This window comes from Artibeus jamaicensis, unplaced genomic scaffold, assembly GCF_021234435.1.
Source record: "Artibeus jamaicensis isolate MK-2021 breed Jamaican fruit bat unplaced genomic scaffold, CSHL_Jam_final contig_384, whole genome shotgun sequence".
Taxonomy (NCBI): Eukaryota; Metazoa; Chordata; class Mammalia; order Chiroptera; family Phyllostomidae; genus Artibeus; species Artibeus jamaicensis.
This window is the reverse complement of record NW_026521810.1, coordinates 12,119,429-12,241,740: the sequence shown is the minus strand read 5'-3', so window position 1 is coordinate 12,241,740 and position 122,312 is coordinate 12,119,429. Positions and strand designations below refer to the sequence as shown.

Genomic DNA, 122,312 nt, shown 5'->3' with positions numbered 1-122,312 from the left:
GTTCTTTTTGTGGGAGGCAGAGTAATAAGACAGCTCCCAAGACTCCATGCCCCAGTGTTCTCGAACCCCTCCCTTTGCGTGGACATTACTGTAAGTGTTGAGTTTCGCTCTTAGGATTAACTTATGGTACCCATCAAAGATGAAGCAGTTTTACCTTTGTATAATCATGGTCTCAAGTCACTTAGTTTTGAGTTAAATTGAAAGGGAGATGTTCCTGGGTGGGTCTCAACTTATCAGATGAACCCTTAAAAGACACGGGGCCCTTCTGAGGTCGAAAGTGAGATGCATCAGGGGGTTTTCCTGCCAGCCTTGAAGAGGTCGCCGTGCTGCGAGAGGGCCATGAGAACTTCAGTCTTGCAGCCACAGGTTGCTGAGTTCTGCCAACAACATGAATGAACTGGGCAGAGGTGCTCCGGGCTCATTTTGTATGTTCCCACCTCAGTCCTCAAATCAGCCCTTTCTCCAAGGAGCCCCAATTTTTTTCATCACTCCTGAGTCTGGTCAGACGATGCCTTGAGAATAGCTTCTCAGCGAGCTGTCATATAGATTGAAGGCGATGGTCTGGGCGCCTCTCAAGGACCCCCAGATCTTCCCACTCACTGGTCACCCCCGGGTTCTAGTTGTTATGGTTACTGTAGCTGTGGGTTGGGGAGCAGAGGGAGATCCAGGCAGGTCTCTGCACCAGCCCGTTTACCAAGGCTCAGCTGTTTGTCCTCAGTGAATTTTCTCTGAATCCATCTCTTTGAACTTAATTTCCAGAATTCTGAAAAAAATGGCTTCAGACTGTTTTTGCCAGAGTTCTCCCATGACTTTTGTGAAGTGGATTTTCAGAGATCCTCCGTCACTTTTCCAGAAGTGGAAGGCTTGTTCTCTCTTGAGTATTGTTCGACATCGCAATACCTTCTTTTTCCAACGTCTGTCTGCACTGGAGTAAGTTGTTCGTGCTGGCAGGAAGACCGCTGCGTGCCGTCTTCAAGTCCCCTTCCTCCGGAGCACCCCTTTTCTCCCGGCTCTCCCCGAACTCACCCTCCTGGCAAGAAGTTCCTCGTTCCCAAGTGTTCGGGATGTTCACCCAGCTCCAAAATTTTAAACTGCTTCTTTTGGGGGGTTCCACAGAAGCGGCCTTATTTGTCATTCACATAATTATTAAGTAAATACAAGTTTTGTATTCCAACTGTACTAAAAAATACTTCAAATTTATTTGCCTGGATATGTTGCTTGGCAGGTATATCTGTTACATAATAATATAAACTGGACTTTTAATCTTGGACTTCCTGAACAAATTTGTGATTCAGCCCACATCTGCTGACAGACCAGCTCTTTGCAGCTTTCCGTGTGCTTGCAGACTGCAAGCCAACTTAAACTTCCTCCTGTAGCTGAACTCAGTTAGGTAAACCCAGAATCAACAGAAGTGCTCCTTATTTCAGCCAAATGCACATAAAACAGCCATTTCAGTCCATGAAGAAGGCAAACCCTGGTCCCAGTGAATTCCTGATTGTCTCAGGGGCTGAATGCCTGTCCTTGTGCTGCCGTGAAGGGCGCTGTGTTCTCAGGAGCCCGGGAGGCCATGTGGGCCGAGGCCCGCCTCCCGGGGCCCTGCTGCTCCCGCTCTGGCTGCCAGCAGTTCTGCAGGTTGTGTGTTCTTTGGGACGTACCCTACACCTAGATTTGTACCAGGAAAAGGCAAGAGGGAAAAACGACCTTGACTTTTTCAATGGGATGTGCAGGAAGGCAGGATGGAAGGGGAAACTTGTGAGGAATGGGGAGACCTCGGAGAGAGTCGGCCAGGAAGACACTGCTGTGCCCTGCGAAATCTCAGCAAGACAGTGGCCGTAAGGGGTGTGGTGTGGGGCCGCAGGCAGGGCTGCGAACCTGCCTCCCCAGCCCACCCACAGGTTAGCAGGGGCTGTGGGCCAGAACCCTTCAGACCGGTCACAGGACTGGGAAGTGGACGTTCAGGACAGCAGGGCCCTGCAGCCCAGTCTCCCACTGGCCTTTCTCTTCCTCTGAGTCTTCACCCCCGTGTGTTCTCTGCTGTCGGGGCAGCTGCACTGAACACCAGGCAAGGCCCCTCTCCCTCCCCTCTTCTGGGCTCAGCAGCTCTCACACCATTGTTTTAATTGCCCTCCCTGATGGTCTGGAAGCAGCATGGGGGCCTTCTGTCTTGTTCAAGGCCAAGTCCCTGCAAGGATCAGGCACATGAAAAACCCTCACTCAGTGGTCATTAAATCATTAAAAAATTAAACACTGAAAGGGAACTGCTATTGTCCCCAACCACAAGAAACACTGTGGTCTTCTAGTGAAGGAACGAAAAGGATTATTTCAGTGAGGTTTGCAGTGGTGGTGGCAAACCAAGAAACAACACTGATGGCAGTGGTGTGTCTGTCTGGGATTCAAGAATTCCCCAGACAAGACAGAAACAAAGGAGAGAGAAAAGGGAATTGAGAGAAGAGAGTGTGAATAATCAGCAGTGGATTCCCAGTGCTTCCCTCTCTGTGACAGTCGGACACATGTGCGAGGTACCCTCCAAGGCTTGGCACAGTTCCCGCTGAGCAAGCCTTCCTTCTTTCTCATTTGTAAACATGGGACTCTTAACCAGTCCTGGTGACCAGCTACCAAGTACGCACCTCACGGCCACGGCCACACCCACCCGTGGGTCTGGGGACCGTGGTGGAGACCACTGGTTGCTTAAGCTGGGAGTTGAGGCCCATCTCTCAAAGCCTGCCTGGACCCCTCTCACAGCCAACAAAGTCAGGTTTATCAGTTGCTGCACCAAGAAAAAGGTGGCATTTCAGGGGATTGTGACATCTCATAGGGAGGGTCTTAGGGAAAGATAATTATGGAGATTTTGAGACCAGAGGAAGTTGTGGGATGGTCCTCCTTGGCAGGAGTGAGTCTGGTGTGTCAGGTAGTTACTGGCAGAGTGAGGGGTCGTGTCTTTCTGAGGAGCTGGTGTCGGGTGTTTACGTTCAGCTGGGGTGAGGAGGGTGCTCTGAAGCGTGTGCTTTACGGGTTGTGTGAGTCCCGAGGCAGCCTCTGAAAAGCGGGACCCAGAGGGTGAGGGACCGCAGCTGGGGAGGCAGCGCTGTGCCCCGCGGAGCCTGAGGGAGGGTGGCTCTCATTCCGTCCGCAGTCCTGTAGGCTAACCCTCCCCTACCCCCAGAGTCAGGGAACCTCTTTATGAAACATGCTGATGCTTTGCTTCAGCTTTTATTGCTGAAAAAAGTAGAATGATATCATTACTTGCTATAAAATTAGACGACTTCTCTTTCCAAAAAAAAGTAAAACGGACACCATGTTTGAAAGTCAGCCTGCGCTATGTTCCCTGTGTGGCCCGCACTCACTGCAAGGCGGCCTTCTCTGCGTGTCCTGTGGCAGTGGTTACAGCGACACAGTGATCCGGGATTGCCGAGGGGAGGGACGGCCGGGCTGGGCAGCGGGCTTCCCAGGAGAAGTGTGTGCTTGGCAGGTGGTGGCTGTCCGTGTTCCCGGGGACAGAGATGACTGACTCTCAACAGATGTTCTGGAAGGGAGACGGGGTACACGGTATCGGAGTTTCCTCCGGCAGCTGTAACGGGACCAAGGCCTGGGAACCTGGAAACAACAAATGTGTCCTCTCGCCGTCTGGGGGCCGGAAGTCTGAGACCGAGGTGGAAGCAGGGCCAAGTTCCCGCTGAAGGCTCCAGGGGAGGGTCTTTCCCGCCCCTTCCAGCTTCTGCTGGCTCCCGGCAATCCCTGGCACATCTTGGCTCTGATGGTGTTAACTCCAGTCTCTGCCTTCGCCCTCTGCCTCTGTGTGTGTCTGTGTCTATAAGGTTACCAGTCATTGGATGAAGGCCCATCCTACTCTAGGATGACGTCATTTTAATTTAACTAATTATACATGCAAAAACTATTTCCAAGCAAGGTCACAGTCACAGATACCAGGTGTTAGGACTTGAACGTACCTTTTCAGAGGACACAGTTCAGCCAACAACACAGGGCCTATTCTGCTCCCAAGGCAAGAGGCTAGGACAGAGCTGGGTTTGCCTTCGGGACCTGAACTCCTCCATGTCACTGGGAAGTCTGCCTCAACCTTGAGACGCACCATGCTAGGCTGGTCGGGCAGTTGCAGGCATGTGTATGGTTTTCTTGTGTGTTTTTTGTAAAACTGGTGTAAGGAGCTAAGTTCATTCTACTCTTCAGTCCGTAGCTTGGTATCACCATCAGTGATGAGGGAGTCTCTATTTTTTTTTGTCCTGCATCACTCAGGAGAGTTGTGCTGGAATCACAAACAATCCTAACACCTCATAGCTTAAAACAACAAAGGATGGGGTTTTGCACATTCTGCTCACAGCGTGGTCAGCAGCTCACGGTATCACTGAGAACCTGGGCTGACGGGGCAGCCTCACCGGAGCAGGGCCAGCTGCCACACCCGGGGGGGGGGTAGGAGTGGGGGGGTGGGGGGGAGGCTGGGGCTCCACTGTCTCAGCCGATAGTGCAGCAGATCCTCAGTGTCATTTGACTACAGCACTGATGAGAATCTATCTGTAGGGACTTAACCACGTTTATACCAATTAGTCTGTTGTAAAACTGGTTTTGTTATACGTTGTTTCACTTCAAATTGTAGGGCACACAGCGATTTGACCCTGGGAGACTTGTACCCCTTCTTAGTCAGGACCTGGCCCACCAGGCCCAGATACTGGGCACAGAAGTGGGGACAGTGGGAAGCATTTGGCCAAATTCACCAACATGTGCCACGAACAGCATCTGTTTTCTTTTGTAGCTTCTCTGTCACTTTGTGGTTTCTGTGAAGAATGTGCATATGTAGAGACCCTCACTCCTGTTTTCTTCACACACATCTTTTTTTTTTAATTTTAAAAATATGCGTACTGATGTCTGAGAGAGAGGAAGGGAGAGAGAGAGAAACATCGATGCAAGAGAGAAACATCGATCAGTTGCCTCCCATATAGGCCCAGACTGGGGAGGGACCTGCAACCCTGGCAGGTGCCCTGATGGGGAATCAGACCCCCCAGCGTTCAGTGTACAGGACAACGCTCCAACCACTGGGAACACGGCCAGGGGCACACTTGTCCTTCTAATATTCCCTTCCCCAGCCCATTGCCAATTAAAGCCAACTTGTTGGTGGCAGCGATGGGTGGCCCCCCCTTAACACATTCACATTGGTCTTATCAGTCATCAGGCCACTGACAAGTACTGAGCACCCAGCAGGGGCTGGGGTGGCATCGGCCAGCGTGCAGACAGGAGGCCTGCGCTCGGGGAGCTGGGGTTCTAGTCTGGGAGACCAGGATGCTCTGGGCTTCCAACAACAAGACTCCATCTCAGACCCACGTACACCATTACCACGCCATTGCATGGAACAGGAAGTCCAGAGGCGGGAAAGGTCTGGGCAGATACTGACCGGGACCCCAGCCCCATTTCCCTTGGCTCTGCCTTTCACCAAAAGGCATGTTCTTTCCAAAAACCAGCTTCTCTCATTGTGAAAAGAAATAACTTCCAGCGTATTTCTTCTCATTTAGTGGAGAAGAGGCCTTTTTACCCATGTAGGAAAAGAGCCCTTGACTTCAGGCTGCCTGGGACAGTCCCTGGACACGGGGACACATCACAGCCCCCGGGGGGGGGGCTGCCCTGGGCTGGCCCGGGACACTCACTGGCCCAGGATGATTTGCTGTGGTTGCCTTGGAGCCTAGGTGGTGAGGGTGGTGGTCACTTCCTCTGAGACACAGGCTGGAATGAGAAGTGTGTCAGTTTGCCGGGGCTGCCATGATAAAGCACCAATCCTGTGCTTTCTCACACTTCCAGACACTAGAAGTCTGAGGTCAAGGCATTAGTTGGCAAGGTTGATTTCTTCTGAGGCCCCTCTCCCTGGCTTGCAGGTGGCTGCCCTCTCCTCCCTGGTCTTCACACGGTCCTGCTCTGTGTGTGTCTGCACCCTCACCACTGTAAAGACAGGACTCCTACGGGATAGGGGCCCGCCCTGATGGCCTCACTTTAACCTTACGTCTTTAAAGACACCCTCCCCCAGTCGCCAAGTACAGCCACATTCTGAGGCCCTGGGGGTCAGGACTTCAACATAGGAATTTAGGGTGGGACACAGTTCAGCCCATGACAAGGAGGAAAGAGGGAATGGATCCTGGATGGGGAACCAACAGTGTCTGTGCTTTGGGGAGAGACAGAGAACACCAGGTAAGAAACACATTCATTCCAGGTAGTGAAGTGTTTTTGAAGAAAATGGAACAGGGTAAGGGGATTGGGGGCCTGCAGAGGGGAGAGCAGCACTGCAAGGGTGGCTGGCACAGCCTGAGAAGGCGAGCTTTGAGCCCCCCAAGTGAAGAACTGAGCGAGGTGGGAATGAGCTTGACTGCGTGGAGGGGCAGAAAGGAGGCTGGTGCGTGTGGGTGCGGGAGTATCTTCAGTGTGGGCCAGAAGGTGGGCTGGGCCAGATCGCTCAGGCTCCGGGAGGTGGGGCTGCGCTCTAAGATCCAGCTGCCTTTGGGAAACAGCGTATACTTTGCAGCAACGCATCTGTCCCATGGGTAGGCTCCAGCACTGGTGTGAGAGAGACGTCCAGCTTTCAGGGCCCAGCCTCCAACCCCACGTGGTACCCCCTGCTGCCTGAAGGCAGGAATGGAGGTGTGGTGCCTGCAGGGCTCAGCCAGGGTGAGGAACACTTCCTGGGAAGGGACAGGATGGCTGGGTGGGGAGGGCAAGTGGGTTGAAGTAGCAGAGATCTTTACAGACACCCATCTGGTCACTCAGCCAGCTGCACAAGGAAGGCAGGCAGGCAGCGGTACAAGTGCCTCTGTGTAAGTAAGCCAGGCGCTCACCACGAGCCTGCTTTCCCCTTGAAAGTAGATTTAAAGCACTTCCTGGAGATAAAGGACTGAATTGCAAAAGTCTAATTTTCTTTCTAAAGGTGGTCAGATTCAGAAAATTCTTCCAAGTCACACTCTCTGGTCTGCAAGTCAGCTGACTTTTCTGTGGCTTGCTGATGCTGGTCTGGTTGGAAGTCCTTCTTGTCCCCAAGTGTGGCCTGCGTCTCCCTCCAGAGTTCCTCTAACCAGAACATTTCAAGTCCTGACCCTGCTGCCAGTCGTCGCTTTCCCCAACCTCTGGCCCTGGCGTGCTTACAGCGCCACTGGGCTTTGACTACTTTTACTGTATTGAAGGTATCCTCTGGGGTAAGAGGTGAGACCTCTCCCAATGCAAGTATAAACCCTGTCCCTGGCAGGGATCGTCTGTCCCAACAGAACACCCATAACAGCTTGAGCACGACGGAAAGGAAACAGAGTTTCTGGTAAACCTGCAGGAAGCCGGGTTTCATGAGACCCCACCCAGAAGACGAGGAGCAGCAGTTTAAAACATGGCCCTAGAACTCTTTCAAACAGCTCAGTTCAACTCACCCCAGCAGGCAAGGACTCACTGGTCTGCATCCACGTACATCCCTTAACTCAGTGTTGTGACTCCTTCAACCTACAGTGTACGGCGTAGGCGAACTTAGGTGACTTCTGGGGGGTCATGGAGGCCGTACAGCTTCTACTTTGTTTTCTGGACACTCACACTAGGAACCCTGGGTTACCACGTCGGGAGTCCTGCCCTTCCGAGGCCACCGTCTCTGAAGAAGCTAAGCCACACGAAGAGGCCAAGGAAAGCTGTCTGCCCCAGGCCAGCACGACCCTTTAGGTAACCCGGCCCCTGCTGGGAGTGTGCCCAGCTGAGACGGGTGCAGATGTTGTGGAGCAAATTGGATCATCTCCCTGCCCTCCATAGACTCCATGAGCATGATGAAAATAACTGTTTTAAGCTGCTAAATTTGGGGGTATTCTACAACAACACTAATAGCCGAAACAAAAAATATACAGGCTTTGTCCCTGCAGGTCCTCCAGGGCCTCCCACTCCCCCGCTTTCCAAGTCAGCGTCCTTGTTGTCCCCATGGTGCTGCCTTTGTGCCCACGAGCCCAGTGGGTCGGCCCAGGCCTCCTTTTATCACTGTTGCATTCACTCGTTCAAAATTCAGAGTCACCGTCCAAACTGCAGGAGCCGGGATCTAACTGCCACTACACACGGTGGGTGTTCGCAGCATCTGGGCCACACGGGTGGCTGAGCCTGTGCACACATTCCCCAGGTGTGGGCCGCCCTCACCTGCTGCTCTCACTTTCACAGCACCATCCCGGGACCACAGCCTTTCCTCAGTTACACGTGCATGATCATCTCACCCGCCGAAATGTCAGCTCTGCGAGGTCAGTGTCCCTGTCCGTCTGGCCATCCACCAGATCCTAAGCAACTAAAACAGCTGCTGGAGTGTGGGAGCCATTCAGGAATTTTTATGCATCTTAGAAAAACCTACAGGTTTTCAAATGTACAAGGTGAAAGTAGCAAAAGCCCACCTTCCACCTCCACAGTGTGAGCTTGGTGCGGGCCAAGGTGGGAGCTGGTGGGACAGGACCACCGGGTCTGATGTCACGCCTCCCCGAGGCACATGTCCAGGTCCCCGCAGCCCATCAAGTTTACTGTGACTTTGCAGTGATGTATTGCTTTAAACTCATTTTCCTTTTTGTTTGCTAGTATGGGAGGCACTACACTTTATAAATAAGATGATTTTTTAAAAGTTATCCAAAGACCTAGCTACCTTCCCATCACTGAGGAATTAGTGATCCAGTTGGCTCGTCTCCTCTTTCCCCGTGGCTGCTGATGGCCACCACAGTGCCAGTGTGAGCGGGCGGCCGCTGTGGAACAGCCCTCCACTCCCACCTCTCTGTTCTCTGGGGGCAGGGGGGGGGTACAATGTGTGGATGTGAGAACCAGGGATGCCCGGGCCTTCTTTGATTCAGGAATGTGACTCATATATTGTTGGGGAGAGAAAGCAGTAGAATCCCTACAGGGGAACAAGTGGCCCCAGAGAAAAACAAAGGCAAAAAGACAAAAAGACAAATGCATATTGCTGCAGTATTTTTAATATGAAAGGATTGGAAACAACCCAAATGTCAATCAGTGGTGACTGGTTAGATAAACACCGGTACGTCCTTTTAACAGAACCATTTGTAGAAGAATGTTCTGTCTGAATCTGTGGAGTGATGTCCAATATATCATTAAGGAAGAAATACAAGATTGAGAAAAGTATAAACTAGTAAGCTATCCCTTACCATTTGTTTATATCTTTTAAATGAAAGGGCAAATGGAAAAAAGATCAATTATCTACGGCAGAACAAGGTAATGAGGTGGAGGGAACCCAGAATACGGACTCTCTGAATACAGTTCATTTTGTGAATTTGGCTTTGGAACCATGTAAATAGTTTGCCTAATTATTTAAAAAAATAAAATAAAAAGCAGTCTCTAAGAATTTAAAGCAACACCAAGTGACTAACCCTAACCGTAATTCTAGTTCAGGGTAAAACCACCGGGGGAGGAACCGTTCCGAGTTACTTTAAAATAGTAATCTGTACATCCCTGAGGGCATGGACCCTAAGGGCGTAAGGACGGCAGGAGAAAACTGTAACTGTTTTCAGTAATTACTTTTCTGATGATTTTGGCGTTGTTCTTCTGAGGATTTAAGACAACGTGTAATTATTTTGGTGGTTTTGAGAAGGCGGTTTTCCAAATGAGAGAAAGAGCAGCAGGTTTACGGTCAATGAGGTTATATTAAACACCCTGCACTTCTGAGTTGAATTCGAAATACCAATATAAACTCATGTGGTGCTTTTTCCTTAAAAAAAACAACAACAAAAGCTAAGAGTACATATTTCCTAGTTCCTAGTACTGAAACCAAGAAACAAAGACCAAACCACTACCACACAGCACTGCTAGCACCTTGATTTTATCTACAATTATCACTCTCCACCGAAAGGAACCAGGGTCCCTGGGGAAGTGGAGGACTTCACCCGCTGGGGCACAGAACACACAGGATGACTATGAAACCAGCAAAGACCCCCAGGGTCATGTCAAAAGGAATCAGCCAACTTGAAGCAGTTTCTGAGGGCCAAAGAGAGCACAATTTGAGCAACAGGAAGAACAGTGACTGCAATGGATTGAAACATACATCCACTGTGTTTTAACCATGCGTTCATCATGGACTCGGCAAACAAAACAACTGTATCCACCCTGGACCTCACAAAGGAGTGGAAGTCAAGGATTTACGCTGCCCTTCCTATTCACATCAAAGCTCAATAAAACGGACTAATTGGTGAAAAGAGGTTTCTCTTTACGAAGTGTGCCAGCTAAAAAACAAAAAAGAAACAACAGCACTAGAATATTATTTGCAACCCCTAAAGGAGTCATAGGTTCTGTCAATACACATCACAGGCTGCTAACATCAGAGAAGCCGAGTCCACAAGAGATTCTATGGCTCTCACTAGAAGCACCAATTACCACCAAGGAGGTAGTCTTGCAAAACTAAACCTAACTGGCCCCTGGTTAAGTCTCTAGATATAAATGTTGATATGTGAGAAATAGGACAGAGGAACATGTCAAAAGACTTAACAGAGAAGCACTCAGGAAAACCCAGACTGTGAGAAATTCTATAGGACAAATGACCCGGTACTGTCTTCCAACAAGCCTCCGGGTTCTACAAACATAACTAAGATGTGAGATCCACTGTACAGATCACAGGAGACTTAAGAGGCATATCAACACATTGCAAATCGTGGACCCAATTCGAACAAACAAACAGACTGACAGGACAAATATTTGGAGGTATTAAGGTATCACTAATTTTTTAGGTATGATTGGTATCGAGGTTGTACTTTTTGAAAGTATTTGTGGTTTAGAGAAACATGCTTAAAATATGTACAGATGAAATGATATGACTGATGGCCAGGATGTGCTTTAAAATTGTTACAGGTGGGGTGAGAACACAGATGGAACAAGACTGGCCGTGTGTTAATCACTGAGGCTGGTAATTAAGACATGAGCTCCTTACACTAGTCTCTCTACTTTCGAATGTGTTTGCAACTGTGCATGATACAAAAGCTTTAAAACCCCGCTGCCAAACGTAATGAAACTATGTCTCTTGGACCTGGGTGAAAATGAATAGCTGTAACTGTTAGAGACTCTGAGCTGACACAGGTTGGAGCTATAAAAGGACAAAGGAGAGTTCTTTTCCACAGGGAAATGAGGTGAGAGAGAAGAGAGAACACACGATTACCCAAGGAGAAGGCCCAGGCATGAGCCGTAGGTGGGGCCCAGGCACCCGCATTCCACGTGGTGCTGTGATGATGAACCTCAGTGACGCAAACCCCTGCTTTAGACTGGGCCTGTGGGGCATCCAAGGCATCGTACACCAGTGCAGGTGGGACACCTGATCTGGGGGCTTCTACACGCCTCACCTGGGAGGTGAGAGGCTCGTGTCTGGGAGCCACCCCTGCCCCCAGCACGGAGGACGAGCACGCCACTGTGCGTCTTCCTGCCCAAAACGTGGCCAGGCCCTTGGACTCTCCCGCCTGCTGCTCTGCCTGGGGGACCGGGTGGCCTGCAGGCTTCTGATCTGTCACCGCAGCATTTGGAAACACATGTCTGTGGCCAACGATTTTAATAGTCTTGCAGCAAGCTAGACAAGCAGATTTTCAAGCCCTGGTTCTGTTGTTGGAGAGATGGCAGCTAAGCCCATGGGAGAAGGAGAAAAACATCAAAGACAACTTTTGAGTGCGTCTCACTCTTCGTCTGACAAAGTAAGACAAGGACACTGCCCCAGAAACATCCTGATGTGGGCTTGACCACCCACCTGGCAACGCACGCCCTCTGGCTCCAGGTCATACCAAGGCAAATACAAAGAGTCTTAAAATAACACATCTGAGGTGAAATCTCACCTAGATTAACATGTATTTGGACACTGAAACTTCCCCAAACCTCAGCCAACTTCTGAATTTTAACCTGAATGCTGTCCCCCACCTCACCCCACCTGGACCCGCCCCATGCCCAGCCCTAGCTGGTCTGGAGGGCATCTCCCCTGGTTCATCCGTCAGAAGTAAAATGCCTGGGGTCAAGGGCAATTCAAGCATCTTCTTAAACTCCTCGCAGCCAGGAGATGTCTTACCAGTCTTCCATTTGGTCAGGCCAGACTTCCACTGGGTGGGGGGGGGGCAATCCCACGTTCACCTGTGTTCCTTCTTAGTCATTTATCTTAGTGGGTGCAGCCCAGACAAGAAGAGAGCTAGGCGTCCCCTCCCACGAGGAACAGGCCAGCTCATGTTCAGGGACAGGCAAGGTGGTCGGGGAGAAGCGATAAGCTTTATTAACTCAGTTAGAATACCAGGTTATGTTTTGAGATAGGATTTTTTAAAAAGAATTAATTCAGAATCTATTCTTTAATGTTGGTATCTTGTTCTGGAAGCGTCTGTGTGGGGGGGCCAGGCCCTGCACCCCTCTCTGGCTGGCAAGCATGTCACGGAGGGGACACAGATCAGAGCAGAACCCTGGGCATGGCCCAGGACCCACCCCAGTGCCATGTACACAGGGCACGGAGTGACGCTCAGCACGCCTGCGATGACACAGGGCTGACAAGCCCCTCAGACACACACCTCAAGCCTCCCCTCTCCCGCCAATTCAAACTCACGGGCATTCACACAGCACTTGCAAAAGCTGCCCATTCCCCTGGAAAAGACACTTCAAAAAGTTAGTACATAATTGAAGGAAACAACTTTAAAGCAGAAAACAGAAGTGACGGCAGCAGCCCGGGTGTTGTGACTGCCCTTCTGTGCGCTGTGGCCAGACTGCACCGCTGCGCTAGACGCCTGCGTGAACGAGCAGCTGCACAGACGGGTGGGGCGGGGGTGTCCCACAGTCAGCGCCCAGGGCCGAGCCTTGGCTGGAGAGACAGGAGCCCCGATCTCCACACTCCGCACTCATGCACCCTTAGAAGTCATATGGGGACACAAAGATGGTGACCTTGGACACGTGGTTGGCCTGGAAGGAGCGGTCCAGGTATTCCGACATGTCAACGTCCACCTCGAGTGTCTGTGGCCCCTCCAGGGTCTGGACAAGGATCAGCTCCCCCGTCTGGCGATCCGCTCGCTGCATCACGAAGTGGCCTCGGCTGTTCCCACCCACGATGCCGAACCGAAGGCTGTTGGGTCCAGGTCGGCCGGGCACGGAGGCCATGGCCATGCGGAAGAGCGTGATGGGCGTTGTCAGGTTGGAGGGCAGAGACAGGTAGTGGAAGGAGATGGTCTTGGGCAGGTGGCGGCAGGGTCTGCTGTCCATGGGGCAGGGGTTTCGCTCACACTGACTGGGTCAGGGGGGCAAGATATGGGCAGTCAGCCTTGGGGAGGTGCAGAGGGGCTGCCCTGACCTGGCTTGTCCTTGCTTGCCCTCTTACGGGGGCCACCGGAGTGACCTTTCCCAGCCACTGGTCCCTCAGCACAGGTGCCCAGAGCTACAGGCAAGTGAGTGTGGCTGGTGTGAAGGTGGCCAAGGAAGAAGCATTCCCCCAACCCACATGTGTATGTATTTGCATGTTCCTGTGTGAGTGTGCGCATGTGCTATCACTATAGCTTTTACAGAAGAATAATGCCATGGAAGGTTAAACAGCATTGGCAACGCTGGTATTCAACCAGGCACCTGCTGCCTGCAACTGCTGAGGCCTCTAGCAGGCAACTGGCAACATCCTGGATTGCAGCGCTCCACAGGTGCTGAACGCCCGTCCGCCTTAACCATCCGGGTCAGAGTCATGAGGAAGGGCTTCCGACATTTCCCATACAAACGCTGCTGCAGATAAGCTAACTTGGTGAGTCACATCATGGTAATCAATGCAGGTTGAGTATCACACCTGGCTATTAATCAGAATGTCCCCAAGGCTATAACATGTAGGCCCCTCTGTCCCTTCACTCAGTGGCTCCTGAGGTCTTCCCTCTCACCAACAGCTGCCACTCTCAGGGCCTGCTCTTCTCACTGCTCCCACTCTGCTGTGGCCGCCCCCACCCCGAATCAGTCACGTGTCTGAGCTCGGGAAGTCGTTCATTCTAAAGACAATGCTAGAGCTCCTGTGATCTTTCTCAGAAGGAACTGAATGTACTTTGTCAGAGTTGTAGTTTTTCTCCCTTAAAAGCCTGTCTCTCACCGTTTGAAAAGAAAGAGCTCTATTAAGTGCTGAGGTTCCTAGAAGCTGAACCTTCTAGCACCGGTGGAGAAGCCGGGTGATACAATGTTACAAAGTATGCAGTGTGTGCTATGTGAGCTGGGGAAGGCGATCCTCCAGCGGTCTTCCCTCCCTGGAGTGCAGCACTGGGGGGCTAAGTGCCACCATCCCCCTGGAAAGTTACTCCTGTCGGACAAACTGGGTCTTGATTGCACAAAACAGGGAGGCAGGTCACGTCACCACTAAAGGGAATGAGGGACTCAAGAGAACCCAGACTCTCAGCTCCCTGCCTTTCCTCTTTCCTCGGATGTAAACGCACCTTCTCGCACGAACCTTTGGAAAATGAAGCCCGCCACCCTGCGATACTTACAAGGGAGACGTCTTCACGTAGCTCACGTTGCCGCTGCTCTCGGGGCACTCGGGACTGACGCACTGGAAGCCTCCCCCAGTGTTGATGCACGTGGTTCCCCGGGGACACAGGTGCTGTGGGCTCACACACTCGTCAACGTCTGAAATATGGGCACCCAGTGAGGGTGAAGTCCTCCGACGTCCCCTCCGTCACTGACGAGGCCACCGGAATGTGGGTCCCACACGTGGTGAGCTTTCCCAGCATTCACACTGTTTCTCAGAGTGGGGAGCTCTCCCCCCCAGGATCCTGTCCTCTCTCCGGGGAGTGAGAGCTCACGGACGGGCTGGGCAGCACAGAGCAGTGTTCCCGCCAGACCCGCCTCCTCCTCAGTCTCCTCTCCATGGCTGGTATCGTGCCCTTAATGATCAAATTACTAAAGCTTCTTACTCAGCCTCACCCCATGCCCAGTGCAGATGGTGTCACTCTCTTTTGTATGAGTTCTCTGCTCCCTTCACAGGTGAGTTTCCCCGCTGCAGGATGGTCAGATGGACGGATAAGGGTTGCGTGGATGGATGGATTAAAGGGCGGGTGGGTGATGATGGATGATGATGGGTGGATTGGTGTATGAACAGATGACTGCATGGGTGGATGGGTAGATAGATGAATGGATGATGACGGGCGGATGGAAAAGACGAGTGGGTGGATGGACAGATATACAAACAAACTGATGAGAAAGATGGAATAATAGATGTATGGATGGATGATGGCTATCTGGATACCTTCTCCTGCTCCAATCCCAAGCTACCGATTCCTCTGAGTCCTGCAGTGGAACCTCAGTAGGGTGTCCCTGGAGAGCTGCCTCCTATCCTCCCACAGTCTGCAGAGGAGCCCTCGCCCCTCTCCCCCTTCCGTTCCTCCATCAGCTCAAAGCTCTCTTCTGTGTCCTGTCTCCATGGGTGACAGTGGGGGACGGAGGTCTGTCCCTCCCCTAATGTGAGCCAGGCCTGGGGTAGCAGACCCAGATTTCCAAAGCCCAGAGACCCTGTATGTCATTGGGGTTCCAGAGCAGAGACCCTGGGTGACCACGCTAGGACACAGTGACTATAAGGTACGTCCCTTTCAGAGGCTGATGTGGGCCTGCACAGCTGCGGAGAAGATGTGCTATGCCAGGAGCCTCATGCCCCCTCCAACTGTGGGACATGGGGACCAACTGGCTGCTCTTCCTTTGGGTCCAACCCTGGCTGAAAGCATTGCTAAGTGGGAGGACATGACCTGACCCTGAAAACAGTTACTTGCATAAGGTTGAAAGAGGCTATTTGCCAGGATGGTTAAGTAACTCTCTTCCCTATATATGTCAATGAAAATGTAGCCTGATTTGGAAGGTCCCTTAGTTGGTGGTTTTTTAAAGATTGAATATAGCTGAGGCTTGGACTCCCTAACACCCACTGCATCCCTATTCTGAAGTCCTGGCAGGTGACGGGAGCGGCAAGTGACCAGGTGCGGAGAGCCCCTCTTCAGCCCTGCAGCACCTGCCTCTGGTGCAGGGCCACTCACCCTCACAGCTCTTCCGGTCAGGCAGGGTCCGGTACCCGCTGGGGCAAGCACAGCGGTAGGAGCCGGGCGTGTTCACGCAGGTGTGCATGCAGAGCCGGGGGCGTCCCTCCTGCCCATAGAGCTCACACTCATTCACATCTAGAAACAGAAGTGCCTGGTATGACTCTGGAAGCCATGCAGCGAGCCCTGTCCCCAGTGGAGCATGGGAAGGACGGCAGGCACATTCCCATTCTCCTGAGCCGAGGGCCCAGAGGGATAGGGAGGAGCGAGGGAGTGAACCAGGCAGGTGAAAAAGGGAAGGGAGACCCCACAGAGGCTGGCCTAGCACCAGGCAGCCCAGAGAGCCAGCCCACTGCAACCCCAGACTGCCGGCCTGGTCCGTGTCCCCATCTTTGGGAATGGAGTGAGAGGGTCTGGTTTGTGCTGCTGTAAAATGAGACCAGGTCTCATTCAGGCCTGGACTGCTCGTCTGAGTGGTTTTCAGAAGGAGCTTTGGTGATCAGGGTGGTTACTAGAAGTGTCCCTGCCGGTAAAACTAAGCCCAGAAGGGGCAGGCATGAGCCCCAGGCACCTGCCCAGCTCAGCAGTCTACCAGGGCTGCCCCCACCCCTGTGGACTCCAGCCAGGGTGCAGAGAGGAGGAGCAGCTCAGGGCTCTGTCAGACGGGTGCGCAGGGCTTGGATGGAGGCCCCTCCGGGCTCTAACTGGGAGTGAGCCTGGGACCCTCTGGCTACTTTCTCATGACTCCCCCTCCCACAACATCTAGGTGTTAGCTCCATCTGAGTGACTATCTTAGCAGACACTAGGTCAGCAATGACCTTAAACCACAGTGGGGAGGCTCGTTGAGACCACACTTCTTCTTTGTGCCCTGGGTGAGGGTTGAGTGCACCTGGGAGGAAGGCGGTAATAACCCCCCCTTCCCTCCTGGGTTCCCGTACTGTGCCCTTCCCTGGCGGTAGAAGCCCCTATGTGACCCCCCCCCCCTGCTCCGTGTCCCCTCCCCTTCTGCCTGCCTACCTACCCTGGCAGACGCTGTCGCCGCCCGCTGCGCGGCTCAGCTGGAAACCGGCCTCGCAGCTGCAGTGCCTAGTCCTTTCCACCTGCGCGCAGCGGGGCGCCCGGCTGAAGGCGGGGTCGTCCGCCAATCGCTCTGGGGCGGCTGCGGGGAGAAGTCACGTCAGGGCCGACCCCTCCAGCCGGCTGGACCTGGAGAAGGGTCAGGGAGCCAGATCGGTAGCCCCTCTGAGCTTAATCTAAAGGCGGGGGAACAAGGACTGTGATTCACCAAAATCACCGTGGGGCGCGCGGCACAACTGGCAGACGCACGCTGCCCTCGGGCCGCAGGGCGGTGAAACCTGAGTCTTCGTTCGGAAAAGCTTGCCACACAGCCATCACTGCAGTTCAAACACCACTTTGGGGGGGGGGGGTCTTTAGTGTTGTACTCTTTTCACTTTTCTAAAGTGTCTAAGCTTTTTTTTTTTTTTTTTTAACCAAGAACAGAAATCAATTTTCTAACAAAAAAAATGTGTTAGTTTTAAAAGAATTTTGAGCTCTCACGTGGTTAGGGTAGATGCAGAGGGTAAAGGTGAGAGGATGCACAAGCAGACGTGCTGCAGGATCTCACTTGACTGGTCCCTGGAGGAGCCCCATTCAAAGACTACGCAGAAGCGTTATCAGGGGAGGGGAATGGCCACCGAGTTCCAGATTTGCGACTCAACAAAAGCTCTGGAGATGGATGGTTGTGCAACAATGTTCATGCACTTCCGGCCACCAGACCGCACACTTAAAATGGTTAATTGGTCAATTGTATGTTTTTTATATTTTACCACTATAGAAAAAATGGTGACTGAATTGAAGAAAAGGCACCAGAAGAAAGGCTTTCCCCAATGAGCTCACAAGTCAGGCGAGCCAGCAGCCCAGCGCCTGCTGGGAGGTCCATGGGTTCTGTGAGGCGGGAGCTGGCTTTGCCCCTCCTCTTCCCAGTGAGATACTTTATACGTAAGGTGCCCCTGGGTCCGAGGAACAACTGCCTAAGGGTCTGTCAGTGCCCAGCACCAGCACATCTGGGTCGAAAGGGGACCCATTTCTTTTTCTGTCCTGCTTGCAAGTTGTGGAGGCAGCAGTGCCTGCCTCCCACCTCAGTTTACCCAGAGAGCAGCCCCCACCCCTGCGGCCCCCTCCCTGGGCACAGGCGCTAGAGGGGCCTCTGGGCTCCCGGGAGAGCAGCCTCATCCTCAGAAAACTCCCAGCAGGCTGAACAGAATCAAGATTCATAAAGCAGCAAGTCTCTGGGGCAACACATAAAGGCGACCTTGGGCAGGTCCACAAGGACAGCAAGTATTGACAAAGCTCCTTCCTACTCTCCAGACACTACACTAGCCACCTGTTCCTCCCCATACTGAGATGCCACACAAAAATCAGGGGACATGCCCAGGTTTGGGGGCAAAGGAACAGGACATTTAGGATCTGACCTTTTTATATAGGACATTTTGGTTGCACCACGGTGTGGGAACCCGCATCTACCCTATAGACTCCGTACTGGATTGTCCTGTCCTCTGCACAGCTGCCACCGTGTGTCTTCCAGACCTTCTGGCTGGAGGGTATGTGGGGCCTCCGTGTGGACGACCTCACCACCGGTCAGATGACAGTCCCACAGCTCTAAAGACACCCAGCTTCTAACAGTAATTACGAACTTCGAGAATGTGATGGGAGCGTTGGGAAGGAGAAGCCACTCTGCTGGTCTGGTCTGCACAGGAAAAACTGGCCAGGGAAGGTGGCAGCAGGGAAACATCTCAGGTCCGACTCCAATCTGGGGAGTTTTCAGGTTGTGAGTCAGTCCTTCCATTAGAATTTTCTTCCATGAAAAGGATAAAAATTCTGGGTTCACAAAAGAGCCAACCTCCATCCCCAGTAACCGCCTCCGGGAACCAGAGAGATCAGTGGGTGTGACGTGGGGAGGAAGAGCCCACTCGCTGAGCTGCCTGCATCTGGTGACCCTTGACCACAGCCCCCCGCAGTGGACGTCCTCGCCCAGCCCCGTACAGCTACGCACCCGTCTGGGCCGGGTGCTGACAGCGGCTCCCGGTCCTTCCCGCAGGACAAAGGCACGTGTACTGGTTGACTCCTTCTAAACACGTCCCACCATTTTGACAAGGCTGGCTGGAGCATTCGCTGATATCTAGGAACAGAAATAATTTTCAAACAAGAGTGTGTGTGTTCTGCCTCTAAATCAAAGATGGCTGGACTTTCTTTATGTAGCCGTTTGACTCCCCTCTCTGCCCATCGCACTGCCCCCAGTGCAGAAGCTGAGCTGCAGCCCACCCTCCACCCAGCAAGCCACGTGCCCAGCCAACCTGAAGCTCTGCCGCCGGGAGCGGCCCATCATCTGCCCCGTCAGTCGGCACCCAGATAGAACCCTTCAGGCAGGGACTCAGGCCAGAGGAGTTTTTTTGGGGGTGGCCCATGGAGTGTACAGAGATGGGGAAATGCACTCTTTCCAGTCCCTCCGAGCGGCCCTCCTAAGGGACCAGAAAGTTCTCCTGACCCTGGGCCTCTCCTTACAGGTGGAAAAGGAAACTATTCCTTGCTTATCTATACAACAGTCCTGTGGAAAAGCTATATATATAGAGAGAGATATATTTAAAAGTTTAATAGGTTTTTCTCTGTGTGGTACTTTTTCTTATTCATGCTTTTTTGTCCTCTTGCATTTTTCCATAGTGGACATTTATAAACTTTCTAACTAAGAAAACAATGATCTTTTGAAACCCTCAGGCCCCGTCCGAATTTCGTGAATTCCTTAAGCCCAGCTTTGGTGGCGGCATATTCCGGCACCTGGGGCAGGTCTGTGGGCTCACCGAGCGGACCGCGGCACCCTGGGGACGAGTCAGAAACTCATCCCGGTTGGTACCAGAGCATCCCTGCCTGCCGTGTCCACGGAGAGGAAGGAAAAGTGTTTGCTCCTGATGAGAACAGCAGCAAACGCCAGTCATGTGTCCAGTCAGCCTCCTCGTGACTGGGGTGTCATGGAGACTGGGACACCGTTTGCATGCTTCATAGAAGGACCCAGACCATGAGATCCTGCTTGTCCTGGGAGGGGCCATCTCAACTTCTCAGAAACACTGGCCTGGCTGTGCTGCCCCTGCAGGCTCTGTGTTCAGATCACCCGACTCCAGGAACGTGACTGGAACTGCACCGCACACAAAGCCACAGGGCTCAGAGCTCCCGTTTCCACCCCGTTGTCCAGCCCGTCCTTTCTCACGGGCAAAGTCTGCAAGCAGCAGACGAGGCCATGAGGTTGTGGGCGCAAAGCCAGGGTGTGAACACTGGTGTCTTTCAGTCCGGCCCCAGCGGGGCCAGCGCCATGGTCTGTCTCTGGCCTGGCCTCCAGCAGCAGCACGGAGCCAGCTGCACCTGGACAATGGGGTGCAGGTGGGGTGGGGGCTGTGCCCAGGTGTCCCAGGCCCCGCGCACCACCCCCTCCTCAGAGTCTCTTGGCCCAGGGTCACATTTCTAGACCCGGCCACACAGACTCTTTCTTATCTTCATCCGAGCCTGGAGGTGAGCCATGGCCCCGGGGCCCAGTCCCGGTGCCCGAGGTGTCCTGACTGAAGTGCAGCTGTCACCACGTCCTGTCTGTCTCAGGCAGTGGCACTTAGTTATGAGCGTGGTGGCTTCAGAGCTACAAAGAAGGAGCCTCGGAGAGGCTGGGGGACGAAAGCCCAGCAACTGCTCTGTGGACGCGCTTGCTGCACAGCGAGCACTTACTGTGGCCCTGGAACCGGGCTCAGGGGTTCCACATGCATGATCCGATGTCTTGTCCCTTTACTTCCAGTTCTTCCCTGCATTTCTGTCATCTAGTTTCAAACTTTCCAGGTTTCCAATCTCCTCACTTCTGAGGTTTAGTAATTTTTCTTTCTGCCGTCCTATCATAGTTTTTATCTTTTAAAAATTTCTGGCTGCTTGTTTGGAAATATTAGTTACAGCTTCCAGGCAATTCTTCACCGTCCGTAGACTCTACTGTCTGTTTCCTTATTGCAGTGTGTACAGGATTTGACGAGTCCTTTCCTATTACGTGCCGTAGAAGCTCGTTCCCCTGCGGAGCTTTTCTAACTCCCGAACTCCCGACGTCACGGTTATGTTGTTTTCCAGTGGGTCACCCCTGCCCAGCCCCGCCCTTTTTGATGCCCCCCACTCTTCGCTGGACCACCTCTTTCATTGGCGCTGATTTTCCTTGTTGGGCTCAGTTTGGATTCTCCTCCCATAGAGTCTCCGCAATATTGGGGCTTGTCCTGGAGTGCCCTGAGGGTTCTGAGGGGCCAGACTGCTCCAGGAACAGAGACAGCCGATTGAAAAGATGAGCCCACACCTGAGGAAACTGGCCCAGGAAGACCAGCGCTGAGACGGAGCCCAATAAAGCTATTGAATTTTTTTTAAGAGAAGAAAAAAAGAAAAATAGGCCCTGGCCAGGTAGCTCAGTTGGTTGGAACATTGTCCTAATACACCAAGGTTGCAGGTTCAACCTCAGGTCAGGGCACATACAAGAATCAACCAATGAATGCATAAATAAGTGGAACAGCAAATCAAATGAATGTTTCTCTCTCTCTCAAATGAATAAACACAAAAGAAAGAAAGAAAATATCCTTGGCATCCAGGCAGAAAGTCTTTTTATCCATGACGGCAAGAATAGTGCCAATTAAAACAGAAGACACAAAGGAATATACTGAATATACTGAAGGAAAGAAGTGTGTTTTATACCCAGTCAAGATGACACCCAGTGGCAAAGCTACACCTTTTTTGAAACTTGGAGAATTGCCCTTAGGATCTTCTTGAGGAGCCGACTAAAGAGATGTCACCATGAGGGTGACGGATGTCACCAAGGTGACAGGGAGTGTCACAGGGGGAGAGAGGATGACAGCGGGGACTCCCCAGCAGAAGTCTATACTGCCGTCTCGCCTGAATGAAACAAACCCTCGCCTGAGTCTGGTCAAGCCTCTGGAGTTCGCTTCCAGTTTATGAGGAATACAGAGCAAACTCCCAGTCACAAGATAAGAAAGTCCTAGAAGTAATTCACTAATGACTGCAGTCAACAAGGCTGTAGGATGTGTAGGAAAGTGGTTAAGAGAGTAACTAACTCCTAAGAGCTCTCATCAGCAGGAAAAAAACTTTTTTTCTTTTCTTTGTATCTCTATTCGGTGGTGGGAATCTTTCAGGATCAAGGGGAAATCCAGGCACTGGCACGTCCCCTGGTGTGTCTGCGTGTGTGTCACGCAGCTTGTATCTCCCGGCTGGTCTGCGAGCTGGCACCTGTAACCACCCTTCAGACCTTTTTTTTTTTTTTTTGCCAGGACAGGGGAAACACAGTCCAGACCCGTGAATGTGGTGCTGCTTGTCCTGCGCCTCCCAGGCCAACCCACGCTCCTCTGGGGAGACTGTGTATTTTCCGATGCTCCTGTGTATTTGCAAGTTACTTGTGCCTTCAAATGCTGCTCTTCCACACCTACTCGTTTACGTAATACCTACGTTCCCTCTTCAATTCCTGGGCTAAAATCATGGACATTCTGCCCCAGCAGATGTCCTATGAAGCCTGCCCTGAGAATGACTGGTATGTATGAAGTCTTGACCATACATTTTTGAAAAGCCAAAATGTAATGTGTGCCAAGTCTGATTTACCTCGACATCAAGAAAGTACTGTTTTCAAGTCCAACAGAGAGAAGAGAAGCCTTTCATGCCTCCCTCTCACCCAGAGGTCTTCCCCGGAGCCAGTCTAGACCAAGTCCCAAAACGGTCACAAAGGACACCTAAGGAATTTCTTCAACCCCACTGGTCACCAACAGCCTCGCAAACAGACTGCAGCCCCAGAGCGAATTAGCCACGAGGAGCGTCCCTGTGCAGTGTCTCCTTATGTCCACCCCACAACCGCAGAAGGCATCTCGCCCCAGTGTCTGTGAGAGCAGAGTGAGATGTTGAGAATCAGACTCCGGGGTCAGACTGTCTGCGTGTGAATCAGCTGAACCTGCTCCCCCAGCTCTTGAACACCCGAGTAAGTGAAAAAGTGGCCTTGGACATGATCCTTCTGTGCCTCAATTTCCTCATACACAAAACAAGACTAAATTGTTGGGGAGATGTAGGGTGCTCCTGCAGATTTAGGGAGCTGAGTCATCAGACACGGTGGCCTTTGTCCTGCGGTTGAGGAGTGGTGGGGGAATCGGGCAGAAATTGTTCCAAGGAACGACCCGTTCTCCCCAGCAAGGCCTTGCAGGGCTGTGATGGGCCAGCCCGAGGGGCGGGTTAGGAGGACCCACCTCTGCAGCGGGGCTGCTCCCCCGTCCAGGTGCCGTTGGGAAGGCACACCACGCTGCTAGGCCCAACCAGCTGGAACCCAGGGTCGCAGGTAAAATGAACTTCGTGATCCACTAAGTACTTGCTTCCAAACTTTCTGCCATCTGGAGGGGCGTTCAGAGCAGGGCAGGAAACTATAAGGAGAAAAGAAAGGACCATAGCGGTTTAGGCAGCTCTCTCAGTGACCCGGCTTCTCATCCTCAGGTGCCTCTCTGCGGAGGGCCTACTCCAGGCTACACGCCAGGCTGGACATAATAAATGTCACGTCTCATTAAATCCTCAGAGCATGCTCATCATGGGTGATAACTGCCCACTCTGTGAAAGATGAGGAGACCGTGGCTCAGGGACACCGAGTGCTGTTTGTCGGCCTCACTACGCAGGGGGTCAGGGTGGGACTCCCCACAGCTGTGCTGACGCCTGACACTCTCGGAGCTTGGGGCTGCGTTCAGCCCCACAGGTCAGCCAGACCCCAGGGTTCAGCCAGACCCCAGGTCTTGGCTTCTACTCTTCTCTCTGACTGGAATGTTCTTTCCCCAGAAAGTCCCATCTCTGGCTCCTTCCCACTCACATGGGTCTCCGCCTGAATGCAAGCCCCTCCCAGAGTGTTCTCTGCCCACGCGCTCTGCCGAAACCTCCCAGGGTACCTGCTGTGCCATGAGCGCCCTTTGCTTCCTTCCTAGATTTGTGACCCCTGGAAGCATCTTATCACCATGTTTGTTTCCACATGTTGTCCGTCTTCTCTCCAGGATGCAGCTCAAGGGGGGACTATGCCTGGCCTGAGTCCCTGCCGCTCGCCCAGCCCAGTCCAGCACCTGCCCCATAGTGAGCACCCTGTGAATGATCCTTGAACACCCGAGTAAGTGAAAAAGTACCTATTGTGTTCTAACTATGTGCCAGGCACTGTATCAGGCACTTGGGCTAATCAGTGAACAAAACAGACCAATCCCTGCTCTCAGAAGCCCTTTCTAGCAGCGGAGAGGCCATAGATAACCGGGATCCAAGTGCAAAAGGCAGAGCGAGGTAAGAGGTGATAATCGTCATGTGGAAAACAGAGCAGGGAATAGTGCTGGGCTGCACAGTGAGGGCGGGGTCGTGAGCGAGGGGTCAGGGGAGGCCTCACTGGAGCCGAAAGAGGAAGATGGTGGAGGCACAACCACGCGGAACCCAGGAGGACAGAGGGGACAAGCCGGTGCCTGGCGGGTACGAGGAATGTAAGGGGGACCGATGTCAAGGGGGAAAGGACTGCAGTCTTTTTGGGGTGAGAAATCTTTAAAATGGTCAAAAAAAAAAAAGGGAAACCACCCGCTGGAGTAACTCACATACCTGCACAGACAGAACAGTGCCCGGCACACAGTCGGTGCTCAACAAATGGTAGTTCAAGGAAAGAATGAATATACATAATTAAAAATCAATTTGCAGCCCTGGCCAGTGTGGCTCAGTTGGTTGGAGCATCATCCCGTAAACTGAAAGGTCACAGGTTCGATTCCTGGTGAGAGAACATGACCAGGTTGAGAGTTCAGTCCCGACTTGGGGCGAGGACCAGAGGCAACACTAGTTTGTCTCTCATATCGATGTTCCTCTCCCTCCTTTCCCTTCTCTTTAAAATCAATAAGTATGCCCTGGGGTGAGGATAAAAATTAATTAGTTAATTAGTTAGTTCTTTAAAAATGTAAAAATCAGTTTGCAGTCACTTCCCAAGTGGGAGCCAAAACCCTCCATCCAGTGGACGGTGCACCCTGTGGACGCTGCGCCCCACAGCTGGTCGTTTCACTACAAACAAACACATCCCAGAGAGTCTGGGGGCCCCAGAGAAGCCCCTACACCTTCTGGCAATGAGGTTGATGGATGAGAAATAAGCTCAGCAGAGAGCTGCTCTGGCGATGGGAAGTGAATGAAACGCCCCCAGGAAAGAAAAGCTGGGAAAACAGCAGGGAGACCCTTAGCACAGAAGCTAAAAGAGAAAGGCCTGGCATTCTGCTGAACTGGAAATTATTCTTCCTGAGTCTCAGAAAATGCTCTTTAAAAAAAAAAGCAAAAACGAATTTCCCACTACCTGCAATTTGACCTGGGGCGAGCTTCTGGCTCCTGTGACCCAGGTGCAGTCACCCCACCCTGCAGTGGGGGTCTCGGCAGCTGCTGGCCCCCATGTCCAACGCACGGGACAGACAGAATGAATGGTGGCATTTTTTAAAAAAGAGAACTGACCACCTAAAAATTTCTTCAAGTAAGAAAGACCCTGAATCTGAAGACAAAAGGATTAGTAATTTAACAGTATACCTTTCTCTCTGTAGTTCTCAATGGAGCCCTCTAATGTAGGCTGGTGGGATTTTTAAAAAACATTTTATTCATTTATTTTTGGAGAGAAGGGAAGGGAGGGAGAAAGAGAAGGAGAGAAACACTGATATGGGAGAGAAACATCGATCAGTTGCCTCTCGCACACACCCCTTCCAGGGCCCTGGCCTGCCACCCAGGCATGTGCCCTGACCAGGAACCCAACTGGCAATCTTTTGGTTTGTGGGACAACACACCAGTCAGGGCCAGGTGAGTGGTTTCATAAATTATCTGCTGCAGGTTCTTTGAAACTCCCCACAGCTGCAGGCAGCTCTGATCCCACGAACACAGAAAGGATCTGTGGGGTTGGGCCTGCAGCGGGAGAAAAAGTCACTAGATCTGGGACCTGCTCCTGCTAACTCACTTCTTTTGGCCTTGGTTTTCCATCTGCGGGATGAAAGGGTAGGCGCCCTAGCTTGCCTCCCAGTGTCTGGCTATACTAAGTCCCCACCCCCAAGGTGCCCACAGCACCTGAAAAAGTGTCAGGGGCCTGGCTAACAGGTCTGGCTGTGCACCGGGGAAGCTGGGGAAATCAGGAGTTGACTCAGAGCTGTTGAGACTCTGGATCGGACACCATCATCTCTGAGAAGGTATGAAATCCAGCACCTTCCCTGGGAAACTTCATCTCACACAACTAAGAAGGTCCTTGATAATTCATATTAAGTGTGTGAATGATGTCAGATACGACATAGACTCACACCTCTCCGCCCCCAACCTGAGGCCCCATCAACCTGAGGAGAGACCAGAGGACATCCCGACACCTACTTCTGGGCCTTGGCAACTCGAAAGCCATCACTGGGACAAGCAGGAGAACACCCAGTGTCGGTCAGAGCCACCCCCTACAACCTCGCCAGGCAGACGGACCTGTGCTCAGCCCCGCCCCACCTGCACCACTGGGAGACCCCCCCTTGGAGGGCTAGTCTTCGTGCCCGCACAAAGTGCAGCCAGCGTTGGTTCATGGATGGCACCAGGCGCTCCATCCTGGTGTAGACGGTGGTGATGGGGACATTGTGTGCGTTCAGGGAGGGCATGTGTGGGAACTCTCTGTGCTTGCCACTCAGTTTTCCTGTGCACTTAACAGTCTTCTAAGAGTTAGTGCTAAAATTTTAAAACTTCACACTGAAGACAACTGGAATCTACCTGGGTGGGGACGGGGAAGGGAAAAGTTCTCACTGTAAAAGTGGTGCTTTTTGAGGATCCTGCGAACATAATAGATAGACGTGAGTACTGTGAAGCCTAGAATGAAAAGCTCTAAGAGGAAACCAGTGACATTCAGACAGGAAGGAGTTTGGCAGGAAACAGCAGATGAGAAAGGGAGAGGCCTAGGAATCCACTGTTAGACACGGTGAAGAGTGATACGTGGGGATTCGAGAGAACCGGGAGGTGAAGGGCCTAAGTGTCTTGTGCCCAGTGATGCCAACCAGGGGACCCACCTGGGGGGCCGTCCAGACCCACTCTGTTTGCAGAGCTCTGCAGTGCGGCCAGCCGGCTCCTCACGTTGCGGAGGCCCTCGCTGAAGCGGGTCTCCTGAACCTTCAGCAGCTGCTGCAACTGGCGGATGGCCATGAGGACCTGCTGCTTGTTGAGGCAGTTCTGGGGACAGAAAGATCACCACCACCCACTACGGCTGGTTCACTTGCTCTGGGCTTCCAGAAGCCACCCAGAGCCCTGGCCCAAAGGATGATATGAAGGTGGCCTCATGGGTGTCCTCCCCTGTCCATGGTTCCTGCCGGACCAAATGACACCCAACCACATGTATCACAGCCCCCATTCACCCTTCGACAGAAGAAAAGCTCCTATCTTCAGAGCAAAGGGCAAAACTGATGATGTTATGTGATTGGGTGGGTGGATGACGATGTGTACCCAAAGTGCCTTCTAATCAGTAGCCTTTACTCCAAGACTTCCCCAGCTCTTCCCTCTAAATTAATGCTCTGAACACGGGCCTCTGTGAACTTTTTCTTTCTTTCTCCCTCGGACTTTTTAAAACCAGTGGGTGATACAGCCTATAAAACAGGAAATCAGGAATACTCCGTGGTTCACATACTTAAAAAATGTAACAGGGCAAATAAGAAACTCGATAGAGTTAAAGAAGCATTTGACAAAAGTCAACACCCAGCCCTGATAGTATTTTAAAAGCTTTAAAAAAAAGAACAGAATAAGGAGGCTCGTGCTGCTCATGATACCGACGAACTTGAAGCAACACCCAGCATCATTCTTAGTGACAGAAGCTTCAAGGTTCCTAATCTCAGTTGTCTGCAAGAGCAGGGGACCTGAGCGGCTGGGGGGAGGTACCGCGGTGAATACAGTGGGGTGGAGGATAGATAGGACCTCAGCCTTGGGGCTCACCTTGGGGCTGTGTGTTACCTCAGCATGGCCTGGTCTGACCTGACTCATTACCTGCACAGAAAAAGGAAAACATTAAGAAGATAATGACAGTTTTCTGCAGTGAAAGGATTCTAGATCATTTTTCATAATTATTTTCTAAAAGGAGTATTAGTTTTACAATTTTTTTTTTCTGAAAGGGCATCAGGGCAGCGGGAGTCACGGGGCCTCCGGCCTGGCCACCAGGGTGGAAACAGAGTCACCACTGCTCTCCCAGGGAGGCTGCCAGGCCGCTGCACCTTGGAGAGTTCACCAAACAGATGACTCATCAGGCTGATTCAATGGGCGCTTTTGACAAAGCTGAATCCCCAGTTGCCCCTGGAACTCGTTAACCCATGGGGAATCCTTGGCTCCCTCTGCCCTGACCAGGGCCTGACAGGGCCTGGCCCCTAAGCAGCTGCTGGGAAGAGGAGCTGTGTTCGTTCCCTTCTTCCTCCCCCACGTGCCCTTCCCACTCTGGCCTGGGGCACCTGGCCAGTGGCCTCCTGCGGCCCCTACCTGCCCAGCACTGCACAGTCATCCCACCCTGTCCTGGTTTCCCACACCCACGTCCTCTTCCTTAGAAAAGAGCTGCTTTATAGATAGCTTCATGGCTCTGTGTGAGTTACATTTGTGAAGTTCACCATTTACAAAGCTGTTGGCCACCTCAAAGAGTACTACTGGCTGGAACCCCATGAGGAAGGCTTGGGATTGCGTCTTTCACAGGTGAAGACAGAGAGGCTGGGTGTCAAACAGCTTTCCCCAGGTCATGGGGTTTAGGAGCAGTGGAGCCAGGCTGGGAACCCCACTGGCTCCCACCCCTCGCCACCCTGAGCCGTCAGAGACCCTCTGTACTGTCTTGTGCCCTGTCTCATTTGTTCCCGGTAGGCTCCTGGGTGGTGAGGGGTCTTCTTGATTCATTTGCTTCAGGGCATGGTAACTCAATGGACCAGGCAAAATACCCCACAGGAGTGAACTTCTAACTCTCGTGCAAATTTCAGGTTGGGTCAAGCAGATGGTGGGGCCAGAAGTGGAGAGGCAGTGAAGTGAAAGGAACATCCCTTCCCAGGCTGAGCCAAACAAGCACCTGCCTCCCTAGCTGGGAGGGGGCTCCCTGGGCCGGAGCTGCACCAGGGACACGGAAGGGCTGTTCTGAAACTGGGGAGAAAAGGTTGGCCCAAGACCTCTGTCGAGAACATGGGGGTGATATGGGGCCCCAGGAAGTAGAGAAAGAAGGGGAGCGTGTGCAAAGGAGAATGGTCCCAGCAGCCAAGTTTGTTCTAACCCCAGTGCTGCTAGGTCTGGGCACAGCTCTCCTCCGAGTCCAGAGACACTTCACAGAGCCCTTCTTAACACCCGCACTGTGGAAACTGGGCACTAGCTGCTTTCCCCTAAGTGCTCATTAGGGGTGAGACTGACTTATTCAGTCGTAATGGAAAACCTTCAGACCAAGAACACAAAGGCAGGGAGAGAGAGGGGGAAGCTGTGGGAGGACTTGCTGAGGGTAGGTTGGGAAGCCCTGGCTCTCTCAGGGATGATGCTAACAGAACATGGTGTGATTGAAGAAGATCCTTGTGAGCCTAGAAGGAAATCTGTGCACAGATGGTCAATTATTTAGGACAAAGGAGCCAAGAATATATAATGGGGGAAGGAGAGGCTCTTCAACCAGTGGTGTCGGGAAAACAGAACAGCCACATGCAAAAGAAGGGAACAGGACCCCTACCTAACACCACACACAGATAGCAACTCAAGCTGGATTAAAAAAACTTTGAATGTAAGATGTGAAACCACGAATCTCCTAGAAGAAAACATAGATAGTAAGCTCCTTAACACTAGTCTTAGTAATGATTTTTTGGATTTGACAGCAAAAGCAAAATAAACAAGTGGGACCATGTCAAACTAGAAAGCTTTTGCACAACAAAGGAAACCATCAACCAACTGAAAGGGCAGCTTACTGCATGGGAGAAAATAATAATATATCAAATAACATATCAGATAAGGGATTAATATTCAAAATGTATAAATAACTCATACGAGTCAACAGCAAACACTCCTATTAAAAATGGGCAGAGGGCATAAATAGACATTTTCCCAAAGAGGACATACAGATAACCACCAGGTACACGAAAAGGTGTGCAGCATCACTGATGAGGGAAATGCAAATCAAAAGCACAATGAGGTATCACCTCACACCTGTCAGAATGGCTCTGGTTAATAAATCAAAGAACAAGTGCTGGCGAGGATATGCACTGTTGGTGGGAAGGCAGACCAGCACAGCCACCGGGGAAAAGCAATTCCGCTTTTGGGTATTAATCTGAAGAAAATGAAAGCACGAATTCAAAAAGACATATACACTCCTATGATCATTGCAGCATTATTTTCAACAGCCAAGAGACATGGAAACAACCTAAGTGGATGACTGGAAAAAGATGTGATATATGCAATTCAGCCATAAAAAAGGAAGAAGATCCTGCCCTTTGCAAAATCATGGATAGAGCTTAAGGGTGTTATTCTAAATGAAGTAAGTCAGACAGAGAAAGACAATACTGTATGATCTCACTTACATGTGGAATGTACAAAAAGAAACTGATGGACACGCACGGGGAACAGACGGCTGGCTGCTGGAGGCTGGGGCTGAGGGGCGGCGACAGTAGTGAAGGCAATCAAAAGATGGAAGGCTCCAGTCCCAGAGGTAAGCCCAGGCGACCTAGTGTGCAGCAGGGCGAGTCTAGCCAGCAGTGCTGGGCTGTGTATTGGGAAGCTGCTAAGAGAGTGGATCACAAAGGTTCTTATCACAAGACAAACAAGTGTGTCACTCTGTGAGGCGGTGAATGTGAACCAGACTTACCGTGGTGATCATTTCATGATATGTACACATGTACCGAGTCACTGTTGGACTCCCGAAACTAATCAATGTTGTACGGCAAGCAGAGCTCAGAAAAACTAGAGGAAACGAAAAGAAAGTCCCCACAGGGGGTGGGGGGGAGAAGATTCTTGTGGTTTTGGCGAGCCAGCCCAGAGAAACGGAGAGATTTAGTGCCTGGGGACTTGATTTCCGATGAGTCTCCTGATCCCCAAGTGCTGAGTGGAGTCCTCGGGAGCCGTGCTCAGAGCCTGTCACCTGTCCTCAGAGTCGGGTGCAGGCGTAACTGAATGCATCTGCAGAGCCAGGTGACAAGGCTGGAACCCTCAAGACCAAGTGAGGTGTTCAGGAGGTCTGCACCATGGACACGAATGGGGGGCATGGGGCGGGGACTGAAGATTTGAGTGTGTCCCCTTCTCACATTAAGAAGCTTTATCACATCAGTTGATCATAAAACATCAATTTATCATGTCACTCGACCTCTGCAAAACATCAAAACAAAGAACACAGCCCACGACCAGAGACACCACTGCTAGCTTCTGTTCGGTTTTCACTTTTGGATGGCGGACCCAGAGAGTCATTGTCACACGCTGGTTCAGTCAGCTTTTCCGTTGACACTGGGTTGTGGCATCATTTGACACTGAGAAGCAGAGCAGTTTGTGGGACCTGGGCCTCGATTTCGCTTCTGCTCCCTGTGCTCTTTCCAGCCTGGGGAGGGGGCTCCTGGCTCCCTCCATCTGTCTGCCCACTCACCTTCCCACACTTACCCCGCCTCCTGCTCTGAGCCAGGAGGAGCCCTGCCTGGGAACAAACCATTTCTTTCTTTGCAAATGGAGCCTTCATGAGGTCAGCCAAGGGGATGCAGGGGCCTCCAAGGCTTGGGGACAGGAAGCAAGATGGACCCTCCAGTGTCACCACCTGCAGTTCAGCCTGGCCCTGCCATGGCAAAGCGCTGGCTTTGGGCAGTCCCTTCCCACCTCAGGGGCTCAGGCCCCAGCTCTGATCCACCACAGAATCCACTCTGGTGCAGCTTTCGGAGCTGACCTCCCCCTCAAGCAAAGGCTCCGACCGCTGTGATTGGGTGAAGGTCAAGTCCACACCCAGGAGGGAAGGCCTGTCCCAGAGGCTGAGGAGGCCTGTGTCAGGGGCCCACCTCCACACCCCTCTCGCTGGGGGGCCCTTGAGGGGCCCTCATGTTTAACTTGCTTTAAAAGAGATCCCTTCAGATGGGGGAAGTTTCCATCTCTTCAAAACCCGGTTCCACACCTAGCTTACCCCACAGATGATAAGTAGTGTGAAGTAGTTTCCATTGCTTTGAATTAAAAACTTATCTGAAATGGAACCAAGAAAGGACATTCAGTGAAAGCTTTCCATTTAGATTTACCCTTCCTGTCATCTGACCCTTCAAAGGGACGACACTTGGTCTAACTGGACACCAACAGCAGTGCTTGTGGAGAACACCAGAACCACTGAGAGAGGCAGCACCGGGTCACCCCATCCGGCCCTTCCCATATGGGCGGGGGTGGCAGACGTGGTTCTGGAACACAGGCCAGTGCTGACACCTGGGAGGGAGGGGCTGGTCGTAACGCTCTTGGGAGCAATGAGGCCACAGAACAGCCCTCCATCCGCCTCACACTGCCCCCCGGTGCTTTCTCTCACAGCACCTACTGTGGTGGATCCAACAGAGAGGCCACCCAGCTCACGAGACTCCCCTGTCTCTGGGCCTGGCCAGCACTCAGTGCAGGTGGACCTGCAGGGCCACTTGGCACCCAAGACCCTGCCTGCGGGCCCAGGGGTGGAAGAGACACCCACACCTGGAGGTGTGTTGCCCACCAGACTCGCCCTGCCACCAAGCTGGAACTTGGTGGGCCTGACCCCCTGTCCCATCCAGGCCTCCTGGACTTTCGGGCTCAATTCATACATAAGCTGAAGAACAGACAGTCTGCTCTCAAGGCACCGAAGGAGCGGGCGACGCTCCAGGGCTGCGTGGGTTGCACAGGGTGACAGTTCCGAGCTTTTGTTCTCACATGACCTGGCTCCATGGTCTCCTCACAGTGAGTGTTGGAACAGCGACTCTTTCCAAGAACCACTCCGGTGACAGTAGAGCTCCGTGACCCCTGAAGCGGCCACGGGCGACCCCTGAGACCTGGAGGGGCCGTCTCCTGGGCTGGTTTCCTGAGCCACAGCTATGCGTCATGTCAGCATTCCGCTAACGGGAACACAGCTGTTTTGCTACCGTCGGGCTGTGAGAGGGCCGAGCGCACTTGCCAAGTGTGTGCCTGCTGGCCAAGGCCCGCGGCCCCCGGCGTCTGAGTCATGCCGAATCTGCGCGTGGTTTCCTCCAGAAGTTGTTTTCATTTTAGATCGAGTTGGAGGTGGGTCATAACTCCCTCGACTTCTCCCATCCCAGGGACCTCGGCCCGACACCCACTCGGAGGAGGAGAGAAAGTGGGTGCTTCTGGGGGAAGGCCCCGTGGCCGTCAGGGTTCTCCAGAGAAACAGAACCGATAGGACTTGTGTGGCACACGCTTATATCGAGAGAGGCAGGATGAGAGGCAGAGAGATTCTTTCCGAGGCATTGGCACGGATGACTGTGGGGGCTGCGAGTCCAAACTGCAGGCAGGCGACAGGCTGGAGACCTGGGGAGAGTGGAGGCTGCAGCTCGAGTCCGAGGCACGTGGAGGGGAGCTCCTGCTTTCTCGGGTGGTTGGTCTTTCAGACAAGACCCACGCACATCATGGAGGGCAACCTGCTACACCATTTAATGCTAATCATGTCTAAAAAATACCTTCACAATGACTCCTAGATTGGTGTTTGACCCACTGTCTGGCTGCACAGCCCAGCCAAGTAGATGCATAAAAGTAACTGTCTCCTTCAGCCAGAGCCTCCCTCTGGGACCTGGGCCCAGGGCGTTCAGGCATTTTGTTTTTTTACCATCCTGGGTGCTCATAATTGTACATTTACACTCCGAGCCCCCTTCTTGTCTATTTTTTTTAAATGGCCACCGGAGCTGTGACGGCAGTGGGTGCCAAGAGTCTACACTATGGCCACGCTTCACACGAGTCACTCGTGAGATGCTCACACCAACTGTGGGAGGCGGCACCTTTATTGCATCTGCTGCAGAGACGAGGGAGCCAAGTGGCCACGGTACCACGCCGAGGACTTAAACCCAGTGCACCTTCTCCAGACCCCGATGAGACAGGATGGCAGGGCCACTTTAGAAGGGTCCTCAAGGACCCCACGAGCCACCTCTGCCTGCCTCCTGACTTCCTCATTTCACAGCACCCCTTGCTGCTCTCCATGTCCAGCTCTGGTCAGCTCTCCCTGGGCCCCGTTGCATGCCTGAGGGCAGCAAACAAGCTACGGACAACTGTGAACCCTCACCACCAAGGACAGGCCCCGCGTGCACGTTAGAAGCCCGCACGAACGAGCCGACAGACGATGGCGGAGGGGAGTGGGCACCAGGTGGTGTGAGCCCAGGGCAATCTCCCTCAAACCGCCACCCAAACCCACCCGGTTCTTCACCTGCCTGCTTCTCAGCTCAGTTCTGTCCAGTTGCCACATTCACCGGCAGCCTGGCCTTTTATAGCATCGACGTTAACTGCAGTCAACATCTCCCCTAACGCCCCTCCATTCGGAGAGCATGTCCAGCCCTGGGAACCAGGATGAAGGGCTCAGAGAAAGCTCCCAGGCTGTTCACAGCCCTGTGAGCCCCCACTGTTCTCCCCGCCACTGCCCGATACACACAGACCCTCCCAAGAACGTTCACACTGGTGCTGGTTGTTTTAGGATGTGCCACATGTGTGTGCATGTCCACACGTGATCCAAGATTTATGTGTGTACTGAAAACTGACATCTGGATTTTGCTGGAAGGCCGGATCTTCTGCGGTCAGCTCTGGGGAGGTGGGGGCGAGAGGGTGGGCAGGGGGAGGGCCCTGTCCTGGCAGGAAGTACAGGCAAACCCGCAGGAGGGACAGTGAGTGCTGTGCACTTGGCCCCGGCCTGCATGCTGGGCCTGCTTTCCTTATTCTTAGATGAACTAACCTGGGGCCGTGAAGGCTAAAGAAAATACCTGGTGTTTCCACATCTTCCTACTCTGTCTAGAAAAACATCCCCAGTGTTTCCAGGCACAACTGAAACTGTCCTGTCCTGGACTGTGGCATTTCTGTCCCACCTGCTCTCCATGTCCTCACTTTTCCTCCCACAATCTATGAGTTCAGAGGCCAGACGGCCTCCGTTCCATGTTAAAAACCTGCCAATGGCTCCCGCCAGGAGAAATTAGGCACCCTCCTCACCATGGAGCTGACTGTGTACTCGCTGCTGCAACAGACCAGCATGAACTTGGCAGCTTACAGCAACGCAAAATCACTGTCTCACAGTTCTGTAGGTCAGAAGTCCGATGAGTGTCTCGCTGGGCTCAGGCCTCACGGGGTAGGAACGCACTTATCTTCGGAGGGGGGCGCTATTCTCCCTGTAGAGCCCTATGTGGTTGAGCCCTGCCGCCTACACCTGAGCCCGGGCCGAGTGCCTTCCTCTGTGCGCTGAGCTTCTTATTTGGACCCTCTCTGTTTCTCCACACACCTCAGCAGTCTCATTTCCCCCTCAGGGCCTTTGCACTGGCTGTTTCCCAGAAAATCTGTGCTTGACCCTCGAAAGTCAGGCTCCCATCATTCCACTTCCACTAGAAGTCCCATTCTCAGAGTCCTCCCAGCCTGCCTGTTGAGTACACAGTAGCCGCCCAGCCTCCCTTTAACACAGCACGCCGTTCCAGTTGTCTGCTTGTGATACTTCTCAGGTTTATGCCTTTCTCTCTCTGCTCGGCAGCTATGGGACAGCAGGACCTGGGTCGGCCTCATCTTCTCTCCCCTGACCTGTACTGCGAGCTCACTGTAGACCTGGTTCTCTGAATTACATTCATTTTCTCCTTCATAGGACCCCATGAGAAGGACATGTCTATTATCCCCACAGGTCGGAGCAGGACACTGAGTCACAAGAGGCAGGAACTTGTCCCAGGTCTCTCAGCAGGAGGAGAGGTGCCAGGACAGGACCAGGCACTGGGCACCGTCTCTCCTTGCTGCTCTGCCTCCCAGCCCCAGAACAGCACCTGGCTGGCAGCGGGACAGTCTCAGGATGCAGGTGTTGAATGTGCGTATCACCTTCTTAGCTAGACTCCTTCTGGGAGGGTAAAACCTCTGATTATGCAGAGGAAAGGCCGAAGTGGGAGGCATTCGGGTGGTACTCACATGTTCGCATGTGTTCCCACCTCAGTGTAAATGACAGCCTGGTGCCTCGCTGCGAGCAGCTGTTCTTGCCTCCCTCTGACGCTGCAGACGCCCTGCCTTGGAGCTCCGGGGCTCTGTCCTTTCCTTTCTATCAGCCAGGAACCATCTGGTCCTCTCAGCTCCCTGAGCAGTGCACTCAAGTACTGCTCATGCTGTTGGGCCCAAGCCCCTCGGGCACAGGTGGCAGAACAAAGGGGAGCGCTCCTCCTGGGCTGCAGTGCATCCTCCCCTTTGGGAAGGGTCCAGAGGTAACATCATCCCCAGTGAAAAGCGAAACACCAGAGTCAGTGGCAAGTCAGATGGCCACAGTGGACCAAGGGGCAACTGGGGGATTTTGGAGCCTCTGGAGTTCCACCGACCTCCGCCCACCCCTCTAGTCCTCGACATGAACAACTGTGCCGCCTTAGTCACCCAGGCCCAGGACACACTGGTTTCCCCTGGAAGGGTTCTGGTGGCCCGACGTGCCTACACACAGTGGACATAAATCTTCACTTCCCTAAGGCGCACATTTTACTTACCGAAATGGGTAGGGTTAGGTAGTGTCCAGTTATGGGTGCTTATTTTTCCTTAAGGAAAATGTGTATAATGGCCTCGTTTTAGGTCCCAGGAAGATTCTCAGACGCATGGAAGATGCTGGTAGAGGGTTTGAAAAGATCTAGAAAGTTCTACCACCCAGAAAGTCTGCCCTGATGGCCCTGAAGCTTCATAGCCATGGAAAGATCAGCAGAAGTCTAGCAGCCCTATGGGGCTGCACTGTCCCTATGGGTCAAGGAAGTGGCCAGGACAGTCAGGCCTGTCAAGGGTCAAGAGATGAACACTCGTCCTGTGGCAGCTGGCAGGGCCGCAGCCCTGGGCAGGTGTGTGGAGGGAGGCGTGGTGTCCAAATGGTGCAGGGGCAGCTTCACAGACTCAGATGGCTTGGTGGGCCTGGGATCCAGCCTGGTGTCCACAGGATCCTCCAGGGCAAATGGGCCCAGGAGCAGACGGGATCCTGACTCAAAAACACCAGACAGACCAGACCAGAGAAACCACAGCTGGCTGCTCTCAGTCCACACCCTCGGGGATCACTGCCCAAGGCCCGGGGACCAGAAACTGCCCTGAATAGGCAAAGAGGCCTTGACTTCTCTCTGCAATCAGGGCTGCCTGTGGCAGGACTTGAGTCTCTTCTTACAGCTGCCAGAGAAAGGTGGAGATGGCTGGAGACAGCCCGCCACACGGGCAAGGCCTCCCTCTGCCCATCCTCACTGTGATCGCAGCCTTTCGTCCAAACACAGGGGCCTGCAGGGAATGATCTCTGGGTCTGTATGATGGTGAGTTTGCCAAAATAGCCATGGGTCTCCTGCCCTATGCCCACACTACTTGCAAAGAAAGGGCCACATTTCCCACAGAGAGGGGAATCTGTTTTCCCACCTCTCGGATCTGGGCTGGCCTTGTGACCTGCTTTGGCCCACAGGATGCAGTGGAAGCAATGCACCAGTCCCAGGACTGGGTCTATATTAACCGCATTATCTGGTTTCTGTGTCTGATGCTTTGGCACCTGGGGCCTTGTGGACTCAAATCTGCCAACCTCTAAAGCTATCGGATAACCGAACACCCTCCCTGGCCACCAGCACCCCTTTATTTGCAAAGCAGCTCACTCAGAGCCCATTCCCCTTGCCTTTTCTGGTCTTACATTTGGCAGACATGAACACCCCACGCCCACCCACCGCAGTCCATTTACTCCAACAGCCCCAGGTCAGGAACCAGAAAACTGGGGCAGCCCCACTCTGCAATCCTGCTAAAATTACTCCAACCAGCCAATTGTAACCTCATTAGCTCCCTCACCCTGGCTCACCCACTCCTTCCCTCAAAACCCAATAAAAACTTTCCCAAGTTTCCCTCCCTCTCTCTGCCTGCCGTTGGCGCCTGTGGCCCACTGCAGCTGGCGTGCCCCCTCCTCCTGGGAACTGTGTGCAACACGCTGCCTTTTCAACAGCAGGCATCTCCGGATCTGCTGGCCTCACCGCACCTGGATAAAACTTAAATCCCAGGTCCATTTGAGGAGAGGGTCTCAAGAGCTCTCCTGCATTCTGCTCTGTCTCAGCCTCTGCACCACCACCCCGTGAAAGCCTGGGCTGGCCTGCTGGAGGGCAAGAGGTCGGTTAGAGCAGAGCCCACGTGGGCCAGCCCAGACCCACCAGCCCCAGCCAACCTGGTGGCTGTGCACAGACCACGAGGAGCCCAGTCCAGACCAGCTGAGTCTGGAGCAGATCAGCAGAACTGCCTGGTGAGCCCAGCTCAGACTAGCCCCGTATGCCAACTCCAGACCCAGAGCAGCTCTTTCAAAACCAAAGACAGGCTCCTTGTCTGCTTTGTTTCTAGCACCCGGGCCACTGCAGGCACCAAACAGTGTACTTGTTTTATGAATCACCCCTATTTTTGATCTGGAGGGTTCACACATGCTGGTTGCTTCAGCTCACTGCCATGCACTGGTGAAACACAGGGCCTGGTGTGTAAGAAGGCCCACTGCAGGGGCTGACAGATCCTCCCGGTGCTGCGCCCAGGGCAGATACGCTACTCAACCCTGGTGGCCTCTTGCTGAGCTCTAACATCAGCACCCGCCTCAACCTAGACGCCAGGCCCACCACCCAAATCAGCAGCTACACCGATGTGGGTGAGCTGACCACACCCCGGTGGGAAGGAACATGCTCAGGCTTTCATTTATCCAGCTCTCCTGACCCGGAGTCTGCGTTTTCTAGACCACATGGCTTCCTCCTTCTTGGCTCACATTCTTGTAGTTTTAAACATATTCTCAAGAAAATGATGTTCTAATTTGCTATCCATTCAGCCTTCCCAAATCACTTCCCTGCTGTAAATATTACACTTTTCCTACCCTGAACCTTAAAAGCAGTCTTCAGAGGCACCACTATCCCCACACTGGAGCTGGGGAGGCTGACGTGCCCGAGAGAGTGGCAGCTGAAACCTTGTGTTGGGAGCCAGGCAGGGGAAGGAGAGCGGGGAGGAAAGCTGCTCCGCCCACTGCCCCTCCTGACTTGGGGCGGGGCGGTGGGGCAGCCAATCCCCATCCCTTAAACTGAGAACAAATGAGACGAAGAAAACCCCACAGAGTTCCATGTACTACAAATATACCAGTGGAAATAAAAATGAAAATACCATTTTTAAAAGATCTAACAATAAATTACTTAGACATAAGCCTAACAGAGTATATTTATGTTGCAAGTAAAAGTGGCTAATGAAAGAAATCAAAGTGCTAAATAAGTGGAAAGACATATTTTGTTCACAGATTGAAAGACTCAATATTGTTTAGATGCCAATTTGCCTCTAATTGTTTGGGAGATTTAATGCAATCCCAATAAAAATTCTCGTAGGATATTTTTTGTAGATGCAGACAAGCTGATTCTCAAATTTTAATGGAAAGGCAAAGAAACTAGAATAGCCGAAACAATTTTGAAAAATAATATAATCTACCCAATTTTAAGTCTTCCTATGAAGTTGCAGTAATCACCTTGGAGTGTGACTGGCAGAAACAGATCCATACATGTAGAAGGACTTGATTTTTGACAAAGTTGCCAAGACCATTCAATGGCAATTCAGCAATCTTTTCAACAAATAGTGCTGGAACAATTGGAAGTTTATATGCAAAAATTAATCTTCAATGTACACCTCGTAACAAATTCAGAGAAAACTATAACAAATTTAGAGAAAAATTTTCATGACCTAGTGTTAGGCAAAGACTTGTCATCAAAAGCATGATCCATAAAAATAAAAAATGGACCAATTGGACTTCATCGAAACATAACAGCTTTGTTCTGGGAAAGAAACTTAGACACACGACCAACTGAGAGAAAAAAACTTGCAATGCACAGATCTGAAAAAGGACTTCCATTTAGAATAGACAAAGAACACTAAAAACTTAGTAAGAAAGCATTCTATTTTTAAATTGGGTAGAAGCCATGAGAAGACACTTCACCCAGTGGACTACTCATATGACAGACAAATAAGCACATGAAAAGCTTCCCAAAGCAACTGGTCCTTAGGGAAATGGAAATCAAAGCCACCATGAGATACCTCTACACACCTGTTAGAGTGACCTGGTAACACACAGAGCAGGCTGTGGTCGGTGCTGGTGAGGATGCAGAGTCATCGGGTCTTTACACACAGCTGGTGGGAACATAAAATGACCCAACTAGTAGTTTGGGAGTCTCCGCAGTTTGGGAGTTTCTTCCAAAGTTAAACACATACTTACCACGTGACTCAACAATCCCACTCCTGGATGTTTACTCAAGAGAAATGAATATTTACATTCACACGAAGAGCCGCGTGAGAATGTTCATAGCGGCTCTATTCATAATCCCCCAAAACTGGAACTGACCCCAGGGGTGTCGCTCAGTTCAGGGGGCACTGGTCGGCACTCTGAGGTGCCCCCACACAGTGAGATGCTGCTCCGCAGTAGTAAGAAGAGAAACCCCCCCTGTACTAGGAACAACTCGGAGGAATCGTAAAGGTGCCGGGCTTCATCTGCAAAGCCAGACCAAAGGCTGTGCACTCTTTCATTCGGCTCCTGTGACACTGCAGACGAGACAAACCGCAGAGATAGAAAGCAGATCGGTCTGGGGCTGGTGGGGCTGTCCCCTGCTGTTACGGTGGTGGTGGTGGTGGTGAACCCACAGAGTTCCGTGGTTACAATCGCAGAATGCACACCAAACACATTTTCCCCATTAAATTATAAAAGGCAACATCTCAAATGGGAGGAGCAATCAGAAGAGTTAACTTCTCACTGATGGTGGAATTTGAAGCCCTGTGACATCAAACCACAAAGAGAGGTTCTAGGGAGAGGGAAGCCTTCTGTAATACCATAGACAACCCCCTAGGCAAGGAGCATGCTGAGACCCTGAACCCCCTGCTCACCCAGGACAGGGATTTGTTCAATGTTTTCCTCTTCAGAGTGGGCAGCAGTTTTAAGAAAGGGGCCCCACTCATGGGATCCCCACGGTGCTCAACCTCCCCTCTTTCTCCACGACTGCCTGCTCTCCATCAGGCTGTCTGCTTTCCAGGTCACTGTGAAGTGACTCAGGACGGAGGTGCTAATAAGAGGAACACAACTGGAAGGCCATGGAGGGCGCAGGAGCAGATGAGACTGCCCACCCCCAGGAGAGCACTGCTGCAGACCCTCACCGAAGCAACTTCCCTGTGACGCACACGCGCACATACAGACACAGCACAGATATGTGCACACACACAACCAAGCACCCACACAGATTCAAAGACATGTGCACACACAGTCACAGACACTTATACACATGTATGCACACACCATGTCTCCCTCGTGCTATCACCTAATACAGTACAGTGAGCACACACTGGAAATGGAGGCACCGCAGACAGGCCGTGGCCTGCGGTCGGGAGCGCCAGTGCCCGTCCCTGGGGCCCTCGGGGGGTGTGTGCCCCGCCAGTCTCCTCTGTGGCACAAGTCATTCTCCAAACACCTACCAAGTTTCCGTCCAATCAACAGGTCTGGCCCGGGACTCATCCTGTGTCCAGGTCGGATGAACTCCAGGTACACAAGTCACCTCAGGCCCTCCTGAATTCAATCCTTTGTCCACTCAAATTCTGCCCTTGGCCCCTTCCTAGGTCCACAGCTTTGAACTCTTAAGGCTGGACTTTTCCTGGGTTTCAAGCACCTGCTTGATTACAATCACTACAGACAAGTTTAAAAATAGTGATGCCTAAGCCCCAACCCAGACCAACTGAATCAGAATCTCTCAGTTAGGCAGGCATCAGGATTTCCAGAATATCCTTGGCGACCAGAGGCTGCTCAGAGGCTGTCCAGCTGGTCCGCTCGGACCCGCACCAGCAGGACCAAGCTCCATTCATTCCACTGAGCTCCACCTGGGTGCTGGCCCCTGGCCTTGTACTGGGGAAGACAGATAATAACTTGAAATCTATCACAATGAATCACTATAAACATCACCTGTCATGTGCTGGAGCCCTGCAGAGTCCCATAAGGAAAACACAGGGGTGGGGAAGGGTCCGTTTGGAGTGGGCTTGGGGAAGTGGCTGGGAAGAAGTGCTAATTCTGACAGAGAACGGGAAGATGAGAAGGAGCCACGCGGAGTGTTCCCGAGGCCTCCCTTATGGTTTGCCCCTCAGGCTTCCCCAGTGAAGAGAGACCTCCAGCTACACAGGACTTTGGGTGAAGGACAATCTCACCAGAATTTTTCAACCAGCTTCCGTGGACAATCTCTTTGCCCCCTTTCCGCCTCACGGAGCCCAGTGAGGGGGTCAGAAGTTCTTGTAGGTAAAGAAACAAAGGTTTAGAGGATAAGGACTTTGAGAGAGCCAGGTGGGCATTGGCTAGATCTCCCAGGAACGTCTCATACCTCTGAGAACAGCTAAGGTCTCACCTCTTTTCCAGGAAACCTGGAGAGACAGTGAGAGCCCCCATAAAATCAGACGGTGGCGGACAGGGCTCTCCGCATCTCCTTGTGCATCCCGTCCACCGACCCCTCCACTGGCTTGGGGACACACCTGTTTGTGCCTCTGGCTCTGGGCTTGATGTTGTGTTTTCTTTTGCAATCTGCAGAGCGGGTGAGAGGCCCCTGGGCGGGTCCACCATGGCCCCACTCAAGGCCCCTGCTACCTGGTGGCTGACAGCTTCCCAAGTGCGTGCTGCAGTAGTAATGCCACCCAGGTCTGGCCTGCACTGAGTTCTCCCTGCCTGGCCCCTGAACTCCTGGGGCTTCTGGGTAGCCATGGGGGGCACCCACCTGGCTCAGAAATTGAGTGCAGGCAAGAGTGTCTGTGGGGGAGGGGAAAGGCCTGGAGTCCGAGGAGAAAGACTACTTTTACCCCACTCCTCCTGGCTGTGCGGCCTTGAGTAAGTAAGTCGCAGTCTCCCTGGGCCTCAGCTCCCTCATCTGCAAAATGGGACCATAGCAGTCACCTGGCCTCACAGGGCCGCTCTTGCAGACTCCTCGGTCATGGGGGCGCAGTGAGCGCCTGCACGCTTCCCTTCCCTTGGTTGCTGGTACTGTTGCGGGCGGTATTTGGGGGTGCTGGCTGCATACCTGCCACACAGATCACGGGGGGGGGGGGGCACCTCCGACTGGTGCCAGTGCAGGCTCTGAATTAGGCACTTCTGCTTCCACCTTTGGAAGACACATTTTTAGCTGCAGTCTTTTTCCAAAAGTAAAGCTATCGAAGTGACATTGGTTAATCACATTATACACGTTTCAGTGCACAGTTCTATAATACGTCTTCTGTATATTGCATTGTGTGCATTCTTAATTTTAATCATTGGTTCTTACTGGTTAATATAAAAGTGAATCTGGTCAAATAAATAAACCCTGTGAGACTCCAGCGCATACAAATGCAAGGAGGGAAAGTGAACAGCGAGCCCGCGCGGGTGGAAAAGGACACGCAGCCCGAACCCAGCCCCGAGGGGAAGTACCGAGAACGGTGGCGGCAGCATAGATGGAGTTAAAACATGAGGTGGGAAGTGGAAGGGCGGGGACACTCCGACCCAGCTGGTAACGAACACCCCTCCAGGGGACTCAGGAGAGACCACCGTCTCAAAACCCGGGGAGACCGTCCCCCAACCCCGACCCCCGCGGAGCTCCCGCGGGCCGGGGCGCACGGAGAGCGAGGCGACCGGGGTCCCCAGCGCGACCCGCGGTGCGTCTGGAGGGCGGGTGGGGTCTGGCACTTCTCTCTGAAAACCGGACCCAGTCCCAGATCGCCCTAAGCCCCCCGCCCACGCTTCCAATGGAGCATGGCCCGGGTCCCGCGCGCCGGCCAGAAGGCGGCGGTGACTGAGCTGGGCACTGACCTGGGCACTGAGCTGCGCCGGGCCGGCGACGAGCAGCAGCAGCAGCAGGAGAGCGCGGGGCCCCCGGGGCCGCATCTCGCCGGTCGGGACCTCTCTGCCAGGGAGGGAACAACGCTGTCCGACTGATGCCCAGTGTGTCCAGCCGATGCGGAGTGGGTCCATCCGATGCTGAGTGTGTCCAGCCCACAGGGTCAGGGAGGTGGAAGCGCAACTGGCTGCCGGGGAGGGGAGGGGAGGGGAGCGCAGTCCCGCCGGTGCGCGTGGCCTGGGGTGCCTGCGGCCACCAGAGTCCATGGTCCAGCAATGGGGGGTGAGGGGGGAGGGAGGCGCCGGCCCCCAGGCCGGGAAGGAGGAGGGGCCACCCGGCCAGGAATGCGCCTGGAGCTTGCCCAGCCCCGGCCTGGGAGGCGGCGCGACTCCAGGACGTGGACGGCGGGCGTCCCCAGGGCGGCCCCCCATCCCCGGAGAAGGTGGCGGGGTCCGCACACCAGCTCTAGGCCGGGGCGCCCACCCACGCAAGGCTCCTGACAGGCCCCTTTTTAGCTGGAGACAGTGAAGCTGACACCCCCCCCCCCCAGCAGCAAGTGTGACTCCCACCCAGGCCTGCCCACTTCACAGTCGTGCACGGACACCGTTCCCCACCGCAGTGTGGCTAGGAGATGGGTTTCGCGAACTCTACAGGAGGCAGACTAAGTTCTCCATCAGAGTAGACTAGTGTCCTTTTAAATAATGCTGTTGGGGTCTAGGGACTCCACGCACGGGGACTAGAAATCGACTGCCCCCACCCTCCAGACGGAAGGGGAAACAGTTTAAAATGGAGGCGAGTTATGGGGACACTGGACGCTTCGCTGCGGCGGAGGGAAGGAGGGAAATAGGGCCCGGCAGGGCAGACAGGAGTGGTCCTAAGTGCCTGCTGCCTGGGGGCTGCGGGAGGAACCAGATGGTCTCCTCCAGCTCCTGGAAAACATTATCTAAGTTCTTACTGGAAAATGTTTTCAGAGGCAATGCTGCAGATGGCATGGTGCACACCACGTGTGCCAAGCCTCAAATCTAGTCCCTTTCAGCATGTCACTTAGCAGAGCCCCCTTGGAGCTCAGCAGGTTGCAGCCTGAGAGCAGGAGCTGGTTTCCTTGGAAAGCAGAAGGGGTTTGGGAATCCCTTGGAAAGGGTGAGGCAGTGTGCAGGTGGGCACCTGAGCGTTCACTACCCAGAAAATCCCATGGTGCCTCTCTGCTCACCTTCCTGTCAGAGGAAGTGGAGGGGCCGGGTAAGTGCACTTTGCATTCCTGGTGCGACATCCTGAAGAGAGACCTGGTCAGACATTCCTGCTCTCTTGTCCAGGTGGAGGGGGCCCGGGAGCCCGTGGAGGCTGTGCTTCACTGCCTCGATCTCTCGTGTGTTTGCTGTGTCTGCCCAAGCTGCCGGCCCCCTTTCTCTCCGCACCCCCCTCAGCCCACTACTGAAAGGGTTCGTTGTTTGCTTTGTGTTTTATCCCACCTGTGTTTTCACGGTGGCTTCCCCTGGAAGGCCAAACTGCTGGGACCCAGAGGCCGGCCCTCTTTCCTCTTCTCTTGCCCCCTCAACGGGTTCATAAAGCTGGGAGAAACCTTGATTTCACGATTTCCCAGATGGAGAAAGTGAATCGGGTGTGGCTGAGTGACTTGCCCAGGAGATGCACACTCAGAGCTCAGGGCTCCTCCCAGAGCCACCTGGGCAGAGCAGCTGCCCTCAGTCAGTCTCATCCCACCTTTCACGTACATCCATGGTCACAGGACTCCAGGAGTTTTATTTACAGGAACTGAGGTTTGGGGGAATTTTAGGGGGGGGTCGTTTGTAGTTTTTTTTCCTCCTTACTAATTCCATTTGCTACCCTTGTCCTGTGGCCGCCTTCTGTTTAGTACTCTGGCACCTGGTCTGAACCAGCCGTCTAAGGCCATGCTGCTGCCCCTTCTCCGTCCTCACTGCCCTTGAGTGGCAGTGGTGGGGGCAGGCCCTACAAAGCCAGGACCTGCCAAGTTGGTCTAGAAGCCGACAGACCATGACAACAGGCCAAACACCCTGTATTTGGGGCTCCTCAAATGAACCTCTGACTTAACATAGTGGACCTGTCGGCTCCATTGTTGCTTCTGTCTACACAAGAACGTCCAGCCTAAGAAAAAGTCTTGTAAGAATGCATTTGAGCCAAACTAATGGCAATTGTCAGGAAGCAACATCTCAATGGCTTGGCAAAATGCTCCAGTAAATGGCAATTTTACAGCTTACTTTTTACATGTGAATCAAAGGAGGAGACGTAAGGAACGTTACATGAAATCCGTTAGTGGTAGATTAAGAGGGCAGCAGAAAGCAAAGTGGGGAGATCTCTGGTATTGGATAAAAACTAAAATGGAGAGACACATACTTATTATTTTTTTTAGTGATTTGATTTATTTTTTAGAGAGGGGGAGGGGGGAGAGAGGGTGAGAAACATCAGTATGTGTGGTTGCCTCTTGCACGCCCCCTACTGGGGACCTGGCTGACAACCGAGGCATGTGCCCTGACTGGGAATCGAACCCGAGACACATACTTCTTTTACATAGGTGAGTACAGGACAGTTAACATTTACAGCACAGAGAGGTGGTGTTTGGGGAGTAAGGTAACAACAACGAAGGGTTCTCTGGTCTGTGCTCTGCTCTGCTCAGAGGTATGTTATTTTAGATGCAAAGAGACGACAGACAGGATCACTTAAGGTAAAGACTGACCTTTGTCAGGGAAGCTCTGTAGAACTTGACTACCTGCTATGCTTGTGTTTAGTTAGGGATTTCTATGTTCGGACCATCCTACGTGGTTCCTTTGGTCTCCGAGTGTGTAGGGCTCACCACGTAGGCCTCCCCTGAGCTTGTCAGGTTTAGTGTGTGGCCCCCTTTTTATTGTCCACACTTCTGTCTCCTCCATATTTTGTTTCCAAGGACTATTCTTGAGTGTTGGGGGGTTAGTGGTAGGGGGCATCTAAAGAAAATATGTCTAAAGGTTTTGCAAAATGAATTGCTATCTCTGAGCTCAATGCGCTCTTTGACATGCTTGTATTCCTTGTATCATGTGGGAATGCAAAGCCAGACGGGAGGGTTTGCTGTGGAAATGTAAGACCTGACCAGAAGCGCCACCCAGGTGGGCACGTGCCCACCTGGAAGGGCCCTTTGGTCCTGCATGGGGCCCCCACGCCACATGGCTCACCCTTTGGGCTTCACAGCTTGACCAGTTACCTGTGGCTGAATCCTGCCTGACGGCTCATTTGGGGCTGCTTCTCTGTCTAGCTTTTTCACCCCACATCCGTCTGTGCTTCTAAATGTCGGCCCCCACTGACCACCTACCAGTGTCCCAGAAACAGAGCCCCATGTGCTGGCCCCGCCCAGGATGACAGGGCAGCATGGGGGAGAGGAATGGGGCAGCAGCGCAGTCCGTTTATTGCATAAACACTACGAAATGTACGTTGGGCACAGCCCTGGGCCAGGTGCTACATTACGCTTCACGTACAGCCCCAGCCAACGAAACTGTGCAGTCCTGCCCTGGCTGGTGTAGCTCAGCTGTTGGATTGTCATCTCGTGCACAGAAAGGCCATGGGTTCGAGCCCCGGGCAGGGCACAGGTGGGACGCAACCAATCAGTGTTTCTCTGTGACACTGATGTTTCTCTCTCCCTCTGATATTAATAAATGTGCCTTGGGTGAGCATTTTTAGAGAGTGCAGTCCTGTGTTGAACTTTGAAGAGACTGTGTGCCCACATATGATGTCATGTAGCCAGAAGAGACATTTCTTCCTGGAAAATCGTTTCCAATTTTATAAAATGAAAATCTGTAGAAAAAAACAGATTTACTGTGCCATGATTAAAGACGAAACTCTGTCACCATCTGCTAAAAGGAGGAAAATGTTGCAAATCCATGAATGCCATCCCAAAAGCCTCTGGAAGTGGCCGAGTGGTAGGTGCGGTCATGGACGCACAGCCTGCGACACCAGACTGGATCTCACCCCTGCGTGCGGCCGTGTGGCCTCGCAGCTCTCCTCATCTTCACGGCTTGTTTCTTCATCCATATAATGGGAAGAGTGTTTATCTGGAGAGTTGTTATGACGTTTCAAAATAATGAATATGAGGTGTCTAACACAGTGCCTGGCATGTAGTAGGTGCATAGTTAAGGGGACCCTTGTCTAAACTGACTCCGAGGGCCCTTCATAGGGGGACAGCATAAAGGAACCAAATCTCAAGCACCCATCGTAGGCTAGGCCCTCTGTCAAGCACTTCACAACAACCCAGCAAAATGAGTCCCATTATTATTCCCGTTTTGTAAATTGGGAAGCTGAGGCTTAGGCTGCTTCAGCAAGTTGCCCGAGCTCCGAACATCAGGGTGGTAACTGGGAGAGGCCCTCGCTGTGCCGCTCCAGGAGGCCCAAGCATAAGGACTTGCTCCCGAGCTCCGTGGCCCATGTTTGATGGGTTCTGAGGCAGATATATCAAAATTCACTTCAGGAGAAAATTTCCAGGGTACATTTTTACTGTAAACCGTGATCACAACTATATAGGTTAGGCCTAATTACAATACCCTCCAAGGAACTGCCGAAATTAATCCCTAAGTCTAGCGTTTCATACTCAGTATTGTTCAAACCAGATGGCTTTGCCAGGTGACTCTGCCTTCCAGACCCACTGTGCGCCTTTTCCCACCTGCTGTCCATCCTGGAGGCCAGGCTGTAGGGACGACAGCAACAGGTGACCATGCCCTGTGTCCTCCAGCTGGGTAGTGGCCGGTGAAATGCTCAATGGGAGAGCAGCTGGACAAGTGTGATGTCATGAGGTTGAGTCAAGCTGTGTTCCTTGATAGATCGCTCCTCTTTTCAAGGTGACCTGTTCTCCACAACCTCTCTCCCTGGGGACTCCAGCGGCCACTCTCCCTCTCATCCTCCTTGGTCTCAGCGTAGTAACAGCGCCTGCATTGGAAGCCCTGGGATAGGGCACTCGCTCGTTGGTATATCTATCAAAGACATGGTCCTGTCCAAATCTTTGTAAAAAAGTTCCCTTCCAATTATCCTCACTTGAGCAAGCCATGTCTTGGCTTTTGACTAAGAGAGTGACCACCAGCAATAAGTTGAAAATGTTTCGCCTCCAGAATTGTGGCTCTAACAGAAAATGGGGTAAAATAGACATTTGATCAAGCTCGTACCCACACTCCGGGGAAGGCCCTGAGAGATACTGACTAACCAGTACCCCCCTGTCCCTCACCGGCACAGTCCGATTTTTGTTTGGGGCTGTAATAGACCTAGTTAAACATGTGCTCCCCAGCCTCTTCAGACTTCCCTGCTATTTAGACCCCCTTAATTCAGACCCTACTGGTTATGTGACCTCCTTCCGGCTAATGAGAGGAAGTGAAATCAATTGGGTGGGGCTGCTTTGAGATTTCTTGTTTATTCATTTATTACAGACATTTTTTTTTCTGTTAGGGCCTTGAGCATAGATATAATTGCTGTTTTAAAATCCTTGACTGATAATGCACCGATCGTTACCCTCTCAGCACCAGTGCCGCTGACTGTCTCCTGAGTAGGGATTGTTTTTTTCTGGTTTGCTGCTATGCACAGTTACTTGGATTGTATCTAGCGATTGTGAATGATAGCTTATAGACACTCCTTATCCTATTGTGTTCCTCTGAATATCATTTTTAAATTGAGATATAATTCACATACTATGAAATTCACTACATTATAGGGTACATACAATGATGGTTGTAAGTATATTGTTCAAATCATGCAACCATCACCGCTGTCCAATTCCTGGGTATTTTTTCACCACGGAAGGAATCCTGTGCACATGAGCAGTCACCCCACCCCCCACTCAGTGCCTGGCGACAGCTACTTTACTCCCTGTCTTGGACTTGTCTATTCTGGACATTTTGTAAAAATAGAATCATCTAAAACATGGCTTTTGGTGATTGCCTTCTTTCACTGAGCATGATATTTTCAAGGCTGTTTTCATATCGTAGCATCTGTCAGTGCTTCATTCCTTTTTATGGTTGAATAATATTCCGTTGTGTGGATATACCATAGTTCATTTATTTGTCAGTCGATGGGCAGTTGGGCTGTTTCCCATCTGTGGCTATGAAGAATAATGCTGCTAGGAACATGTGTGTAAACGCACGTTTTCACTTCTCTCAGGTACATGCCTAGCAGTGGGCTTCCTGAGTTACTCGGTGATGCTTTAATCATCTGGTGAACTGATGGACCGGCTGTGCCGCTTCACACTCCCGCCAGCAGTTGTAAGGGCTCCGCATCCTTACCAACACCGGTTATTTTCTTTTTGCATATAAATAAAAATGAGTATTATTGTTAGAGCTCTTTCAGTGACTATGAAGTTATATTGTGGTTGTGATTTGCATTTCCCTGATGAACAATAATGTAGATCAACAATTTTTAACCTTTTTCATCTCATGGCCCACACAAACTAAGTACCAAAATTCTGTGGCACACCCCAAAATATATTTTTTGCCAATCTGACAAAAATAAGTATGATTTTGATCGATTGACAAAAAACAAATAATAATTACCTATTCTTTTTGCTCCAAAGGGATTTTTTAAAAAATCAAATGCCTCATACTCGTATCTAAAGGTTTCTGGCACCAAGAATTAACCAATCAGATACAGCCTTATTATGCTACATGACCAATAAGATACAAATCTATTATATGACATATATGTTTATGGTTCAAGACAGGGCATGCACACCAGACAGCTATTGTTGTGCTGGCTATTGTTATTTTTTCGTTGATAATCTGAGGGGAAAGAGGTCAGTGCCCCTGACTAAACAGTCAGGTATTGCATGCTTTAAAAATTCTTGTGGCATATGGGTTGAAAATCACTGATGTAGAGCATGTTTTCATACGCTTATCGACTAGCTGTAGCTCTTCCTTAGGAAAATGTCTACTTCAGTCTTTTGTCATTATCTTTTGCTGAGTTATTTGTCTTTATATTATTGAATGAATGGAGTTCTTTATTGAGAAATTTTTACTATTGTTATTGTAAAAAATACAATAATTATTTATTGTAGATAAATAATACTGTAGATATTACTATTAATATTTATTTGATATTTATTGAACTTAGTTTCTCCAATGATGGTTTAACAAAGTTCATTATATAGTCTAGATATATGATTTGAAAATATTTTCTCCCACTTGTGGGCTGACTTTTTAAATGGAATTTATTGAAGTAACGTCAGTTAATAAAATTATTTCAGTTTCAGGTGCACCATTCCGTAATAGATCATCTGTGTAATACATGATCTGTATGCTCACCACCCCGAGTCAAGTCTCCTTGCATCACTACTCACCCCCCACCCTCTTCTCCTTCTGGCCGTCACCATTCTGTCGTCTGTGTCCGTGAGGGTTTTCCTTAATCCTGTCACCTTTCCCCCCACCCCGAGCCCCTCTTTCTTCTGACAGCTGTCAGTCCGTTCTCCATCTATGAGTCCGTTTCTATTTGTTTGTTATTTTATTTTGTTCATTAGGTTCCACATATGGATGAAGTCATATGATACTTGTCTTTCCCTGACTGGTGTATTTCACTTCACGTAATGTTCTCCAGATCCATCCACGCTGTTGCAAAGGTAAGATGTCCTTCTTCTTTTGGTGGCCAAGTTGTATTCTGTTGTTTACATCTACCAAAGCTTTTTAAAAAATATTTTATTTATTTATCTTTAGAGGGGAAGGGAAGGAGAGAAGGAGAGAAACATCAATGTGTGGTTGCCTCTCGTGGGTCCCCTGCTGGGGACTGGCCTGCAACCCCGGCATGTGCCCTGACTGGGAATCGAACCGGGAACCTTTGGTTTGCAGGCCGGCACTCAATCCACTGAGCTACACCAGCCAGGGCTCAAAGCTTTTTTATCCACTCATCTACTGATGGACACTTGGGCTGCTTCCAAATCTTGACTATTGTAAATAATGGTGCAATGAGCACAGGGATGCATATACTCTTTCAAATTAGTGTTTCAGATTTCTTCGGGTGTATTTTCAGAAGTGGAATTGCTGGGTCATAAGGCAGTTCCATTTTTTATTTTTTGAGGAAATTCCACACTGCTTTCCACAGTGGCTGCACCAGTCGGCATTCCCACCAACAGTGCACAAGGGTTCCCTTTTCTCTACATCCTCTCCACCTGTTTGTTAATTTATTGATGATGGCCATTTTGACAGCTGTGATATCTCACTGTGGTTTTAATTTGCACTTCTCTGGTGATTAGTGGCATTGGACATCTTTTCATATGTCTATTGGCCAGCTGTAGGTCCTCTTTGGAGAGGCGTCTATTTAGGTCCTTTGCCCATTTTGTAATTGGATTATTTGTTTTTATGGTGTTGAGTTTTATAAGGTATTTACAAATTTTGGATATTAACCCCTTATCAGATGTATAATTGGTGAATATGTTTTCCCATTAAATGGGTAGTCTTTTCATTTTGCTTATAATTTCCCCTGATGTGCAAAAACTTTTAAATTTCATGTTGTCCCATTTGTTTATTTTGTTTGCCTTGCCTAAGGCAATAATATATCAGCAAAAAATATTGCTATGAGGAATTTCTGAGATTTTATTACCTATTTCTTCTTCTAGGATTTTTATGATCTAACCTTTAAGTCTTTAATACATTTTGAGTTTATACCTGTGTGTGGTGTAAGAAGGTGGTCTAGTTTAGTTGTTTTTGCATGTATCTGTCCAATTTTCTCAACACTATTTATTGAATAAACTATCTTTACCTCATGGTCTGTTTTTGCCTATTTTGTCAAACATTCATTGATAAGCAAGGTATAGGTTTATTTCTGGGCTCTCTGTTCTGTTCCAGTCATCTGTCTATATGTCTGTTTTTATGCCAGTACCAGACTGGTTTGATGACTACGGCCTTGTAGTATAGTTTGATATCAGGTAGTGTGTTACCTGATAAGAAATGGCCTGGAGCAGATCTTCCTCAAGCCAGCCTGCAGTGTGTATGTTCTTGACTTCATGTAGGAAAGGTTTCACAACATAGGTCCAGGTGATTTTGAGAATAAGTTTATTAAGGCTGGGGATGGTGAAACAAAGGAAGAACTTAGAGTACAGGAAGTAACTAGAGAGAGCCAAGGTGGGACTGCTTGTAGCTCGCCAGGAGGTCAGAGAAAAAGAGGGCCCTAGAAACAGGATTGGAGGGAGCTCAGCCCAGGAAGAGCTGCTGAGACCTACTCCCCGCGCCCCCCACCCCCCTTCCCCGGCTGCAAGTCTTCTGGGGACCTTCAGAGTTTAGGAGGAAATAAAAGGTTCTTGCCAGGGAAGGAGCATGGGCACTGGGCGTGGTCTAGAGCAAGCTATCACTGAGTCTCTGGCCGGAGGGCTTTTTATCATTTCTCTGCGGGTGAGAATCTTAGGGGAGGGTTTCTAGCAGAATATCCATCAGCTTTCCAGGTGTACTTTTAATATGCTGATGTGTCAAAATGAGCACAGAGGGGAATTTGGGAATATTTTTTGGTCTGCTATACCGTTTTATTTTGGGTCTGTCTGGCTTTTGATGGGGTTTTTATTATTTGTTCCCCTGACTTCATCTGTCCTTGGGTTTAGCTGGCACAAATTACATTAATTGGATCTCTGTTCTTTATTTCCCAGACCAGGGAAATTTAAGCTATGTATTCTTTGATTAGGGAGGAGATAGAAGCCATTTGCTCTCGAGTGTCCTTGGTCAGGGCAAATAAGGTCTCTCAACTTACCAGCTTGCTATAAGTTGCTCAAACTTTTTGGTCTTGTTTAATTTTCTTGTCTCAGTTTCCCCATTCCACTTGCCCAGGAATTTTCCTAGCTTCCTAATATCTTGTCACAGTTCAATTCCCCCAACTTTGTTCTTCTTTCTCAAGATTGCTGTGGCTGTTCAGGGTCTTATGTGGTTCCATATAAATTTTTGGAATAGTTGTTCTAGTTCTGTAAAATACACCATTGGTATCCTGATAGGAATTGTGTTGCATCTCTAGGTTGCTTTGGGTAGTATGGACATTTTAATGATGTTAATTCTTTCCATCCATGAGCATGATCTATGCTTCCACTTACCTGCATCTTCTGCTATTTCTTTCTTCAGTGTCTTATAATTTCCCAGATACAGGTCTTTTACATCCTTGGTTAAATTGATTCCTAAGGGGTTTTTTTTTTTTTGGAAGCAATTGTGAATGGGATTTTTTTCCCTTAGTTTTCCTTTCTGATAGCTCATTATTGGTGCATAAAAATGCAACTGATTTCTGGATATTTATTTTGTATCCTGCTATTTTAGTGAATTCATTTATGAGTTCTAGTAGGTTTGGGTGGAATTTTTAGGGTTCTCTATATACAATATGATGTCATCTTCTTCCTTTCCAATTTGGATGCCTTTTGCCTCCTTTTGTCTGATTGCTGTGGCTAGGACTTCTAGTACTATGTTGAAATAGAAGTGGTGAAAGCAGACATCTCTGGGTTGATTTCACACTTTCTTGATACTGTCCTGTGAAGCACATACATTTTTAATTTTGAAGTCCAGTTTTTCTGGTTTTTTTTTCTTTTATTGCTTATGGTTTTTTTGTGAAACATCTAAAAATTCTTTGCCAAATCTAAATTCATGAAGATTTATATATGTTTTCTTCTGAGAATTTTACAGCTTTAGCACTTAAATTTAGGTCTCTGATCCATTTTAAGTTAGTTATTACAGATGTTATGAGGAACCCCACTTCATTCTTTTGTATATAGCTGTCCAGTTGCCCCAGCACCAATTGATGAGGAGACAGTTGTTTCCTTATTGAATGCTATTGCTGCCCTTGTGGAAATGAATTAACCTTAGATTTATGTATGGGTTTAGTTCTGGACTGTCAATTTTATTCCATTGATCTATATGCTGTCTCTCCTCATTCCGGTACCACAGTCTTGACTGTAGTTGCTTTATACTGTTTTCTTTTTTTATTCCCACCCAAGGACATGCTTATTCATCTTAGAGAGAGGGGAAGGGAAGGAGAAAAGAGAAACATCGATGTGAGAGAGAAACATCAATCGGTTGCCTCTCATGCACACCCTGACCGAGGACCAAACCTGCAGCCTAGACATGTGCCCTCACTAGGAATTGATCCTGACCTCTCAGTTTACAGGACAACATTTCAACCAAGTGAGCCAGACCAGCCAGGCCACTTTATACTGATTGAAATCAAGAAATTAAGAGTCCTCCTACTTCTCTTCCAAGATTATTTCAGCTGCTCTGTGTCCTCTGAAATTCCATATGAGTGTTACCATCAATTTATACTATGAAGTTGTCTGGAACAATGAATGGGATTGCTTGGAATCTGCAGTCTGATTTTGGAAACACCACCATTTTAAGTCTTCTGGTCCATGGACATGGGATTTTTTCTGATTTATCATCTTATTCAGTTTCTTTCAGTGATGTTTTGTCATTTTCAGTGTTCAAGTTTTGTACTTCTTTTGTCAGATTTATTTTTATTAGAAAATGTTTTTAAGATTTTATTTATTTTTAGAGAGGGGGTAATGGAGGGGGAAAGAGAGGGAGAGAAACATCGATCAGTTGCTTCTCGCATGCCCCCAATGGGATGGGCCTGAAACCCAGGCAAGTGCCCTGAATGGGAATTGAACCAATGACCTTTTGCTTTGCGGGAGGACACTCAACCAACTGAGCTATGCCAGTCAGGGCCAGATTTATTTCTAAGCATTTTATTCTCTGTGATGCTATTGTAAATGAAAAATTTCACATTCACGTTGTTCATTGCGCATGTACAGAAACACAATTGGGTTTCGTACATTGACCCTGTATCCCATGACCTTTTTGAACTCATGAGTAGTTCTAGTATTTATAGTAGATTCCTTAGGATTTTCTATACACAAGACCATGCAATATGGGAACATATTTTTGCTTCTTCCTTTTCAATTTCAAAAACTTATTTGTTTTTCTTGTCTAGTTTCCACACTAGAAGTTCCAGTACTATGTTGAGTGGAAGGGGTAAGAATGGGCATCTTTGTCTTGTACTTTCTTAGAAGGAGAGCACCAGGTTTTTTGCCATTGAACATGTTAGCTGTGGGGTTTGTAGATGCCCCTCATCACACTGAGAAAGCTCCTAGTTTGTTGAGTGCTTTTATCACATTCCAGGTGTGCAGTTTTGGCTAATATATTTCCTGCATCTATTAAAATGATCATGGTATGTTTGTTAGCATGTCCTGTTGATATAATGTATTGTATTAATTTTCAGATGTTAAAACATCCTTGCTTTCCTGGGATAAACCTTGGCTGGATTTTAATTTCCTTGCCATTTCTGTACTACCTATTTTTGAATTATTTTTTAGTGGTCGCCTTGGAGTTTACCATTAACATCTTAATTTACAACAATTTAGTTCTGATTAATACCAACTTAATTTTCATAACATGCAAGACATTGCTGCTACATAGCTCTTTTCCCCTGTTTTTATGCTGTTATTACAGCATAATTACATCTTTTTACATTTTGTGCCCACCCACCTAGATTTACACTTATTTCATTAATGAAATAATTTAAATCTAAAAGAAGAGAAAAAGGAGTTACAAAGAAAAAACATTTATATTTTTATAAGTATATTTATATTTATATTTACCTACATATTTGTTTCATGTGGATTCAACTTACTGTTTAGCGTTCTTTTGTTTCAGCCTGAAGGATACCCTTTAATATTTCTTATAAGGTAGGGTTACTAGCAACAAAATTATTTGAGCTGTTTTTGTTTGGGAGTGTCTTTATTTTTTATTCATTTTTTATAGATAGTTTGCCTAGATTTAAAAAAAAAAACTTAGTTGACAAGACCCCTGAAAGGAATCCTGGCTCCTGGAGTCTGTGGCATTATAGATGAGATGAAGCAAACTCACATGGAATACCAGGTCCTGTGGAGGAAAAGGGATGGTGCCGCCAGTCTCTCAAGGGGAGATCACCTTGATGCTTGCCTTGGCGAGCTTTTATTGGATTCAATTTGCATGGGAATACAGGGTGTATACATAAAGCTCATCAGTCATTGTCAGGCAGAAACGATTAAACAATAGATAACACTCAAAGAACTCTGAGGGCTTATTCTGAGTCAGGGTGAGATAGGGGCCAGAAAACTTTGGGGAACAAACTCACTTCTAACTTGGACCCTTATCATTTAAATGGAGGGTATTAGCAAAGTAGGTTTCATAGGATTTTACCCATTCTTTCTTAGGCCTGATCACCCTAGGGAACCTGCCCTTTCCAGCACAGGGCCACACCCACCTCCAGAATTGTTTCAGACTTAAGGCATTATTTCAGGCTTATGTCAGGCAGGGGAAGTAAGGCAGCCAAGAGATTAGAAGAAGACTTCTTTCAGACAGAACCAGGACTCAGGCTGTGTCAAAGCTGAGGGGTGAGGGTCAATCACCCCCTTTTTCTATAGCCGCCCAAGTCCTTCCCTGAGGGCCCCTTTGTGACCATGCCTGTCTTAGGTTGTCCCTCTTTTGAGGAATCTTACCTGTCATTGGCTAACCAGACATCTGCCTGGGGACAAGCAGTGTGAAGAGAAAGGGGACAGAGGTAGTGCCCCTGCAAGGATGATAAGCTTTGTTTCCTAAGTGGCTTATGGTCCCAAGATCCTTTGCTTAGCCTTAGCCATGGGGGAATTACAGTTTCTGAGACCAGTCAGGGCAGTTCCCAAAAGACACCCCCACCTCCTTCAGTACTTTGAATACATCATCCCATTGCCTTTTCCACCAAGGTTTCTGATAAGAAAACAGCTTTTAATCTTATTGAGTATCTCTTTTATGTGATGTCACTTCTCCCTCATTCTTTAACAATTCTCTTTATGTTTGAGAATTTTATGTGTGACAGTATAATTATGATGTGTTTCAGTGGATCTCTATGAGTTTATCCAACTTGGAGTTTGTTAACCTTTCAGGATGTGTAAAGGTTTTTTTTAAAAAGTCAAATTTGGGGAGTTTGGAGTCATTACATCTTCAACTATTGTTTCTGCCTCTTTCTTCCCTCTTTTCCCCTACAAATGCATGTGTTGTAGGTTAATGGTGTTTCAAAGTATCTCTGAGGCTCTGTTCATTTTTCTTCACTCCATTTACTTTTCACTTCCCAGACTGAGTAATCTAAATTGACCTTTATTCAAGTTCACTTGTTCTTTATTCTACCTGTTAAAATTGTTGTTGGGACTCTGTAGTGTTTTTTTTTTTTCATTTGTTATTGTACTTTTCAAAAGAAAGGTATTTCCATATACTTTCCATTTGGTTCATTTTTGTAATTGCTCTCTCTTTACTAATATCCCTTATTTGGTAAGACTTTGTTTTCATACTTCACTCTAGTTCTTCAGTCATGGTTTTCTTTAGCTCATTGAATACATTTAAAGTGATTGAAAAGTTCTTGTTTAACACGTCCAACATCTGGGCTTTCTCAACAACATTGTATATTGATTTTCTCCTGTGTTTAAACCATACTTATTTCTTTGTATCTTTTTTGGGGGTGAAAACTGGATATTTTAAGAAATGTAACATGAAAGCTATTGAAATCAGATCCCTTCCCTTCCCCAGGGCTTTTTGTTGTTGCTGCTCATTGATAATTATTGATTTACCTGAAATAATTTTGTATGGTTTGTAATACATGGTTACTCAGTCTTGACTCAGTTTTCTAGTGGTCATCTAATTATCTATTTCCTTAAACTCTTGGAACCAACAGATCTCCTGGTATTGGTCAACGTTCATGTGTGTGCAGGGCGGGGCACACCTATGGCACTCATCCAGCTCGGGTTGCAACTCTACCTTAGCCTTCACCTCCTGCTTTTTGCTGCCTTTGCTGAGTGAGCGCAGAGCTCTCTGCATGCTCGTGGCTTTTTAGATTCCTAGAAGTGTACTAGTGCTTTTCAATGTCTCTAAGTCATCACTTTCTTTAGTGTTTTCCTTTTAAGGTTTTTTTGTTGTTGTTGGTTTATTGTTTGTCTCTATTTTTATTTATTGCCTCAGGCATCTCAACATTGAAACACTTGACTGCAAATGTTTTTAACAAACCTCACCAAGGAAGAGGGTTTTGGTACTCTGCAAGCTCTCAGCTGACATCAAATAAAGGTCAATGCTTTTAGTGGGGTTTCCAAGGAAGCACTAGGCAGTTTCCTTGGAATTGAGGCTTTGAAAGCTCTCCAGCTCCATTCCGTTCCCTTCAGTATTGGGAATGTGGGCTCTTAAGTTTGAAAGTTCCAGGAAGGGGAGTAGGACAAATTAAAACCAAGTTTGGTGCTCTTACCTAAATGCAGGCATTTTTCTTGAGTAAATGCTTCTTAGGTTGTTGCAAGACTGGTTCATTTCCAGAGCTCTGAATAGGTTAATGCTGAAAGTTTTAATGAGTTTTTCATCATTTTTATGGAGGGACAAGCTTTCAGGGGTCCTTAGTCTCCCCCCTGCTGCCCATTTTCTGATGTAACCTCCAAATAATTTTTAAGCAGGAAGTTTACATGGCTGGATTCAAGCTAAACTTCTTCTCCTGTTAGCAGAAATCTTAGCTCCCCGTTTTCTGCTTTAGAAGGGAGAGTGGAGTCTGCACCACATACACATGGTCCGGTGAACTGGGAGGTTTATACACAGCTGTGGTGCCTTTTTTCCCTGGTTCTCTCATTCAGGAATTCCGCTTTTCTTTCACTTTCCAGCCACCGTGGTTCTTTAAACCTGTCTTCAAGTTTAATAAAATAGAAGGTTTTATATCTGGGTTTAATTTCCCCATTTGACACAAACTCTGGCCTATCAGTTAAAAAGTCATAAAAATGGGAGATTCAGAGTGCTGTTTCCCTCACCCAAGTGTTGAGTGCCTTCCAGTGTCTTCCTGCTTTTCATTTCTCTCTCTCCTATCTTTAAGTAGTTGTTATTTTAATTGTCCAGTCTGTGGGGCAGGTTGGTCCAAGAGAAGGTACTTCTTCATTACCAGAACTTGAAACCCACAAATGCATTTGATAATAGTAAGTTCATTATTTAAAAAGCAAGCCCACAGTTACTGAAAAGGCCAGCTTGTCTATTCTCCCCTTAAATGTCTAAAATAACTCTTCGGGAGCAGATACAGTAGTGCCCAGGTTTTTTGTTGTTGTTGTTTTAAGGGAAGATAAAATATGTAGAATAGAATATTTCATTTTTATTATGCTCGTAGTGTTAAAAATAGACACTGTCCCTAACTTTCTGGACTCTACTCTGCCCCCAAGAAACCTCCACTTATTAAATTAAGTAGTAGAGAATCAGAAGTAGGATTATTTATGGAGAAACAAGAATTTGGAGGCTAGACTGAAAGATGACAAAGTCACATAAAATGATGTAGTAAGGACTAATTAAAGCATATAAAGTATATTTCAAGCTGTGATGTACAGTTCAGCCAGCCCTCAAGGACCCAGAGGTGAGGAGAGCAACCTAGGAGACAGGCTTCACCTCTGGCTCAAGGGACTCAGCCAAAGAAGGTTTGTGCTTTGCCACTTTCTCCTCTGTGAGATCTCGGAGGCCCCTTCCAGCTTTCAAGTTCAAATTCTCAGGGAGACTGGCAATGTTTTACCAGGTTGGTGGCACTCTGCGTGTACATTTTGGACTTTATTTCAACTTTAAATTTGTCTAATGGCATTTTAGTAAGTAAATGTAGATTTATAAGGTGTTTTTTTTTAATAGAAGAATTAGAGACCAAAATTGTGAGTTAGATCCCTTCAGAAATGCCCCTTTGGCACCATCTGCTGGAGAACTTTTAAAATATTTTCTGTATGTAGCCTTTCTTTACTTTTCACAAAACAATGTTAAAGGAAACACTGTCAATCTTTACATCTAAATTGAGTACCCTGTCAGCTTGTGTTAGTAGAAATTTAGGTGTAAATTCAGTATCACTTAAGGGGCACAGAACATGTATAAACAAATCTTAGAATGTGCTTGAATTTTACATGGATGCACGTTTCAGCTGAGTCTGACAATGTCTGCTGCACTTTTCACAATGACCTTGACTGTCTTTCGAAGGCCTGTGCACCAAGCACTTGATACACATTATGTCACTTGATTCTCTACCAAACACACACATCTATTTATTAAACGAAACTTCCCCCCAGGACTTTGAGAACTCAAGGATGCTTCGCGGCGGTATTCCACCAGCCTGTCACTCACCAGGAGGGTGCTCTTGGGCAAGTTACTGAACACTGTTTTCTTACCTATAAACTCACTGGCTGACCAGCCACGGCACAATGAGACAATGGTTAGGAAAGCCTGGCCCTATGCACCCCCACACTCCCTAAATTACGGTCCCTGCTATTCCAACCTGCTTTTCCCCTGGAAACACCCACCTTGGCTGTCCCCAAGGCTGGCAGCATTTCCACCCACTTGGGACAGGATGGGTTTCATTCACTAAAGGATTAAGCTGTGGCCTGAAACAACACTTACTTCTGGAGTTTCTGAGATCACATAGCCCAGTTATGGCACTATCACTGTTTACATAATTATTTCTCAGTGTTTAACTGAAAAATTGGGAAGGAACAGGCTTTTAAGTCTCCCTTAGTCTGTTGCCCCAAAAAAACCTGCGGCAGAAGCTCTTGGTTGTCCACCCAAACCCATCTGTTCCTTCCACGGCACTGGAACAGCAGGCAAGCACGGAGCTGCTGAATCCCCAGTGACTGGCAGCCTGCTGCAGCCAAAAAGCTGGCTAAGCTTCTGCCAACAGAATACGCGGTGGAGTGATGTGCACCGCTGACAGGCCCCGCCCTGCAACACCGCCCAGGCTGAGGAACTGTCCCCATCTGCTGGAGGATGGCAGATGGCAGGCCCTGGAGATGGCGGCCCACAGACAGAAGTCAACCGCGGGTCCCCCGAGGGGCTCTACGCCCACCCTAGAACTGCTACATAATTAAGAAACACCCTTTTTGGTCTTAACTACCGAAATGCTGTGACCACAGCCGAGCTGAACTGAAACACTGACCACAGGTGCCACTGTGAGGTATTTCCACTCAGTCCTTCCTATTACATGGAAAATGGCTCACATGTGTGGCTGTACTGTATTTCGTACAAGTATTTTTGTGTTACACATTCTTTGTAATAATTTAATAGTTGCAGCAGTGTTCCATGTGTAGCTGGTTAAATTGGAGGTCACTTTCTACTCTATTGTTGACATCTGTTTTCTAATTTTGTCTCTAAATAATGCCATAATGAACATTTTTGTGCAGAAGCCTTATCCTGTATTTTGAATTACTTTAAAAACCACCATCAGAGTTGGCATTATTCCCAGGTTATATACACACTGCCATCATTAATGTGCTCACTTGGTCAGACTTTGAAAGCAAAAGGATTTTATAAATATGCAATGGTATACATTTAGGTTGACTGGATTTTAAAAAATTTCCCAATCTTTTATTTTGCATTTCTTTGATCACCACTGAAGTAGAACACTTTCACATGTTTGCTAATTAGCTGTACCTCCTCTTAAAAATTTTATGTCCTGCCATAAATTGGAGTCTACATTTTCTGTGGATTTACACAATCCAGCACTAATAGATATTATCAAGAATCAATAATCAAAAATTTCAGAAAGCAATTTATTAAAAGTCAGAACAAATATTAAGGCACAAAATACATCATTTTCTCAAACAAAAATCTTTGAAATAGCTTTGTCCTACATTCAAAACAACTTCCTCCTTATACAATAATTTAACTTTTTTAAATAGAAAAATATAACTACTTAAGTCCCTAAACTTTCTTCCCAAATACATGTTTTCCTATTTCTTAAGTTTCTTAGTGTGTGGTGAGCTCCAGGATTACAATGTACACTTTCTCGAAAGTCCTGTTTGCCATTTACACAGCTGGTATGTTTGGAACTTCACCTGCCAGTACGAGGCTGGAGTTTTGTGCTGCCGGCCACACGCTGTTGGTCGTACAAAGACACAAGTGCCAACAGCGGGGACTTGTAAACAGCGTGAGAGCTCAACATTAAACCAGTCATGTGCAGCTTAGTGCAACAGACTCAAACCCCTTTTTAAAAGAGGATATAAAAAGTTAACCATATATGTACATTTTTATACTTTCAGCCTTGACATTCTAGTAGTGCAAACATAATGTACCATATTACAGGGGTAAAGCTGGTCTGCTCTACAGGATAGGAAAGATTTAAAAAATTATTTTCTTTACAGAAAAATATGGAAACATCATCTCTCAGCCTTAAAAATTCACATATTCATCTTTTTCTTATTTTGGAAATAAACAAACTTAATTATCTTTTAAAGTAGATACTAATACTAATCTAGCCCAAATAGTGAAAATTCCCTTTTAAGCAAATTTCACACATCATGCAAATCTAACATGAACTGCAAAATGCTTTTCTAAGCCTTCTGCCAAGAAAAACATAAAACTGGTCTATTATTCTCAGATCTCTTCATTAATATATTGGAAGACCCATCTGGATGGCATCATAAGAATAAACTAATCTGACACTGATGAGCGATTTCTGGAACCTTCATGCAGAAGCAGGACGACAGCTTCACAGTGGCCCTGGAGGCTACTTCGCCCTGTGTCCTTTCTATGAACAAGCAGCCCTGGGGCGCCCCCTCCTGTTCATATGAGGCGGCTCAGAAGCCCCTGGCCAAAAATCTTTGATTCTGGTCACAGGATATTAGCAGAGGACACAATGACCACTCACGGACAGTGACAGATACAGTGCGGGCCCTTTGAAAACAGCATCTGGATGATGAGGGAAGCCTGAACTTCAGCCTGCAGCTAAGCCACCTAGGTTCCAGCAATAATTTTGCCGGCTACAGGACGCAGTGTTAGGTCCGAGGCAGTCTGCTGTCCCACTCTGACCATCAGCCCCCACTCTCACCCCAGTAGCCGGCAGCTCCTGCTGGCCAGGCGCCCAGGATTCTACATTCAAAATTCAGCTACAGGAGCTGGGGTGAATCTGCCTCGAAATCCAGGCAGTGGTATTAGATAGAAATTTGAGGGATGAGAGGGCAGTGGTCACCTCCTGACCTGAAACAACTCGGGTTGGGGGTGAAATACACCAAAGCCAGAGAGAACATGGATGTCGGGAAATGCACGAGGTGGGAGCCCAGGACAGCGGGATCCTGAGACAGGACTGGAACCTGCACCAGGAATGCGGGCACCCCTCCAGGAGGGACACCCAAACTCATGGCACCTTGACCAGTTTACTGAACGGGACACTGTCCCGTTCAGTACAACACTGTTTAAGTCACCACTGAAAATAAATTGGAAAGTATCTTTCAAGAGACATTACTATTGTAAATAAATATTTTTTACTAGCCCTTGTGAAATAGTAAATTCCAAAGAAAATTTTTTGAAAAAAATCTTTCGTGGCTTCACAATGAAATAAAAACCCAGAAAAGTTGTATTTAAGTGTTTATACTGGTGAGGACTTCAGTGCTTCTCAAAGATAATTCCCTGGAGTCGGTCTTGATTTACAAGGTTAGAACTCCTTCCAAGAAAGACACACGCAATCCTGACTTCATTCTGCTCTAAATGCCCACCAGCCCCGCATCTCTGGTCACTAAAGCAGCAAACGGCACATTCCCATCACACTACTTTCAATGGCCTTTCAAGTTTAGAATGTTCTTCATTAAAAATAATTAAAACAAAAAATTTCAAATCACACATTGCGATATAACAAAATAATGTATAACCCATGGTTAAAGGTTAAGAAATTAGTTACAAGATTAACAGTGATGTACTGTACAGTTAAACATATGTGATATTAGGAATCAAGTATGCCAAGGTTACATATGAGAAAGGTCCCAGTTTCCTCCAGGGTAACCCGGGAGGGGGCGCTGTGGGGAGCCACGCGGCCAGGGGTCCCCCGCCTGCCCCAGGCAGGTTCAGCAGCAGCACATGCACATACAGCCTGAGTGAGGGGACAGGGGCAGAGCGAATCTTTGGAAGTGACCCTTAAGACCTCTCTCTCCATATACTTGTCCACTGAGCTCCAGGAGAGAAGATGTCCATGATGTGACGTGACGTGACGTGCACCACGGTAATAATGAAACCAAGTCCTTGTGCAAACATGTGCACTCACACGACAGCCCATGTAAATGTCCTATGTTCCAATGTAAACCAAATGTCACTTACTACCAAACTGTTTCAGTACAAAGTTAAAGGAAATTCTTATTGCACCCAGCTAACTAAAAACCCAGGAGATGGAGGCAAGTGTCTGACCGCGCTTCATCTACCTCTAAGGTCATTGGAAGAACAGTAGAAGTGTTTATGTTAAGAACAAACAAACGAAAACAGTTTAAATCTGGAAGTGCCATATTTTCCAGGAAAAAGATACAACCCAATCCACGTGTCTGCCACTCACTAGCTCCGGTCATTTGGGCATATATTGACCATAATACTTTTCTCACATTATTTCTAAGTCCAAGCAATTTAAAGGGCAGGAACTGGCATTCGAGAGCTGCTTAAAAAAGGTGTAGAACCCACCCACCACTTGAATTCCTAATTTTAATACACAGATTTCAAGATAATGATGTATTAAGAACTTCTTGCGTGACTTCTTTGAGCCTTGGGGAGTCCTTCACTGATAACTAGGTTTCATGCATATGGTTCCAATCACATTATTTTTTCTGAAGAGAACATTTTTTCTGCCATTTCAGATCTGGTCATGATTTCCTAAAAACAAAGAAAGAAAGAAAGAAAGATACTCATCAAAAGTGTGGATGATTCTCCCAGAACCTAATATAATTCTCTAATCCTTCAACAGTCATGATTTTTGTGGGGAACTAAGTATATTCCACAGTATGCAAAGAAGTATTAGATACAGAAAATAAAACCATACAACCCATACTTCCTAGTGTATACAAGGGGGGACCCCAAAAAACCACAAATATCTTCTGGAGGGTGGGCCCCTGTAGTACAGGCTTCCCCCACTAGGTGAGTGTTCTAGGGACCCATCTGGATCAGGGTACCAGCTGGCACTGTTGTGAGAGGCTGTATTCGGCCTCAGTAAACTTGTTTTGAAGACTCTCAGTGTTTTTGCTCATTTCATGATGGGTGACTTTGAGCACACCTGCCCACATCACACTGAGTGGTCAGCAGTTTTTGACCAAAAACGGCATGACCCTTGTGCCCCATCTTCCCTATTCACCCAATCTTGCCACAAGCGACCTTTGCCTCCTTCAAATGAAAAAAGTCCTCAAAGGGAAATGTTTTGCGGATGTGGAAGAGGTGAAACAAAAGATGGCAGAAGCACTAAGAGGCATCAAAATCAACAAGTTCAAAAACTGTTTCAAGCAGTGGAAAATGTTTTGATAGATGTACTGCATCAAATGGAAAGCACTTTGAAGGTGACTAAAGTTTAAACATGTAAGAACACACGATTTTCAATAAATAAATTCCAGATTTTTTGGGGGGGTCCACCTTTCCATACAGTTAATTAATTACCTGCTAAGCAGCTCAGGAAACATTAACACCCTATTAGCTAGAGTACATCTTGAGCTCAGTTACCAGGGAGTGGCAGGGACAGGAGTTTATCTGGAGACGGGCTTCCCTTTACCAAGTAATGACCTTTTAAGTTATAAATCAGTGATTTGTCAAATGAATACTATAAAGACCCTTTTGAGAACAATTTCACGGCAGTTATAAATCCTGGCTGCTCTTCCCCCGGCACATGTGCGCTGCAGCCTCTTGGAACTCCCGCCCCACAGCGGCCAGGGCCCAGGCCGATGCCAGAGCCGCTGCCCTTGCCTCCCAGGGAACACAACGCGGCTCCCTCCTTGCAAGTCACCTCTCAGCACCACTGACCGCCCTGGACTGTCCTTCACAGAAGCTGATGTTCCCGAAGCCCTCCTTTCAGTAATTCTTACACTCCTGACTATCTCGGGCCTCTTTCCAATGTCCAGATGATCCATAACTAATTCCCTCCCCAAAACCTTCCTTATATCTGCATCCTCTATTCAAATGTCCTCAGTAAATGAAAATCAGCCAGAAACTCTAACACCCCGGCAAAATATCGGCAGATATGAGATTATTTAGACAAAGCAGCCATCTTCTAAACTCTACCCACACATGAGATGCTCAAAACTTCATAGAATGGTTCTTCCCTCTTTTACTGGGTTGGCCAGAAAGTTTGATTTTTTCCATGAGATGGCTCTAGTAGCACTGAGTTGTCTTTAACTTCATTCAAAACAATTTGTTTATATTGTATTGTGACAGCTGTCATATCAGTGTGCATTTGAAAAAAATTTATGAAATTGATGAATTTTTGTGTAGCCATTTTAATATTGAAGATGGAAGAAAATATGTAACATTTTCCCCATGTTATACTTTATTATTTCAAGAAGGGTAAAAATGCAATTGAAATGCTAAAAAAGATCTGTGTGGTGTACGGAGAAGGTGCTGTGACTGATGGAATGTGTCCAAAGGGGTCTGTGAAGCGCTGTGCTGGCGCATTCTCACCGGATGACGCTCCGCAGTCGGGTGGACTGGTGGGAGTTGACAGCGATCAAATGGAGAATTGAGAGCAATCAACGCTGTACCACGTGGGAGAGAGCCAACATACTCAAAGTGCCAAATCAGTACAGCTGTCAGTGAAAATGAAAAATGTTATGTCTTTTATCTTATGGAAAAAACCACATGGACCTCTTGGCCAGCCCAGTCCACCAACGAGTATTTATCTGGCTCCTATTTTACGTGAAGATCAGTTCCTTTAAACTTTACCCACAAATCAAGTGTCTTTAAGCCTGCTCAATCTGCAACTGTTTTAGAAAGTAACTTTCAGAATTTCTTTCTGAAATGCACTTCTCCCTTTGAAAAATAATAGCCCCAAGGAAGTTAGTGAAAATATATTTTACCTCATCTGAATCTACTAGCACTGGAAGGGCTCTGAAATAGAAGACAAAAAGTCGATGGTTATTGAAAAGCTGGTGTATCTACAGAAGCTTAGTGTGAACACCCCCGGCGCCCCACCCCCGCCTCCCAGCCCCACGCAGCCAAAGGGCCAGACTGTGCTCCTGGCTGCCACGAAGAACGTTCACCACTGTTGTTTGTGAGAGCCCCAAAGGGGTGAACTGGCACATTCATACAGTGAAATGCTACAGAGCCCCCCAGAAGGAATGACCCCTTCAGGAACCAGAATTTAAAAATTGAGTATGTACCTGCGGATGATACAGGTCATCCACAGGTACATATTCAGGACGGCAGCACCTCTGAGAAAGCGAGGTCACGGCGTGGGAGGAAAACAGGTGGTTCTTAGGACAGGCAGTGTTCTGCCTTTGGACCTGGGTGCATTTTAATATGTGCTCATATTAAAATGGACTGAGCTACACACTCATTTAGAACGTGTACACTTTCACGAACGTGTGCTGTACGCCCACAAACTTCAGTAAAAAACACTGAAATGTGAGAGTGATCGTAACTTCAAAACGGAAACAGCAGAAGTGGAAAGAAAGCGAGACGGGCAGTGCTGGGGGGACGTCAGCGCCTGAGCCACACCTACGAACGGTCCCAAACACGCCAGCTCCGACCACACCCCGCCAGGCCCTGCCTGTTCCTACCCCGACTGCACAGCAAGTGTCTGAGCGGCGCTGTGCTGTCCAGTTTGAAAACCCACGGGCTTCTGTGAGAACTGGGCAATGAGTAAGGTGGACTTCAGTCATCACTTCACTATTTATATACGATCAAATCATTGTGATGTGCACCTGATGTGTACACTAGTTTTATTAAAATATACACGTATTTAAAAAAGAGGGATGAGCAAACATTATAAAAGGTGGTAAGATCTTTATGGAATCAGGTGTTTATTTAATTCCATGTCTTTATCGTCACTGACTGGGTGTAAGCTAACACTGTACACTGGAGAGAGAAAAAAATTACATAACAGAAGCTTTGCTTGGGAAAGATAATATGATAAAAAGACAAGTGTAGCCTCGATGTGTGCGAAAGCTTTGGGGGAGCACCTGAAGGGCACATCTGTGCCAGGCCACAGCCTGAAAGTCCCATCCATCCACACTTAAGCCCAGGGGTGGATGCTACCTGCAGTGCAGTCCCTAGTGAGGGAGGAAGAGAGACTGGGACACAAACTGGTGTGGGATAATGAAAGGAGCTTGTCTGCAACAACATCACTAAGGGAAATCCAGGCGGGAGATAGGTCTGGGGAACAGGAAGCAGAGCCGAGTCTGAGGACAGTCACTGGGCACTTAGCTCCTTGTTCACGAATAAATACTAGCTGCCTCGAAAGTGGGTCTGCTGGGTAAGTAACTACCTAAAACTTATTCAGATGTATTCGGTGCTGCGAAGAGGAAGGCAGACGATGCTAAGCTGACTTTTAAGGCTGATCAGAGAGATGGAAAAGCCATAATGAATGTGACAACATATGAATATCTCATGATGCAGCGAATCACAGTCATTCATCATCGGTTTAAACTTCCTATGACTTATGAAACTTTTGTTTCATTTTTACGGATGTACAAAAAAGATTTCCCTGTGTATGAAGTCTAATTTCCACACATGCTATGTGAAGTGTACACTTATTTTGAGGAACAGTGTGCTAAATTTCTTGTGTTAGTAGAAGTGAACACAGGTTTCTAAGAATCTAAAATGCTGGAAATTAATTTGGATTATATAGCTCTACTCATTTCACATAAATTGCTCATCATCAGAACATATAAGTCTTTCAGTCTTTTATAGTCCAAAGGAATTTCTGTAATCAAGCACATATTTCTATTTACAGGAAGAAGAATAGAGTGATGACTTCCTAAAACATGAAGGAAATTGCCAGGAGCCCTACTGCTTTCCCGGAAGTGGGGACTCTGCTGAGGTAACTTCCTTCTGAAGTACTTAGGAATGAGTTGCCAAATCTGGAAGACAACAGTCGTCACATAATCTGAATCTCTCCACACAGCTTTGCTCAAAAATACCTGAAATCCCTACAGACTGCAAACAAAGCCGGATACAACCTGTGGTCTTCAGCATTTCCAGCACAGCACCACAAACCGGAAATTACATGTAAGCAGAGAAGTGCATGCCACGTCCAACAGACTCCCTGCTGTCACCACAAGCTCATGAGCACACAGTGGGACAAGAGAATTTGCGGGATTGTGTGAAGAGCAGAGGGGAGGGAGGACACAGCCAAGACAAAAACAAAACCAACCTCAGCAAAGAAAACCAACACTAAGCACCAAAACACAGAGGGAAGGTTGGTGACCTACTACAGGGAAGGGAGTAAAGTGAGCAGAATCGAATGTAGTGGCTCGGATAGGCATCCAGACTTCTGGTCAAGATGGAGGCGTAGGTAAACATGGCTCACCTCCTTGCGCAGCCATCAAAATTACAACTAAACCATAGAACCACCACCACTCAGAACCATCAGAAATTGAGCTGAATGGAAGTCTCACAACTACAGAAAGAAACCACATCCATTGGGACTGGTAGGAGATGCACAGACACGGAATGGGCCCGTCCTACACCCACATGTGGTAAATAAAAATTCAGGAGGGGATATGTCTGGAGTGAGAGGTCTCAGCTCAACACCAAGCCTCCCAGCCCAGGGTTCCAGTGCCAGAAAGGTACATCCTGAGCAGGGTTTGAGTAGGTGAGAGGAGCTACTGAAGTTCCAAGCACAGCCTCTTAAAGGGCCCGCACATGGACTTACTCAGACTATGCCCTACAGTGCCACACTGCGGTAGTAGCTTGAAAGACACTAGCGGCGCACACGGAGGAAATGAAGTGCCTGGCATTAAGGTGAGAGCTGGGGGACAGCTTCCTCCCAGAAAGAAAGTCAGGTAGAGGCCATTGTTCCTTTTCTGAGCCTTCCCTGCACAAACCTTGAGAACTGGCAGGCAGAGGCCATATCTGAGAATTCACCAACCTGGCTCACATGGTTTGCTCTGCCCTGGAGAATCCCTGAAACTCTGACCCACCCAACTTATGACCCAGGTAAGCTGTTAACAGTGGTTTTTCCACATGAATGGCTAGTCTCCACTCAACTTCACATTTTTCTAAATTCACTCAAACAAGCAACAACCAGCCTCAGCCAGTGCCCAATCCCTGTACCTCTGGCTAAGTGTCCTCCAGCCCAGCACTATTAGCAGCCAACTATGGATCAGTTTGGCGTCACCTGAGCACCTCCAAGCTCATTACAAATAGCAGCTATCTGCAGACTGCTCTGTAGCTTGTGATGGGGGGCTCTGGGCAGAACCCAGGCTGTGACTGACCCTGGCCTGGACCACTCGAAGAACCTCAGAGCCTGTGGGCCCAGTGGACAGCTGCAGACCACATGGGAGCACCACCACCCTGCCCCTGCACAGCTGATCTTCCATGGAGGGCAGAGATTGGTGGTCAGTGGTCACAGCCAGTCCTTGCAGCTGACTGACCTGAGGAAATCCCTCCCACTGACCTGCCAACGGCAAGCCAGGCTCGGTCACAAGAGGAGGGTGTACTCAGACCACACAAATGGCACACTTCGAATTCCCAGCTTGGGTGATAGGGGAGGCTGTGCCACTGGACCCTACAGGACACCTACTGCATTAGGCCATGCTATCAAGACACAAGAGTCACAGCAGCTCTACCTAATACACAGAAACAAACACAGAGATGCTGCCAAAATAAAGAGACAAACATGACCCAAATGAAAGAACAGATCAAAACTCCAGAAAAAAGAACAAAATGAAAATGAGCAAATTAGCAGATGCACAATTCAAAACACTGGTTATAAGGATGCTCAAGGAACTTAGTGAGGACCTCAACAGCATAAAAACTGATACAGTCAGAAATGAAGGATACACTAATTGAAATGAACAATTTACAGGGCATCAGAAGAAGAATGGATGAAGCTGAGAATCAAAGCAACAATATGGAACATAAGGGAACAAAAGCAACCAATAAGAACAAGAAAAAAAGCAAGGATAGTATAAGAAATCTCTGGAACAACTTTAAGAGTTCCAACATTTGCATCATAGGGGTGTCAGACCGAGAAGAGAAAGAGCAACAAATTGGAAATCTACTTGAAAAAATAATGAAAGAAAACTTCCCTCATTTGTTGAATGAAATAGACATGCAAGTCCAGGAAGAAGAGAGAGTCCCAAATAAGATGGATGCAAACAGGCCCAAATTAAGATACATCATAATTAAAATGCCAAAGGTTAAAGAGAATCTTAAAAGCAGCAAAAGAAAAGCAGTTAGTGACCTATAGGGTAGTTCCCATCAGACTATCGGGTGATTTCTCAAGAGTCACTGCAGACTACAAGGACTGGCAAGAAATATTCAAAGTCATGAAAAGGCAAGACTGCTCTATACAGCAAAGCTATCACTTAGAATCAAAGGGTAGATAAGAAGCTTCCCAGACAAGAAAAAAATAAAGGAGTTAATCATTACCAAACCATTATTATATGAAATGTTAAAGGGACTTATTCAAGAAAAAGAAGGTAAACTATGAACAATACAATGGCAATAAACAACATACCTATCAGCAACTGGATCTAATAAACTAAACAAAGAAGAACAGAAAGAGACTAATGGATACGAAGATTGTTTTGATAGTTGCCAGACAGGTGGGTGTTGGGGGGAATGGGTGAAGAGGTGAGGGGATTAAGAAGTACATATTGGGCCCTAGCTGGTGTGGCTCAGTGGACTGAGTGCCAGCCTGTGAATCAAAGGGTCATTGGTTGGATTCCCAGTCTAGGAAACATGCCTGGGTTGCAGGCCAGGTCCTGGTTAGGGGGGCATGCCAGAGGCAACCACACACTGATGTTTCTTTTTCTCCCTCCTCTGCCCTCTCTAAAATAAATAAATAAAACCTTTAAAAAATAAAAAAAGATGTACAAGTTGGTAGTCACAGAATAGCCAGAGGGATATAAAGTACAGTACAGGAAATGGAGTAAAGAACTTATGTGCATGACCCATAGACATGAACAATGGTGTGGGAACTGCTTGAGGAAGTGTGGTGTGCTGGGCAGTGGGGGGAAGGGGGAAAAATTGGGACAACTGTAACAGCATAATTAATAAAATACAATTTAATTTAAAAGAAAAAAATGTAGGGGCTTTAAGAGTCATGGTTTTCAGGGGAGAGTCAAACACAGGAGTGGTATTCCTCAGAGACATGACAGCACAGTGAATACAAAGAAGGAAAGAAGAAAGCAAAATTAAAGACTCTGCAGAAATAAAAGAAAACACCGTCCTCCCTCTCTCCGAACCTCCCACCTCAACCACATTACCCATAAATAAAGCTAATTTATGTAACTTGATGAAAGAAAGCACTCAAACTAGGTAGTCTCACCACAAAATGCCTAGAAATAGAAAAACAAAGAAAACCAATTCCGTAAAATGGTGCAGAAGGAATAAAACAAAAAGAAAAATCCTCTCCAAATTAAACAAGTCAAAAAGAACATTTGGTGATATTAAAAAACAGTAATAAATTTAATTTTAAGAACATAATAAATAAATTTAAATTTCTACAATAAGAAGTTTAAAAACTGACTTCCGCCAAGATGGAGGCGTAGGTGGAAACACCTTGTGTCCGCGCACAACCAAATCTAAGAACAACTATTTTTAACAACAATAAACACAACCAAACCACACAGAAAATCGACAATACGGAGTCCAAAGACAATGAAATGCTCAGCTAAACCGGTGAGAGGAGGGAAGCCAGCAGCAGAGCGAGTTGGCAAAAAAGATCCCAACCGGGTGGTGCACAAGCAGCCAAAGGCGCAGATCCCAGGTGCGGTGGGGGCTGGCTACGGGCGGACATGGGGAAGAGGCGCGGCTGGCTGGCTGCGGTCGGTGGAGCATTTGCGTGCAGATAAAATAGTGAAGAGGTGAGCATTGAGACCGCACGGTGCAGGGTGGCGGGCTGGCACATTTCTGCTCGGATAAACAGGCGGGGGTAGTGGGACGGACTGGCGAGCGGAGAGGACTGTCATTGCTCCCTCTCTGACCCCGCCCCCACATACAGCGTCACAAACCAGCGACCTGAGTGGCCCCGCCCTGGTAAACAACTAAGGCTTCGCTCCTCATACTTAATCGGCATGAACAGACCAAAAATGGCTCAAGAACAACTCAGAGCCCCAGAGCCGATAAATCTAAGTGATAAAGAAATAGCCAAACTTTCAGATGCACAGTTTAAAACACTGGTGATCAGGATGCTCACAGAACTGGTTGATTATAGTCACAAGTTAGAGAAACATATGAAGGCTAAACTAATTGAAATGATTGGTAATGCACAGGAAACCAACAGTAATGGAAAGGAAACTGGGACTCAAATCAAGGGAGTGGGCCAGAAGGAAGGAAAAAATGACCAAACATAAAAGAATGAAGAAACAAGAATTCAAAAAAATGAGGAGAGGCTTAGGAACCTCCAGGACATCTTTAAACACTCCAACATTCGAATTATAGGGGTACCAGAAGGGGAAAGAGGAACAGTCACGAGTGGAAACCCTATTTGAACAAATAGTAAAAGAGAACTTCCCCATTCTGGCAAAGGAAATAGACTTCCAGGAAATCCAGGAAGCTCAGAGAGTCCCAAAGAAGTTGGACCCAAGAAGAAACACACCAAGGCACATCATCATTACATTAACCAAGATTAAAATGAAGGAGAAAATCCTAGAAGCAGCAAGAGCTAAGGGGACTGTCACCTACAAAGGAGTTCCCATCAGACTGTCAGCTGATTTATCCAAAGAGACCTTACAGGCAAGAAGGGGCTGGAAAGAAGTATTACAAGTCATGAAAACCAAAGACCTACAACCAAGATTGCTCTATCCAGCAAAGTTTTCATTTAGAATGGAAGGACAGAAAAAGTGCTTCTCAGATAAGACCAAATTCAAGGAGTTCATCATCACCAAGCTCTTATTATATGAAATGTTAAAGGGACTTACCTAAGAAAAAGAAGATAAAAAAGATGAACAGTGAAAGGACTGCAAACTCACAGTTATTGAGAACCACACCTAAAACAAAAGCAAATTAAGAGGATAGCTAGATCAGGAGTGAACCATAGGAATGAAGATCATGTGGAGGATTAGCAACAGGGGAGTGGGAGAAGGAGAAGGGGGGAGAAGGTACAGAAAATAAGTAGCACAGACGTAGACAGAAAACAGATAGGGGGGAGGGTAAGAATAGTAGGAGAAATACAGAATCTAAAGAACTTGAGACGTGTTCATGAACTAATGGTGGGAGAGGTGTGTGCAGGGTGGAGGGGAAAGGAGGGGGGAATAGAACAAATGTAATGACATAATCAATAAAAAAATGTTAAAAAAAATACCCCCCCCAAGAAAAAAAAAGTTTAAAAACCAAGAACAAAAATGGATAAAAATAAAAGAGGAAGAAAATCTTCAAAGAATTACTCAAACTCAGGAAAATAATTAAAGGAAAAGACAAAATCATACCTACAATGAGAAAATAGCAAGGTTCCTATGGAAGAATAAATATAAATAAAAATGTAATATGTGGTAAGAGAATGATCTTACCACAGAACTAAGAGAATGAAAATGATGTAAAGAAAGAAGTAAAAATGATTATAGAGAAACTGGTGAGAATGGAAGATGGGAGGTAAAGGTGAAAAGATCAGATGATTCCTCCCACAAAAAGGTGTATATAAACATGGATAAAATTATTAAATGCAAGTAGTTGATGGAACTGCAAAATAACCAAGGGGAGTGAGTATACTGATCCAAGTAGCTCAACAAATTCCAAGGAGAATATGCATAAAGAAAACCATATTTAAGCACATCACAAAGACACTGCGGAAAGCCAAATACAAAAAAAAAAAGAATCTGAAGAGCAGTAAAATAAATACACATTACACACAAGAGAACAAAAGTATAAGAAGACTGACTTCTCAACAAAAACTATAGAAACAGAAGGTACTGGAAGGACATGCTGGAAGTGTTCAAACAAAAGTCAACCAAGGTTTTTGTATCCAGCAAAACTATCCTTCAAGAAAGGAGGGTAAAGAGCCCTGGCTGGTGTGGCTCAGTGGACTGAGTGCTGGCCTGAGAACCAAGGGGTCGCCAGTTCAATTCCCAGTCAGGGCGCATGCCTGGGTTGCAAGCCAAGTCCCTGGTGGGGAGCACGCAAGAGGCAACTACACATTGATGTTTCTCTCCTCTTTCTCTCTTCCTTCCCCTGTCTCTAAAAATAAGTGAATAAAGTCTTTAGAAAAATTACTTTATAAACAAAGGAGGGCAAACAAATACATTTTCATATAAATAAAACTGAGAAAATGTTTCCAGCAGAGATATACTGTAAGAAATAATAAAGACCTACAGGAGATGGTGATAACTCAGACACATAAGAAGGAAAGAAGTACTAGGAAATGCATGGATAAATATAAAAGAATATATACACGTCTACTTTGCTTTTCTATAAAAAAATATAGTAGTGTATTGTTAGTATAATATATATGTTGTCCCCACTTTGCATGAATCTGATGTGTGTGAATTTCAGTTACTATAGTTTAGTTAAGTAACACTAGTTCCTTAACAGGACAGTTCAAATTTCAGTTACCAAAAAGCACAAGATACCACTTCATAACCACTGAAAGACCTCAAGCCAAAAAAGGTGAGCAATTAACAGATGTTGATATGGATGTGGAGAAACTAAAAGCCTCATAAGTTACTGCAGGAATAACAACGATTCAGCTGCTTGGAAAACAGCCTGGCATTTCTCCAAAATATTAAACATACACTCACCATATGATCTAGCAATTCCATTTCTAGGTATATACCAAAAAAAAAGAAAATATATGCCCATACAATACCAAGAATCACCATATTCCCAGTGATGAAAACCAAAGATAAGAGAGAAAATCCTGAAGGCAGACAAAAAACAAAACAAAAATTCCACAAATAAAACCCAAGTAAAATACGGAGGAACAAGGAAGAACTAAACCAGACTTCTTTCTGAAATTATGAAAGCTAGAGGACATCAAGTAACAATCTTTGAAGTGTTAAGAGAAAAAACAAAGAATTCTATGCCCAGCAAAAACACCTTTCAAAAAAGCTAAAACAAAAACTTTTTCAGACAATGAAACCTGACAGATCATTGCCAGGATACCTGCACTGCCATGAAGGGTATTCTTCAGGCAATTAGAGTGCCACACTAGCAGGAACTGCCTAAACAGGAAGCAAATGGGCAAGGGAAAAGGAAGGGACAGCATGTGAAAACATCCTATCTGTCTGTCCTGACTATTTTCCGCTGCGGAACTGGCTCTGAAATCCTATTGTTAAGCGGAACCCTGATGAAGACCCTGAAGAGTTCGCAGTCCCCACGGGGCTTCACCTGCACTCTATTTTTCCTGTGCTCACGTTTTTCTTCCAAAAGCTTTCCCGCCATACACCATAGCGTGGTTATGTGTTAAAGAAAAGTGTTCTACATGTGTTTGAACTTTTCCAAAATAAAAAGTTAAAACAAAATGCAATTAATTCAATCTTAGAAACAAAGATCAGAAAAGGCTGGGGTTGGTAACAGGGTACAAATATTAAAATAGTTGTTGTACAGTGGAAAAGGGAGAAGACAGACAATCCAATTAGAAAATAGGCAAAGGACCTGAAGAGACACTTCTCCAAAGAGGACATACAGATGGCCAATAGACATATGGAAAGATGCTGAATGTCACTAATCATCAGAGAAATGCAAATTAAAACTACAATAAGACTGTCAGAATGGCTGTCATCAATAAATCAACAAACAACAAGTGCTGGCAAGGAGAAAAGGGAACCCTTGTGCACTACTGGTGGGGATGCAGATTGATGCAGCCACCGTCAAAGGCAGTAAGGAGATATACCTCAAGAAAATTAACGCTGCCTTATGACACAGCGATTCCATTTCTGGGAATTTATCTGAAGAAACCTGAAACACTAATTTGAAAGAATATGTGCATTCCTGTGTGCATTGCAGTGTTATTTACAATAGCCAAGATCTGAAAGCAACACAAGTAGATGAGTAGATGAGTAGATAAAACAATTATGGGACATCTGCACGGTAGACTACTACTTGGCAATGAAAAAGAAGAAAAATTTTACCCTTTGTGACAGCATGGATGGACCTGGAGAACTTTATGATAAGTGAAATAAGCCAGTCAGAGAAAGACAAATACCATATGATTTCACTCATCTGCAGTATCTAACAAACAGACTGAACTAACTAGCAAAATAAAGACACACTCATAGAGAGAGGGCAGGATGACAGCTGAGGGGTAGAGAGGGTACAGGGTGGAAGGATTGAGAAAAAGAGAAAAAGGACTCACGGACATGGACGACACTGTGAAGGGAAGAGAGGAGGGTGGAGGGAGTGGAGGGTGGAGGTAGAAGAGGGTATAATGGGGATAAATGGTAATGGAAAAAACAGAACAAAAAACTAAATAACTTAAAAAAAGAAAAGGGAGAGAGAAAGACAGATCAAGGCAAGGCTATGTTTTCTCTGCAATTCGACATGAAGTAAATCAGTCATTTACTAATGAAAGGGGCTATAAAACCGTGGAGCTGTGAGGTCTGAAAAGCACGTGACAAAGTATGAACTTATCTCTTCACATTTGAGCCTAAATTTAGATTCAAACTCCAATAGGATATTTACACGTCTGTGAATGAGGAGGGAATATTTTCTTCCACCCACTTCAAGTCTTCATCCTGCAGAAAAATTTACATATTAATAAACATTCACATATTACATATTTACATATTGTTTAATATTACTTGAAAATGGAATTTAAAAATAGAATATATATAAAATTTAAGTATTTAAAATCAAATGCATGTCATTTTAAAATTCTATATATCCTAAGAAATTGTCACTTATGCCACAAAGAAATTATGCCAGTATTTTCTTAAAGAGGCAAACAAAAATTTAGATTTTTAATTTTGTATTCTTGGTTTTAGTGGGATGCCCAGTTGTTTTTGTCCTGAAGAGAAAAAAAATACAAAGAGTAGACCTATACAGTAGAAAAATGCAAGAATATTGATTTGCATTAATTTTTGGCTCTCAGCATTCAGTCTGATACATAAATTTCTGAATTATTAAAGACCAAGACTATTAAATATGTACATTACTCACAAAGTTATCAGAAGTAGCGGGTTTGGCTGTTCCATTGGAAATGGTTTTTGAAGTTCTTAATTTTATTCCTTCAGCTACAATAAGAAATATTATAGAGATAAATATATTAAAATTATAAAATATTTTCCTCCATGGCCTCATATTTAATAAGTCCACAAGGAATAATATATGTTTTGAAAAGAAGTGTTAATAGTATTTCTATTTGGTTCTCCTTCCTTCTCCTCGTTCTGCTCCTTCTCTTTTTTTAAAAAAGTTTCCATGTCTCCTGAAATTTACCTGGTCTTCACCAATCTATCCCTGTAGATTCTTTAATACATTTGTAATACTTATTTCTAAAGTTCTTTCCTCCTAAATGTAGTATCTGTGCCACCTCCAGTTCTCTGCTAACTGGATGTTCCGCTAACTACGGGTGACGGTTTCCAGTCCCACATCTGCTACTCTGTTACCGCTGTTACCGCACGCTGGGCGCTGGGCACTGGCAGTGACCGCACAGGCTCTGGGTTCTCTCACCTTCCTCTGAGAGGTGCTGCACTGTGTTCTAGCAGGCCCTCCGATAACTGATTACAGTGAAATAATAACTGTAATAACTAATAACTGTAATAAATAATAACATAATAACTATGGTGAAATTAACAAAATGATAAAATGCTTTGTAGAAACTAATAGAAAGATGAAATTAGCACTAAAAACATAATAAGAAATGCTTTGGGTATGACCAGGAAATTACAGATGTGTCTAATTTTAAAGAGCAAGAAGAGGTGACTGAAAGAAATTGATTAATCACCAAGATGAATATATACCAAACCACGCTTGTGAAAATCAGTGTGCCTACCTCAATACTCAGAGCAAGCCAGTAACAAAAAGCTCAAATTACATTAATAATCTTGAATATTTCATTACTGACTTCTCTTCTTATGAGTATCTAGCATAATAGAGGCTTCCACAGATATAGTTTAAAAATATTTTATAAGAAAAAAGTATCTGACCTTGAGCATCACAGGTAAAGGTACAATAATTCTTTGTTATAATATACACATGGTCATTCGATAAGAAACATCTCACTCACTTAAATTTTCCGATGTTACTGTAAATTCTTCAACTTCATCATCAGAGTCATCTATTAAGGGCATGAAGGCATACCTATGTCATAAACAAAAAGTTGTTCTACCAGTGTGTTTAAGGTTGTTCAATTTTCAATTATGGCTAAAAGGGTCACTGCACAGAAGCAAATCTAAAACTTTGAGTTTTTCATAAATTAAAATAAAATTTAATTATTTTATGCTCAAATAGAAAGGTTATTGTGAAGAACAGTGAACCTAAGTGCCCCCAGCCCTGCTGGCAAGAGCAGAAACAAGTGGGATCTGTCTGGAGAGCAGTTCTGCAACACGTCATGTTCAGGGAGGGGCCTGCCTGCCTGCTGTGCTCCTCTCCAGGTAGGGTCTGCCTCCCTCCCCACACCTTTTAACTCATGCCCTCACAAAAAAGAAACTGCTAATCCGATAGGTGAAAATAAAGCACATGACTAAGCCACATTTACTAGGTCCAATAGCAGTCAGAAAGCACTGCTGATAGTAATAGCAGGAAAAAAACCCTAAAAACAAAGTGTCTAATACTCAGGAACTGCTTAATAAATTATGCTACCTTCATAAAATGGAATGCCATATAGCCATGAAGCCCTGGCCAGGTGGCTCCGCTGGCTGAAGCATTGTCCTGTATACCAAAAAGGCCGTGGGTGCCATCCCCAGTCGCGGTGTGCACAGAAGGCAACCGACTCATGTTTCTCCCTCACATCTATGTTTCTTTCTCTCTCCCCCCGAACCTTTCTTCTCTCTCTGAGGTCAATAAACATATCCTCAGGTGAGATTTAAAGAAAAAAAGAAAAAAGTAATGTGGAAGATCTACATGGGATGATGTGGGTACGTTCCAACAAGGTGCAGAGTAGTATATACATGCATGTATGCATGTATTATTATTCTTGTATGACTGGTACACACTTGTATATTTTCCCCTCATAGTGTTTTTCTTGGGGAAGAGGAATGAGACGAGGAAGGTGGGGCTCCCCGTCGCATGTTGTCTAAAGCACAATCTTCTGAACTTAGCATTCATGCTCTTCTTGATTGTGGTCCCAGAGTAAGTAGCATTAAGCACACTGCAGGCCTCGATGACCTCCAAAGCATACCTCATTTCCCTCCTACTCCAGAAGTGTACTTCCGGTCTTCCCCAGCCCTGTCTCTTACTGCCCTGCCCCTTTCCTTAAGGTGAAACATAAAAGCTGCCTTTTGGAGTCGTCCTTACCCCACCTCTGTGAGCCGCCTGGACTCCCTTTACACAGCTCTGATTTCACCGTTTTGCATCTGCTCTGGGTGCCTCCCTGCTTGACTGTACCCCCCCGACAAGCATGGAGTACGCTATAAACAGTACTCCCCACAGTCTCTATAAACGTGTTGTAAAGTGTAGCAGGCGATCAACAAATGCTTGCCAAACTTGACTTCTCCTATGTTAGGTACCTTTGATTATTTGCTGACGGTCTCCACAAAAACATTATTACAATGAGGATAAGTGAAAAAAGGAAGCTCCAAAACGCACCATCAACCCAACTTTCCATCCAGTCCTATAAGGACAATTCAAACACAAAAAGTTAATTTTCTGATAAACATAAATACACAGATTTCTAATTCAAATAGTGTACAATCACAAGCACTAATGAATTTTTTCCAATCAGTTAAGTCTTCCAAATAATAAGTACAGTTTTAAAAGAAACATAAAAACTAAGAAATGTTAATCTTTCTAAAATCAACATCAATGCTTACTTCAGCTTCATAGCCAATCAGATGAATAAAATCCTTTTATGGTGTAGTACCATAGAAAGAGTAAGAGCTAAAGGTACTTCAGAGATCATTTAATCTATTTTCTACATGAGAACAGACACGGGGCGGGTTAACAGCGGAATTAGAATCAAGCTGAGAATGGGTGCATAGTCCCCTCTTAGCTGCCCCTTTGCTTTCTATGGTTTTCATTATCTGTGGTCAACTGTAGTCCAAAAAATATAAAGTCCAGAAATAAACAATTCGAAACAAATTTTAAGAGAAGATCATGTTCACATTATTACATATAATTGTCCTATTATATTATTAGATATTGTTGTTAAGCTCTTACTGTGCCTGATTTATAAATTAAACTTTATCACAGGTATATATGTATAGAAGAAAACATAGTGTATATATAGAGTTTGGTACTATCCAGTTTCAGGTGTCCACTGGGGGGTCTTGGGATGTGCTCCCCTCAGATAAAGAGGGCCTGCTGTATTTCTGACATTAGTGTCCATGATGCAAAAATATCAATGCAGTACTTTTTGCAGTAGGTTGTTCTGCTTTTAGTGAGACAAGAGATTTTATCATATATGCTTGAAATGTTTCTAAAGGGCTGTTTCACATTATAAACATTCCCTTCCATAAACATTTTGGGTTAACAGAAAGATTTAGAAAACAAAAATAAAAATCCAAAAGATATCCTTAGGACTCCAAGCAAAAAATACTGAGGTGCAGGAAGGAGAAAAAAGAATTCTAAAAAGTCAGTGTCTTATCTCATTAACTCATCCCTAAGACAACAGAGGTCCAGGACCTTCAGGGGGCTATTCACAGCCGTTCACACAGAAGTAAAGATGAGCTCCTAATCAAGATGACCCGAAAAGAGGGTCTGTTAGAGTTTCAGGCTAAGAAATAGATCTTCTTACTTGCGAATCTGTGGCTTACAGTCCCGTTAGATATAGAACAGCCCAAGTTCACGGTTTGCAGGAAGAAAAGGATTTCCTGTTACCTTAAAATATACAGTAGAGAATCATCTCTCAAAATCTGCTTTGGAAGTTGAGAAAAGAGCGAAACTGGAAAAGCAGATTTGGGAGAAGCTTTTCAGATTCATTGAAGGGGCAACAACAGTTTTTATAATTCTACATAAAATAATTCAAGGGAAGCAGAAAATCTCCTCTAGAAGTACTTTAATTTACAAAGACAAACTAAATTCTTTAAAATGACACAAAACAAAATAGTATAATTAAAAATGAAAACCATTTTAATAGATTATACTTACTGATCGACATTTTGCAAATCTAAATGTCTTAGTTGTCCACACCATAAACACTACAGAAGCTGAAACACACCAAAAAGTCACATTTGAAGGAAAAGTCATCCTGAAATAATTTACTACAATAAGAAAAGGTCGACACTTACCCAGAACCGCAAAGATCAGAGTATTTGTAAAGTGCCTATATAAAGAAAATTTCACCATGTTCTTCCTTAGCCTCAGAGTCTTCATAGTTTGTGCTAAACTTATAAAAATGTGAAAAAGTTAAGGAAAAACATTTTAAATAGTAATAAACAGTTAAAATCAAAATCAAAATAAGAATCTTCTACATTTCCAAAGCTGGTACTGCAAATATAGTTCCACTAACTTAACACTAATAAAAACACAGAAAACTTCACTTGAGCCAATACTGTATAATCATGATACTGATTTATTACAGATTTTACTTTATAGCCTGCTGCTCTCTGACTAGATAAACTCTGTGGAAATCACACACGGAGGAAGCCCCACGACGCGCTATTCCATGCTGAGCCCCCAAACCACAGGACGGGGCCGCGGGACCTGCCTGCCCCTCAGGCCAGGCGCTGCGCAGGTCGCACCGTGATTTCCCACAGGGCTTGGGCTTTTCTGTCTCTTTGTTTTCTTCTCATCTACTCTATCTTTTCATGATCCTAACTAAGAAATTGGAACAACCTATCAATTCTCTTTTATCAATTAAAATTGAAATATGTCAAATAAAACAAATCTGAATTTAAATAAGGAGAGACTTCATTCAAAAGGTGATTGCGAAAGGGAGAATGTTCTAACTGTAAGATCTTTCGAAGTCCCAACCGTCACACAGGAAAGGGCTTTCACAGGGAGGAGGAAACAGGACTAGAAAGCTTAGGTGTGGGGAAGTGGGTGGAATGAGGGGCAATCAGTCAGGGAGTGGCTCTCCTGAGGTCTGCAGACTCTGGCAGGGCCTTTCCATGAGCTTGGGTAAATGAGAGCTCAGGAACCTAGGAGGAGAGAGCTTAGTGTGGTCCAGATGGGTCAGTGGGTACATAGGTCTGAGCCTGGCCTTGTCACAGGTAAACTGGGGGCTTGGGGAGTCCCACTAAGTTCTACAGAAGGAGGTTCTCTGTAGTAAGCTTTTTCCCAGGAGGCAAAAGGGGTTTTCCCTTACCACAGTGGTTCTCCAGGAGCACAGGCTCCGGTGAAGTTCACTACTGTCAAGTATGAAGAAGTGAGAAGGGACTTCTCCACTGGCTCCTCCGCAGCAAGCCTGGGCCGCGCCAGAGCTCCGTCTGTCCGTGGGAGTTGCTCCTTCTGGCGCATAGCACCAAGCTTTGTTCGTGAACCACACACGGAATTTACACAGCGGAGCAAAAGAATGCAAGGGGAAAATTTCCCGTTTATGCCTCCTATTTGAAATTCCAAATGCTATTCAAAAACTTCTTAGTACCTAAAACTACCAAAGCTGCTTTTCAACTTTTCTGAATGAGTAAAATGCTGTAAAAGATCAATGTCTAAGATAACACAATCCAACCAATGAAGGCTACTGTCAGAATTTACAAAAATGCAAGTGTGCTATATATTCCTCAAACATTACCAAGACAAATACTTTTTAGAAATTCTTGATGAAAACCAATTTTCTGTGTTAAAAATCTGGCGTCAATTAAAAATTCGAAAGTGCCCTAGCTGGTGTGGCTCAGTGGATTGAGCACCAGCCTGCAGACTGAAAGGTTGCCAGTTTGATTCCCAGTCAGGGCACATGCCTGGGTTGCGGGCCAGGTCACCAGGCCCATAAGAAGCAACCGGTTGATGTTTCTCTCCTTCTCTCCCTCCCTTCCCTTCCCCTCTCTCTAAAAATAAGTAAAATCTAAAAAAAAATATTAAAAAATAAATAAAAATTCAAAAGTGTTTTTAAAAGCCAAAGAATAAAAAGATCAAAAGCAAATTCAGAACTGCCTAAGCCTGCACTTACCAAGACACTGCTAATGCAAGGAAAACTTAGAAGTGGTTAGGAAAGCAGATGGCCCACCGTCCTGCATGAGTGTCCACAGGCCCCTGCTGCCGTAGGAAAGGATATCCACCAGCACAAGGCAGAGTCAAGAAGAGACAGAGGGAGGCTGGCCAGAAGCACAAGATCAGAGTCATTTGCCTGCAGCAAAACAGCAAAAAATAAAAAATAAAATAAAGCAAGCAAAAAAAAGGGAAGGGGGTTCATGAGAAAGGCTGTGCTTTAAATTTTTAGGCTATTTCTGTTATCATTTAGAAGTAGATTTGCACAGGACTAGCCGCAGTTACGCTCACCAAAAGCAAAGGAAGCACAGGTCCTTATGAGAGCACTCACTTCTCCAGGGAGTCCTGCTTCTTTGCTCATCATTTGTGTCATTTAGGAAACCCACTCTCTTTTGTACAGAGAAAGCGATTTTCGCTGCAGTAATGGAAATTACCTAATAGCAATCCAAAAGCAAGCACTAGGAATTCAGTTGTAAGCAGAAACAGATACTAAATTTCCTTCTCTCACCATGAAACACTAATGAAAATAACTTTAATTTCTGGATTTCTTCATGACTTTTATCCCAAACATCTTTATTAAAAATACTGATAATCAGTTCTGGCTGGTGCAACTCAGAGGGTTGAGCATGGGCCTGTGAACTAGAGGGTCACTGGTTTGATTCCCCAGTCAGGGCACATGCCTGGGTTGCAGGCAGAGTCCCCAGTTAGGGGCATGTGAGAGGCAACCACACATTAATGTTTCTCTCCCACTCTTTCTCCTTCCCTTCCCCTCTCTCTAGAAAGAAATAAATAAAATCTTTTAAAAATATTAATAACCAATTCCATTTCTGGGATTATACCCTAAGAATTCTGAAACACCAATTCAAAAGAACTAATGCACCCCAATGTTCATAGCAGTGCTATTTACAATAGCCAAGAGCTGGAAACAGCCTAAGTGCCCATCAGTAAATGAGTGGATCAAAAAACTATGGTACCTTTACACAATGGAATACTATGCAGCAGAAAGAAAGGAGCTCCTACCCTTCGAGACAGCATGGATGAAACTGGAAAGCATTATGCTAAGTGAAATAAGTCAGGCAAGAAAAGACAAATACCATATGATCTCAACTTTAAGTGGAACCTGATCATCAAAATAAACAAGTGAGCAAAACAGAACTAGAGACATGGAAATAAAAAACAAACAGATAGTAACTGGGGAGGGGAAGGAGAGAGGGGGAATAACAGGGGAAGGAAGGGTAAGGGTTGTCAGGAACATGTATAAAGGACCCGTGGACAAAGTTGATGGGGGAGGGGAGAGGGTTGAAGGTGAGAGATGGGAGTGAGCAGGGCAGGTGAGAGTAATGGGGTGGAAATAGGGACAACTATAATTAAACAATACAAAATTAAAAAAATAATTAATAATCAGCCCTGATGGATGTGGCTCAGTTGGCTGGGTGTCATCTCCCAAGGTGAAATGCTGCAGGTTCAATTCCCACTCAGGGCACATGACTAGGTTGTGGGTTCAGTCCCCAGTTGGGGCATGTGTGGGAAGCAACTGATTGATGTTTCTCTCCCTCTTTTTCTCCATCCCTTCCCTGTTCTCTAAAACTAAATAAACACAATCTTTAAAACTGTGTTAATAGTTAATATTGTTCCTTACTATTTTAAAACTGTGTTAATAGTTAATATTGTTCCTTACTATTTTAAAACTGTGTTAATAGTTAATATTGTTCCTTACTATTTTACCTTGTTTTCCGATTTTCCCACCCCAACCTGGCTCCTTCTGTATTGGAACAGATTAAAGCCAATGCAGCCCACAAAGGAGAGAAACTGCCCTCACTCACATCCAGATGCACTCAGAGCACGAGAGCTGCGGTCCTGCCCCCCTCCCAGGGCCCGTGAGCACCCCTGTCCTGATGCACCGCTCAGAACAGGCCCTGCGGCCCTCGGCCCGAACACGGTTCATGTGTAGAACTAGGAACGGACTTCACCTTTCTAACAACCAAACATCTTCAAATGTGTTTTAATGCAGGAAATATGAAAATTACTAGAGTAATATGTTTATAGCACTCTCTGAGAAGATCAGATTTATCTAATTTTATTCATAAACTTGGATTCTAAACCCTGGACAGAAGCAGAATATGCTTTTCACTCAAGTTCCCTCAGACGCAACTCTTTAAATCAAGTATTATGTCTTAGCTGGACACCCCTAGACACGAGGGGATCCACAAACTCATGCGGGAGGTTTTTAAATGCCCCACTGCAGGTAAATGCCTGCGTGGGTGGGAAGCATTGTCTACGATCTGTGCAGAGACGCTCTGGGCTTCCTCACACTTTCAAAGGTGTGTCTGATCCCAGGACCCCAGCAAGGCTGAGGACTACTGCTTTAGAGAATAAGGATAACATGTTTAAAGGTTCCGTTTTGTTGTCACTTGGAAGCAAACTGAGAATCCACAAAGGGACATTAAAGAATAGGTGACCTGGCTTAGAAAAACCGTCCACAAGGCACTCAGAAAAGCCTTAGCGCCACGTTTGCTGGCGCAGCCGCTTCCTTGCTGAGAAAGGACACAGGCAGGTAGAGTCAAGCCCTCTCGTCCTTCCCCTGAGAGACAAAGATGAGAAAATGAAAAAAGTGCAAGGAAAGCAAAAAGAACATTCAATGTTAAAAGCTAAAATACAAGTAGCAAAGACAATGGAAACAAGAAACCTTGGTAAAAGTAAAACCTGCCCTTGCTGGTGTGACTCGGTGGATTGAATGCAGGCCTGTGAACCGAAGAGTTGCTGGTTCACTTCCCAGTTGGGGCACATACCGAGCTAGTGAGCCAGGGGGCCATGCAATGCCAGCCAATCAAGGTTTCTCTTGCATATTGATGTTTCTCTCCCATCCTTCCTCTCTCTCCGAAAAATTAAATAAATAAAAACCTTTTAAACAATACAAATAAAACCCATCTATAGGAAAGTTTCAGAGAGAACACAAATGTAGAAGAAATAAATGAAAATACTATTCTGGGATCTGCAGAACCCTCCCTTCTGCTCTCCCAGGTCACAGTTTCTCTAGAATCCCTCCCATTTCCATGAGAGGCCCCAACAGGCAGAAAAACACACTGGGGACCCTGGACTCAGTGAGGGGTCCTCAAGGATCAGCCCACGCTGCCCTAAAACTTCTGCTGTCCTATGATTTCTGCCCCCCACCTTCGCCAAACCTGCTCTCCCACTGTCCCACTGCGACCTCTTCAGTGACGGAAGCTGGGGTGCCTTGGGAATTCCTCTGCCGCACTGGCCACTGCTGACCACTCCCTCTTACCGAAGCTCTCCCTACCTCCACTCCGTGACAATTCCTGGTCCTCCTACCTCCCTTCACCCTTGTGCTCCTTCCATGAATGATCTGTGCACCAGGCCACCTGGCTCCTCTCCTCTCGCCGGTCTACATGTTCTCCTTGGGCCACTATCATGGCCGCAACCTTCTCCTGTACAAAGATGACCTCCAACCTTCACCACCAGTTGACTCTTCCTCACACTAATTCCCCAGCAGCTCAAACCTCATCCGCTACAGTCCCTTCTCCAAGGTCACTGCCTCGATAATAGCAATGCTGCCTCCAGCCACCCAAATGAGACCTGTGAGACTTCTCTGGAGACTTGTCTGCTTCTTCTGCCACGTTTTCTAGCAAGTCTGCCATGTGCAACTTCTTCTTCACTTCCTCTGCAATATTTCTAACCCTCACCATGTCTTCCTTGGACCACTATAGATGGCTTAGTAGACTTTCCGTATGCAGTCTCTCCTTTTCCAAGTCATCTTCTTATGTCATTACTGAATTCTTTCTCACAGAGATCCCGTGTTTTTCACCTGTGCAGCTTCAACTTCCTCTACTTCCTACCTTCAGCGGAAACTCTTAAACCCCTGAGCAAGTCACTCTTTCCTTCCCGCTGGCCGCACCTTCCTTGACTCTCCCACACGTTCCCCTACAGGCTGCCAGCCTGGGGCATCCTACCACCGTCCCTACACTTCATGCCTTCCCAGAATGCTTCTTCCCTGATTCTCAACTCTCTTCCTTCTGACCCCTATGTGTCCTCCCAGTCTCAATTTAAATGTCACCAACTCTATGAAGTCGTTCCTGATTTCACATTAGAATTGTCTTTTCTCTTCCCTCTGTCTGCAAAACAACCCTCTACAATGGAGACAATTATTTCCATGTTCCTTCTAGTAGCGTGTTTCCTCCTCGGCACAGGGCACATAGTAAGTACTTAAGTTTGCTGAACTGCACAGAGAAAAACAAACATATTCTTCATTTGGGGAGTTGTTACTTTTTCACTTTCAAATAATTGCTATGTCGAGGTAATAATAATGCAAAACTGTATTTCTATTATTATTACAAATAAAAGTAATATGATTTTAGTGCTATAATAAACTATTTTAGAAGGACACTACACTGTAAAGGATATGAACCACACAAAAACGGAGTCGATAATTGCTAAAATTATGTCACCAAAAAGAACAGCTAAATGGTTAGAACCCTGAAAGATAAAAATGGGAAAAAAGGCTGAAAGTTGAAATTTCATTATATTACAGGAATTATCTGATGAAGAAAAACAATTCAGCTCACAGCATTGCTTTACAAAGGCCATATAAAATACTTTTACTTCCTCACAGAATTGTCTTCAGCACATAAACATGATCTGGTCTGTCAACAGCCTGTTTGGGGACAAGGTCAAACTGAACTCTGAATGGCACGTAACAGGCGCCAGGACCCAGCCCCACCAGGGCACGTGTGTGGACCTCCCCCCTCCACGCCAGACCCACAGCCACAGCTGCTAGTGAATCAGCTACTAGTGCACCCTCCTCTTTCCTACTGCATGCAAAGGACGTGGGAAAAGTAAAACAAGCAAAAGTAACCGGGTGGAGCGGAAAAACAAACCATAGGTTATTAGCCACTTACTTAAGAGCTGACAGAGAAGTGTATGTAAAACATCCACCTACAATGCTGATGATGTAAAATTTTAAGGAAATACAATGTATACACTACATCTATATATGAAATATTTATCTTTTCTGTTTTTTTTCTGTAGATATTAGCTTCCTGTGAGTGACATGCAAATGCAGAGTTTTTCATTATTATGTAAAGATAAAAATAAATACTGTATTTTGCTTTGTATAATGTGCACCCACATTTTTGGCCCAAACTTTCAGGAAAAAAGTCTTTCGTTTTTATTTTTTAATTCAATTTTAATTTATTTATATTTAGATGCTAGTTTTTTGTGTTATAAAGGAATGTTAGCATTTATTTTTGAACATATTATAGTAAAACAAATTTTATGTCACAGATAATTACAAAACACAAGGATAGATACAAAATACAAGAAATGTTATATACTGGTAACCAATTTATATTTATGCATCATAGAAGACCAAGAACTCTTCATCACTGTCAATATCAGAGGTATCATCTTCTTCAATTTCTACATTATTGGTGTCTTCTGAAGAGTCACTTTCCTCATCCCGGTAAACTTCTTCAGTTCCATGTACAGCATTGCTGATGCTGCACTTTTAAAATGATTTCACGACCACTTCCTTCTTGACACAGTTCCAAATCTTGAGACCTAATAACAAACCTGGATGATGAGATGCTTTCTTGACCCTGACTGTAGGCTTCAAATCATTACCAGCCGACTGCAACCACAACATCCACTCTTTCTTCACGAGGACCTTACAGGGCTGTTTACTGACACACCAAGAGGTTGTAGTTGCCTGGTTAGCCCACCAGGTATCACTGCAAGTTGGGTTTTCAAGTTCGCTGAGATTGCTTTTGCACTTTGTGTAACATGGGCTTTGAAGTGATCAAAAATAAGCAAAGCCAGTTTTTTAAGTAATTTTCCAGGCCTAAGTGACAAGAATTTGTTAAACCAGATTTTCATGCCTTCTTCATTCATCCATCCTTTTTCATGCACATGGACAATAACTCCACTTGGGATCTTTTCTTTCAGAAATGTTCTTCTTTTAAAGACACCATAGTTGATAGCTTTGTCCCATCTGCACAATAGGCTAAAACAACAGTGAAATGTTTCTTCTTCTGACCACTCGTTTTAACAGCCAGTCTTTGCTCCTTTGATGTCCACAGTTCTGTTGGATGCACACCAAATGTGAGTGGGACCTCATGCATACTGGCGACCTGGGACAGCTCAAAGTTGCGAGTCTTTCGAAGACTGGTCACCTAAGAAGGAAATTCCGAAACTTGATTCTCATAGGCTGCTGGAGGTTTGGAGGCAAGTTTCATTCGTGTCCTCATGCTCAAAACTTCTCTCTTTATAAAGCACCATGTAGGTGTCCCTGAGAGATCATCAATGTTTTTTTCTTGGGCAATCCTTTTACCTCCTTTTTCTATCTTCTTGGTTGAAACAGAGATCCCAGTTTGATGCTGCTCCCAAATCCTGGTCTTTGCCTCCTGCCCCACCTCTGGCCACTTTGGAGGTTTCCCTGGCATTGCCTTCTTCTGTCTTGGCATCTGAAGGAGCTTTTCTTCCTGTTGCCTCACATTCTGATGACACTCCCTGTGGGAGGAGGTCCAAAGCGTCTCTCTGTAGCCCTGCTGCCATGCTTTTTAGCATATTTAATAACTTTTAGCCTAAGACTTGCAGTGTATGAAAACAGTTCCTACATTTTCCAAGGGATTTTGCCAATAATTTCTCCCACCTGAAGTGTATGAAGAGAAAAGCTGGACTGCTCACCCCACGGTAATAAAGTCGGCATCACCTGTCTTATCCAGTGGATGACAATCGGCATCATCTGTCTCACTCTGTGGATAACAATACGTTGCTCTGTTTCATTTTTTGAATCACTGGCTGAAACTGTTTTTGTTGCAAGTTTGTCGTAAGTTCCCCAAAACCAATTATCGTATTCCAGGGTATTATTTTGCATACAGATATTGCTATTGCTTTCTAGAGTTACACTTTCAATGCATAAGCATAAATTAAAAAATTAGAATCATTTCTATAGATAGAAACTAGTACTACCCATGCATCATGTGCAACTTTACTTTTCCCTCAAAGATCTGGGCAAAAGTAGACATTATACATGGCAAAATACGGTACCCCTTTCAAGAGTCAGAGACAAAAGCAGCAGGTGCATCTAGTACAGAATGTAAGCGCACTGAGACAACAGGAAGAAGAATGAGGCTTTTTAACACTGTGGGACAAGTGTCCTGCTTCAGGGGACAGAGCAGACATGTAGTGTGGACTGACAGGCAATATACAGATGAACTGCTCTGCACAGTCATCTGATTTAAAGATCTAAGCCAAGACGCTGGAGGCAAAAGTTACAATGTTCTTTAAATCAAGTAAAAAATAGTAAGTTCTTAATCACTCAGTCGTCAATTACATTATTCAGAAAAACTGCCAGCTAAAACTCTGAGGTCCCGCCCTTCTCGAGGGGGGAAAGCACTGCTGCCATAGCACCGGTCACTGTCCTCGAATGCCTGCTCCTGTTCCCTCACACACTGGGCTCTGCCAGAACCCCCAGAACACTGCATCCACAGGGTTGGAGAAAACTGACAGCCAAGTGAGACTTAAGAGTAAGATATAGTGTTTCCATGTGTTAAGAGCACAACTGACTTGCTCCTAACTTGATACACGTTTAAGTTAAGGGTAAGGAAGGAATGAATGTGTGCAGACTAAACAACCAACAGGGTTAACTATGAACATCTCTGAGATTCAGCCAGGTCCTGGGCTGACGGCAGGTGCTTCCTTCACACTCAACCACATCATCTTAGGAAGTGCTCGGCCTTGCCTTTTACTTCCCGAAAGTATTAAGAAGAAAAAGATCCCATAGGAAATAAAGCTCAAATTGGGCCTTTTGCATCAATTTCCTGCCTTTAAAAATTCATCTTAGGAGATATATAGTCATATTTGTCATCAACAACAAAAGAGATGATAATGGAATGATGTAGTTTTTACCCCGATGACTCTCATCACGCCTTCGACCACCGCGAAGATGAAGTAGAAAAGCCCCAGTCCGATCACCCGGTGCATGACTGTCCCTAAGCGAGGTCTGGAAGTGGGAAGAGAAAGCAGAAAATAAGAAAAAAAGAAGCACAGTAAATGAGATGCATCTGAACAGTCACTGGCTCCAATCCAATGCCAGGGAAGCCACCGCCTAATCAGGTCACTCTGCTCCCACCCTGAGGTGCTTTATTTTAGGAAACACATTTCCCGGGAACCAGGCAGCCACAGGCCGAGAAAATGGGCCTCCTCCCTGGCACTGGAAGCAACAGAGGGTTTTACTGCGGAAATGCCAGGCTGTGGCCCACACTATGACACAGCCCAGGTACAGGTTCGTGGGACGTCAGAGCAGGCCGAAGAACCCGGGGAGCTAAGGGCCAACTGCTGACTGCCGCTGGCAGAAACAACAATTTAACTTGCTTACTAACATGAATTAAAAAACAATTCTGGGGTCTCTTTTATTAGCAAAAATCTGCTGATTTATGACTTGGGCAGAGAAAGAGCAGGGATATGAAGAGACCAAATTCCATTACCTTCCTTCTCTCAACACTCAAAACCAGATGGCTAAGGATTGAGTTTCTATTCTTTAATTTCAAAGGTATCAAAATAACAGTTTTGAGTCTTCAAAAATATAAATGAGTGGGGAAAATGCAAAGAGGGTGACTTCTGCAATTAACAATGTGAAAACTGAACTGAAATCATGAAGTCCGAATTTACTGCACATACATTTTAGCTCAACAATCCTCTTCTCAGAATTAATTAGAAGAAAAAAGTGATTTTGAAAAAATACTTAAGGTTGTCATTTTAAAACAAAAATGTAAGTAAAAATGCCCTGGCTGGTGTAGTTCAGTGGATTGAGCACAGGCCTGTGAAGCAAAGGGTCGCTGGTTCGATTCCCAGTCAGGGCACATGCCTGGGTTGCAGGCCAGGTCCCCAGTAGGGGACACATGAGAGGCAACCACACATTGATGTTTCTCTCCCTCTCTTTCTCCTTCCCTTCCCCTCTCTCTAAAAATAAATAAATAAAATATTTTTTAGAATGTAAGTAAAAGTTAAACTAGTATCTATAGCTCACATTTCAGACCAGTTACCTAATTCGGTTCACCTGAACTCTGACCCACAGCCATCTAACTGGACCCGAAACAGCCAGAAGCGTTACCGCCCCCCTCTGTGAGAGCTGAAACCACAGGCCGCGGTGAAGGGATGTGCTCCCCAAGGCTGTGCCCTCGCCGCGGCACACCCACACCCAAGCACCTGGTGTTCATAACCAGAGCCGTGAGGGGCATGAGATGCCACACGAGGGTCTTGTGTTCCATATACCGTATCAAACCCCCAGCCCCAAAGCAAAGCATCTGAGGAGGAATCTCAATAAAAGTCCAATGAAAAGAAGGTCTCCTGGCTGAAATCTTCCTATACACACCCACCCTGAGCTCTAACGCACACATGTGTGCATTCGGTGCCATTCACTGAACGCCTGCTCTGTGCTGGGGCAGCCCTGCGGCTTCACGGTACACAGGAACAAAACGGGCAGAACGCCTGCTCCACTCATGCACCCGTGGGGAGGGCGACGACTACTATGTACACGCGGAGTGTCCTGTGAGAGGACGGGGGCTCTGGGACGGAGGGCGTGGACCGCGCACCGCAGTCGAATCCTGGCAGGGCTCTCTTCCTGGGGAGACGACAGAGGAGCGGGGGCTGACAGAAGTGGGGGGTAGAGCAGGCTCAGGTCTGCAGAAGAGGCCTCCACTGCTCGGGAGTGTTTTGTGTTCAAGGAACAGCAACACCAAGACCGTCAGAGGACGGGGCAGCGTTCAAAAGGGAGAAGGCAAGAGAGGAGGTCAGCCATCAGAAAAGCCCCAGAAGGAGCTTTGGTTTGATGGAGCAGAAAAGTAAGGAGATCTGAGTTACACTTCAAAAGGATCACCTTAGCTGCTGCTGTCTGAACAGAATGACAGGAGACAAGGGCGGAGGCAGGGAAACCAGGCGAAGGGCCCCAGGTGTTCGCAAGAGTCCCCGCTGCATCAGGACTGTATGCTGAAGGAGAGGTGAGCACGTGAAGGCCACACCGGGATCTGAGGGTAATGAGCTAACGGATCAGAGAAGGTGAACGGGAAAGAGGTGGTGGCAGCTACAAAGTGAATTACCTGAAACAGTGATAAAGAAGAGGGTGCAATTGTGCCGAGTAATAAAGCCTAGAAAATGGCCTAGCGTCTTATCTGAGGTGAGATAAAGGTGAAGAGAGCAGAGGTGATGAGGTGAGATTGGGTTACTTGAAGGATCAGCCACAAGGATCCTGAGTGCACAGGGAATGGATGACGTGCGGAGGAAACGGGAAGCAAGAGCTCGGGGAGCTAAGGGAGGAGAGGAGGAACCTGGGGCCACAGTGAGAAGACGGAGCAGGTCGTCCAGCGAGCCGGCCTGAGCTCTAGGAGTCTGCGGGTTTTAGAAGGAATAATGGTCTAAAGAGGATAAACTCTTTCGTATTCAGGCCCCATGACTCACGGGGTGAGAGGAAAGACCCGCTTGAGAGGGTTGGGAAGAAGCCAGTGCTTATTCATGGAACTGTAAAAAGCTGAGGACGGTACTGAATGGTCAGTGTGTGGAGACCCTGTCGGAACGGTTCCACGGATACTTTCCGCGGCGTCTGTGTAATGCTGCTGAGCAGCGCCCCGCCTCGCGGGTCCCGACGGGGAGGGTGGGACTTACTTCACGATGCCGTACCCCAGGCTCGTGATGATCACCAGGAGGCGGGCCAGCGTCCTCTTGACCGCAGATATCAGCTCGGCAAATATCAACAACCCTTGGGCTGAGGAGAAAGAAAGAAAGAAACCAGCTCACTGTGTACGACACCTGACCTCAGGCAGACTGGCCACATTTAATTTCCAAGGCATCTAATACAACCGACGTTGGAAACCTCGGTGAAAGGGATTCATAACCTGCTAAAGAATTCACTCCATTTTTCTTTTTTTAATCCTCACCCAAGGACATGTTTACTGATTTTAGAGACAGAAGAAAGGGGGAGGAGGAGGGGCAGGAGGGAGAGAGAGAGAAACGTCGACTGGTTGCCTCCCGTATCTGCCCAGTAGGGGATTAAACCCACAACCTAGCTATGTGCCCCAACAGGAATCGAACCCGGAACCTTTTGGTGTATGGGACAATGCTCCAACCAACTGAGCCATCTGGTCAGGGCCACTCCGTATCTCATCAGCTCTGCAGGGCACAGCTTTCTTGTACTGGCATGAAATCTGTCTACCTGAACTTCCCTCCCTATTCAGTCTTTCCCCTCGAGATGACAAAGAATAACATCCCTCTTCTTGTTCTATAAACACCTGCCCACAGTGTCCCCTAGAGTCTTTTCTCTGCATATCGCCATCATTTATTCCTTTGTGCTCCTGCAGTGTGGCTATAACAGTAATGGAGACATTATGGTCCCTGCCTCCTGGAGCCTGTGCTCTGGTTAACAGATGAAACCCAGCCTGGTAAGTGACAGAGCTAACAAAGTCTCGCCCACAACTGTGAAGAAAGCCAACCTACTCCACACGTGAGAGGTACATGAGGGTCCAAATAAGTTTTTCAGAGGCAGTGACATCTAAATCAGGATCTGAAGGCAAAACAAGAGTGAACTACCTGGGGGAAGACAGGGGCAAGCAGAAATAAGTGGCATATGGGAGAGCATGGAGAAGACAAGAGTAAAAACAAAACGTGCTCCAAGAAGTGGAGGGAAATGCACACGTCTGCAGCGGCGCTGGAAGTGGGGTGCTAAGAGAAGAGGCTGGGACAGAGGAGGTGCAATCACATGGGTGTGTGGGCCACGGTCTGAGTCTAGACTTGAAGCTGAGGGTTTTGGGCAGTCAGAGATAGTAAAGGGTGTAAAATGGAACTGACAAACCACAGCCCATGTCCCAGTCTGCCCCATGCATGTTTCTGTAAATGAAACACAGCCATGTCCACTTGTTTGCAGCTGCTTTCATGTTACGAGGGCAGAGCTGATCAGCAGCAACAGAGGGTGTGTGGCCTGCAAAGTCTACAATATTTACTATATGGCAGAGTTTTCAGACCCTTGAAATAAAATGGATAGCTTTGTTTTACTTTGTAAGTGCAGGATTGCTGTAGTTAATGGCTTAGACAGGAGCTGGCTGCAGGCGAGGAAACACCCAGGGGCCACTCCAGAAATCCGGGAAGACAGGCGTGCTGGCAGTGAAGATGGGGAGAATCAGAAAGCATCCAGAAAGCAGATGTGAACCCACCTCATTTCTCTTGTCTCAGTTCACTTTCTCTACCTCGTCTCCACCTTGAAGAGGTACAGACAGACGTGCCTTACTACACTTTCTCATGACCAATCTAGGGCACGACAGAAGGAAGTCAACCTGATATATTCTTAATGTGCTCCCCTTGGGTCTTCACAATCACCGCTCCCATCCCTTTAAAGTCTCTCCTTCCAGGAACAATGCTGAGCAAGAGAGCCTGAGGTGACAAATCCCCACATGGGAAAATCACACAGTAGCCCCTGCCCAGTCTCCTGGCACCTCTCCTCTTCCACAGGAACACAGACAGCAGTCTGGGGTCTGTCCCTGAGCCCTGTTGGGGTCATCCCAGACCGAGGGCTTAAAGTTCCTGAGGACAGATCACAGGCTTTGGCTGCCCTTGCCGGAGTCCACACCACCCTTGACCCTCTCACATAAGAGGCCACCTCCAACAGCAGAGGGGCTGAGCTGCCCCTCCGGCATTTGAGGGCACTTCGACCCCCGCCACCAGCGGCAGCCCCATCTTGCCTTCCTTATTTGGTTACAGCACAAACCCAAAAAAGTCAGTAAAACTCCTTGTAGAATAGTAACACCTCTCATGTATTCCCATTCTGTTCTCATGCGTTCACCTCTCACTTCACATTCACTGGATCCTTGTCCTTTCTTTATTCTTTTGTACGAGTCCTTTTAAACTTTTTATTTGGGAAAATGAAAACATTCCCCAGCACAGAGAAGGTGGTAAACGAAATCCCATGTACCATCACTCGGCTTCAGTAATTATCAGCATTATGCCAAATTTGTTTCATCTGGATTTCAACTCACTTTTCTTCCCTAGAGTATTTTTAAAAATACTCCAGCAGACACAAGCTCACCCTTTGACAGTTTGGGCCGAGCTCCTTGTAACTGGCCCCTCAGAAGCACACTCTTAGGCACATTGAGCCCTTCTGGGCTCTCTCCCTTTTCAGGTTCAGTGGCTGAATTAACTGACTTCTCTAACTTCTTGACATCTACCTTCCAGAAGCCCGGGCACAGAGTGCAGATGCCCAACCACACCCCTTCCCTGCTAATCACACATCAATGTCACACGAAGGCCTGCGAGTGGGAGGAGGCGGGACAATGAAAGGCCGCGGGCACCACCAACCTTACTCCCTGTGGGCGAATTTTCTTTTTTGGAGAGGAAAGGAGAAGAGGGTAGGGAAAAAAAAACAGGAAAGCATCTACGACAAAACTGGATGCACCTAAAGCTCCCCATCCAGCCTTCGTGTTGTTTTAACCCAGTCGCAGTAGCTGAACCTCAGTGAACGGGATTTTTTCTCCACAGGAGGAAAGCGAGGGAAGGTCAGTGAGAAGAAAAACGAACAATGAAGAAGACACACGTGCTGGCCCTGGACAGAGTTCCACCTTGACAGTCTCTCCATGGCCTCCTTCCTCTCCACCCACAGCTCGGCTCCAACCCTGAGGACCCGCGGATCACACTGTGTTTGTGGAGAAAGTCACAACTTACTCGACAGCCCAGTGCTGTTGATGTTTTGGTATTCAGCATAAAAAACTGCTTTTTCAAGCATTCCCAAGAAAATGACAGCTGCAATCCAGAACTGGATTCTTAATATATCCTTCCAATAACGGGCAGACCACATCAGCCAGAGCACACCATAAAAAATATAGACAATGCACATCACCATGTAAAACTGTAGGGAGGGAAGCAATTTTAATCAGTTAAGCCTTTTTATCACTTGAAAAATCAACATTTCTACATTCAACTGTCAATCCTTTATTTTCCAGTGACTTTGAAAATAGAGAGTTGTATCAGGACACTAGCTACTGAGGGATGATCATCACTGAACTCTTAGAATTTTTAATTTTCCAATTAGGATACAAAATTCACTTTTAGAAAATGATGAAATATACTCACAATCATGAGAGGCCAATCTGATGCAGAGAGATATCCTTTGGGTCCCATCATTGAAACAGAAACTGATGAAAGTGAGGGTAGGATAAAGAAAGTAAAGAGTTAAATTCACAATCAGCTTCCTCTTAGGTTTTAAACATAAGCTCATTTCACAGAAGGCTCCCAGAATACAATCCAAGCTAACGAATGCTGAATTTTTACCTAGCGCACACAGATACTGGATAGTTAGAGTTGTCTGATTATATGATCCCATCAAGATACCTTCACTGGTACACACTTGGTTGTAAAACCTGGGCCAAATCTCACTTCATGCAGAGAGCAGACTCGCACTGGCCACAGTCTGACCGCTGCTGAGCCACCAACCTCCTGAGGACTCTGTTTCCCTTCATGTATTTGGTGTAAATGACTGACCTCAAATATCTAATCTGGGTTCTTATCTAAGAAAGTGATAATAAACAAGAGTGTCCAGAATAGTGCAGAACTTGCTTAGTAACTGTTTCCATTTCAGGGGCTCAGTCCTGCCTGCCAGTATTGGAAAAGGGCATGCCACCTGGATGGAAGGGGGCTGCAGTGAGGTAGCAGAATGGCATCAAAGTCCCTGCTCCCTGCATGTGACATGGCCTGGCCCACATATCACCTCCAGAAGGCAGCCCTACTTCACATGCCTCCAGATCGGCCACCTCCACCAGCTTCCCCCACAGGACACCAGCTCTCTGCCTCTCTGCAGTGACGCCTGTTCACCCCACTACTTTCTGCGCCCTCCCCCAGACTGGGTGCCTCTCAGAGGCAGAGCCTGGCTTCCCCCATGTCCCCAGTGGATGGACCAGAGCAGAATTCAAATCCTCAGAACCCTCACATGCTGTTGGCTACTGTCAGCCCAGCAGATGCCTGCTCTGGAAAATGACAGCCAAAGCAATTCTAGGGCAAGGGAGGCATTTATTCCCTCGGAACTGCTTATAGCGAGGATGCTCTTGCCCTGGGCACTGAGGACTGCGGCTTCCTGAGCCACAGAGGGGCGACCCTGTGGGGGCTGGGGAGCTCACAGACCACAGAAGCCAGTTCCCAGCCCTGCCACTTCTCCGCCTAAGCTGTAAACTGATGATTTAAAAAAATTTTATTTGTTTTTTTAAATCTTTTTCTTAAATAAGGCCCTTTAATATTTCATAAAATAATGGTAAAAAAAACTTAAAGAATAACAATTTTAAAACCCTGATGATGGCCAATTTCAAGAAACAGAATATAATCTACTTCATAAACAATTAAGATCTTGCCTGCCCCTTTGCCTTTTTCTAAAATCTGGAAGGATGAAGACTTTTCTATCCCACTATGAAGCCTGAAACTTTTCCATTGAACTTAAGATACCTAAGTATAAAGTTGTAAGTCCCCCAAATATATTCACTTTTGTGATGAACAGAAATGCATTTTTGAGTGATATGTTTTTAACAGAGAATGGAGATTTGAGTCAAGACAAAAATACAGTAAAAGCAGACAAAAAACATGCATGCACTTTAACCGTACCATTCAAATTCCAGTTTGCATTGGTTTCTTCTGTTTTAAATGAAACGATAAGGAGATGAAACCCATCCCTCTGTGTTCTTGCAACAACATCCTGGGCATGAAAAAAACCCTTTGTTATTTAATTGCTATATAAGACAGAGATAAATCCTTGCTTACCATATTTTTAAATAACTTTTAATAAGTAAATTGGGTTATTCTTTAAAAGCACAGATAACACAGAGGAAAGGAATGGTAGGTAGAGGGAAGGTCCTCTCCCTGCCATTTTTTACCATCATCTTTCCAGACCCGAAGGGATGGAGGAGGAAAACAGCCTTTTCCACTCTTCAATGTTTTCTATTTCTTATATTTCTACAGATTTTCCCTTAATGTTACCATTCTGTGTTTTATTTAACACCACCACTCAAATACTTTCTCTTCCCATATTTTACCCAAATATCATAAAGCATTCAGTTTTCAGTGTGTGTTTTTTAAACTTAACTGTGGGAGGAAGAAGTCAGACAACATTGTGAGGAATGACTCATATTCTGTGTCTAGGCTAAATTATTTAAACCCTTCAAGGTACTAAGGTACTAGCAGTCCCACTAGTGACTAACTGCTGCTGTAATGTCTGTGACCCCTTCAATGACCCACGTGACTGGACCAAACTTCTCACATTCCTTCTTGCTGAATATGTCCTGTTTTTCCCTTTTACTTCATCCTCCCCCACCTGTGACAGTTTGTGCAGAGTGTGTGTCCCCCTCACCCCCCTGCAGGAATGCCTTTCTACCATCCGGCTCTCTTAAGATGGTGAAAGACAACGAGAAACGTGAAGTCGCAGTACGAAAGCAAACATTACACTCTCCTAAGTCTGTTTGCCGTGTCCCTACACACAGGTCCTTCAAACCTTCTTGGCCTCCAGGTTTTCTGACTTTTAGTAATTCCCCCAAACACCAAATTTTCTCTCCCTCCGTGCTACATTCATGGTTTCTACCTATTTCTTTATATCCTTAATGACGATACACACCAGTCCGCTGCTATGTTACCTTGAGCATTTGAAAGCAAATTTTATTTTGTGAAAGAAAAGGCAGCATATAAGTTAACCTTAAATTATACCCTTAAAGAGATTTTAAACAAAGACAGAAATAAGTCTATGCAAAATTCATATAAACATATTTATTGTTTTAAATAAAGGCTCTTTTCTATTTCCCAATACTAATAACCCTGCTTTATCTCACTCTCCAAGTAGCAGATTCTTTTCAGTCTTACCATAGCTTATATATATTTGATTTAAAGACAAATAAAATGACTTACCATTGATTCTTCCTGGTTTGAAACATTTCTGATATTTGTAACTAGTTCTTTATTCTAGAAAAAAGAATAAATTAGTTGGATTTAATATTACTGCATTTCTATGGGGATAATTTTAACAATTAAGAAAAAACGTGTTATGAAAAAAGTAAAAATTTGAAAGCTGAACATCAGAGAACAAATTTCACAGTAGCCCAAACATGAGTAACAAAATCCTGCTTTGGAAAAATTACTTCCTTAATCAGGAGAGCAGCTATGGTTGTGGGGGAGGGTACCAGGAACTAAAGGGAGCCCCAGGCGCTAAAATATTCATCAAGCCACATACTTGGGATATGCACACTTTGCTACATGTTCATTACATATCACAAATTTTTAAGTAATCCCTTTAAAATGTTCACCACAGACATATTTTCATTGCAGAATTTATAGAACAGAAAATTAGTGAAAATGACCCACAGACCCACCACTCAGGAATGAATGCTGGTGACACTTTAGAATCTGACCTTCCCCACTGGGAGGGAGCAAGTGCACAGCAGGAGAGGGCGTTCCCAAGAGCTAAGTGCTGACAGACCGTGCTAGGAGCAGCAGACCACCGAGTGAACGTCGCGGTCCTGGTAACCCTGACTCTGACTCGCGCTGCGCTGGCAGAGCGATGGAGCTGAGAACGAGAAGTGAACTGACCACAGGTCAGTGAAGGGACACGGCTACGGAGGGACACGGCTACGGAGGGGCACGGAGAAAGGGGACGATGGTGCCGACACCCTACTCCTTGTGCACTATGACATTCGGAGGGATTTAAGTCTAAAAACTAACAAATTATGTGCCTTAATGAAAAGCCTGGTGAAACAAAATTTAAGCTGATACTTGTATGCACCAGGATTAAAATAAATTCTGCTTTAACACAGCAAGACAAGATACTCACGTATACTGAGGGAAACACCTGTAGGTTACTGTTGCAATCTAAGTTTTCATTTTTTGTGGTCCAACACTCGACGTTCTTGAAATAACTACCACAAAAGTCTTCACCGACATTTTCATGCTTTTGTGACAGCTCCTACCCAATGTAAAGTTTTGTTATAATGTATTTCCATACTTATCCAAGAAGATAAATAAACTTTAATATCTAAATAACACCTAACATTTATTCAGTTTGGAACACCTGAAAATATGCAGAGCAAGATACAGGAAAAAAAAGGTATGAATATAATTTTAAGTAAAATTGAGAAACCGTAACATTTTAGTCATTCCAATGTGCTCAGCAATAGTAATACATAATACAACCATAATCTTACAGTAAGAAAGTGTTTAAGGTGTTTTGAAATATGCCCCACACTTTGTTTTGTCTTGGGGCTAATTCCATCTTATACCAAGTATAAATGACCTTAGAGGGAAAGAAAGCATTTAACGAGGAGGAAAGACAAACCAGACACTTGGCAACACAGAGCAAATGTGCAAACACAACTGAGGGCTGGGGACGCATTCGTTCACACATGAGGACCTGGGGCTCTTCCTGCCTAGATGCAGGAATAAAACCTAATGGCAACGCCCAGCCATCAAAAAAGGGCAGGTGGGCTTCTGCTGGCCCAATATGGGACAACTTGAGCAAAATAAGTAAAAACAGTAATAGACTATAATCCACAACTAAGTAAAAACCAGTGAGTCCACACTGATGACTGACTGACTGCAAGGTAAGATAGAAGAAAAGAGAGAGCGTATTCTCATAGCAGAATGCCAACAAATACAGGAGAAAACACAGATCAGAAAATCGCCATGTAGCAAACATCAGTGTACTAACTGGAGAAAAATCAGAGGATGTGAAAACAAGGACTGATGAGGAACAGAATACATATTTACATGTAAATACAAAGTATTTTTTTCCCAAATTACTTTAATAACGAAGAGAAAAGTAGTCACTTTACAGTGGAGGAAACTGGCAGAAACTTCCCTAACCAACAGACCAAAAATGGGATAAACCTGGATTTTTTGGTATGTCCGCTCAAAATATAACCTGAATCTAATCATGAGAAAACATCAGAAATACTCAAATTGAGGGACATTTTGTAAAAATAAGTGGCTTGTACACTTCGAATATATCAATGTAATATCATGAAAGACCAAAAAAACAAAAGCCACAGAAATGCAATGTCTTCCTAGATTGGTCCCTGTACCAGGAAAAAAAAGAAAAGGAAAAAAGAAAAACCCCTTTAAATGCGATGTCATTGGGATACTGGCAGCATTTTTTTAAAGATCTTATTTATTTATCTTTAGAGAGGAAGGGAAGGAGAGAGTGAGAGAAACATCAATGTGTGGTTGCCTCTCATGAGTCCCCTGCCGGGAACTGGCCTGCAACCCAGGCATGTGCCCTGACTGGGAATCAAACCGCAATCGTGTGGTTCGCAGGCCCACGCTCAATCCACTGAGCTATGCCAGCCAGGGCAAAATTTTAATAAGGTCTATTTATTAGGTAATAGTGTGGTTATCAATGCTAAATGTCCTGAATTTGATCACTATGCCGTGTAATCTAAGTGAATATTGTTGTTCTTAGAAAATACCTTATACACACTGAAGTATTTAGTGTGAAGGGGTAAAATATTTGGGAATAAAGTAAAAAAGGCAGTATTCAAGGAAAATGATCTCTTTCACCCCAAATGAAAAGATAATAGAAATAAAAGTATGGAGATCCACACATTATTCAAACTACAAGCCAACAGACCCAGACCAGCCGAGAAGGAACCATGGGGAGCAGCACTGGGAGAAATACTGGGGTGGAAACACTCATCCCTGAGCAATACTGCCGGGCCGGGGGCAGGACCAACCTGGGCTGCCTCTCTGCCTCTCTCTCACTGCTCCTGGCCTCTTCTCCACCCCCGCAATCCCCCCACCCCACATTCCCTGATAGGTCCTTCCCTTCCTCACCTCTTTCTGAGACCTGCTCATACTAAATCTACCCATACTTACATAAGTTCTACGTGTCATGTTACTGACTTTTAAAATAAGGTGAAACTTATGTTTCTTTCCTAAATTAAGTTTATTTTGGTTTGTAGGTGACCCACAGTCCTTTTATCAATGGTTCCTACATGTCTGATTTAATAAACATTTACTATCATTTTTCATAAAATACAAGGGAACTGAAAGATTTGTATTCTGGCCCTGGTTGGTATGTCAAGGTTGTATGTTCGATCTCTGATCAGGGCACACATAAGAATCATGTTGGGAACCACCCTGCCTGGTTTCAGAAACTGTAACCCGCCCCTGGCTAAGGCTGAGTGAGCGACCTTGGGACCTTAAGCCACTAAGGAGACAAAGCTTATCTCTATGGCAGGGGTGCTGCCTCTGCCCCCTTTATTTCACCTTGCTTGGCCCTGAGCCTGACCGGTTAGCCAATGATGGGTAACATTCCTCAAGGGAGGGATGACCTAAGACAGGCACGGTCATGAAGGGGCCCCTAAGGAAGGACTTGAGCGGACTCTAGAAAAAAAGGGTGATGGACCCTCACCCCTCGGCTTTGACATACCCTGAGTCCTCATTCTGTCTGCAAGAAGTCTCCTAATCTCTTGACTGCCTTACTTCCCCTGCCTGACTTAAGCCTGAAACAATAACAGAGGGCGGTGCAGCCCTGTGCTGGAAAGGGCGGGTTCCCCAGGGCCTAAGAAAGAATGCATAAAATCCTGTGAAACCTGCTTTGCTAAGAATACTCTCAATTAAATAAGAGTTCGAGCAGGAAATGAGTTTGTTTCCCAAAGTTTTATAGCCCTTTAGCTAACTGACCCTGACTCAGAATACGCCCTCGTAGTTCTTGGTATGTTATCTATTGTTTAATCCTTACTGCCTGACAATGACTGATGAGCTTTACCTGTATTCCTGTGCAAATTGATCCCAATAAAAGCCCATTGAGGAAAAGGCTCTTGGCCCTTCTCCTTTGAGAGACTGGCCTGGCCACCTTTCCTCCCCAAGCAGATCATGTCTTGGTACACTTATTCTCATCTTTGGTAGACTTATTCTCATCCAGGGTGGGGGTGGGGTGGGGTGGAGAAGTGTGGGGAGGTCCCTGAGGGCGGAACCCCCCCCCACAGAGAATCAACCAATGAAGGAATAAATAAATGGAATAACAAATCAATGTTTCTCTCTCTCCCCCTCCCTCTCTCTTTCTCTAAAATCAATATAAACATTTTTTAAAGATTTCATTTATTTATCTTTAGAGGGGAAGGGAAGGAAAGAGGAAGACAAACATCAGTGTGTGGTTGCCTCTTGTATGTCCCATGCTGGGAACTGTCCTGCAACCCAGGCATGTGCCCTGGCTGGGAATCAAACTGCAGTTGTTTGGTCCGCAGGCCCGAGTTCAATCTACTGAGCTACACCAGCTAGGGCTTTAAATATAAAAATTTTTTAAAGATGTCTTCAAAAAAAAGATTTGTATTCTTCTCAGAAAGCACATACTTTGATAGGATTAAAGCATGTATTATGTAAGGCCCAAAATAAGTTTGTGGCACTTTTAAGACTACACCAGATGAACTAATAAATTTTTATACCCATAATTTTCTTTCATAGCTTCATATACAAACATTAAAAATTTGTGTTAATGAGCTATCATCTCACACCTATCAGAATGGCTATCATCAATAAGTCAAGAAACAACAAGTGTTGGCAAGTCCGTGGAGAAAAGAGAACATTCATGCACTGTTGGTACAATTAAATTGAGCAGCCACTGTGGGAAAGAATATGGAGGTTCTGCAAAAAATTAAGAATAGAGCTACAGTATGACCCAGCAATTCCTCTTCTAGGTAATTTATACAAAAAATATAAAAACACTAATTCATAAAGATATATGCACCCCTGTGTTCACTACACCATTATTCATATTAGCCATGATATGAAAACAACCCAGTGTCTTTCAACGAAAGATTTGATAAAGAAGATGTGGCACATACACACAATGCAATATTACTCAGCCATATGAAAGAATGAAACACTGCCATTTGTGATAACACAGATGGCTCTTGACAGTATTATGCTAAGTAAAATAAGTAAGACCAAAAACTGCATGATTTCACTCACACTTGAAATAAGTAAGAAAAAGCAACAAATGAACTAACAAAACAAACAAAAACACACTCAAAGACAACAGTACCAGAGGTACTGTTACCAGAGGGCAAGGAGGGTCGGAGAAGAGGCAAACTGGGTAAAGGGCATCAAATATATGGTGACGGAAGGAGACTAGACTTCGGGTGATGAACACGCTACAGAGCACACAGATATCAAATTATAATGTTGTATACCTGAAATTTACATAATGTTATTAACCAAATTACCACAATAAATATAACTTTTTATTTATTTACTTTTAATGTTTTATTGATTTTTAGAGAGAGTAGAAGGGAAGGAAGAGGGAGAGGGGGAGGGGAAGGAAAGAAACATCCACTTGTTGTTCTGTTTATTTATGCATTCATTGACTGATGTTTGTGTGTGCCCTGACCAGGGATTAAAACTGCAACCTCGGAGAATCGGATGATGCTCTAACCAACAAAGCCTCCAGCCCAGGGCCAATAAATGTAACTTTTTAAAAAACTGTGTTTTACTTACATCCAGCTGAGAATATTCATTTTGACAGGTATAGTGCTTCAAATGCCACTCTATGGTAAACTTCACAGGCCCGGAACAATGGAATGACTTAACTGTTTAGGAAAAGAAAGTCTCAATTTTCAGTAATAATATACATACTCCAATATAAACTTCAGGTTTCAAGAACGTCATTTACAATAGGCTACTTCAATAAAACAATAAGTAAAACATACTTAATTTCTCCAAAAGTCACTGAAAAATGAGACAGGTAAATTCATCAAATTAAATGATCAGTTAACCAAAAGTTGCTATACTACTATCTATTTCATCTATATGTAAAGTCCAATGTCAGAAATCAACCGAGTGGCCAGACATGTTGACACTGCTTACCTCAGTCTAAAATGTTCTCTTCACTGACTTACTCATTCAAAACATACTGAGCAAGCACCCCTTGTATGCCAAGAAGGAACACAATGGGAATCGAGAACAGTTTCTGTCCTTTACATAAGAGGTATCAGGGGAATGGACGGTTACTCAACAGGCCCCAGCATGAAGCCTGGGGCGCTGCCAGGTGTGCTGCAGGAGGAGGCCCACAACTGAAGAAGGAGCAAGAGTTAGCCAGGTGAGGAGAAAGGGGGGAAGAGTACACGCAAATGCTCGAGGTAAGTGAGTGCCTGGCACGAGTACACCTGTCTGAAAATAGCGTGCTGTGCTTAGAACCCAGAGAGGGAAAGCTGGAGAAAAATTCATAAGGGCTATTATGCTCTGCTGGGAGTTTTCCTTTTTTTTTTTAATATTACAAAGGACCACCAAATGTTTCAGGTAAGAGAGTAACAACATTACAGAGACTGAAGAGAATTAAGTCCAGAATAAGACAAAACTCTTTTTAAAGTGCTGTCACAACATGGCAGCAAGTCATCAGAGAGAGGGCAAAGAAGCCACAGCATCTTCCATGACCCAGCATCTTAAGTGACATAGCACTACTTCTGCCATACTCCACTGGTCAGACCAACCTTGATATAATAATGTAGAGGACCACACGAAGTCACAAACACTAGGAGGTAAGGGCCATTGTGAGCCATTATGAAGGTAACCAAAGGGAACTCAAACTGAGTCCAGGAACTAACTTCCAAAGGCTGTGATTGGTAGAATTTCAAAGGCACAGCACTCAAAAGTGGGGAGCTACATGGAGAAAAAGTAAAAGAACTCTGCACAGATAGCCCATTGAATGTCTGGCTGCACAGGAGCCTGCCCACACACAGGGAGAAGCCCAACAATTGTGAGTAGTTCAGGGGCCTCACTGAATACACCAAGCCCTGGGGAGAGACATGGAAGGGTGATACCTGACAGTGGAGGTAAGTCAGCCCTGGAGTAAAGGCTACTCCAGATCCATCCTAAAAGAATTTAAAACATAATTGGAAAGGATTGAACTGACTCAAAAGAAAGTTAACTGTCTACCAGAACAAAGTTGTTAAAGAAATGCAACATCATAACATTCAAGAATGTGAAATTCACATAATCCAATATCCAAACAAAGACACTAGATATAAAAAGGACTATTTGACTTATAACCATGATATGAATTAATCAGTATGACAAAGATGATGGAAGTGACAAAATGACAGAATTAGAAGAAAAACATGTAAAAATAGCTATTATAAATATGTTCCATATGTTCAAATATGTAAAGAAAAATATAAAAATACTGATAAGAGAAATAGGTATTTTAAAAAAAGAACCGAACTTCTGGAGATCAAAAACTATAATATCTGAAATAAAAAGTTCATTGCAGGAGATCAACATCGTATTAGATACTGCAGAAGAAAAGGATCACTGAACTTGTAGACAATGCAATAAAAGTGTCCAAAAGGAAGCATGGAAAGAAAAGAGACTGAAAAAATTAACAGGGCCTCCATGACCTGAGACAGCATCAGCAGTCTGACATATATGTAAACGGGGCCCGGCGGGGGAGGGCGGAGATGGAGACAGACGGTCTAAGTCCTCGATCCCTGGTCCGAGTTGAGATGTTCTCAGTGTGGATATCCAGTTGTTCTGGCATCATTTGTTGAAAAGACTGCCCTTTCTCCATGAATTACCTTTGCACTTTTGTTGAAAGCAACTGAGCTTATGCATGTGGGTTTATTTCTAGGCACTCTACTCTGATTCCTTGTTCTGTATGTCTATCCTTATGCCAGTACCACACTGTTATTATCACTGTAGCTTTATGTAACTTTTGAGACACCAGATAGTGAAATTCTTTCACCTTTGCCCTTTTTCGAAATTGTTTTGGTTACTCTAGGCCCTTTGTACCTACATATAAATTTTAGAAAACCTAGTCAATTTCTACATAAAAGGCAACTGTGATTGGAATTAACTGAATTCATAGATCAATCTCGGAAAAACGCCCTTTATCAGACTGAGGGAGTTTTTCTAGTTTTTTGAAAGTTTTTATCATGAATGAGTATTAAGTTTTTCCTAATACTTTTCTGTATATATTGAATGACTATATAGCATATTTCTTTTATTGTTAATATAATTACATTGAGAAATGTTCAACAGTAGCTCTATATGACGGTATCTTAAATGAGACAGCAAATGAGTGGTCACCTAAAAGAAAGTCAGAAGTCTGATCCGCCAAACAATACGGCCACATACCAAACAACCCAATTCTTAGCTTGCAGGCACTAAAATGGACTCTGTGAAAATACTGAGACTCAGGCCTTCACCACACCACCAAAGCAGATGTATAAACTAGAACATCCAACTGCTCCCTTAAAATAAACGGTAACTGAAAATGGAAGCGTGACTTCTGGTCAAGATGGCAGCACAGGTAAACATGGCTCGCCTCCTCACACAACCACATCAAAATTACAACTAAAATATAGAACAACCAGCACTCAGAACTATCAGAAATCAAGTTCAATGGAAGTCTGAGAACTACAGAATAAAGAGACCACATCCATCTAGACTAGTAGTAGGGGTGGAGATGTGGAATGGGCTGGTCCCACATCCATGTGCAGTAGAAAAAATTCAGGAGGGATTTCTCAGTAGAGAGGAGTCCCAGCCCCACACTAGGACCCCAGCCCAGGGTTCTAGTGCCAGGGAGATAAGTCCTCATAACTTCTGACTGTAAAAACCAGGGGAGGATTGAGTCAGTGGAAGAAACTTCTGGAGTCCCAAGCAGTTCCTCTTAAAGAACTCACACATGGATGTACACAACCCTTCTGGCTGCAGCACCACTGGTGTAGTAGCTTGAAAGGCATACAGGGAGGAATCGAAGTGTCTGGCATCAAGGTGGGAGCTGGGGGACAGCTTTCTCCCAGACAGAAATGCAAGTAGAGGCCATTGTCACTTTTCTGAGCCCTCCCCCCAAGATCCACAGAGCCATATCTGAGATTCCATCTACCTGGCTAACACTTGTTGGCCCTGCCCTGGATAGCCCCAGGGAGTTTGTCCTACCCAACTTACTGGCCCACCAAGACTGTTAACCACAATTTTTCATATAAATAGCTGGTCTTAGCTCATGCTTCACAACTTCTTAAATCCTATCAAACAAGAAACAGCTAAGTGGCCCCAGGCCCAGCACTAACAGCAGCCAGCCTAGATTCACAGCTTGGCCATAGCTGGGAATCTCCTAGCCCAGCACAAGTAGCAGCCTTCTCAGATTGCTTTATAACTCAGACAGGGTAGACCTGGGCAGAACATAGGTGGGGGTTCACCTTGGCCTGCACACCAGGGAAAACCCATAGCTGGTGCATCCAGCAGACAGCTACAGACTACACTGGAGCACCATGACCGTGCCCCTGCACAGCTTACCCTCCACAGAGGGTGAAGGTTGGTGGTCCGTGGTTATAGCCAGTCCTTGCAGGTGACTGGCCTGGGTAATTCCCTCCCATTATCTGCCAACAGCAAGCAAGTCTCAACTACAGGAGGGTGTACTCAGGCAACATGAAGGGCACACCTCAAGTACCCAGCTTGGGTGAAAGGGGAGGCTGTGCCACTGGACCCTATAGGGCACCTACTGCATTAGGCCATGCTACCAAGGCAGGGAGTCATAGCAGCTCTACCTAACACTTAGAAACAAACACGGGAGGCTGCCAAAATGAAGAGACAAAGAAACATGGCCCAAATGAAAGAACAGATCAAAACTCCAGAAAAAGAACTAAACAAAAGGAGGTAAGCAATCTAGCAGATGCAGAATTCAAAACACTGGTTATAAAGATGCTCTAGGAACTTAGTGAGAACCTCAACAGTATAAAAATAGACACAGTCAGAAATGAAGGATACACTAATTGAAATACAGAACAATTTACAAGGAAACAACAGTAGAGTGGATGAAGCTAAGAATCAAATAATGATTTGGAACATAAGGTAGCAAAAAATAACCAATCACAACAACAAGAAGGTTAAAGAATCCCCCCACCCCCCAAAATGAGGAAGTTTAAAGAGCCTCTGGAACAACTTCAAGCATGCCAACATTCACATCATAGGGGTGCCAGAAGAGCAAGAAATTGGAAATCTATCTGAAAAAATAGTGAAAGAAAACTTCCCTAATTTGGTGAAGGAAATAGACATGCAAGGCCAGGAAGCACAGACAGTCCCAAACAAGATAGATGTAAAAAGGCCCCCTCCAAGACACATCATAACTAAAATGCCAAAAGTTAAACAGAGAATGTTAAAAGCAGCAAGAGAAAAACAGTTGGTTATCTACAGTTGCTTACTATAAGACTGTCAGCTGATTTCCCAAAAGCAGCTTTGTAGGCTAGAAGGGTTTCACAAGAAGTATTCGAAGTCATGAAAAGCAGGGACCTACAGCCAAGACTGCTCTACCCAGCAAATATCATGTAGAATTGAAGGGCAAATAAAGAGCTTTCCAGAGAAGAAAACACTAAAGGAGTTCATCATTATCAAACCATTATTATATGAAATTTTAAAGGAACGGATCAAAACTATGAACAATAAAATGGCAATAAACACACACTTATCAACAACTGACTCTAAAAAACAAATTAAGCAAGCAAGAAGAATAGAGAATCATGAATACGTAGAACATTTTGATGGTTGCCCGGTGGGAGGTGGGTGTGAGGAAATGAGTGAAGAGGTGAGGGGATTAAGAAGTACCAATAGGTAGTTACAGAATAGCCATGGGGATGTAAGGTACAGTATAGAAAATGGAGAAGCTGTAGAACTTGTACCCATGACCCTTGGACGTGAACAATGGTGTGGGGATTGCCTGAGGGAGTGGGGGCTGTGGGTGGAGGGGAGTAAAGGGGAAAAAACTGGGGCAACTGTAATACCATATCAATAAAATATAATTAAAAAAAATAAACCTAGATTGATTGAATGCAGACCTAAAAAAAAAAAAGAAATGAATGGGTAATAATGAACTAACTCTCTCCTGTTAGCATGCCACCCTGGATGACCGATGGTGATGAGACGGCTGCTTGGTGAGCATGGCACCAGAACAAGGAGGCTCAGGCAGATGCTACTTCCACACCTGCTAGCCACATGTCTTAACGCTTTTGCTCCTAACTCCTGCTGCTCATGCTTTCTTCAGATGTCTTGACTGTGGTCTACTCTTAGGCTGATCTCTGACATTATGTATGGACTTTTTTTTTTTTAAGATTTTATTTAGTTTTTAGAGAGACAGGGAGGAAGGGAGAAAGAAGGGGATAGAAACATTGATGTGTGGTTGCCTGTTGCACGCCCCCTCCTGGGGACCTGGCCCGCAACCCAGGCATGTGCCCTGACTGGGAATTGAACCCACTACCCTTTGGTTTGCAGGCTGGTACTCAATCCACTGAGCCAGGCTATACTGACTTTTTTTAAAAATCAAATTCTGTGTCTCACTGGTCCATGTAACTTTCTTCTCTATATAACTTCTTTATACCAGTCTTTTAAACCTTATTCGTCTAGATATTGAGACATAAATTCATTAAAGCAATCAGATGCCAAAGTTTTTTCTTCACCCATCTTGGACTTCAATTTCCTCTTAACCAGCTCCTATCAACACGGATGATCTGATATCACCAGGCTGCTTTGAACCACCTCTGCTCTGTAGCTGATGGCCAGCTCACTTCCCTCAACAGAGACCCATGTAAGGCAGACTCAGCCAACAAACGACCAGAGCGTGGAGTGACAGCGAAAGTGCTCATGCCTTTAGATTCCCAGGAAGCCTCTCTGCGTTACCCCCCCAAAATGCCTCCTTAGCCCAAAACTGTAACCCTGGTAAACAAATTACCCAGTCAAGTTATGGAAACACAAAGAGGAAGTTGGACCACATTAAATATGAACCAACTTAAACTCATTAAAAACATTGAAAATCTCAAGACCTGTGACTTGGTAATCCTCGCACCGCAGTGTTCACACAACAACACAGTCCCTCACAAATATTTTCACTTTCACAAGCCCTAAACGCCTAATGGAAATGTTAGCTTCTTGGACTTTTTATTTAGACTATTATCAAATATATGTATTTCACAAATTTTAAGGGGCATAAAGGTTTTATCGCAATTATGACATTTCATATACTCATAAAAGGAATTTATCTAGTTTTAAAAGCTGAGATCTAGAGTTAAATTTCACAGACGTCAAATACTTTTTTTGCTGAAGCCAATTTTATTAGACTTCAATTATAATTTTTAAAGAATGATCATATTACATATTCTGAGACAGAAAAACCTATTCTTGAAAATAAGCAAGACTTGACAGAAACAAAAGAAACCTTTAAAATGTTGGAACCGCTTAAAAACAAAACATCTGCCTAGCTTATAAAATACAATACTATTATAAATGCTGATATTACTGTATTAATTCATAACACATTTACATGTTACTTATCTATAATATAGTGTTATATTAGTATCGTTACTTTATAAGACTTACCAGAAAACTTGATATCAGTTGAGTTAAACATAATTTTCCTAAATATCAAAGGCCCTGATTTCTAAAATGAAAAACAACATAGAAAAATCATGTTAAAATTTTCTTCCCTACTGTTTCCAAGAATATAGCTTTACTCTGGAAAACATGTAGTTCTAATCCTTGCTGTCCTCCTATGACCAGAGTAATTACTTTTAAAAAATATGAATCTGATCACATCACTCATTTGTTTCAACCCTTGCCCATGTATCTCCTCCCTGCAGTTGACAGGAAGCTCTGGAATGCCCCTGCCACCAGCGTCACAGTCAGGAGCCAGCAACACCTGGGAGGTGAGGGCTGCTGCCAGTGTACCACCGTGCACCTGCGGTTGGTATATAGGTGACAGTACTTCTGGTGAAACACCCAGCCCTTTTCCACACTGAGCACTTACAGCAGACCAGTGACAAACTGCAGCTCGCACCATCCTCCATCATCAGGGCCAGGACCTTTCTTTCAGCTCCTCCAAAGCATGATATTCCTTCCACTCAAAAATGTGCTTAAAAACCCTTCCCTGTCCCTCTTTCTTCACCTCATTAATTCCTTCTTACCCTCCAAAGCCCAGTTCCAAAGTCCCTTCTTCAGGAAGTCTTCCACCATTCCCCACACCAGGCCAGGCCCTCCCTTATATGGTCTCTAGGACCCATTCTTCTTTACAACGCTTTTCACAACTAAAACTGGATAATGTATGTGTTAGTTGTTAGATGTCTGCCCTCACCAAGAATAAAAATGCAGTGAGAAGGGACTGTGTTAAATCAACAAGTGGTTAGGAATGAAAGAAAAATAAAACAGGCAGCTCTCTCCTGAAAACCCCTCCACCTTCCCCAACATAGTTTCAACAATAACTATAAATAAACAGACTCCCCAGCCCCGATCAACAATAAAACCCACAGCCCAGATCCATCCTCTGAGTGCCAGATCCACGTACCCAACTGCCTAACGGTCATGTTCACTGAGATTCCCAACACACATTCCATACCAGCCTTCCCTAAACCATACATACTCCTCACCACCTCTTCTGGGACTATCCATTTTGGCTGTAGATGAAGCCATCCAGTCACCAAGGCTCCTTCCAGTTACCTCTCACCTCCATTGCCCACCCCCCAAGACATGTCTATTTATCTCGTAAACACTCCCCAAACTTAGCTCTTGCTCTCCATTCCTGCTACCACTGCTCAACATGTTCTGCCTCCACTTCTGCAATAAATTAACTGGTACCTTTGCCTCCAGATCTGATCCTTAGATACCAACCACAGTGGAGCTTTCTCAAAGCTCGGTTTACTCAGTCCTTCAATGGCTCTCCCTCATTCACCCCCAAAAGGTGCTACTAGTGGCCTGGGGGCATAACCCAACTTATAAATGTTTTTTTTGGGGGGGGGGGGTTAGCCCAAGAGGGGCCCTTTTAAAAAAGTTTTTAATTCACTGACATAATACAAATATGGGTTCTGACTTTTAAAAAAGTACACCTGGCAATTCATGCCTAGCCCGCCATACAGTATCCATCAGTGAGGCTGAATGGCAGCTACCCTTTTCATAAGGGGCATGCGACCTTAGTCCACTGCACCCCCTAGTACTCCCTCCAGTCCTGAACCCAGCTCACTTCACTCATTAATACTACTTATCTCAGCCCTCTCAGGTCCTTCAGTTTAGACTCCTGGCATCAGGTTCAAGGCTAAGCTAAGACACAGAAGACTTATCTTATGGTGGCCTGAGTCTCCTGCAACACTCCTGACATAACAGCACTCAGCAGAAACAATACCGATTTTTTTTTCAATGCTGCTGCTCTACTCACTCCTTCTTCACCAAGGTGACACCTACTCATCTTTTAAGACTCAGCCAGCCACTCACTCCAGAAAGTGGGATTGGGTGATTCCTTAGAGCTCATGTAATATCCTAAGAATGCCAGCATGTACGTGATTCCTACTCAGGAAACTGCTGTCCCTACAGTATGGGCTTTGTGAGAAAAGGAACTGTTTTCTGAAATCCACCTTTGCAACAGCAAAGGTGCAACACCTACAGTGCATGGCACACAGTAGGTGCTTAAACTATTTGCTGATCTTTACAATCAAAACCATCATCAAACAGATTTATAGTATGAATGAAAGGAAGCTGCACTCTCAGGATCTGAAGAACAGGTTCTGACACCTTGAAATAGGAAAAATATTCAGCCTATTCTTTGCAAAGAAGGGCTTATGGACTGCTCCTGACCTGAGTCACACAGGACTACAAATTGTGTGGGACCAAGGAAAAGCGTCTCTTCTTCAGGCAGGAATCAAAGTCATTCTTTCTCCGCGGCCTTTGGAGTTTCACCATCCAAGTATCCCTGGCAAAGATCCTGATAGATATAGTCACGTCGTTTAACAATCTGTATGCAGCTGATTCACTTCCAATATTGTTCACTGCCTTAGGTTAATGACACTGTCCTTTCACTTCAGAAGCTGAGTATGGTTCTCTGAGCTTTGCTTCTTACTAATCAGAGAAACGCAACAGAGATGTGCAGGCTCTACCATTGCGGCACATGAGGGGGCACCAACCCACAAGGATCCTGTTAGAAATGGTTGCCCTGGGTCGTAAAGATTCTTAAGACAGCTACTTTCGTTCTTAACTGCAGCTTTTATGTTGTAGGAAGCCCAGTTTCTGATACTACTTTTTCTGGTTGAGAACACCAAAATATGAGTTTCTGCCTTTACAACTTGGACATCATTTCCATGGGTGTGGGAAATACGTCAGAGCTGGTCGAGTCATCCCATTTAGAGATAACACCTCCTCTCGTTTTCCAGTCCAGTTTTAACAAGACTCTCCAAAAATGCTACCTCCTGCGCTTGCCCAGCCATCCCACATCACATCCCGTAACCGCTGGACACAAGCGCTGAGACGCCTGTCCCGGAGGGGGAGTTCCCACTGACTGCGGCCTGCAGCCTAACCCCCAGACGCGCGGACCGCACACCTCCGCTCCTAGCACTGCGGAACTCTGGGCCCCAAGAATAGGGAAGGGGCTGGGTGGCTCCGGTGGGTGGCTCTGGCGGGTACCCCTCCCATATACAGACAAAGCGGAAGCGGCAGGCGCGCTTTCTCCTTTCTGCCGGAACTGAGCTGGACTCCTCTGCGTAGCCTCGCGGTGTGGCCTGCGAACAGCCCGGAGAGCGGTCCGGGATGTCGCTGAACACGGTGGCCAGGGGGGTCCGTCCGCAGACGAGGCCTGACAGGGCTACGGAGCAGCTGACCCCCGCGTGGACGGACCCATCACCCCCACTCCCCGGCTGGCAGAAGAGGGGCCCCCCGCGGGACGGAGCCTGCCCGGGGACGCCGGGCGGAGTGGTACCACTTACGTCGCTGACCGTCATTGTCCAGAGCCCAGGCTCGGGGACGGCGCGCACGGCCACCGGGGCCCAGCACAGCAGGCAGAGCGCGGCGCGCAACAGCAGAGCCCAGGCCGGCGGGCGGCGGCGCGCGGCGGCCATCTTGACGATGAGGCCACTAGGCTCGGCCGCGGCACCTGTGCCGCTCCGCCCCGGGGCGTGGGTGTTCGGGTCCGGGAAGCCCGGGTCGGGCGGCAGCTGGAGGAGGAACAGGACCGTGGGAAGTGGGGCGGGCGTGTGGGGGCGGGGCCAGGGTGGGGGCGGGTCGGAAGGGGGCCGCGAGGCGGGGCTCGGGGGCAGGTCTAAAAGTGAAGGCGGGTCGGAAGGCAGTCTGGCTCTCCTGTCCCAGATTCCGCCGGGCCACTGGGGTTCTCAGCAGGGAGTACGGGGTGGAGTTCCAAGTCAAAGTACTGCTCCCTGGGTCTCACTTTCTTGTATCCGCTGCACGTGCCCCTATCTGGATCCTCTCAGCCTAGAGGAAACAGATGGCTTTGTAAATTCATGAAACGTACTTTGAGGTTAGTGTCAGCAGAACCCAAGGCATTGTGCTTTGAACAGAATAGTTAATATCAGAACACGTAAAATTGCATTATCACTTTAAAGTTCAGAGAGCAGGGGTTTGGGTGCTTTGTCTAGCATTTTTAGCCATGAATGCTGAATAAATGTCTTGCTGTCAAAGAGAACTATCTTTTTATTATCGAATGTAAATAATGTCAAGAGGGAAAATACAACCCTGGATTAACATTGTCGTTAACGGACACTAGGACCAATTTATAGTCAAGAGCCCCTGGCTGTCTTATCAGTCACCCTAGCCACTTTCGGCTAGTAATTGAGGGTCTAATGTGTACTAAAGATTGCACGTTCTTCCGCCTCTTTCCCAGCAAGCAGTGCTGTGTCGGGAGTAGCTGGTGTCAAAGGAACACCCATCACAGATTTAAAGGGTAAGTCAGGTGGGAAGAGAGAACGTGAAATGACATTAGAATCTACAGAAGTTAGAGGCGAGTTACCTGTGGGAGCCAGGGGTGGGTTTGAAGGCATTTTGGTTAAGAATAGCCTGTGCCAAGGCCTGGGGTAACTGCAAGACCTTCCATATGACTAGATTTGGGTGTGAGATGGACATGGGAAAACTGGGAATATTTAAACAGAACCAGAACCTACAGGTCTTAGGAATACAGTGGTTTAGTCTAAGGACATCCAACAGGAAATCATGGTTTTTAAGCAAGTTTGATGAGGTGACCAGAAATGTCATTTTTGTTGTCATAGGAAAACTGTTCAGGCGAGCAATAGAATGACTAGTTAAAGAATATTTCAAAAATTTCGTTACCAGTTAAGAATAAAGTGCAGTAATTTAGAGTTGGTGATGTCAACCACAGAAGTAGCTGTGAAGATGGAGATTTGGAAGATTCCACAGACATGGCGGTGGAGAATTTAAATAAGAATGCCTGGTGATTAATTAGATACCGGGGTTTAGGAAGGAGAGGCTGGTATGGTTTCTGTCTGGAACAAGTGAGCTATGGAACATACAGAGGAGAAAACGTGAACACATTAGGTCCAAGCTCCCCCTGGGAGCAATGCAGTGAATATGAGTCTGATGTTGGGGAAAGCAATTGGGATTTTGTGGTCATCCTCATGTAGACAGAGTTTGAAGAGGGTGAGACTACCAAGGGAGACCAGAAGAGTAGGAGGAGAGGGGCAGTGGAGGCTGGATCCTGAGGAATAAAGGGTCATTAAAGGCATAATCAGCAGTTGGGACTCAACCCTGGTGGCGCAGGAAAGTCACTGAGGAGTTTTACAAAATACCCAGTTATCAGTTCTGGAAAGATGATGGAAGTGAATATAGTATAGTTTTTAGTCTACCTGGATTTTCCCATAATCCTCCCCTAAGATAGCATAACCCAAAACCCACAGGCAATGTGCACAACACAATCAAGACAAAGTATCCCCCACAAAGGTCCAAATACAAGTAGGTGTTGTCAACTGTTCCTAACTGGACAGAGGGGAGCAGGGGGAACAATGAGAAGTCAGATGGAGGTGAGATGGGAAAATCCAAGATACCCTGAAGGTACTCACTGGAAATCCAAGTCTGGAGGTGAAACAGGGGTAGCTCCCATATAATTGATTTGCAAGTGAGGGCAAATTTTAGAAGGTCTTGCAGAAGTCTGGGCCTTATACATTCTTGAATCTAACAAGTGTACACTTTCATACAAAACAGTGTTCTGTGATGAAGAGAAACTTGGGAGCAGAATTCAAATTTAGCAGGACAGACAATATGAGAGGAAGAAAGAGAAGATTCAGATAAAAGTGTGTGAGGTAAACAGAGCCAAGAGATTAGAGCAAGTTCGGGGCCATTTTATTAAAGTAGTTCATAAAAACGAGGGAGCTGTAGAGGATGAAGCTGGAAATTGTATTCAGTACTTCCTAAAAGTTTAAGAAAATTAACTTCATAAAGATGAGCAATAGTGAAATGTATATGGAAAGATAAAAGAGAATATGGCGCAGAATATATCCCTTCAGGGAATGAAAGCATGCCAGAAAGAGGTGCCCACAAAAGGGCTGAAAGTGCAAACTACTATTTCAAAATTAGTGGAAAAATTAGTAAAATGATAGGTGATAGAATTCAGGAAAGAATAAGAGATAAAGATTAAGTAGGAGGAACATGAAGTTGAATAAAAATCTAAAAAATATAGAGAAAATAAAAGAGATGAATGTTAAAATCAAAATGAAGATGTAAAAGTTTAAAACATATTCAAATAAAAACTATGAGACTTTTTAATTCTCACCTGAGGAAATGTTTGTTGACCTTAGGGAGGGAGGAAGAGAGGGAGAAAGAGAGAAACATCAATTGCTTGCCTGCTGTGCATGCCCCAACTGATTAAACCTGCACCCTAGGTGTGGGTCCTGACAAGGAATCGAACCTGCAAGCATTTTTTGGTGTAGGGACAAGTTCTAACTAACTGAGCCACTGGCCAGGGCAAAACTAAGAATTTTTAAAAGAAGATTCTTTGTGCATTCAGGTAAAAAAAAAAAAGAGTCTAAGAAAAAATCAGATTGTCATATAAATTTTTAAATTTATTTTTACTGTTTTTTTTTTAATTTATCTTTTTTAGAGGGGAAGGAGAGAGGGCCAGAAACATCAATGTATGGTTGCCTCTCATGGGTCCCCTCCTGGGAACTGGCCTGCAACCCAAGCATATGCCCTGACTGGGAATCGAACAGAGATCCTCTGGTTCGCAGGCCTGCGCTCAATCCACTGAGCTGCACCAGCCAGGACTGTCATATAAAATTTTGTTAATAATGCTTTGTGCCAGAAGACAATGAAATAACGTTCTTAAAATACACTATGTAAGCAAATACATTTTTTAAAGATTTTATTTACTTGGAGAGAGGGGAAGGTAGGGAGAAAGAGAGGAAGAGAAACATCGGTAAGAGAGACAAACATTGCTCCTTTGCCTCTGAGATCCCCAACCAGGGACCCGGCTGACAACCCCAGCCTGTGCCCTGGCTGGGAATCGAACTGGCAATCTTTTGCTTTGCGAGATGATGCCCAACCAATTGAGCCATGCTGGCCAGGGTTCTAAGGGTTTTTAAAAATTCATCCACACTGCCAATTGTATTATTTGTATTGGTCCCAAACTGGGAACAACCCAAATGTCCATCAGCATTAGAATGGATAAAGTATTCTTCCAACTGAATATAGCAATGAGTGAATGAACCACAGCTATACAGAGTCACATGACTGAATCTCACAAAGCACAACATTGGGCTGAAGAAGCCAAACAAAAGGATACACATGATATAGTTACATTTCCATTTACAAAAAGTTCAGAAACGTGCAAAACTAACCCATGGTGTTAGAAGCCAGGATTATATACAGTGAGTTGGATTCTGCAGGGCCTCGCCCAGTTTGAGCCACGGTTCTCATATTGGCCAGCTGTACTTCCAATGAGTACCGTTGGTGCCTTTGAGGTTCTGTAATTCTGATCTGTCAAATGCCCCTTGGTGGGGAATACTGGCTGAAGAGGGATAAGAAGGTTTCTCCAGGAGCCGGCAATGTTTTTTCTCTTGATCTGAGTGCTGGTCACATAGGAGAGTGAGTTCAGTGTACCAATTTGTACTCTTAGTTGTGCACTTTTCTAAATGTGTGTTAACCTTTAATTAAAATGTAAAAGAGAAGAGATAAAAAAATATATCCATATGCCTATTTTTGCAAAAATAAAGGAGAAATAAAACTGAAATAATGAAATGGGTTAGCTATAGATAGGATGGAAGGATTGGAAATAAGAGAGTCACTTCTAGTATACTTTTTGTTAGTTTTGACTCTTGAATCTCATTAATGTTTTACATACTCAAAGAATTAGAATAAAGAGTTCTGGCCAAGATGGAGGCAGAGGTAGAAACACTTTGCTTCCTTGCACAACCAAAAGAGGATATCAAACAATCTAAAAACAATAAACAACCAGAAGTGCTAAAAAATCAAACTGCATGGAACTCCAATAAACAATT

General features: G+C 46.4%; 2 protein-coding genes across 5 annotated transcripts; both read right to left on the bottom strand.

The window, feature by feature from the left end:
- Nucleotides 1-12,131: 12,131 nt before the first annotated feature.
- On the bottom strand, nt 12,132-44,268 carry FBLN7 (fibulin 7). 2 transcript variants are annotated; one of them, XM_053664660.1, is made up of 9 exons: nt 43,975-44,268; nt 27,987-28,037; nt 27,074-27,233; nt 23,273-23,443; nt 19,024-19,149; nt 16,993-17,130; nt 15,972-16,109; nt 14,439-14,577; nt 12,132-13,219 (listed from the first exon to the last, which is right to left on the bottom strand). In XM_053664660.1, the coding sequence occupies exons 1-9, from the start codon at nt 44,266-44,268 to the stop codon at nt 12,847-12,849; spliced, it is 1,590 nt and encodes a 529-aa protein (XP_053520635.1). In that variant the 3' UTR covers nt 12,132-12,846. The 2 variants fall into 2 exon arrangements, with proteins under 2 accessions (XP_053520635.1, XP_053520634.1); XM_053664659.1 differs by lacking the exon at nt 27,987-28,037 and having other exon boundaries at nt 43,975-44,257.
- An 18,254-nt stretch (nt 44,269-62,522) lies between these two features.
- On the bottom strand, nt 62,523-118,030 carry TMEM87B (transmembrane protein 87B). Of its 3 annotated transcripts, none has more exons than XM_053664549.1 (19): nt 117,780-118,030; nt 114,418-114,478; nt 107,554-107,645; nt 102,896-103,027; nt 101,977-102,030; nt 100,687-100,777; nt 99,172-99,233; nt 98,764-98,947; nt 95,722-95,821; nt 92,971-93,064; nt 89,468-89,538; nt 83,190-83,299; nt 83,050-83,108; nt 81,471-81,574; nt 80,030-80,103; nt 78,964-79,037; nt 78,487-78,539; nt 67,779-67,809; nt 62,523-65,598 (listed from the first exon to the last, which is right to left on the bottom strand). In XM_053664549.1, exons 1-19 carry the CDS (start codon nt 117,909-117,911, stop codon nt 65,539-65,541), a joined length of 1,638 nt encoding a protein of 545 aa, XP_053520524.1. In that variant the 5' UTR covers nt 117,912-118,030; the 3' UTR covers nt 62,523-65,538. The 3 variants fall into 3 exon arrangements, with proteins under 3 accessions (XP_053520524.1, XP_053520523.1, XP_053520525.1); XM_053664548.1 differs by lacking the exon at nt 89,468-89,538 and adding an exon at nt 85,115-85,186 and having other exon boundaries at nt 83,190-83,298; XM_053664550.1 differs by lacking the exon at nt 117,780-118,030 and adding an exon at nt 116,659-116,781 and having other exon boundaries at nt 62,524-65,598.
- Nucleotides 118,031-122,312: the final 4,282 nt, after the last annotated feature.

Coding starts and splice junctions, on each gene's coding strand:
- FBLN7 (XM_053664660.1), bottom strand. CDS start 44,268: ATGGACTCTGGTGGCCGCAGGCACCCCAGGCCACGCGCACCGGCGGGA. Junction 17,131..19,023: donor TCAGCACCCGGCCCAGACGG/GTGCGTAGCTGT, acceptor TTCTCCCCGCAG/CCGCCCCAGAGCGATTGGCG. Junction 14,578..15,971: donor TGACCGGAAGAGCTGTGAGG/GTGAGTGGCCCT, acceptor CCCATATTTCAG/ACGTTGACGAGTGTGTGAGC.
- TMEM87B (XM_053664549.1), bottom strand. CDS start 117,911: ATGGCCGCCGCGCGCCGCCGCCCGCCGGCCTGGGCTCTGCTGTTGCGC. Junction 102,031..102,895: donor AGGTGTTTCCCTCAGTATAC/GTGAGTATCTTG, acceptor TCTTTTTTCTAG/AATAAAGAACTAGTTACAAA. Junction 100,778..101,976: donor CAAACCAGGAAGAATCAATG/GTAAGTCATTTT, acceptor TTTCATGCCCAG/GATGTTGTTGCAAGAACACA.